This window comes from Phyllostomus hastatus, unplaced genomic scaffold (genome assembly GCF_019186645.2).
Source record: "Phyllostomus hastatus isolate PE091 unplaced genomic scaffold, TTU_PhHast_1.1 phas_contig_34, whole genome shotgun sequence".
Lineage (NCBI taxonomy): Eukaryota > Metazoa > Chordata > Mammalia > Chiroptera > Phyllostomidae > Phyllostomus > Phyllostomus hastatus.
Window position 1 is genome coordinate 58,474,210 of NW_025333857.1, and position 107,601 is coordinate 58,581,810.

At 40.7% G+C, this 107,601-nt stretch overlaps 1 protein-coding gene and 1 pseudogene across 7 annotated transcripts; both read left to right on the plus strand.

The window, feature by feature from the left end:
- Positions 1 to 315: 315 nt before the first annotated feature.
- Positions 316 to 83,717, plus strand: MUSK (muscle associated receptor tyrosine kinase). Of its 7 annotated transcripts, XM_045840952.1 has the most exons (17): positions 316 to 655; positions 10,713 to 10,839; positions 11,583 to 11,734; positions 14,894 to 15,021; positions 16,460 to 16,601; positions 23,957 to 23,986; positions 35,165 to 35,194; positions 42,088 to 42,212; positions 50,863 to 51,022; positions 62,480 to 62,486; positions 70,517 to 70,780; positions 71,893 to 72,068; positions 72,722 to 72,745; positions 78,806 to 79,007; positions 79,515 to 79,706; positions 80,823 to 80,971; positions 82,819 to 83,717. In XM_045840952.1, the coding sequence occupies exons 1-17, from the start codon at positions 577 to 579 to the stop codon at positions 83,499 to 83,501; spliced, it is 2,670 nt and encodes an 889-aa protein (XP_045696908.1). In that variant the 5' UTR covers positions 316 to 576; the 3' UTR covers positions 83,502 to 83,717. The 7 variants fall into 7 exon arrangements, with proteins under 7 accessions (XP_045696908.1, XP_045696909.1, XP_045696910.1 ...); XM_045840953.1 differs by lacking the exon at positions 72,722 to 72,745; XM_045840954.1 differs by lacking the exon at positions 23,957 to 23,986.
- Positions 83,718 to 96,201: 12,484 nt separating this feature from the next.
- Positions 96,202 to 98,123, plus strand: LOC123819618 (annotated as a pseudogene).
- Positions 98,124 to 107,601: the final 9,478 nt, after the last annotated feature.

Below are 107,601 nucleotides of genomic sequence, written 5' to 3' on the forward strand. Positions count from 1 at the left end.
GAGCTGTCTCTGTTGTTCAGAAAAGATGAATGTGTAAAACAGAGGTTGGGATCGTGTGATACTCGTTGGCATCAAAGGAGGGGAAGAAATCAAGGAATGTTGAGTCGGTACAATCTGTAGGTATTGGTAATGGGTTGGATGTGGGAGGTGCAGTGAGAGGGGAGGAGTCACGGTTAGATACACCCAGGGCTCCGGGGTGAGTGCAGGAGAGGTGGTGAGATGAATCAGATCCCAAAACCTATACCTCAGGGACTGCAGTGATGGTTGCAAAAGGCATCTGGTATTGTCCTTCTGTCACTGTCTTAAAAGGGATTCTAAAGGGATTTTCTTTCCCTTGTTCCTCCAGCCCTACACTTGCGTTCCTGGTCTAAGTGGATACTCACCAGCTGGCTGTGTCCATCATTACAGCCAAGTCCGAGAATTCCTGATTATACTTAGAGCCTGTGGAGCTGCTGACACAAACAGTCATTAGCAGGCAACCCTTTTGTAACAAACTATGCTTTAAAATGTAAACTGTGGGGCATTTTCCTTGCATTGTCCAGAAGGAACTTTCTCCTGCCTGAGCCTGGATTAATCATGAGAGAGCTCGTCAACATTCCACTGGTACATATTCTTACCTTGGTTGCCTTCAGCGGGACTGAGAAACTTCCAAAAGGTTGGTTTGAGCGATCTTGTCTTCTTGTTGCCCTGTCGCAGTTCTAACCAGTGTGTGTGTGTGCCCTGATTATGACCGATTCATATTATGGTGGGCTTGGGTTTTACTTGGCGAAGTAGGGGTTCGATGTGTGGAGAGCTATATAAATAAGCAATTGATTGATGGGCTTCTTTCTAGCGGTCTCGCTCCCTGCCTTAAGTTGTGCAATAAAAAATCGAGCCAGACAGCGCTCGCAGAGCCCTCACTAGTAGAGGAAACATTAGCTAGCAGGTAGGAACATTAGACTGCAAGTTGTCAGGATCTGTTTTATTTACGTGGACGGCAAACTTCAGGGTGGTCTGAATGGATGATGGAAACCTTTAAACGCAGGGATATAATCAACCCTACTGCCAGACATCCAGAGCGTTTGCTTCTGAACAAAAAATCATTTCCATTTTCATTTTTAATTTTACAAAACTCTTCATAAATATTTTAGTTCTTCAAAAATCAGAATTAGAGATAGATGCACACGATTTGCCTATTTAAGAAAAGCCTGAAGATCATGGGTTCTCAGTAACTTTGAGGCCGAGTCATGATTTGGCTTGGCAAGAGACTGTGAAAGGTTTTTTTCAGGGCCTTTGGAATGTACCGGAAATAACACCACCTCAGGGGAAAGGAAAGCAACTTAAGAAACTGACAAACACCTGTTGCAGTAGCAAGAATGTCCACAGTGACAGGGTTTCTGGCCAGCGTGTTATGAAGCCGAGTCTAGTGCGTTTCAAATCAGGGGGAAAGACTGGAGAATACGTGATTTGCAAAGTGACCGAGGGCTGCGTTGAAATCTTTTTTGAAAAGACGTGAGAAAGTGGAGTGAATGGTATCCATTAAAGTAAACAGTTTTCAAATTAATGTATCACAGTAGAATAAAAAGACTTTTGTGTTTTAGGACACATTCAAAGAAATCATTTTCCCTTTGTATATTATTTTATCAAAGAACTGAACATGCTTGCATTGTATAGGTAAGCAAAGGTAGTATCTGTATGTAAATGGGAAATATAGCTTTAGATTTTGTGGTAAAATTTCTGGAGCCACAGTGTCAAGATGCCCATGCAAATAAGATACAGCTTTCTCGATAGTCTGATTTCATAAACTTAATTTGTTTTGTTGTGGTTTTTTTTCCATTGTACATAAGCAGGATGATATCTGCACATGCATTTAAACATTTAATTGCCAACTAATGCTTTGAGGTATCTGCAGATAAAAGAGAATCTAGATATTTTCAAATAGCTAATAATAGCCAGAAAGACTTGACATTGCTTTCAGATTATTTTAATACTTCCTGATCACACAACGGAAGTCCGGTAGGATAGCACCTGGATGCTGGTACTTACGGATCGTTGTATCTTATTTGTGCTATTTTAAACCACAAAGTTATATAGTATGGCATGGTTAAATGCTAAAATTCAGTAAAATGTGGTCTTATAAGGAGCTGGACAATTGATTTTGATGGATCAAATTAGAATTTGGTGCACAAAACAGGAAAAAATAAACAAGCTTTTTATATGAGCAACTCCTAATTTATATCCTGGAAAGTAATGATTTTCAGTTTCCATATTTTACAGATAAAGCCCTTATTTCAAATGCACACTGTATTTTGCAAACTTCAAAATATGGTGGTACAAAGCTAACAAAATCAGATATCTTGACTTTTAAATAAAATAATCAGATTGTTAATCCAACTGTACTTATTTATAATTTATGTGCCACTATCATTAGTGTGTAAAATCAAAAATTAAAACAATAGTTTTGCCTAGTCTATTGTATTTATTGTAAAATCTAAAATAATATGCATTTACCATCAACCTTAGCCAAAGACACCAGGTCTAGCAGAACAAAGATCAATTTACTACACAATCCAGTTCTGAGAATAAGCATTATCATGAAAGTACAATCTTTACAATTGTAAATGTTGAAATGCATGGACTATATTGGTACAAACAAAACACAACAATGTGCTATTATTTTAATATTGTTTGAAGTAATAAAAATGTTCTACACAAACTATTTTGCAATTGTTTTTAAATTCTTGGCAGAAGGCAATTTTTAAAAATGTTTTTTAGTTGGTATACATTTTTTCTAAGTCCTTTATCATGAATAAATCAGGGAATCTACCCAATAACATTTTACAAAATAGACAAAGACAGATTTAAAATAGTGAAAGGGTATTCAGTGGATTCCTTTCTATCAGTGTGCCATTTTCTCAATAAAATTAATAACTGACTTGGTAGAATTCATAGTTTACTGTTTGAGTTTCAGTTTGAGATTCCTAATATTCAAAGACAAGGGAAAAGTCATTATCTTTCTGAATCATTGCACTGCTGATACTCTCAATGATGAGCTCAAAATCATAATCCACAAGAAGAAGAATTTTATAAACGATTGTGTATGAAAGTAGCCAACCACATACTTTGAAAACATTTAATGCTTTAGCATGAAACATTATACAGCAGAATTTAAATTGTGGGAGCATGGGAGTTCATGTAAGCAGCACTGAATCTGTTTAACATGCACGAAGAACTCCTGTCTATACCCCATTTTTAAAATTACCGCATTTACTAGCATTCCTTAAAATTTTGGAGTCTGACTGATATTTGAGTAACCCCCTTTTCTAAGACGTATGTTTACAGGGATAGGATTCACAGGCTCGACATATGACTAATTCAGAGCGGGCACAGCTGTCATTGAAATCCAGGACACCAAGTCCTGGATGAATATTTAATATTGATGAGCATTGAAAGAGAAACCCATGGCATGTTTGGGGAAACATAAGTTGCCTTAAATATCGGTGACCTCAAAGAACAGACAGGACGAGCAGAAATGTCAAGATTTTTACCATATTTCCAAAGGAGAAGTAGGCAACATGGCAGTGAAATAGAACTCCGCAGTCACTGGGGAAACTGACAAGTGAGGGCTGAGCAGAAAACCCGAAGGAAGTGTTCCCGCTCAGGAAGATGCGAGCAGAGGACCAGAGAATGTAGAAGCACTCATGGGCCATGCTGAGAACCCAGCTGAGGACTGCACTTTGCTAGCAACGCTGATCCACACCATAGTTTCACTTTATCCAACAGCAATATACGAACACAGGAGCTGCAAGGACAGCTGTCTGGATTGGTTCAAGACTGGGGCTTTCCAGGGTCAATGCAGCTAAAGGACTACAGAGTAAGCAAGTTGAGATTCTATGGCAACAGGATCATGCAGTATAGGCTGAACAATGAAGAACGTGAAATAAGGACACTTGAGGCCTGGGAAAGTGTTTACCAGTGCTCAACATATAATATTACGGACTGTGCTAAGGACTGTCTGTGATTGGTGAAATGATCACTCCTGGGTCCATGTGCATTTTAGAAGGACCTCTAGGAGACCCTGCCTTACCCCAAAGGAATGTCCCCAGGAAACACAATTTCAGAAACTCTAACAGGCTGAGCCGGAACTCTTAGCTGCCTGTATCCAGTGTCATTCCCGAAGGACCAAGAGTGCGCTCTGAGACGGAGAGTTAATGATGCAGCACCAATAAGTGATTATTGAGATAACCAATAAACCTTACCAGTTCCAAAGACATCATGGCAAAAAAAAATAACTTATATGTTATTAAATGTATCACCAGTAGTATAAACGAGTCAGTTTCTAAAACATGCCAAATGCTGGGCAATACTGAATATCCTCTTTCTTTGGGGGCTTTGGAAAATTTCCAATACCAAAGTGTTTTCTCCTACTGAGAAAACAGTCCTGTATTTATGATGTTAGAAAACATGAATATGTTCCAAGTCTGAGCCCAGACTGATCTAAAACAAAAAGGAGTAGACACACCTGACTTCTTTGTTTACTTAGTCACTTGGTCACTCGGATCAGCAGCTATTCAATCTGAAGTTGGTGTGGCAGCGCCCCACGTGCTAGAGCCCCTGAAAGAGTAATATTATGTCCTTCTCATAAAGCAGCTAGTAGTCAAGTTAAGTTACTCTTCAGGTCCAGAAGAGTGTTGTGTTCATTTTCATGTGTTTGTTATTCGTGCGGTCCTTGGACTGAGGAAAGAAATAGTGCCCCAGTTTCAACAGGCTCTGGCTGAGATGAAAGCTGGAAGGAGAATGAAAGGAAACACGAGACAGTCCGCGGAGTCAACAAGTGTCATCAAATACAACCATGTGATTGTGTCAGTAACATTTTGAAAGCAGATTTGTTTGGAGAATTTTGGAATATGGGCAAAATGAACTTAGCCAACTATATTCTGCCAGAAGAAATTGCCATTGACTGTGAATCTTACCCTCCTCCCCCCATTCTGTGGGTAACTAGTACTATGCTTGAAGACATGGTGTAGCTTAGAGTTAAAAGATGGGAACCTTTGAACCCATTTTAACCTTGAAATTCAGTGCTCTCACCTTGTACTTTTTTATGTTTAGGTAAGTTATTTAACCATTCCTAGCCTCCACTTCACATCTGCAAATGAGAATAATAATAGTTTGTGTTTATGCTTGTTGTGATCCATAGATGAGATAATGAAGGGAAAAATGTGATGCATGGCCCATAGCAGGTCCTTAATCGATTTTAGATGCTAAAGTTATTAAAAACAGAGTCAAACCACATAAAACTATCATACCACAGAACACTATGGAAGGTGTTAACTTAATAAAGTTCTTAATAACACCTCAGAGATTCCTCCATGTCTGTTTGTCGAGACATTCTAACACCTACTTCTTTGATCGTGACTGATCTGCACAGAGTTTTGTGTTTCCTCGCTGGAAAGATAATATTAATAATGTGTCTGTTACCTCCATCACTTCTGCATCTATGTATTCAGTAGGAAGGGACTAATGAGTAAAGATTTTAAATAAAAATAATACATGGCCATTAAGAATGATTTTGAAACACACAATATATACAAATTGAAAAGAGAAAAAAGTCATCCTTACTTACAGGAATGTGAACATGTTGGAATAATTTTGCCATTTTTTTTCTACATACCCAGAAAAAGAAGTATCATAGTAAAATTGTTTATACAATTCTTCCACCTGTCACTTTAACTAATAGAGAATGAACACATTCTATATTATCTCTGATCTTCGAAGTACCGTTGGCAGTCACTGTAAGTAACCTTCTATTTAGATAAGAGTTGCTGGTATGTGTTAAATACCTGCTTCTCTAAGAAAAAACAGAAGGCCCTGATTTGCTGCATTTGTTGATTTCTGCACTGTGAATACTCCAACCGCCGCCGATTTCACACTACTAACACTGAATTGGGAAAAGACATGCAAAAGCATGCCTTTATGTACTGCTTCTGCCATCCAGATATATTAGATGTAAATAACCTCAAGAACAAAGATAATAGTAAACTGTAGTAAAATAATTAGGAAGTGATGAATTGGGAGTGTTATTACTTTGTTTTTAACATAATTCAATTCTAAATTGATATAATTTAGGTTTTAATAAGAGCTTTTATTTAATAATTTTCTCATGACTCTAAACAGTCATGCTTGGCCCTTGCAAGGTAGTAGAAGCCCATGTGGTGGCTTTATTGTCACCTCCGCCTGCAGCTGAAGATGCCCAGGCACGCGTTAAGAGACTTGGTGGGGCAGCACAGGGAGGGCGTGGGGATGCGAATCCAAGCCCTGCACTGGAGTGGCTGTCCATGCCTAGTTGCTCGATAGTCCAATAAAAGCATTCAATATTATCAGTTAACCTTTGGGCCCATCATTCCTTGCATCCCACACATTTAATATGATATTTTTTGTTTTTATCTCTTAACATCTATTGATTATATAATTGATTGTTTATTTCATTCATTAGTTGTTTAGAGAATATATATTTTATACATAAGAGATGGACTTTCTCAGAGTTTATCAGTTACAAGTTTGCTTGCATTGCATTGGGAAGTGAATATTTCTGTAGCATTCTGATTTGTTATAACACTTTACTACAAAAATAATGTGTTCATTTTTAACACTACAAGATACAACAAAACAAAAGTATAAAATTATACTTAATGTGCACACCTAGGGGAAATGCTTTTTAACATTTTGGTATTCATTCTTCCATTCTCTCTCTCGTATATATGTGTGTGTAATTTCCTTTAAGAATTTAGGAGTGTGTAACTTCACTGTAATGTTTAGCCTTGGCTTTAAGTCTTTATTTTGAAATAATGAAGCTTCACAATTGTTGTATCTTCCTGATGAATTGCTCCTTTTATTAGTGAGTAGTGTTTCTCTTCATTCTATCAATCTTACCACCATATATTTTATTTTTTCTCATATTACTACTGTTTATTGCTTTATCACCTTAAGTACTGTTTACTTTACATATTTTTTCCTTCTCTTTGTTTCCAACATTTGTCTTAATTTATTTAGGTGTGCCTTCTGTGTTTTTTACTCTTCTATAATAGAATCTATTTTTTATAGGTCAGTTTATGCCATTGGCATTTACTGTAATTTCTGATATATTCAGGCTTGTTTCTTCCACACTATTTTGTGTCTTCTGTTACCCATATCTTTTCTTAGCTTAGTAATCCTAGTTTTCTTCCTTTTCTTTCCTTCTCTCTCTTTTTCTTCCCCTCTTCCTCCTTCTTCTTCCTCCTCATCCTCTTTTTTCCACCTCCTCTTCCTCTTCTTCCACCTCCTCTTCACCCTCTTCATCCTCCTTCTTTTGATTGATAGAGTTAAAGTCCCTTTTTTTTCTCCTGCTACTTTGGAAGTTTGCTTTCTAATCTAATTTTAGTGTAATCATTGATACATGTTTGTACTATATTCCTGTGGGGTATTTTATGTTTCTCTGACCATTTTAGTAACTGGCAATCTATACTTCCTTATTCCTTTTACCATTTTGGCCATCCCCCCAACCCCTGTCGTTTGGCTTCCGTCAGTACCTCCTGTGTATCTAAGAGTTTGTTTCTTCATTTATTTTGTTTCTTTAGATACCATATGATTTCACTTACATGTGAAGTCTAAAAAAAGGAAATAAACAAAACATTAAAAAAATCTTAACCCATGATTTAGCCATACATTTTTTCTCCCCATGTTTGTAGTTAAGTAGTTCTGTCATCGTCCTACTTGTGGTAAAGAGCTTAGCTTTAACTGTCCACGGAACTTCTTCCCTTGTTGACCTTATCCTTGTTTATCTATAATTTTAGTTTCATTCATTTTTAAACACAGAAATTCATGGTTTGTTTTTTAAATATTCCACCATGAGTTAAAATTGCAATCAATTTTTATCACCATTTGTGTTTACTATTGCCATCTCTCATTCCTTCCTTTCAGGTACAAATGATTTCTCACTGAGGTGATAGACTTCACCGACTGTTTCATAGAAGGTCTGGGAGTGGTAAACAATATCAGTATTGGCCTGTGTCTTTATTTTATCTTCATTTTAAATTATTATCTAAGCTGGCTACAGAATTCCAGGCTGAAAGTTATTTTCTCTCATCCCTTTAAAGGCATTAGTCCATTGAATTTTGGCATCAATTGTTGCTGAATAATCTCGTGTCAGCCTAATTGGCATTTCTACCAAAGCAATTGATCTTTTCTTTCTAGTAAGGTTTAAGACTTTCTATCTGTAATTTTTATAGATTTAATCTAATGTATTAGGGATAAATTCATTTTTATTTATCTGACTTGGCACTTGGTATAACTTTCAATCTGAATATTCATGCCCTTTTTTAATTTTGAAAAATGATCAGCTATGTATCCCCTAGGTTATTTCCTCTGCTTTATTTTATTTTTTTGAAACTTCCCTCAGAAGTGCCTGTCAGTCTAGCTTTTACATCTCTTAATACCTTTACTTGATACCTTTCACTTGTTTATTTCTTTGTACTGCAGCCTGTATATTTCAATGGCTGTATCAGTGGAGAACTGGGAAAGGGTGGCTTTGGTACCTATACATGTCATTTTAGCTAAAAATTCTGCTGTTTCATTTCAGTTGCTCTCTTTCAACCTTTTAGAAACTATATGCCTTTTGTACAGGATTCAGAAATGTAGTCTGTATATTTAAATAATACATCAGTAAATGTGCTAACCCTCAGGATAGAAACAGGTCTGGACATGATCCCTGACCGAAAGCTCAAGGTTTTTATGGCTGAGTGTGGGACAAGACATAAACGGGCCATAGTAATAGTGTCTGTGTGACAAGCACTGTAAGAGTGACTACACAGGATGCACAAAGGTTAAGGAAAAGGGCATCTGGCTCTAACAAGTCAGGGAAATTGGGAGGAGATGATGCTTTAAAAAGATGTTAAGAAAAGAATGACATTAACAAGGGGGATAGGAGCTAAGTGGAACACACCCAACTACCATTGCCCACTTTCCTTCACTCTCAGCTGATGAGTTTGCCTTGGAGCGCACTGAACAGAATAAGGTTATGTAGATAGTAGGTGCATCTTTTGCGGCCAACGTGCCAGTTGTCGGTGATTCATGAGGCTGTCACCAACCACTCCGCATCTCAAATACTGTCCACCCTGCTTGGCTTTCATGTGTACCTTGTGTTTTAACTGAAATGGCCACATAGTTTATCGTCCAAACTCAGGTATTTACGGAGGAAAAGGGGCAGTATTAATAACTGTAAGAGGATGGCAGGCATAACTGATTATTATAGCTCATCATTTTATATATCTATCCTACCTTGTCATCCAGATTGCGGGTCCTTCCAAAGCAAAGGACCCTTTTTGCTTCCAGTCATTACCCTCCCCCCACCAACCCCTCCATCTCCCCCTTAATCCTAGCCAATCACCAATATATTTTCTGTTACCACATTGTTTGCGGGTAGTTTTTATCGCACACTCTACCACCAGTCAACGTAAGATGTATAAATACGTTTCCCGCATACAATGTGTTACTATAGATTTGTCTACTCTGAACCTTTCATGGAAATAAAGTTGTATAATATGTTGTCCTTCTGACTGGGTGTTTGCTCTTAGCTTATTGTTTCCAAGGTTTGTCTATGTTGTAATATGTGTCACATCTCATTTCCTTTTATTGTCAAATAAAATGTCATCATAAGGATAAACTACATTTTGTTTATCTGTTCATTTGTTGGCAGACACTTGGGTTGTTTCCACCTTTTGGTTATTATGTATAATGTCATTAAAATGGGTGTACAAAAATCTACTTGAGTCCCCACTCTCAGTTCTTTTAGATATATACCCAGAAGTCGAATTACTGGATAATAATGATACGTTTCATGTTTTGAGAAACCACCATATTTTTTTTTACAGCAGTTGCACCATTTGGCATTCCCACCAGCGATACACTGGTGTGGTAATTCCTCCATGTCCTCACCAACATTTGTTGTTTCCTTCCCTTTGATCTGAGCCACTCTAGTGGGTGTGAAGTGGTATCTTACTGCAGTTTGACTTGCATTTCTTTAATGGCTAACAACGTTGAGCATCTTCTCATGTTGTTTCCCATTTGTACACATTCTTTGAATAAAAAGTCTGTTAAGATCCTTTGCCCATTTTCACTTGGGTCATTTATCTTTTCATCATGGTGTCTTTTTCTAATCTACTCATATGCAGATGTGAATTCTCTCTGCATCTGATAAAGCTTAAACTTCAAAGTCTATTATTTGCAGGAGCCTCTCTTAAGACCCTGGAAATGTGTTCATATGAACATGTGCATTTTTTATAAAATGTGGGGGAAACTGTTTTGAAACAATTGTTAAGAATACTATCTCTTTCCACTCTCACCCCCTTCCCTTCCGTCACACTTGCCTTGAAGTTCGCTGGTGTTGGGGTGGCCATGGACATTTTATGTTTCCTAATTTTATATATTTGTCCTTCATATATGTTTGGGCTTTCCAAAACCTGGGCCTGTCCCTACTCACATACAATACATTCTAAGTCCTACTCTCCTAAGAGCTTTCTTGATTGATTCTCAAATGCCTAGTTTGCAAGTAGAAACAGAATTCTCTACATGAAATTTTTCTTCCTTTTGGCAAATTTGTGCTGTGTGGAAATATAATTCTCATTCAGGCCTGTGGAGGCCTCCAAGCACTCACAGGGGGTCGGTCCACAGCTCTCATTGGCGTTCTCCTCCTCTGTTAGCTCCTGTCATCACCACTCCTCTGGAGACGGTGGATGCCTTAGTCGAAGAAGTGGCTACTTTCATGTGTGCGGTGGAATCCTATCCCCAGCCTGAAATTTCCTGGACTAGAAATAAAATTCTCATTAAGTAAGTATTCTGCCCTTTTCTTGGAGGTTGGGGAGGGGTAAGAATGCCAAGGCTGCCTTGCGATATATCTTGACATAAAAGCAACCGCAGCTCTTGGCAGTACTGAAGTTCACCTTCTATAACATATAAAATGCAAATGTCCTCGTTTTATAGATGTAAGATCTGAACTTCAGTGAGGTTGAGGGAACCGCTCAAAGGGAAACAGTGATTTAATTGACATGGGAAGTCAAGGCTGTTGGCTTCCTCGTGTATCCCAAGGAACTAGAACTATGCCTGGTACTTGTTAGGGTTTCACTCAGTATTTGTTTAATGAATGAATAAATATGCAGTTAATTGTTAGTTACTTTTACAAATATTTAACCCTTTCTGCTAGTTACATTGAGGTACATGTGTTCATTATGTCCAGCTGCTATTTCCCAGTAATTGTGGGAAGACAACTCCGTATCTTGGTAATACTTTCCCAAGTCAAGTAAACTTCACATTTGGTCTTATCAACAGACATTCCCTTTTGAAAGCATTTTTAAAGGACTCCATGGTGTTTTGATTATGGGAGCCTAGCAAAGATTAGAATATAATGTTAGCTGTATATGACTAAATAAGGCTATTCTACTATTCAGAATTCACTTATTTCCTCTCGCCTCTAATCTACTTCCTCACTGACAAGTCATCCGATTGATCAGTTCACCGTAGCCAACACATCACAGGTGAGGCCCTAACCTGGCATTTTCCCCTGCGCCTTGCAGGCTCTTCGACACCCGGTACAGCATTCGTGAGAACGGGCAGCTGCTCACCATCCTGAGCGTGGAAGACAGCGATGATGGCATTTACTGCTGCATAGCCAACAATGGCGTGGGAGGCGCTGCCGAGAGCTGTGGGGCCCTGCAAGTGAAGATGAGTGAGTGAGAAAGACAACCCTCTATTGGTTTTTAAGTTGACTTAGTACATTTTGGAGCAGGCAGTAAACAGAGACTCCCACAGAGCTGAAGGTTCAGAAGCTAGACAAGGTCAAGTTGAAAATACAACCTTGAGGAAGCTAATTCCACACCTCTTATTTCTGCCATCAACCACCACCCTAATGGCAAGTCTGTTAGTTCTTGTCCTCTTCATTTTCTTGCCGGACACAGCTCTTTATTTGCTCCACCCAGACTCCTCTCACTGAGGAACCTCTCTCCCAGTCTCTGTGCCTTTAGAACAGTTCCATTACAAGCCAATACACCCCACCTTTTCTTTTTTTTTTATCTCTAGTCGCTTAACAACATATCTTCAATGATTTTGCCTTAGTTCAGCTTGATTGTCTTGAGTGACTTTGCAGACTTGAGTGACTTTTCTGCTTAAATGGAGGCTGTTTAGTTTTTCCTCACTTCATGTCCACAAGGCTAGTGAGTTCCTGGCTAATCCGCTAGCCCTTGTTTAAGCTGCCATATTGTGTATTCCTGTGCAAAATCTTTCCTCTTGTGAGCATCTGCCATCTGATCAACTGACCAACTCTACTCATCAAGTCATCTACTCACTTCTAGGCATTTCGTATGTTTATCAAAGACTTTGATTCCTGTATCTTTCTATCCACCTTGCTGTCTACTCTTGCTGTCATCCTAGGGGCTTTCAACAGTCACAAAGCAGGACCTCCAGCTACTTCATCCTTACAATGCCTTGACCTCCACAAATCCAGTGATGTTTGCCTTAACTCTTTACCAGCCTACCCAATCAATGACCTGTCAACCCCAGAAAGTGAACTGTATTTAAAATCCTAAACTCTAGTATGCTATACCCTGAACACAAACATTTCTGACTCCAGTGTTGCTTGATCAGGGAAGCAGTTTCCCAGACTCATGATATGCCTCCAAATACAAGGCACAAATTTCAGCTGTCTCTTTCTCAGCTAAGAACAGAGTCTCCCCCTCTCACTTCCTTACTCCCACTACACACTATCGCCAACATGGTCACATTTTCCTGCCCTTGACTCCTCTCTGTTCCCCCTTCCACTGACCCCCAAATGGGGCTTCATTCCTCCCATGCTTAGTCCTCTTTCCAACCTGGTGTTGTATCATCAAACACTCCCTTACCAGAATCCTCAAATCTCATGACCTCCCGTGCTGTTGCTTGTAAACTCTTAAACTTGTAATCATATAATCTTCATTTTCTCCTATCTGACACCATGCTATGGATATGAGGGGTGGGGGTGGGGGGAATCACATAAACATGCATATTGACACCATAAAATTTAGTGAAATCCAGTCCCACTAGACACCTTTTTTGTTATTGTTGTTGATTTTTATCATTACTTATTTTATCTTTTTATTCTGTTGTCATGTTTTGCTGGAGAAAATCACTAGCTACTTCTTTTCAGTGTGAGCATATGAGGTATATATTTTGAATCTTTGCATGGCTGAAAGTCTTTACTTTGCCCTCACTCTTAGATAATAATTTAGATACAGAATTTGAGTTTAAAAGGCTTTTTTCCATAGTTTTCTATAGATAATTATTCATTTTCATATGATATTCTTGAAGAAGAGAAATCTTTTTCTTATTTATTTTTTTAATAAATTACATTGTCTAACTTTAAAAAAGATTTTATTTATTTATTTTAAGAGAGAGGGGAGGGGAGAGAGGAAGAGAGGGAGAGAAACATCAATGCGTGGTTGTCTCTTGTGCTCCCTGTACTGAGGACCTGGCCAGCAACCCAGGCTTGTGCCCTAAGAATGCAACCAGCAACCCTTTGGTTTACAGGCCCACACTCAATCCACTAAGCTGCACCAGCCAGGGCCTTTTTATTATTTCTTTATAGGTAAATCTAATATTTACCTTTCTTAAAAATTTTTGAATTTTTCTCTTTATTTCTAGAATTTCTCATATTTACAAGAATCTGTTTACTGTTTTCTTATGTTGTTCCTACTTAGCTTTAGGTGGGACCTTTTGATCTAAAGACCAAACGTGATTTTTTTTTCAAAATCAGATACAATCTTTTTCATTTCTCTTCCTCTTCATTCTATTTCATTCTTAATTAATAAATATTAAATCTCCTTTTTCAATTTTTCATGATTCCATTTTCTACTTATATTTTCTGCATATCTATCTTGATATCTTCATATTCTACTTTCTTAAAGATTTATAACCACCACCAAACCCATTCCCAGCACATACATATAAATATACAATTGAAATACAAGAGGAAAAAATGCTTATTTCATGCTCTTCTCTGTCAAAGTAACAAATTGATTATGGCACATGACCTGAAAAAAATAAAATGCATCCAATTCTCAGTCATCTGTTTTGTATCTGTAACATAAGGTTATAAGGAAATAAATTTAGTTTTCACTATTTTATGAATGTTTCAAGTAATAAAATAACTGGCATCCTTAACTTGTCAATCTTCCTATATATTAGATTAATAACTTCTTCCTCTGCAAGCTTGGAGAATAAAAATTAGCTGACATAAACTATTTCTTTTGAAAAAATTAATTTAAGAGTGGTTCATAAAATGATAAATGACCCAAGTTTGTTTTGCAGAGTATATTAACCATAAATTGTATGACAGAACTTCTCTGGTTACTAATATAATAACATCTGGTTTACTTTCTAGAGAATAAATGTACCTAATTTTCTCTTAGTCATCAAATTTAATGGTGAAATGAAGATGGAAACTAAAGGGAAAGTAGGTCATAACTCAGAATTGTATAAAAATATAAGCTTAAAACATTTTTTCAAATTTTTTTATCTGTTTCTATAAATTATGTTGAATTGTTATGATGGTGGCTTGCTTTAATCAACTTTTTATTAACTATCTTTTAAAGGGAAGAATTTATGAAAACTTTAGGTTCTTAATATGTTTCATAAGTTTGTATTTTTCAAGTTATTAATAAACTAGAGATAACCTAAACTTTTATAAATGACTTGTTATCCACTAAAGACCTACTCTAGCACTTGGTGAATTTTATAACCTAATATGCCTAAAACTATTCTTAAAATGGATATTTAGAATTAAATAGAAAGGTCAAAACTCTAAATTTAATAAGCTGTATTGCCTTTTTAATTTTGAATTTTTATTTCCCTTTAGAACCCAAAATAACTCGTCCTCCTATAAATGTAAAAATAATAGAAGGACTAAAGGCAGTTTTACCATGTACTACGATGGGCAATCCCAAACCATCAGTGTCATGGATTAAGGGAGACAGCGCTCTCAGGGTAAGTGATGATTATGTTAAAACGTGTACACAACTTGTTTTCAAATACAGCAATCCATTGCAAACTGTTACACCCATGACCTTTGATTACAAGATTTTTTCCATACACAGTATTTTACCCAAACTTAAATACTTCTGTCCCCCATGTGCAAGTTTTAAGGCATTCCAGTTGGGGCTGACTAGGGGGAAAAACAAGACGGGAACCAATAGTGTTAGGGATGAAAAAGCAGGCGAAGTAGAAAGCAAAGCTAGTGGTTTGTTGGTGGCTTGGTTGGTTAGGTTGGTTGTTTGTTTGAACATTTAGTTGTCAACACTGAATCTTAGAGACTCAGGAAATGAAAAGGTTGGAACTAAAATCCAAGCTTCAGACCTGATAAACAGTTTCTGGAAGGAGAGAGAAAGATGAGATTTGGAAGAAAAATGAATGAGAACATTCTGGAGTGAAGTTAGAGCGTGAAGCTTCAAGACTGGTGAATGAGCAACATCTTGACAAATGTCCCAGTCACCCAGATTAGTCAAAAACAATTATTCCCCTGCTCATTTCATACTGCCTTTGTATCTTATACCCACCTAACAGAGCATTCCATGGGGAATAAATAGGTAATGGTATGTGTCAAATAATTGAAATATGGTGCAAAATCAATTAGCTTTGCTTTATTTAAACTAAAACAGATCATGTCAAATATTTTATGATAATCTATACAAGTCTCTGGCCTTCCTTTTGATATAAGTATTGATGTATTTCCAACAATAAAAGCAAGGGCTGGCTCTATGCATGTTACTAAATTTAGAGTTCCAGAAGAGAAGATAAATGTAGTATTTTAACTTCAAAAACCAATTTTTATTCTATTTGTAGAACTTGCCATTCTTTTAAAGGACATGTATTTCCCCAAGCATGCTACGTAGGGTGCATGGTAAATACAGTAGTAAAAAGCAATGCTTTTATATATATATATATATATAATTTATTTATTTTTAAAGAGGGAAGGGAGGGAGAGAGAGAGAGAGAGAAACATCAATGTGCAATTGCTGGGGGTCATGGCCTGCAACCCAGGCATGTACCCTGACTGGGAATCGAACCTGCGACACTTTGGTTCACAGCCCGAGCTCAATCCACTGAGCTACGCCAGCCAGGGCAAAAAGCAATGCTTTTAATCAAACCAACTTGGATGTGACTTTTACGAACTCAAATAAGCCTTGGTGTTCTCATGTGATGAAAGACTATAAAAATAAACTAATCTTATGGGATTAATATCAAAATTAATGTAGGTAATCTTGTACTATCTTGTATAATATCATGTGTTATACATAAGTCCCAAATAAATGTACAAATGATATTTTTGATAGCATCAGTAATGACAATAACTTGATGAAATGTGGCAAATATGTCCTCAAGAGAGCCATGGACCTTTTAAAATTCATGTCCCTATCCCTGGCAGGAAAATTCCCGCATTGCAGTTCTTGAATCTGGGAGTTTAAGGATTCATAATGTGCAAAAGGAAGATGCAGGACATTATCGCTGTGTGGCCAAAAACAGCCTCGGGACGGCCTATTCCAAACTGGTGAAGCTGGAAGTTGAGGGTAAGGAGCTGCATTCCTTCCCCTGCATGGTATCAGAGGGCCTCACATGCTACCCGAAAGCTGTGCTGTACCTGGCAAAAGCAGAGATGCAGTTAGTCCAGTTTCCTCAACTGTTCCAGATACTAAACTCTAAGGTCAAGACTATGAAAGGAGTAATGGAAAAGAGAAAGAAAATCGCACTGGGGTAGTAGGTCATATTTCATCTACTGCCTACAATCACTAGTAACTTTTCCCACAGCAGACTAAATTCACTACGATATTAAAATAATAGAACAATAAGACACCCCTTTAGAACGTCTGACTGGCGTGGATAAGTCTGCCTTGTGTATGCATTTGAAAACACTCATTTGATCTCTTACAACAAGTAGACATGGCTTTTAAAATGATATCAAAAGAAAGAAAATAGTGTTTTTTTTCAAATTGTAAGAGATCTACTTGATCTCTTACAACAAGTAGACATGGCTTTTAAAATGATATCAAAAGAAAGAAAATAGTGTTTTTTTTCAAATTGTAAGAGATCTACTTGATCTCTTACAACAAGTAGACATGGCTTTTAAAATGATATCAAAAGAAAGAAAATAGTGTTTTTTTTCAAATTGTATTCTGTCACAAAGGGTTGAGAATGCTAAAATACTGACTCAGAATGTACAGCCACAAACAGTTCTACTTCTCTGAGTTACATTGTCAAAATATCTTTTCATTTTTTAAAAAAAATATTCTTTTATAGTCAACTAATTCAACAACTGCATGTGAAAGTTCTTCACTGAGAAATCAGAATCCAGATAGGGTTAGCTGTTTTATTCCTTTGGTCGTTGAATCCTTCGTGTCCTAAAATTGCATCACATTTGGCTTAAAAATAGAAGCTACCAGCACACTTGTGCTAGGTGAGGAAGCTGCACACAAAACTCTTCCCAGCTCTGCCTGTTAGAAGCCAGAGAATTAACCTCCCTCTTCCCAGTTTTCTCCCCTGGACAGCAGGCTTTGCTGTGGGAGCTCAGTGAGGTGCTGATAGTACTTAGCGAGTCTGCCTTTTACAAACACTCAGTTAAGTGCTGACTGTCAGACTCATCACCTGTTTTCTGCTTTTCTCTTATCTGATCGATAGAGTGATTGGATTATCGCATACTTGGCCTCATTATATTCTAGTTCAACTGGGGAAGGTTTCAATTCTAGGGTTCCCCGTAGCTTACTTTTTGATTCCATCCTACTCTTAAGCCAAAATTTATCTTTTCCTACATCTCATCCTTCTCAGTCATGTAGGTTGCTATTTATTAGGTCCTTTAAGATTATTTTTATTTCTTGGCTAGATCTTCCACTCTCTAATATCTCCATAGCTCTAATGATCTCATTTCCCACATTTACTTATACTTGAGATAACATTTTTATTACATCATTGTGTCAACTGCTCATAAAATTTCCATGAACTCCTCATGAAAATGAACATGGTTGGTGAGAATAGTGGCTGTCAGGCAGTAAAAGAGATGTATTTTCAGCCTAGTTGCTATAATTTAACAGCTTCTAAATTATCACTGTGATATCAAGCTCCGGGTGCAACAACCAGTTGGTGTTAATTATTCAGTAAAAAACAAACATACTAACACACTCAGTTGCACACTTAGACACATTGAATATCTGCCTGGATTCAGTGTTTCCTTGAACTATATGTGGAATGATACAGAATTAATGTTATCCATTTGTATACAATGTGATAAAGTTTTTCCTCTTCAATATATGAACTTTTATATTATATAATACTGATTTTTTAGGTCACTGTCTTCATAAATATCAAAATGATTCTCTTTAGCTTTGGCCTACCAAAAAAATTATCAAAAACCTCAATTACTGAAGTCTGATTACATAGTTTGGTCTTGCCTTGCCATTTAATTTGTATCATGCCTAGCAGTAAAACTGAATGTTCTCTTCTTTCTTCCTAACATTTAAATGGTCATGCTCATTGCTTTCACAGTTAATGTATGCTGGAGGTTTTAATGAACTTGCTAGTATTGAGAGATGATCATATCATTTATTTTTTTATCCTCACCTGCGGACATGCTTATTGATTTCAGAGAGAGGGGAAGAAAAGGGGAGGGAGAGGGAGAGAAGCATTTATGTGAGAGAGAAACATTGATCAGTTGCCTCTCACACATCCCTGAAGTGGGGACCGAAACCACAACCCAGGATGTGCTCTGACCAGGAATTAAATGCCCAACCCTTCAATCTATGAGACAGTGCTCCAACTAACTGAGCCACACTGGCCAAGGCAAGAGCTGACCATATTATTTAAAGTTACCCTAACAGCAGGTAAGATCATTTTATCGTACATGTCCATTTTGACTCCATCCTAGTCCTTATTCCAATAGCCAATATACATGAAGATATGTGACATGTTTAGCACAGTTGTCGGTATATAGCGAGCATTTTAAAGTGGCATTAACTATAATTATTACTATGAGAACATAAAAATTACAGCAAATCTGTTTTTGTTCTTGAGCTCCGAAAGGTTGGCTTCCACTTAAAGAAATAGTTGAGGCGTTTCCACCAGATACAACGCAACATGACCTATTTAAAGGAAGGTCCAGTTCAGCCAACAACTCAGAACAGGTGAAAAGGCAACTGAGAAGCAACTGGAAGAATCCCAAAAGTGCCTGCAGATGCCTACGAGGTGTGCATGGGGAGGGCTGACAATGAATCTTGGCCGTGGTCAGTCAGGACAGGAGGGGCATTTGTAATGTATTGCGTCAGTAACTCTGAACATTAGTTCGAGCAAATTAGAATGAGAACTCCATAAGCACCATTTGATTCTGGGATAACACTTATTGCAAGCGAATATGCCTCTAAGAAGGATAAGCATGCCAGGCCATGGGTTTCGTACAGCGTGTTTGCTAGATCTGAGGTGTCACAACAAACATAAAAGAAATACCCTCAGCACAAAAGTAGAGCTCCCTTTCTAGATTGCCATCTTCGGGCTGCTGGATCGCTGGACTGGCAACGCAAAGATATTCTATCCTTTTGTATCGCCTTACAAGGCTCAGACGGTGACATGCAAAATTACCGGTAGAACCATTTAACTCAACTATGGTGAAACACAGATGCTTTTCTAAAAGTATAAGCAATGTCTAACATTTAAAAATGCAAAATGCCTTACATGGATATTTTATTTCATCCGTACCAACAGTGTGAGGAAGGTTTAGCATTGTGCTGTTTTAGGAAACCGGGCAATAGAGAGAATGAACCTAAGGCTGCACGGATAGAGGTGCCTGGGAACTAAAGTCATGTTGAAGATGGTCTGTTCCATTAAAGAACAAGGTGATTGTGTGTGACGTTGTCAAGAATAGTGTCAGAATGGGGATTAGGAAAGGAGCTAGAATTCTGTAAATAATGGAGAATAGGAAATGAAAGAGACAGTTTGGAATAAACGAATGTGGCAGAGAGAAGGCAAGGTCAAAAAAGTGAGTGGTGGTGCACATGGCATGTAGGTAGTGGTGTCTTGCAAGATTTCCCTTGTGAAAAGATAAATCATGTTAAAATATTAATGAGAAGGAGCCCAGAGAGAAGGAAACCTTAAACATAGGAGAGAAGGAAGGGGCACATTCAAGGGAATGTTGGTGGTGCTCGCGAAGGCAAAGGGGTGTATTCAGGAGACAAGTGATGCGAGGAACTTTATACAGAGGGTGACCACATGTCCCTGTTTTCCCAGGACGCTCTGGCTTACACCTGTTGCCCTGGAGTAATTATTAATAGAGTCCCTCTTTTACTTTCAAAAGCATCTAGGCTTCAATGATAAATTATATGACCACCATACCAGGGAAGAAGAAACTTCCTTCCTTGTAACGGGAAGAAAGGAGAAAGGGGTGTTTTCCAGTATAAATGAGTTAATGCACTTGGCGGATAGAATCTGAGAACGCTCCGTTCTGATGGTCTCTGTGTCCTCCAGGAAGTAGAAAGTAAGGTTATCTGATGGAAACACTTCTGTCAAGGGGGGCCGAGGGATGAGGAGGGTAGAGGGTTTTAAAATAGCTGTGGGGAATGGGAGAGATGAGTCACAAGGGAAACCAAGATTCCTGGGCCACAGTAAGTAGGGAATGGGATATGAATATGGGGAGGCACTGTTTTGTTTTGTTTTGTTTTGTCTAGTTGCCCCTCACTCCCAGCTTTCCTCATTAATACAGGTATAAGTCCAAAGAAAGTAGAGAGCTAAATCCAAAGGCAAGACTCTAGTGTTATAGTTTTGCCAGAAAGAAAATAGGGCAAAGGCTCTGAGAATACTGCAAGAGAGTGGTCAAAGCGATGGACCGTGGCATCTTTATGTACCAAGTAACACGAACCTTGGATGAACTATTTATGGCCCCCAAAATTTGACTGAGAAGATAATAAGAACCTCTCCTGACTGTAAACACCCAGAAATGCTGGGTTGGTTGTATAACTCACAAGAATAAAATGTAAATCTCCAGAGGTCAGGAATAAAAAGGAATTTAAATAACAGAGCAGTACGCTCATGAGCTCGTTCTGCAAGATACTCTTCTATTTCTTCAGAAATATTAATTCATTGGAAATACTAGCATATTCCTAAGTGAAAAAGTAGTTGAAGAACAATATGTTATATATTATACCTTACGGAATATATACCAAATGATTAATAGTCATCATCTCTGCATACAGAATTACATGGGGGTTAATTTTTACCTACTTACTCATATTTTCTATAGCTCTATACTGTTTGAAAAATGCTAAAAGAGACCTTTAGCATTAGGAAAAATTAATACCTGTATTTATGCTTTGGACAAATTATTTTGGAGTCCAAACATTGTACTATTTCGATAAGGCGACATCAACCTTTCAGTTCATTGGGTTTGCTATATTGCTTTTGCAGTCTGCTGCTCCAGTCCGCTCTGGAACAAACTCAGGGATGGGGAAAGCTTTGTCAAAGGCAGTTGATCCCTGTGTTGACCAGGCATTCGCAACCCTTGGCCGTCAGCAGAAGAACCGAGGTTGGGTATGGAATCCTGGTGCACAGAACATGGGACGTGCAGCTTCCTTAGGGATGGAGTTTACCCACGAGGACAGTGAGCTCGGGGCCTGCGCGTGGACGTCAGGGGGCTGCACGGCGGAGCGGGAAGCGGAAGGGCTCGCAGATGCACAACTGCTGGGGGGTCGGGGGGGGAGGGGGGTCTCTCCTCATTGGACTCTCTTCCTTGCTTATGGGCAGACACCTGGAATTCACGACTCTAGAGTAGTTTAGAGGATCCAACACAAATTTAATTTGGGTTCTGATTTCTCAATGAACATTTTCTCTACTTGGTGAAGTGTTATTGACTCATGAAACAAAATAAAGGGAAGTTCCCCCAGGAAAAGGAAGCACTGTGTGGTTTCCCAACTTCCACAGTCACCTGCAATGCAGAAAGAGTTGTCAGTCTCACTGCTGCGGAGGCTCGTCCTTTGTCTCAGGCGTCCTGGTGACAGTGGCCTTTAGGAATGGCTTCGTAGCAGGACATGATGAGGGCCAGAGAAATCGCTAGATTTCACAGATTCTAAGATGCTTATTTTTTTCAGTATTTGCCATATCCTGGAAGCATCTAAGAATCACTGGTTTATGACAACTCCCATTGGCTAATTATTTGCTTCATTGTGCATTTTAATATCTCTGAAATTGAGATCTATCTTACTGGTCTTAAAGGCAGTCACACCTGGTTTGTGGAGCTTTCCTCTAGTTAAGATCATTCCTTAGCTTTCTGAAAATATGAGGATGCATATACAATGATAACACGAAGATAAATCAGTTCTACTGGCTCATAAAGATTTTTTTATATTTTATTAGAAATGCTTCTTTGCTTGAGATCATTTCTTGTAGCTAGTCCTCACAGCAAGAAAAGCATCATGTTCAGTAGCGTAATTCTATGTAGCCTCCCCACCCCAACATGGATATTTGCTGCATATTATTTTTGTTAGATTGTAGAGATAAAGTGACTTCTCAGTGCTTTATCAAAGGAATTTTCTTCCAAATCAAGAGACGGTCTCATCTGCCTCCCCAGTCTGCCTCATGTTCTCTGTTCCCTGTGGTGTGTGCATCCTAAGAATGATCAATCTATACCGTTGCTCTCACATATCTTTACTGAAACAATTTTCTCCTGCACACTGTAAAGGCCAGGAGACAGACACCCTGGGGCAGAGCGGTCAGCTGGCGGGCGGGTAGATGTGCGTGGTAGGGCTGGAGTTTGCAAGGACAGGCTCCCATCGTGGGGGCTTTAGAGGCCCCTGGTGCAAGATTCTGATTTTACTGTCCTGTTGTTGGCCAGAGGGTTCTTCTCCCTTAAAAATATATTTAATAAACACTATGTCACAGAAATCACATGCTTTTGATACGACAATGTCATTCTTTTTCCGTTTATACCTGGAGAGGTCCTTATTATGAGTCTCTTAATCAACAGAAAAGATCCATTGAAAGGTTTAAAATATCTCCCTTCATCGTATTACCCTTATATTCTTGGACTTACCTGTGATGAAATTATTTATTTATTTCCTGGAGCTGAGCGTGGATCTTACTCCATGCAGACAAATCCTGTTTTGGGTACAGAAACTGGTTTTGAGGGTAGAATACTTGAGATCCAAATTAAAAAGGATGGTGGTTGCAATGCATCGGGCTCCCCTGGATCGCATTTTCGATTGTTACCTTGTTTGCCCTTGGAGCTTTAAGCTGTTAAGGAGAAGGTTGGGCAAAGGTGAAGCTGGAACCAAGGGAGGCTTCGCAGTCACGAATACCAGCGGCAAGGGGGGCGCTTACCACCAGTGAGGAGCTGAGGGCCCCAGAAGCAGACCAAGAACAAGAACGGAGTCCTTGTAGGGGGACGGTTATTGCAGGCTTCCCTTAAGGTTGAAACACCTTGGCATTGGTGGGGGACCCCCAAAGCAGAGCCCTGTGCCAACACTTGGGAGAGGCATGGGGAGTGACGAAGAAGGCCAGCCATCTGGTAAATTTAAGTGGCTTCAAAGGGTGAGTGTCTGTCACCTGCCGGGGCCCTTGAATTCTGTTAGTCTATCGCTCCGCAGTCCAGCCTTCACCTGGACTTCCCCACATGCTCTCCAGGCTGACCAGCTCTACCAAAGGCAATTTTTTTTGAAGAATCTTTGCAGATATATGCAGTACATAAGATAATAAGTAGAATCCAAAAGACTGAGATTATATATATGCAAATGTCCATACACACAACTATAAGAGAGCAGGACTGATTTCAAAAATGATTAGACTCCTGGCTGCCTTCCTTCCCAGACATCAGATTGTCTTACTGCATTTAGGAAAGTGGAAGCAACCGTGTAATGTTTACACATTTGATTTGCTTTTTCCTTTGTTTACGCTGCAGCTCTTAATATGACAAATGCCACAGAGAGAGGTATTTACCACCCCAGTGTGTGCTGTGCTCTCGGTGATTGCAGTTTTAATACAATTTGCAGTGGTCCTGTTCCCGGCATCAATTCCACTTTCCGATGCCACTAACAGGTTTGATTTGCTGTCATGAGTACATTGTGTATTTAAAAGCCACTCCCCCCCCCCAAAAAAAAGCATAAACCTTTGATATCCCTGAGGGTTATCAAGGGAAAAATTAAATCTGCATGTTGAAGAGGGTGCATGCTCTAAAAGAAGAGTTTGACCCATGGATTCTGGTGTTAGTGGATATTATGTTGCATTGTCATCTAAAAAGCTCTCCAGTGCTTTTAAGAAACAGTATAAAGTGGTCCTTCAGCTGAAGAGTTGTCAATAAAGGCCTCTAAGTGAGGGGAGAGTTACATAATTATTCTAGCACTGAATAGGTAATAGTTTAAATTAAGGAAGAGGTAGGCCCTCCTTAGTTGCAGGTTTGAAGAAAAACGTGCTTCAAAAATTTGTCTTGAACTGTTTAAGAGAATTGGAGTGTTTGGTATGATGTTTGCACTCTATGATTTGAAATGAGAAGTGATTGTGACCTGAAATATGCCTACTCTAATTAGAGTGAGCTTTTCCTTTGCACTTGTTAGGTATTAAAGGGAGATATTCAAGAGCAAGCACACATGCATACAGCAAGGAGGAAACTTTTTTGTCGTTAGTGCATTAATTCGTCCAACAAAGATTCATGGAGTGATCTCCCAGGCACTATGCCAGACGGAGAGGGCCAGGCCTTCAGTGGGCTTAACTCCAAATGGCAATATAGAATTTGAATAATAGTTCATTCAGCTATTGCCTTTAGAAATAAATTCCAAACTAGCCCTGGCTGGTGTAGCTCAGTGGATTGGGCACAGGCTGCGAATCAAAGTGTCACAGGTTCGATTCCCAGTCAGGGTACATGCCTGGGTTGCAGGCCATGACCCCCAGCAACTGCACATTGATGTTTCTCTCTCTCTATCTCCCTCCCTTCCCTCTCTAAAAATAAACAAAATCTTAAAAAAAATAAGTTCCAAACTTGAATTAATATATTCATTTCAATGAATTAGTGCAAGTTTTCATGACATAATTTTTGGAGGGAGCCTAATGTACTGGCTAATAACATGGACTCTAGACTCTTGAGAAAACTGCTTGGGCTCCAGAGTCTAGAGTGAACTGCCTAAGTTCGAATCCTGGCTCCACCAGTTGCCACCTGTGTAACTTCAGGGAGGTGACTCAGACTCTGTGCCTCAGTTTTCCCACATGCAAAGATGAGGTTAATAGTACTCTCTACCTCATGAGCTGTAAAATGTTAAACTTAGCTAATATACTTAGAGCTCTTCCTAGAATTCTTGGCTGAGAATAACCACACAAATCATAGTTCTCCACGCTAGTTCTGGGGCCGATACGCCTCCTGTGCAGCAAAACACTTGTGAAGACAACTGCAGCTCTTGGTTCCATGTGTCACCTTCATCTTTGGGGTAGAAGCATTATAAAGTTTAATGGCAAAAACAAAATGTGTATGTGACGTAGGGCTGATTTTTGTTAACGTTGGTCCTTTCAGAAGAGTGGCCACAGACTTTACATATCAGGAGTGGGCCCTAGAAGTCACACAACTCAATCCCTTACTTCACAGATAAGGAGCCTTAAGACTAGAAGTATCATTACTTTGCCTAAGTCAGCAAGGAGGAGCTTGAGTGGCTTGACGCCAAGGCCAGGACATCTTGCATGGCCCCGTTCTTGTCTCCCCTTTCTCTGTGTTCATGCCCTGTAGAGCAGTACTCTGGAGCATTCACCTGCTTCAGCATTGGATAAACCTGGGCATTAATCCTGTTTCCGCCACTTGCTAGGAATGCAAGGGTGGCTGATTCACCCAACCTCTGCAGTCCATTTCCTCGGGTGTGAAACGGGTGCAGTATCTCCTGGAGCGCAGAGTTCTTAAAGTGGACTAAGAGACCACATATCCAGTGCCTGCCTACCTGGCAGCTCTTTGATAAATGTGAGCTGGTGGTGGTATTGTTGCCTGTTGTTTGCATTATTTTAGGGCTGGGTGACTTCCATCCAGAGAATATTGCTGGTTAGGCTTCTCAAATTTCATAAACAGAATGTCAGCCTTACCAACTGCTCCTCTTGTTTCCAAAGAACATAAATCTCCCTTCAAGCAGCAATGCTTTGTCCCTGCATTCTTGGTGCTTGTCAGAGATCACAACTTTGCTGTGGCCCCACTGTGGTAAGGGATGCAAGGTGGCTTAGCTAAGCGGCTGTGTGAAGACTTGCCTTTACTGGGATACTGAAAAGAGGCTGTTCAAAGTCATCCTGTCCAAAATAATAATAACAACAACAACAACATGAAAGAGAAGGCAACCTTACTGCATATCCTGAACTTACGTCATGTTTTACCCACTGCATACATAGTTCTTTGGCAAAGATCTTGTTGAAAATATTGATCCTTCTTCTATCACTCATTACTCTGAGGTAGTAGTGAGTGATCTCAAGTGAGAAAATCTCAAGTGAGAAATTGCTTTAAAAATTCAGTGCCTGGGGAAAAAATGATCTCTTCTGAGAAACTGGCATTTTGTTTTACTTCCTGTAATAAGAACTGTTTATTTCCTTTGCCTTATTTTTTTGTTGTTGTTTTTGCCCAAGCTGGTATGTGTCTCTGAATCCAATTTGAACCTCAGTCAGAGTGTGTTATGCTAAACCATCCAGAAGTCTTCTTTCCCCTGACAGTAATGAGTGATTTCATTTATTATTACATCATTGATTATGCTCACTTCAAAACCTCTGTGGAAAGAGATGGAAGTAACAAAATTGATGGATTAATGGAACTTGGCTTCAAGGTAGTAGTTCTGAAACATTGGTGCAGATCTTATTAAAAGGCATAGCTCTAGTCTGCATTCCCCAGAGCTGCAGATCTGACTGGTCTGTGTTAAGTCCTTTTAACGATTTCCTAAGTGATCCTTATGCAGGTTCTCTATGAACCACAAGTTGAAAAACACTGACTTAAGTGTTACCAGACAGGGGCCCATCCCTGAGCGGGTCTGCCCAGGGTCAGCTGTAGTGTGTGGGTTCTTTACTTCGTGTAGGAAAGATTTCACAGCTCGAGTCCAGGTGACTACGAGGACCTGTTTATTAAAGCTGGGGATGGTGAAACAGGGAAGAACTTAGCATAAAAGGAGCAATAGGGGAGCCTGGGCTGGGCTGCCTGAGCTCCCTGGGAGGTCAGAGAAGAGGGGCCCTTGGGGACAGGTTCAAGGGATCAGCCTGGGACCAGCTGCCAGCAGCCCTAGAGGCAAGGAGGTGAGGAGGTGAGGAGACACGTGCCCGTGGGGAAGAAGTGGGGGAAGAAGAAGGGAAAGGGAATGGCTTGGGCTACTCCCCAGAGGGAGAGCACACCCTGGGCCCTTTGTCTTGAGGCTTTTCTCTCTTTCCTGTGGGCAGGAATCTTAGGGGAGGTCTGGGGGGCATTGCAGTAGCCTAGTCATCAGGTCTCCAGGTGAAAGCATATTCATTCTTCCAGGGGCATGTTCTCCACTGACTGGTCAGTGACAGGGCAGCGGGTCTTTAGTCATTGTGGCTGGTTCTGGCGCCACCCACCTGGTTTTGCTGCTTTTCTGGGCCTGGAGCTGGAACACAACTGAGGCCCAGATGTTGTCTCCCAGATGTTGTATCCAGGGAGGAAAGGCCAGGGGAGGGAAGGTTAGCCTGGGGGTGAGGTCCTTGTTCTCCCAGTTCTGCCCCCTGCCAGGCACTGGGGGCCTTCTGCCCTGGTGACCGTCTGCACCTGGCTGTAAAGTGTTCGACCACTGTGTTCAGCTCCCTGTCTCAGTTTCCCCATTCTACTTGCCAAGGAATTTTCCTAGCTTCTTACGAGCCTATCTCATTAGGGATTTCTACTTGGAATGCCTCGATTCCAGCTGGAGCTTAAAATTTTAAGGAGAAAACTAGCTTATCCATGATTAGTAAGGTAAATGTTAGCATAGCTTCAAATGTGTTCATTTGTTGAGTACCTACTATATTCTGTGTAAGGAGGTAACTCCTAAGAATACAGAGATAAATAAGACACGGTTTATTTAGTGCGAAAGACAGACATGCTAGCAATGATTACAGTAATTAAAGTTCAACATACTTGCCATGATAGGAGTTTGCACAGGATGTATACACAGGGCAAGGGAGACGGCGAGAGGCCAGGGGAAGCTTCAGAGAGGCGAGGCCCGACAGGGCTATGATGGATGAACAGCAACCAGCTCATAGTACAGATTGTATCCCAGTGAGGGAGGGAAAGACGCGGGTTTATCCGGTGAGCACAGGCTGACACGGACTCCCAACCAGGGAGCAAAGGGAGGACTGGAGGGCTCGGGACCGGGCCTATTCGTGCTGTCGGAGAAACCAGAGGGAGCTGCGATGTGACTCATAGGCTAACACTGAAATTATACGCTATGGTGTCGTTTCTTGGATATCATTTTTAACTGGGTACATAACTACTGTCTCATTAGCATGGGGACCTGCAGTTTGGAAGCCTAGGACCCATCTGGGAATCCAGAATCCCATCTCAGAGGTCACAGGAACGTTCCCAATCCAAGCCACTTCAGAGAGCCAGGGAAATAGTGTGGTGCCGCTTAAGATTAAGGTTCTGGCTCCTGGTTCTCTTCCCAGATAAATTTTCTGGTTAGCTGAATACATTAAAAATAAAATAAATCTATAAACAAAAAAATAACTTCCTGTTTTTAATAAACTTTAGCTCCTATGTGGCCACAGCTCAGGTCTCTTCCTTTTCATGAAACGAAGTAAAAAAAAATGTGTGGTTTTGCCGAGTGTGGGAGGTCTAAGGAAATTAAAGGATAATGAGAAAATACAACAAGGATTAAATAAAAGAAGAAAAAAGAAAAGAAAAAATGTTATTTGAAAATAAACTATGATTTTGACAAATGCATCATGAGTATATAAGATGTCACTGTCACCGGAAGTTGAATGCAGGACACCTGGACACTCTCTGTACTAACTTTGCTACTCTTCTGTGGATCTCAAGCTATTTCTAAATAAAAACTCTTTGAAGGGGTAACATGAAAGTTTTCTGTCCTGGTCATTAAGCAAGTTAGCATCTCCTCCCATTAAAACCAGAAAAAAAATTTTTTTTAAAAGAATATAAAAAGTGAATCAGAACTGAAGTCCAACCTTTTCATTGGCTTATGGTTAAACCTCCATTGTATTTTCAGAATTATTTTAACAGAAAAAAATTTAAGTAGTTGGTCTATCTACCTCAGAGACTGAAAGTAAAACACGTCGGCCTCTTGCGGCTCATCTCTGAATCAACACTGCAAGCTTGTCGCCATTATTCCTCGTCCACATTTGCAAGCTAGGAAAATGTTATTATCTCAGTGGCCACAGACATGTTTCCAACCCGAGTCACTCAAGAGGACCCCAACGTCTCAGAGACAGGCAAGCCTCACTTGGAGAAGAGAGTCGCTGTCTGGGAGGTGCTGTGTATGTTTGCGAAGGGACTTGTGTTCTGACTCCTTGGGAGATGGAGCCGCGGTGCATAAACCTCCTCGAGCATAGCTCTGCTTCAAAGGGGACAGAAACGTAAACAGTGGCAGCACACCAGGGCCCGGTTTGTTTGCTTTAGCTACCCAGAAGCCAGGAAGGAAAACCAGGTATTGACTTAGGTTGATCGTTACGTGTATCGGGTTGTGTTTTAATGACTGGAAAGCAAACAGGAATGCATCCAGGGCCCGTGGACCACAGAGCTACAATGTGATCACTTTTCAATCACCCCTGGGCCGTTTTTTTTTTAAGTAAAAAAATAAAAACAATTGAAATGACCCTTTTTGTTCTTTGAGGCTTGTCTTCTAACAGGCACCTCCAACTCAGTAATTTCTAAAATAGGATGTTAGATAAGACACATGTAGCCTTTTATGAACAGGTTTGAAGACTCTGGTATTGATTAGCATCCAGGTTTTGACAGCAGGGTCCAAAGAATAGATTTCTCTTTCTATGGAATGATTCCTTTTTTCTCAGGTAATTGAGGGATGGATTTAAGCACATGCTTTTAACACCTACCCAAAGGGCGCTCAACATGATTAATATCTGGAATGTAGCCAGCTAAGGCAGACTGAAATTTAAAAATAAAATGAAAATGAAAAACTCTTTCCTTTAAAGTCAGGTGGAAGAAAAGCTTTCATGAGCCCGGAAGATACTCTAGAGACAGAAATAGCGCCGGAAACAGAGGGAGGGAGGGGGAGAGGGAAGTCAGGAGACCTGCCTTCAGTACGTGCTGGTTGTTAGTTGCTGTATGAATTGCTTTAGACAAATCATTTCAGCTCATCTTCTCCATAATTCTATGAGTTGGAAGTTGTTACCTACATTTTCTGCATAACAGAAATGAAGCTCAGAGAAACTGAGCAGTATCATAACCCAAATTAAACAGCTAGTAAGCAGTAGTGTGAGGATGCAAACTCAGATCGAACTGCCCGGATTGTTTTAAGGGCATCATACATGGCTAAATGTAAAGAAACAATCCTATTAATCTGAATTTGATTTCCCAATTTCTGGGTATGTTTGAGAAAAAGCACTAGAATGGTGTTCTTAGAACACCAGATATTTCTTTAAGATATTGACTAGGAAGAAAGTTACAAACAACGCCATCCTACAAAGAGCAAAGGATGTGCTCTCACCCCCTTGGTGAGACTTCCGCTCTAGGTAACTAAGCTCCTATGATCTTCTTGTCACTCCTCACTCTCGCAGGCAGAAGAGTGCACGCTAGCCCACAGTACTGCCTGTTTTCTCTTCCGGTTTCCTTTCTTTCTCCAAGGATCTCTAGGACCAGTATAATTTTCCTAACTGCATTTCTTTTATTTCTTCCAGGGAACCTTGATGGCCTTCCCTTCTCCTGTGTAACAATACATCCCCCAACTAAATTCATTCTCCAATAAAATACTCAGTGAGTTGAGTGGGAAAAAGTCATTTTATCTTTCTCAGAATCAAATCATATTCACACACACACACACTCTCTCACACACACACACACACACACACACACACACACACACAGATTCACATTCAAAATTGGGAAGCGTGGCCTTAATAAGAGCAACTTATAAAAATGAGTATTGCGTATTCCTGATTTGCAATGACCTAGCTGTATTATCATATGAGTGCAGTCAAAAACTTATGCAAGGTTATATTCATAGAATTAGAGTGTTTAGAAAGAGCCTTGCATTCTTTGAATTTGTAAGACTGCACGTTCGTTTCAGTTCCAGGTAAGCGAAGATCAGGTGGTGAACCTGATCAGGTGGTGGAGAGGATGGTGAACTGAAGCCAGCAGGCATGGACAAATGAAAATATTTTATAGATATATTTTTGGTTCAATGGGTAGATGTAGTAACTACGTCTTCTAGGTGATAATTCATTATAAGGAGACAGGTTTTCCTTTGATTTAGAACACTTATTTTAACAGAGTTGTTTAAAAGGAGTTGGCGTGATAGTACTGAGTTCCCCATAAATCAAAGTATTCAAGAAACTAGATATACTATTTAGCTTGGATGTTGAATATATCTCAGATTATTCCAATAAGGGAAGTCTCTGATTCTCTATTTTAAATGTCCTACTGAACAGTCCCAGAAAGCAGAGGGCGGGGGGGGAAAGCATCACTAATTCAACTCTTTTTTTTTCCTAAGTATTTTCTTTTTCCTGTAAGAGACTGTGCTGAACATTGGCGGGGTGGGGGGCAGCGGTGGCGGTGACACAGACCAGAGCAAAGTGCGCTATGCTGCCCCCTCCCCCACTCCCCAGAGGAGATTACACATCAGTTTGGAAGAAAAGACTACAGGTGCATTACACGTAAAGCAGTTAAATGAGAATTTAGAAATCAAATGGGAATAAAGACCATGAGGCAGGAAAATTTTAAAATTGATAAGTGGTAAAAACAGTAAGTTCGAAAGTCTAGAGGGATCACAGTAGTCCAGGCAAATAGGATACGTGGAAAAACCCCAGCTACCATTTGACCTTGAAATACAAACAATCTCATGCACGGAATGAGTGAACTCAGGCTGCAAGAGATTTTGCAGATTGTGCTTGCAAAATTTTCTCTAACGTAACCTCGATTGTGTGTGAATGTGTGTAAGTGTGTGTGTATATTAATACACAAGCAAATGTATATATGTTTGTATAGAGTTGTGTATTGGCATTTATGCATGAAAAAGATTTTTGAGAGTCTATATATATGGAAATGTAGCTTCTGGTAAAACTTCTGAGCCTCATTCCAGGACCATGGCAACCCTTAGACATTTATTCCTTCCTATCTGTATTGGAGGAAACGAGTGCGTTCCTTCAAAACTTCGCACTGCTTCTCATTCCAAACAAATCAAGCAAAATGAACGATAGTCACAATAATAACAACAAAGTGAAAAACAGCAAAGGAAAATCAGCATTGTTCTCAGGGCACGCTTTGAGCGCAGTCCAGCAAAAGATCGCTGGAGCAAAACTGAAGAGTGTTGGAATTTACCTGCATTTGCTCCTGAACCCTAAAAGGAGTAATGTAAGAGCAGAAGATAATGGCTGGACAAGATGCTCAAAGCTGCCCTGGCTGGCGTAGCTCAGTAGATTGAGCACGAGCTGCGAACCAAAGTGTCGCAGGTTCGATTCCCAGTCAGGGCACATTCCTGGGTTGCAGGCCACGGCCCCCAGCAACCCCATATTGATGTTTCTCTCTCTTTCTCCCTCCCTTCCCTCTCTAAAAATAAATAAATAAAATCTTAAAAAAAAGATGCTCAAAACTTACTGAGGCCCATCCATGTCCTGCAGTAAAACTTTGGAGCTACAGCAGCTGGGTCTCAGACACTCCCAGCAGGAGTGCATGCCCATCTCAGCCACTCACAAATACTTGGCTGGGAAAAAAAAAAGATCTTTTTTTCCAAGCTTGAGAATAAGCACAATTGTGCTAAGGACATAGAAAGATACGTCCCGCCCAAAGGCATTCAAATGAACTTTCTGAGGCCTAATCTGACCCAAGCATGGACCCTCATTGACTTCTGATTAAGGTCTATCATCAACAAGGAATCTCTGCAGTGTTCAAGTGTCCAGACGAGCGGCTTTAAGTATAGGGAAAACTCTTATGTACCCAATACCTATGCTTCACCCGTTAGGAATGGTGTTTAAAAAATGATTGTTTTGTTTAGCACTACCTTTGACAGACAACCTCTATGTCTCCTGTGAACATCAATGTATTCAATTTAGAAGTGTCAACAAAAGAATATGCAAAGCTATAGGAAAGTCTTATAAGAGAGTTTTTGAGCCAAATTTTTGAGGACATGTTCCAGAAGCAAGAAGATCTCAATGGACTGAAAAAATGTTCTGGAGAATGGCAGTTTTCCAGTTTCTTTTATACGTTTAGAACCAAAGGAGGAAACATAAGGGAGGTTCAGGGGGCCATTGGTGGTAGATAAGGAGGCTGGAGAAAGCAACGTGGGGAAATTTCTAGGGATGGATCCAGAGCAAAACAGAGAAGCACATACTTCGCTTGCTTTGGTGGGTACAGGATAGTTAACTAAGAATGTTTACAGCACAGGGAGATGGTATGTGGGGGACAAGCCGGCAAGGAGGGCTTCTCTGATCTCCTGCTCAGATGCCTGAGGTTGTACCTTCAAGGGCTTTAGAAAAGAAAATCACTCCGACGCTGTTTCCAAGGTATGCTGTCCTAGGTGCACAGGAACTGTGGACAGGGCTCACTTTAGGTAAAGACCGACCTTTGCTAAGGAAACCCTAGGCTTCCCAGAAGCCTGGGACAAGACTCCCCTCAGGGGCCTGCCCAGTTAGGAATTTATAATCAAACCATCCTATGTGGTTGCTCTCGGTCACTGAGCTTGTCAGGGCTGCCCTGTGGACCTCTGAGCACGTCAGTCTTATTACATAGCCCCTTCTTTGTTCACAGAAGTTTTAAGGAGTCTTTGACCTTCATAATTAAAAAAATAAAACAGGAATGTGCCACTGATTGGTTGGTGGTGGTAGGGGAAGTTCAGACATAGAAAAGTCCAAGTGGGAAATTAGAAGTTCACTTATAATTGAGAGGCTTGGGTGTTAAGTGTAGAGATGAGGCCTTCTCACTGCGGTGCTAGCTGTGATGCTGAAAATGGTTGGCTTTGCACCTGCAGCAAATCTGTGAGTCTCAGATTCCTTGTCCAGATAAGGCGCTGACCAATATCAACCATGTACAGAGGGATATGGTTAGGGCTACATGAGATCATGTATAATGTGTGAAAATATCCATAACCTGTGAAGAACTATGCAATGTCTTCTTACCATCAAAAGTAGTTAACAATAGAACGGCTTAAGTAGCATTTTGTACTTGTATGTTGCAGTTAGCTTATCACTCATTTGAAGAAAAGTCTAAATGGACATGAAGAAAAAACCTCAGAAAGACAAATAGAGTTCCATGTGGGATTTATATCCGATATGGTTATATTCAACACTTCGGGACAATTCATTGTTTTTCTAGGATTTTTAAAAATTCATAAATTCTCAATCCCATGTAGTTAATGTAGATGTTTTTACATTTTCTTGGTGGCTTGCTTCACCTGTAAGTTTCCTGGAAGACAACGGGTTGATCTCTCGGTGCTCCGAGCAGCCTCTGAGAGTTGAAACGGAGTCCGGATGGCGAGAGGCTCTGTTCCGCAGAAACCCCCTAATCCTCTGTTTACCACAACACGAGTCTATTGCCATAGAAATGATAGCTGAGATCCCAGATTCAGCATCACGGACTTCACTTCACAGCAGGGCCTTGTAAGAGGAGAAGCCAAGCTAACAAGAAGGAGCATAGTTTGTAAGAACAGAGCAGGCTGTCTGTTACCTTGGACGAAAGGGCGATTGTCAGCGTTAAAATAAAAATGCATGAATGAGCTATGTTGTCGGGTATGCTGTAGCTTGCTTCCTGTGCACTACTGCCTGAGACTAAAAATAATCACTTGAAATTTTATATCATTTAATAGTTTGCTTTAAGAATGTCAGCAGTTTCCCTTGGTTGCATTTGTTTCTTATGGAAATAAGAAACAAGCCGAGTCTAATTAATCTCTTTGCACAACTGATATTTCTGCGCTCAAAGATTTCCCTTTTTCATGACGCCTTGTTTTTGTTTGTGTGTCTATTTTTTGTGTGTGTTCTGTCTTGTTTCTATTAACAGAAGAAAGTGAACCCGAGCAAGATAATAAAGGTATTCTTTTTCTTTATGCACTGCTTTTTAAATGTGCCGTTCTATTCAGTCGTTTATTTCTGCTGACCTTATAAACAATTCTGAGTGCCTTAGGTAGTAACGAAACAGCAAACGATGTATGGGGAATATTAAGTCAGCATTTAACAGAGCGTTACTAGATGGCACTGCTTTATTATATTGTGCAATATACTTACAATTTTATTAAGAAAAGATTGAGTCAACAGAAATTTTTAAACTTGGAATTCCAAACTCTGAAAATGCAGACAACGTGAAACGACCTAAGACAGCATGAGACTATAAATAGCACCCTGATTGGAAGGAATGAAAAGTAACCCTTTGACTAAAAGCCTTTTGCAGGGGGGCGGCAAGGTGTTACAATCTCTGAAGAAGTGGGGAAGTGTTAAGGTGCCAGCTTAGGTTTGATTGTTATTACGTCCAGAGGACAAGTATTATATAAGTGCACCAAACCAAACCAATCAAATTTAAATTAATTTTTAATTGTACACACACACACACACACACACACACACACACACGAAAATGTCTAGTGGAAAATGGCTGAAAACTGAGCCTGAGAAAAAAACCCTGTCGTACAAGAGTTTTCTTTCTAAGAAAGCACTTTCCATCCATCCTGATCAGATTTTGTGCTGTTCCAACCTAAACTTTTATATTTTTGGTTGAAATTTGTAAGTTCTCACATAATGTGGTTTGGCTCCAGGAATCACCTTGAGCTGGAATTGTTGAAATTCCACCTCCTTATCTTGGTAACGCAAATGAGGTATTCGAGATGCATCCCTATGTCTAAATACCAGGCTGCTTACGACTAAATTTAGATAAAATCATTTCACCTGCTCCTGCGTAATTTCTTTTTCAGTTTAGTTTGTGTTAGTTTTCACTTTACTGCTACCAGCCATTTTTTACTTAAATTAAGTAACCTTAAAAACCTCGTTAAGGAAAACTAGATAACAAGAAAGAAAGAAAAGAACAAGAGAAACTACAATAAAATCTGTGGGAGCTCAACTGTGGCTTCTGAGATAATCGCTCAAACAGAATTAATAAGGGACTTCAATCTTCCTGCTGTCTTACTCCCTTACCGAGAAAAGGGAGGTCATTCATCTCAAGCCGAACTGCTCATTAATTTCAGGACTTAATTTGGATCCCCTGCCCTCGGGCTTCTGTTACACTGCCAGTGCGATTTCAGAGTGAGGAATGGCGCTATCTCCTTCTTACAAATTCAGATTACCCCTTACAGTGATCATCAATAATCACACTTACATATTTGAAAGAGCTTCAAAAAACGGAGAGCGGGGGGCAGAGAGAAAGAGAGAGAGAGAGAAAGCGAGGAGAATGTGATACGGTTATATTATCAAGGACTTTGGAATCACTGGCTGCTTAAGCCTAATTTTGAATATGAGATTCTCAACCTGTGGTCAGCACTGTAAACTAACCCAAAGAAATGGAAGGCCCAAACTCATGACTAGATACCAGGAGAGAAAACCCGGGGATGAACAGATTACCCGTGTCTGTTTTCCATGTTGCAGATGGACCATAGAAAGGCAAGTGGAAGAGAGCTCGCGATGACTTGGAGAATGATGGATAACACTTACTGAAAAAAGATTGGAAATTTTTTTTTCTTTAAAAATCCATAGCAAGCCCTGGCTGGCGTAGCTCAGTGGATTGAGCGTGGGCTGTGAACCAAAGTGTCGCAGGTTTGATTCCCAGTCAGGATACATGCCTGGGTTGCAGGCCATGACCCCCAGCAACCACACATTGATGTTTCTCTCTCTCTCTCTCTCTCTTTCTCCCTCCCTTCCCTCTCTAAAAATAAAAAATAATAATAAAATATTTTTTAAAAAATCCATAGCAAAACAGTTGTAGACATTTTCATATTACTAAGTAATGTTAGGCCCCTTCTATTAAACAGCTTACTTATGTGACAAACGCATTTCTATATTGTTTTTCATGCAAATAAAATACAAGTAGGAATATTCAACGGACATTTTACTTGATACGAAACATAGCACATTAACTTTTAAAGTTAATGACCTACACTGTAATTTCAGCTGTGACTGCCACTAAAATAATGGGAGTTTATTATTGAACTATGACTACGTTTATTATTACAGGTGCATTATTATCCATGGAGGTTAATCTGGCATTTATTTTTAATTGCAACTGGCTTTACTGTTTTCAATGTTTGATAAATGTGGTGGAATTCTTTCCACCACTCCTTTGCCTTTTATGCTTAGAACTGGTAACAAATACAGATGGGTCTAAAAAAAATCAGCAGCATTGCTGATGAAACTGGACTGAAAAATAAAGCTTTCTATCCCTCCATCCAAGAATTAGACTAACATTACTTCTGTTCCTCATCCTCCTCAGCCCCTCCCCACTCTCCCGCCTTCCACCCTGAGTTGTAGGATGGAAAAGCCCTGACCTGGGGAACTTGTCTATTGCATAGAAACCCCATACCCTTACTGATTGCAGGGGAGCTGGGAGACTGATGGCCCAGCGAGGGCTGAGCTATTCATAACATGGGCGAGTCCCTTTCTCCCATTTCACCAATCAGAGGAGAGTCACTCGCTCATTCATTTATTTAACAAATATGTGTGAGTGCCAACCATATACCATGGAGAATTCTGGGTTATCTGTCTATCCTATCAGTCAGCCTGTGTAAATGAACAAAGCAAGCTCTGCCCTTGTGATGCTTACATTTTGTGGGCAGAGATGCCCCCAAAACAAACACATCAATAGTTAAGACAGGATGATAAATGCTATGACCAAACATATGCAAAGGTAAGGCTAGGGGTCCAGAAAGCATTATGATGAGGAGACATTTGAGTTGAAACCCAGTAGACACTTGCAACCTTCTTTGAGGGAGGGAAAGAGGCAGGAAGGGTGGAAGCTATCTTTCAGGACTGGAAAAAGGGAGAATTTCTAGTTTATCTTCTGGCAAGAATGGGGGAGTACAGGAGTGAGCAGCTTCCCTTTAATTCCTGGTTTTTCCTTCTCCTAACTCACTTGACGTAACAATGGAACTTGGAGGAGGAGGAGACCAGCAGTTTGTCAGCACGTTGACCAAGCCACATGCAAGGCCAGTGGTGCTCCTTTCTGCACCTCCTGTGCCCCCGGAGGCCTCTCAGAAGGTTCTGATGTGGGACAGAGCAGGATATTAATTAAATTAACTCTAAGCCCTCACTGAACTCCAGCATGGTAATTGACTCTATTTTATTTACCACCTCACATTATGCTTAGCTGTGTTGTGCAATATGGGTCATCAGAGGTTTTGCAATGAACCCAAGTGATATTCCAAATAACGTCATAGCAGCCGAGAGGGGGAAAAAAGGAACTGAAAATTACAACAAAATAAACCCTCCTTTATTACTAAATTTCCAGGAAGAATTTAAGGTCCCCAAATGAAAACTCTTGCCTTTATAAATTAAACAGAAATCAATCCAGATTTCATTGTTCCATAATTTCTTATCCTTCTCATCTTTAGCCAGAAGGCTCTCATTCAAGTTCAAGGGTGCAGTCAGTATTATCTTCAGCAGCTGCTATTTACCCTTTTACAGCACCTTTGGGATTGAAATAATCCCATTCCTAGTCACTCAAGGGTCCTGCTTTTTTTTTTTTTTTCAGATTCTCTGAGGCAATGGGACCTACAAAATAATTATTGTAGTAGTTGCACACTCAACAAAAATTTAAGACACACACGGATAGCCCCAACACCTACAAGAGTTATTTCACCCAAAAGATGAATATGGTGTCAAGAATGCTGTGCAATCTAGGACTCCATTATTGTTACCAAAAAACATTAGGAAAGACAAGACTCCCTGGGTTCACCCTTACGAGGATGCCAATCAGTCTGAGTTAGTTGTCAAGGGTTCGCAACCTGTGAACTTGAGCTGAGCTGAGAGAAATCTCCCATCAGGTGCTCAGTTGGGTACCATGTTGGTCACTCTGGGGGAAACGTACCCTGCCTCCTAGGTGGCTTGTCTTCTCGGGAAATTTAGAATTTCCCCTGGGATCAGGCTCTGTCATCTAATCTTGAGGGATACTTTTTCAGATCCATCCAGCATATTTGCAACTTTTTATTTATCATTTCCCTTCTGAGGCTTCTTGTTCTGGAACTTCAGTGGAGGTGCAGCCTTCAGACCCTCTTTTAAGACAGCATTTTTAGCCCTGACTCTCAGGGCTAGCTGCGTAATTTGTGGATCAGAATGCAAATGACAATTCAGTAACTCCTAGTCCAAAAATCACTACTACCCTCAAGACACGGACAGGAGAAAACTAAACCAAGCCTGGACCGTCTGAGCACAGTGCCCTGTGTGACTACACAGGTCACTTGCTCTTGCAGCTGACCCTCTGACCTCAGTAGTGACTGCTGCTCCTTTTGCCATGGAATTTTTCAGGCTGCAAAGATTGCCTGCAAGGGAAAATTTTCACCAAGTCCCACATTTTAGTTCACCTTAGAATCACCGCCCAAAAGTTTTGATCTAACAATGTTGTGGATACTTCTGAAGTTCTTTGAACTGATATCTCTGCCAAATGTTTCTCCTCAAAAATGTAGCTTTCTTTAGGTGTGAAGTTTTCTAAAACTTACACTCTGTCCATGGTGGAAGTACGTGTCCCATCACATGTGCCCCAGCTCATTTTGGGGGCTGTGGGGTAGGCTCTGTTACCATTTTTTTAAAATTTGTGTTATTATAAAATATTCAATCTTACAAGAAAGCTACATTAGAGGAAATTCCCAAGTTCCTGTTACCCAACAGCAAGAGTGATCAACAGTCTATCATTCTAGTTGCATCTATCCCACTACTATTTTATTGCTGCTGATTTGTTTCAAAGAAAACCGCAGAGACTAATTCAATCCACCCCTATGCACTGTAATGTAAGGACTTTCATTTCACATAATCACATTACCATCTTCAGCACCCCACCCATTCCCAGTTAGTACTAGTTTCTTAATGGCATTTATGGCCAGGACAATGCAATTTTTATCTTACTGTGTCAAAAAATATCTTTTTACATCTGAATTGTTGAAAATAATCCAAACAAGACCTGCTTGTTATATTTGGGGTTATGTCTCTTAAGTCTTGTTCAATCTCTAGTAGTTCCCTCTTTCTATTTTTTTTCCCTAACGTCATTCATTTATTAAGGGGACTAAATAATTTGCTCTGGTGAACTGTCCATATTCTGGATTTGATCAAATTGTATCGCCTCAGTATTATTTAACATGTTTGTCAACTCTCTATTTTGTGTAGGTTGATGATTAGACCCTAGGGCTTACTTAAAATCGGGCTCATTTGGGGGTGATGGTGGAGAGAAGGTTCAGCTGCATTTTAAACATGTGATCCACTTTTTTAAACTACCTGTTGCCTTGAGGTTGGCACCTTTCTTGCTTTTCCCTTCTGATTTTGGGGCCCAGCCTTTGTATTTCTAGCATGCTGTTCTAGATTTCATTATTTAGAGTCCTCTATATCAAAGGATATAGATAAATTAATCTGAACCTTCAAATCTGAAATTAGAATCTGCAAGAAGCATCCAATTGTCAAACAAACTGTATCTTCACTTATCTCATTGAATGACGTAATTCTTTTTAAGACGTATTAAAAAAATTAGACCAACTTCTAACACAGCTCTGAATTTTATCTATCTTTGTCCTATTCCTCTCCTGTCTAGTGTATACCATCTCCTCTGTACTTTCCCTTAGAAACCGAACTCCACAGATTTCAATTAACAAGAAAGACTAAGCTCTTAACTAAGCATTCATTAGGGTTTCATACAATATTATGTTCTATACTTAAGTCCTTGAAAACAAAAGGCAAGGGCATCACATATTACATTTAGAGTGTCATAGGCAATTTAAAAGATTTCATGTGGTTGAAAGAACACGGGATTTGAAGTCAAAAGACTGGAGTTGAGGTTTCTCAGCCATCAGTTTTATGATAGCAGCTTACATTCATTGGGATTTAGCTTCTATATCCGTTTAATAACAGCAGAAACCCAGTGGATCTCTGAAGCTCTTCCAAGTTCAGTGATTCTGTGATTCCAAGTACCCTCCAGTTTATTGCTCATGCTCAGCCTCATCGCCACTCTTTAGTTACCGGTGAAATTTCTTCTCACATCAACACACCTTCCTTTTAGCTAATCAGTGGGGAATCAGCCTCAGAAAGGAATATAAATTACTCATTTTCCTGCTTGCATTCTGCCTAAGATATTTCTTTTCTTTTCTGGCCCAGTATGCTCATTTCAGACTCTGGAAAGTTGGACAGATTTTGTCTGTCCTCCCAGTATGATACAGTTGAAGGGGCAAAATATTAATTAATTGTTCATTAATTCAATTAAAAAGTATTACTTTGGTCAGACACTCTTCCAGGTACTGATTGAAATAGGTAAGGTTTTTGGCTGTTGAGAACTCATCATCGACTAGAGGGGATGACAGAAAAATAAATAAAAATAAATAATTACAGATAGCGGTAGGGTCTGTAAAGACAATACAATAGGATGATGAAGAAATAAATGGGAGGAGGGTTACACTTTATTTCGGTGGTCAAGGAGGGCCTGCCTGAGAAAAATGACACTCAAACAGACTTGGATGGTATGAGGAACCTGCCACAGGAAGACCTGGGGGATGAGTGCCCCAGGCCAGAGGTCGGCATCGGCGTGCTCTGACGTTGGGGGCAAGCGGGGTGCACCCTGCAGTGCTGAACAATGTAGGGTCGTAGCCTAAATGACTTAGAGGGGGTTGCATGTGGTATCATCTTTATGGCACAGGGAACACGGGTGGATCGTACACAGGAGAACATGATCCAATCTGCACTGTCTGAGGAGCAGTCCAGCTTGACCATTCCATACAGGAGCATCACTCACTACCTCTGTTTTCCTAACAGTTTTTGCAAGAATCCTGCGGGCTCCTGAATCCCACAATGTCACCTTTGGCTCCTCGGTGACCCTGCGTTGTACAGCGACGGGCATCCCTGTCCCCACCATCACCTGGATTGAAAATGGAAATGCTGTGAGTGCCATCTATATGGGGACTTGTCTGGGGAAGACTCATGGGTGGCAAATTTCAGGACAGACCACCTATCTGTAGAGTTGCCCTGATCTCTGTCATTGGTCCCACCTGCACCTCTGTTTTTCAAAGCCTTCCAAGATGTTCATCCTACAAGTCACTGACATAGGAACTGAAGACCATGGCTTTGCTTCTTTCCTTTTGTCATGGGTAATAGCAGAAAAATCAAATTCTTTCTTTATGCCTTTGCATAAAAGGGAAGTGTTAGCAATTCCTCTCCACACAAGTACAACTATTTTCACATAAGTCATGATTTATGAATTGGCTCATTGCTGCAATCTACTTCGATGAAAATACGTCAGAATTAGAACCCCTATCTGTCAGGTCAACATTATTTTCTTCATCTTTTATACTGGTTATAATAAATAAATTATATTGTGATTACTATAAGTCAGGCCCTTTTCTAAGCACTTTACAGGTAAACATTCATGTATTTATTCTACATTTATGTACTGAGCGTCTTCGGGGCTTTGGGCACGATTCTAGGTTCTAGGTATTGTGGATACAGGACCAAACAAGACAGACCAAGTTTCCTGCCCTCGAAAAGCTCACATTCCGATGGGGAAAAAGACAAGCTATAAAAGAAAACAAATAGGAGAATATATATTCTAGGTGCATAGTGCCAACTGCTGTGGAGAAAAATAAAGCAGGAAAATGAGATGGAAACTTCAACCTTAGGAGAAAGATTGCATTTTCAGTAGAGTGGTCAGGGAAGTCTTGTTCAGATGAAGACATTTGAGTGAAAACCTAAAGGAGCTGAAGGAAGATAACTGGGGAAAGTCTCTGAGAAAGGGGTGCGCATGGTACGCAAGAACAGCAAGCACGTCAGCGTGGCTAGAGGTGAATGAGCAAAAAGGAAGTAGGTGAAAGGTGTGTTTGGGGCGGCCGTGGAGCATAGGGGCTGGTGTAGGTTGCTGTAACAGCTCTGGCTTTTATTGGAGTTGGAGGTCTGTTTCTGTTGTTTGTTTTCCTGCCAACTTTTGTTCATCATGTTTTGTTTCCTTGTGTGCCTAGGTCTCTTTGACCACCTAGTGTTTATTCTTTTGTAAAAAAAATAAAATAAAATGTCAGCTTTCAGCTACTTAGTTGACATTAGTTTTTCTATCAGTATAATCCCATCTCTTTGTATCTTTCAGAAATTGCTGAAAATTTCTGGACCTCTGATTATGATACTCCTCCATCTGTCTATGGATTTCTTTTTCATAGTTTCAGATTTTACTTCTCTTTTGGGAGTTCAGGTGGCAAAAGAAGAGTTTAATGTATAGGCTAGGACTATAATTGTAACTCAGGTCTTAAACAAGCATGATTTGCATGTAATACAATCTTCTTGAACACTTCCTCTGCCATTTTAAGCTCATTCAGCAGGACAAGTGTTTTTTATCCACCACGGAGGCCTGCTTCAAACAGGCTGAGGGATTTTTCTTGTCCCTTTTTGGCCATTTAAATCCACTAACCCTAACCCAAGTTAGTCATTTTAAGTGTCCAACCCTAAGCAATACCCAGAGCCTCCAAAGACATTTGCAGATGAGACCTCTCCCTTCCTCTCTTTCTCATGACTCTCGCAGGCGTGCTGCCTGCCTTCCACACAGGTTTTGTGCTTGGCTTCTTAGCCCATGCTCATTCATTCTTCCCTCACTTCCTGACTGCTACTCATGAGCACGTTTGGGGTGGGAAGAAGGGAGGAGTAGTCGTTGGAGTGGAAAAGTTCCAATTAAACTGACTCTTTCAAGTCAGTTTGCTTTACAACCCTGTGCCTGATGAGTATTTAACACTGACTCTTTGGAAACCAGGGAATATTCACGATGCCACCAGTGACGCATTTTCCTTGGGATGGCTCTCTCTCTTTTATCCCCCAATTTGTTAGTTGATTGAAAGTCTCTCTGACGGTCCTTTTGGAAGAATTGAAAATGACTCCAACTCGGATCTTCTGTAAAACATTTTTCTCTACAAACTTTTGGGTCCAGACCATTGAACAGAGGTACTTTTTCTTTGCTCCTTCCATCGAAGTTGCTAAATAGTCTGACTCTGCTTCTTAGATTTTACAGGTGGGAATGAAACACGTGTCTGCTGTGGCAAAAAATTGCGGGTGTGTCAGGGCCCCCAGGGTCCCCCTCAAGCTTGATGATTCACTAGAAAGACAGGACTGAGTTTACTACAATGAAAGCACACAGCTAAAATTGGAAAAGGGCAATCCATTGTCCTCTCCCAGTGGGGTTGCCTGGAGAGAGCTTAATTCCCCAGCAATGACATGCGACATGTGTAGATGATTGTACCAGGGATGCTCACTGACGCTTTGGTGTCCAGAGTTTTTACTGAGGCTTAGTTACGCAGGCACGGATGGCTCACATGACTGATCTTAGCTAATCTCCAGCCCCTCCAAAGGTCAACCAGATACAGCATGGCCTAAGGCCCCTGAGGCACATAAAGAGATACTCAGCAGAATTTACATTGTTAACATGAACACTCTTGCACGGCGCAAGATCTCAGGTATACAAAGACATGCTTATCAGGCAGGATAGTCCCAGGGATAAGGTTATCTCTCAGGAGTCAGCCAAAGACCAGTTCTTTCTTTCGAAGGTGCAGTGTTTGAGCATCCCAACCCGACTGATTAACCTTTACAACTCAGCAGGGGGCATGTATCAACTCTCTAGCTGGTCTTGCGGAGGACCTTCTTTCCTGCCTTAAGGAGATGGGGTTGCGTGTTCAATCTGGTCCTTTGGGTGGGGTGAGGACGGCTCTCAGTGTAACTGAACAGCTCACACCTTGGTCAGTCGTCTAAGGCAGGGGTGTCAAACTCATATTCACCAGGGGCCCCATCAGCCTCACGGTTGCCTCCAAAGGGCCAAATGTAATTTTAGGACTGTGTAAATGTAACTGCTCCTTAACTAGGAGCAAGGAGCTCAGCCCTGCTGCCAGGTAGAAACAAGGTGCCGGGCCAGGTAAAACAAGGCGGAGGGCTGGATTCGGCCCAAGGGCCTTGTGTTTGCCACCTTTGGTTCAAGGGGTTCTCAGCTATTTTCATTTTTTGTGTTTTCAGGCATAGTCTCTGTCCAACTTTTTGGTGTCTTGGCAGCAGTGTCCATATGTTATCATATTATAATATATTAATGATAGCATTTTAAAGTCCAAGGAGTGTTCCAAATGAGGGGAAAAAAAGAGAAAAAGGAGAGGAAAGGAAGGAGAAGAACTAGGACACTAGGCAGGGGGCAGGGCGGGGGGAAGTAGGGAACGGGCAGGAAGTGTGAAGAAAACGAAGTGTGTCAGTGTGTGAAACCTGGGTAGATGTTTTAAACCAGGAAAAACATCCCAAGTTCTAAGGCTGCCCCATCTAATGAAGGATGCCGTCTTGCTGTAGCACCCTCTAAATTTTATAACTTATTTATTATTTGTTTTAACTATTGCTTCTATTAAATATTTTTTCTTTTCTGATACTTGGAAAAACACTTTTCTCATTTGTTATTAAAATTGGTTCATCTTATCTAATTGCCTACCATCCATCTTTTCAAAATAAAGTGAATAAACGAATGTCATTTTATAAGCTTGTAACTGGAAGTAGGCTAGAATGAGAATTAAGGTGGGGAGTTAGAAGACCTAAGTTGTAAATGCTCCTCTCCAACTACTGTTGTTTCAGGGGAGCCCATTTACCTCCCAGACATTGGTTTTTCCCGTGTCTGGAATGACAGACAAGTGACTGGGAAAGATGACCCCCAATATGACATCAGAGCTAAAGTGCTCTAATTTTCTTAAGTTATAATAAAGTAATTTGTAGTCCTGTCCTTAGCTCCCTACTGAAATCTCAAGTGTCATTTAAAACTTGAATTTTCCCCTGGCTGGCATAGCTCAGTGGATTGAGCACTGGCTGCAAACCAGTGTCGCAGGTTTGATTCCCAGTCAGGGTACGTGCCTGGGTTGCAGGCCATGACCCCCAGCAACTGCACATTGATGTTTCTCTCTCTCTCTCTTTCTCCCTCCCTTCCCTCTCTAAAAAAAATAATACATAATAAAAATAAAATCTTTTAAAAAACCTTGAATTTTATTTGGCAATACATTTTGTGGCTTTTCCCTGGAAGTTGCTGCAGTTGTCTCGAGCCTCTGAAGCAAGGTAGAGACACTGTGAGAAAATGGTGTAGGGCTGACGATGCCACTTTGCTAGTTTGTCCCACCCCATAAAAACAGTCATAAGGAAAAGGGATATGCTTTAAAAATATTCATTGGTTTTAGAAAGGCTCTACATGTTTAGAACTGGGCAATGTACGATTTGTTGGAATGGAGGCTAATTCAAAAAGTTGGATGGTTTGAATTAGTTTTGGTCTTATTGAGACCCCAACTTAATCGTTCAAGATGTGCTTCACAAAAAAGCAGGAGGCAAAATAGATTCATTGCCTCAGATTCTAAAAGAGGAATAAAACAAACGAATGGTGACTTTCTTCCAGGAGGAAGGCAAAGTACATCCGCAGTTCCTATGGTCAGAGAGAGTGTGTGGCTCTTGCAGCCGAGCTTTGTTCTCAGTGATGCTCTCCAAGCCCAGATGGAAATCGAGATGACTTTGCCTGCGCTCATGCAGATCACAGGTTATGGAGACCACTCCAGGCTTCAGTGTGGTATGAGGAGCGAACCAGAAAGTCTAGTAAGGAGAACAGGGGAGAGCCCACAGCCCTGATATCATGTTGGGTGGCCTGAACATAGACGAATGCAGACCTGGGAGCTGGTTGGCACAGAATAAATAGAACAGAGTTTGAACTGCGGCTCTTCACTAACTGCAAGTCAGTGAACTAACTTCCCCAACACACTGCTAAGTACAACGGGTACTCTAGCAGGTGGGAATGCCCCTCTTACCCCCCGCTGTGGGCACACTGACAGACGAACAGCCTGAACAGTTAGAGCCAAAGAACAAGAGAAAGACAAACAACGTGCCCCAAAGTGACCAAGAGTCATTTTGCTTGTTTTCCCCTCTGTGGATGTGTCACTTACTTTTCATGAAAATATATAATCTTATATGAACTTCAGAGTGAGTGGTAATATTCCTCTTGTTTTACAACATTAGAGATAGCAGTTTAATATGGAGGAACAGGGCTTACTTTTCTAAAAAAAAATCCTTGTATGGTGATAACAAGATTTACTTAGAATTATACCTACACATCTCTATTATTTTACCATTCAACAAAAAATGCAGTAAAATTGTATGTCATCTTGCTTTGATCCATAAATATAGTCCCTAAAATATTTTAAAAGTTGAATCACTTGAATTTATTAGAAGAATTTTATCAAATAGTCAAATCATCTGTGTTTAATTGTGTTTTTAAATTTTCTTAAAGGGAGGTCACCTATGTTTTACATATATTTTTAAGGGGCAGTATTTTAGGTTCAAAGTACATGAGGTTTGAAGTCATCTTATCCTACTAGCTGTGTAGATCAAAATAGCTACATATATCAATTTTTGTGGAATAATTTAGCAGCCAGATGGAAACAGTATGGAAGTTTTTCATAGTCTATTTTTCCTTTTTTTAATGATGCACAGACAGGCATTGTTACAAGTGCTGGAACATGGACCCACTGGGCCACGCCCACCCTAAGAGTTCCAGCAGGCGTGCCCAGCTAGTGGGAACTACGTGCAGAACAGGGCCATCTACCCGTGCCAAGGTCAAATCATGAAGAAGGTACAAGATTATCCAGCACTGGGGGTAGATTCTTGCAAAACAACAGTATTAACCGTAATAATGTAGTAAATGATATCGTAAAAATATCCCACCAGTCTATACCCTTTTTGCCACCTCTGAAAAGGTTTCACACCCATATTCTCAGGTGTGAGCTATCATTCCTATTGAACAGAGCTTCCTGATTGTCTTCTTTTGAGGTCACTATCACAGAACGGGAACATGATACACAGAGCAGAGAGCCGTTTTTCCAGCTCCTTCAGGTCAGCATGCCTGGGTGACCTGGAGAAAATAGCGTATTTACTATAAATACCAGATATAGTCACCTCAATTACGGTCTTGGTTCTACCCACTGCATACCTTAGTCCAAACTCACAGTAATAATCTGAACTCATCCCTTTGATCTTTCAGACCTGAAGGGCAAAAAGGTTGAAATGGAGGGCCAAGGGTTGTTTTTACTTTGAAGTCATCAAAAATACTAAACTGTTGGTCAGGAAGACCCATAAAGAAAGAAAAACAGATTCAAACCATGACTAACGAGGCCTGCTGTGCATGAGTCACCAGCTGGAGGGAGCCAGCCCTCTGGAAGCAGGAGGAGCAGCATTGAGGAGCCACATCATAACCAAGCAATGAGCCTCGTAACTCGGTTTATTCGCTGAACCATTTCAACACCTGGGTGACGTCCAGGAGAGGGGAGGTCAGGCAGTTTAAAAATCACTTATTTTTCCTACAAAGAATGTTTTCGATGACCTTGAGGAGGTGTTTGGGGATGATTTTCTTAGGTGTGAACATGAAAATAGTTGGAGTTTAGTCGGCACTGGGAGATGACTCGTTTCTGGGTCATTTCCAAAGCATTATACTTCTTGAAAGAGGGGACTAATTTTGCAGAGGGTGGTAACTGTTCTATGGATTTCACTCCTACAAACTAGAAAGAGATTATATTTACAGACAAAACATCCCGTAGCAGACAGCATGCTGATTGAGCAGAGAGGTCTTCAGGTTTTTTTCCCTCATTATTGCTTTGTATTAAAATTCAGGGAGAGTCCAAAATTGTGTGTCAAATTGTTCAGTCCTTTTGATCTAACTTGGACAGTTAAATTTAGAAGAAGCTGCGCTTCCAATAAACACAATGATGAATTTGATTTGAATTCCCAACTAAAGATATGTCTCTTAAAGATAATTTTATCTCTGCCTGGTCAATGTCTCATAGCGTCCAGGCCACTTATCAGGGGAAAATGCCACAATACTTGACCTGGCCCGGGAAGTTTCCCCAGTTAGGTAAACTGATGTTCACAGAAATCCTTTATATCATGAGGACAAACACTAGTGATGCAGGTAGAGGGGAAAAAAGACGAAGAAGCTAACTGGGCAAACTCACACGGTCTGATTGCTACAGAAAGTGGCTGGTTCCAGGGCCAGCCAGCCGCCTGGCTGCGGAAGGAAGAAAGCTGGCCTCCCCCAGCACTTCCCTCCCCCTTGCCAGTCTGGCTAATTAAGAACAACCTCCCTCAGGCAAGACAGGAGAATAACTGGCTCCAAATTTCTCATTCTCAGCCTCATTCCTTTCTAGAGGACAGAGAGATCGCTCCTGAGGCTGGAGAAACCCACCTCTACATTATCTCTAATGTCAAAGCAAACCAAATGCTGATTCCCTCCCTCAAACTGGCATTTCCCCTCGTACAGGCGGCGGCAATTAAAGGGCAATTATTCAAAAGATGGCGTAGTGCTGAAGAAAAGAGTAAATCACCATTTTAAAAAATGCTACCACATTAATAATGACATTGAAGTCCAGCATTTGTTTTGTGCCTGGTTGGTGGATTTGTTGAGATTATTGTTGTTACTACTCTTGTTTGCTAATGACTCTTCATTTGTTCCCACTTGTAGGACTGGGGAAGGCACCATGACAGTGATTGAAAGCACAGGACTGGGGGGCAAACACATTAGGGTACAAATTCTAACTGTGAATGTGCTGGCAGCTGTCTTTACCGCAGAGCTGGCATGATGATGCTAATAAATCAGCATTTACATATATTAACCCATCAATGATGTGCTAACATTGCAGTGATATCCTGCCTCTTCCAGGACATTTGATTTCCTGACTTCAGTAGCATGGCGTGGCATACGTCATGTCTCAGAAACAGAATCAGCTTCACAGCTGCTTTTCTTGGTGACCGTCTCCTTATCTGATGTGCATTTGTGGGGAACCGAACAGGAATTATGAAAATAAGTCCCAAAGTATACAACCTCTCATTCTTAACTATTTTCATCTTCAAAGGATAAAGAATACCTCTTGGGGGATCCACACAGTGTATCTTTCCTATATGGCATTAGTTATCTATTAGTTATCACCATCATCCCAAAGCTGAGTGGCTTAAAACAATAACCATTTATTAATGCTCATGAGTCTGTGGGTCAACTGGGTAGTTTTGTTGATTTGGACCAGGAGTGCCTGGTCTTGTCTGATCTGCTTCTGTGATTGGCAGGGTAATTGAGTGCTGGTTGGTCTAGAATGATTTTATCATATATCAAGTGATTATTGTTGGCTCCAAGCTGGAACGGTGGGAAACCCTGTGCATTGCGTGCCTTGTCCTCTGGCAGTCTAGCTCTGGCTCATTTACAGGAGGTCACAGCTTCAAAGAGCAACAAGATAGCAAACCACAGTGTGTAAGAACTGTACAAATCTCTGCGTCTTTTTCAGTCATGTCACAGGCCAATCTAAGTTTAAAGCATGGAGAAAGATGCTATCTCTTGAGGGAAGAGCTACAAAGTCACACTACGAGGTCATGGGCATAGAGATGGAAAATTTTTTGGCTATTTTTGCAATCGACCATATGCCTTTTGATCATAATCTTAAGCCTTTTTCTTTCAGGTCTACAGACTTAGCAAATTAGGAAATCCTTGAACTAATTCTATTCTTTTTTTCCTCCCTACTCCACCAGGTTTCTTCTGGATCCATTCAAGAAAGTGTGAAAGACCGAGTGATTGACTCCAGACTGCAGCTGTTTATCACCAAGCCGGGACTCTACACGTGCATAGCTACCAATAAGCACGGAGAGAAATTCAGCACTGCGAAGGCTGCGGCCACTGTCAGTATAGCAGGTAGGATGAATTTTCCCAATTGCATTGTTCCAGGAGAGAAGAAGAATTGGCACTGTTCCACAAATATCTCACACTGGGAAACATTTTGTTTTATATCTTACTTCATCCCCCTTTGGCCTATTGTCCTCTTCCATGTGGACACTCCAGAGTTTGACCTAGACAATTGTTGATCGGCTGATTTATTGCTTCAAAAATGAAATCCTCAAATATTTACCCAAGTGATGAGTAACAGCTTCCAAAAGCTCATTTCTATTCCTCCCTCCCTCCCTCCCTCCTTTCCTCCCTTGTTTCCTCCTTTTCTTTTTCCTTTTCATTCTTTTTTTTCCTTTCCTTTTCTGTCTTCTCTCTCTCTCTCTCTCTCTCTCTCCTTCCTGCTCCCTTTCTTTCTTTCTTTCTCTGGGTTAATCAAACTTTCCAAGGCTCTCAAAGAGTAAGTTGGCAGGTATTTAATATGGTTGTGCCAATCTCTTCATGCCTATTTCTGGAAAACATTGTTTCTTAGGAGTATGTGATCTACCTCATAATCTTTCCCTTTCCTGTTACATGCAAATTGTAGCAGAATTTATAGGTGTCTCAAGGAAAAGCGCTGACACATGGAATCCTAGGATATTTGTGTTGGGTTTTAAAGGTTGATTTTTAAATTTTAAATATCCCAAAGGCTTCTGAGAACATTTGTGGAATTCCTGGAGATGAAACTAATCCCTGTATCAGGAAATGCCCAGCATGTTATATTTATTTCATGCGTACTGCCCAAGGGTCAGCAGAGAGATGCTTGTTCTCACATGTAAGCCAGGCATTGGGAGAACATGTGCCCAGCGCCAGCTTTCCAGAGCCTGGCATTTCTTACCACAGTGTCACTTCTTTGATCTGCCATGATGGGGAAATTTCCAGTAATGTTTGTGATTTTTATGAGGAGAATGGAGACCACAAAAAAATATGCAGGGAGCATTGGGCAAGGCTGGACCTCTGAGCATGCCCGTGAAAGAAAGAGAACATTCCAGAATGAAGGCTCCTTCTGCCTTCCCCAGGATTATATCTGCCTGGATCATCTTGAGACATCATATCAGTTATTCTCAAACTTCCACGGATGGGAAATCATTCCTGCCAGAGAAAATGGGTGGGAATTCTTAAAGTACATACAACTCAATGAAATATATAATGCAGTGATTACTAGTTACATAGTACTTTATTGTTTATAAAGTACTTTTACACGCATCTATTATATACACCAGATTCGGGCCATTGTGTTAGGTAAGGGGTGCAAACTTAATTAACAAATGGGATCATTAACAATGGAGTCCCTGCCTTCCAAGGACTTTCAATCTAGAAAGGAAGTCAATCAGCCATACACAGGGTCTAGCAGAAGTCACACCGGCTTGAGTGTGGTTGGTAGGGTAATAATATGGGTGTAATAACTAATAGTTTTAAGTTGAACATTTCACTTAAAATGTTATATGGTATGCTTGAGTGTGATATTGTTATGTTACAGAATTTCAAGCTTATGGTTTTGTAATAGAAAGGGGGTGTTATTTATGCTGGACCCTGTATATTATGGCATAGACTGCGTTCTGTGTCAGAAGCATAAACAAAGTACAGCTGCAGGAAAAGAAAAACTGTGCTTAAAGGAATGGATCAGGAGACATGAGTATGAGATGGAAAAGTGGAAGGGTATTCAGAAAACAGCAAGTCTAGAGCATTATGGGAACTGGGGATGATGGGAAGAGTGTGGAAAAAAGGTTTAAAATGTGGGCTCCAGTCAGGTTATGAAGACCCTACGTAGGTTGAGTCTAGTCTTCAATCAGTGGGAAGTTGTTTCATTATTTTAGAGGAGGTGAGTGTTATGGTCAGATATACCCTTTATCAAACTAATAGGTGCTGAGTGTCAAAAATTTGGGAGGCAAGGCAGGAAGTTAGGAGGCTGCTCTAAGAGTCTAGAAAAGTTCTGAGGCCTGAACAACAGCAGCAATGTTACAGAGAGAAGAGGAAAGAACCATGGGACCTCTCAAATAGAAATGATAAGTCTGGAAATGTTTGAATGTGGCAATCTGGTAGAAAAAAGAGTTAAGATATGTTTGAGATTTTGAGGAAGGTGTCTAGGAAAAACAATAAAGGTTAAAAACAAAACAAAACATAAGAACATGAGAAAGTTCAGGAGATAAAATAATTAGAATTTTGATGCCTTTTACCTGCTTGATATTATTCTAGTCTCATTATTTTATGTTTTATCTGATATTAGTCTAGTCCCATTATCTTATGTTTTATCTGATCAAAACCCAATGTTAAAAAATACATATTTATATCTCTCTATGTGTATGTGTGGAGAGAAAGAGAGAGAAAATAAACTGATCTAATTAGTTTAATTTACACCTCCTCTGGGCAGAAGAGAAGAAATAATATTGTTAATCTTAAGAGAGTACCATTTCAGGTAATTAATAAGGCATTCAAAGATCAGTTTCCTGCCAGGGCTCTTTCCACCTTTTTTCTTCCATCTTTTCCCTAGATGGCAGGGGATTTGAACTCACATAATAGTACCCTCTGGAACTGCCTCATCTCCTGCCCCAGTCTGTGGTGGTCTACAGCTGAAATACTTATGACCTGTTTTCCAGGCTTGGTTAGAACCCAGAGGACCCCCCTGGCTGGCTCAGCCCCTTTGAGGTTCCTCCCGCGGCAGCACGGCCCTCTGCCTCTCAGTCATATCCTTCCTAAAGCCCCTCTGCAGAGGCTGTGCGGCTGGGCCACCCTACCTCCCCCTAATGGGGAGGCCTGTGGAATGCCGGCTCCGCCCTTCTTATCCCTCATGGGGCCAGGAGCAACTTCTGGACTGCTTCCAAGCAACACAAAACCCAAGAGCGATTCATACCTAACAACTCAGTCCTGCCATCTACCCAACCATGTCATGCTACCATTTTTACATGACTGGAGCCCTCCTGGGTCAGGGGAAGGGGCCCCTATAATATTTTTTTGCTTCTAAGGTCCCAAATAAAAAGTAGGAAAAATTCTCTATGCTTTGGGCTTTTTCCTTAATTTATCAATATATCTTTGTTCTAGGATTTTGGGCCAGAGAAGGGAATCTAGAAAATATGTACCTGAATTCTTAATTTTTCTACTTTTCTCCTTTTCACAACGTACCAAGCTGGAGGGAATGGTCAGACTCCCCCTCTAGTGCAGCAACCTTCACAGCCTACATATCTCAAGTACAAAGAAGGCAGTGGTAGGGCTGATAAGGAGGAGAACCTAATAAAATGAGCGTATTTGCTCCACAAAGGCGAATTCATCACATGGACATGATTTCCTGATGCCCAAAGGACTCCAGGGCCTGATTGTCACTATATCATCTACAGCAACATTGCCCCTTCATCCCTGTCCTAGCCAAAATGAGAACCTGATCCAAGCCCATTCATAAATGGCATATATTCACAGAGGAAGATGCAATCTCCTCCCAAAGAGTAGGTATTTTCTGATGGTAGAAAGGACCTTAGTTGCAGACACACAGCATAGAAAGGCAATGTCTCAGAGTGCAGGGCAGAGTGGTCGATGTTCAGAATAGACTGGAGTGAGGGTGGGGGCAATCAGTAATTGAAGGCTAGGACAAATAGCAATAGAGTACATGGAGGGGAAGGGATGGTGGGAGCAAATGCATCATTTGGCACGTAACCATGCAGCAAAGAGGGCTTGAAATCTGCTGCAGCCACCAAATGAATTCAGATGAGGAGCAGTGACCTCATTAGAGGCAATGGAACCAGCAATGACTTGACTTTAGTCAACAAGCCTAAAAATGCATGTTGAGCAGGTGTTAGGTACTGTCCTTGAACCAATAAATCTGAGTCCTTCTGCACATGGTAAGAAAATAGTAAGATGAGTAAAGAGGAACTACTTCAACTTGCTAACTCATAAAAAGACACAAGACCCTCTGTTCAGCCTCTGATGTGTCTTTCTGTTGTGTCTCACTGACTATGAGGAGATATGAAATTCCCCTAATTTTCCTAAAATTCCCCAGGAAGATCCAATGAGGTGTCTCAATGATACAATGAAATAAGACCTCTGAATCCCATGAGACATCTGCTATATTCTCTTCATCATTTGGACTTGCTCTTTTCAGTTAAATCTGCTAGAAGTCTCATGAAGGTCCCTCTGCCATCATTGAAGAAACTACCTTCTAACTCTGGGGTGCTCCCTGGACCAATGTCCTTGAGAAGTGAAGCCACGCTGGTGAAAAACCAATCTGTTGGTTCACTCTAACTCAATCATTTCAAAGAGGCATGGTCTTATACCCCACCCCCAACTCCAGATCTTCCAGAGCTTGGGTGTGGCATCTGCTTTCTCTATTTCCACTTTCAGCCCCTCCCTCCTTTGGCCTCTGATGGGGCTGGCCAGCAGTCCAGAGCTCCGAGTCAGATATGGTGACTCTCCTTGACACTCTGGCAATGCTTTTTTGTTTTATCCCAAACTCTTCTTTCTCTCATTTCAGTCAACCCCGTCCTCCCCTAGTGTTCTGTAGTCAACAGCCCCCTTTGTCACATTCTTTGTGTCTCACTTTGAAGCTTTTACTCCATCTGTTTATTTACTCATCCCAGCGGGGAAAACTGGAAATGGAAAAATCTGGTCTAGTGCTTAGGATTCGGTGTAATGATACTTCTAGTGTTTAAGGACAAGAAACAAAAAAAATACAGATCAGCCTTCATTTTCCCAAAACTCTTCCATGTGTTTGCCCCAATCCGTGTGCAGTGTTTGAGAAATGTGATATACTTCTTTCTGACTCATTTACATTCTCTGCGAGTCATCAAAAGGAGTCAGAAAAACTTTTGGAACCTCTCCCTACAAACCAGGAAGTTGCATTTCCCCTGCAGTCACAACTCTAAAAGGTTCAAATTGCAATTTAAACTTGCCAGGACACAGGATAGCTGGCAACATGCCCTCTCTTTGTCATCAGAATTCTCGGCTCCGTGGCAGAGACCAGCAAGACAGCAGAGACAACCCATTAGCCCTCTAATGAGCATAGTCCTGGAAGAGCCGGAGGCCATCAAAGTAGACACAGGTACCAGTATTCTGCCGAACATTTGAAAAAAGAACTAACGCCAATATTCTCAAACTCTTCCAGAAACCTGAACAAGAGGGAACACTCCCAAATTCCTTTTACTAGGTCAGCATTATCCTGATACCAAAGCCAGAATAAGGACACTACAAGAAAAGAAAACTTCAGACCACTATCCCTGATGAAATATAGATGCAAAAATTCTGAACTGACTATTAGTAAATTAAATTCGATAGCACATCAAGAGGGACATACACTGTGATCGAGAGAGATTTGTCCCAGGGATGCAAGAATGCTTCAACAGATGCAGATTAATCAATGTGGTATACCGTATTAATAGGATAAAAAATTATATGATCATCTCAGTAAGTGCAAAAAACACATTCACCAAAGAATATATATTTCCTAATAAAAAGGCTCAAAAATTGGGTATAGAAGAAATATAACTCAATACAATACAAGCAATATATGACAAACCCACCACCAGCATCACACTCAACAGTGAAAGCTTGAATGTTTTTCCTCTAAGATCCGGACCAAGACATTATTGCCCACTCTCACCACTTCTGTTCAGCATACTACTGGAAGTTCTAGCCCGCGTGATGGGGCAATGAAAAGAAAGGCATCCAGATAGAAAAGGAAAAAGTGAAATTTTCTTTGTTTGCAGATGATATGATTTTATGTATAGATGATCCTAAAGACTCCACTGAATAACTGTTAGAACTAATAAATAAATTTGGTAAAGTTTCAGCATGCACAATCAACATACAGAAATCAGTTGTGTTTCTGTACATTAACAACAAGATATTTGAAAAAGACACAGAAAACCATAACATTTACAATAATATCAAAAACATTAAAATACTTAGGAATAAATTTATGTTTTGCCTTGTTCTAATACATTATTTTAAGCTTAGATTTTCCTCTAGCAATAAGAGGAATATAATAATGTGAAGAAATAAGAATCCTACATTTTAGTAAACATGTTTTCCAGATAAGCAGAAATAATGTATGAGTTCTGACTCCACAGTGAATTACTATTGCACTTCCTCTTTTATTTTTTTAAACTGTTGTTCAGTTACAGTCGTCCTGCCTTTTCCCTCATTCTCCCTACCCATGAGCCCTCTCTTCGTGTTCCTTGGTCCGCCCCTTCCCTTTCTAAACCCAGTTACCCACCTTCCCCCTCCACTTAGGAATGAATTTAACCAAGGATGTGAAAGATCTATGTGTAGAAAATTCTAAGACTTTGATTAAAGAAATTGAAGAAGACACAAATAAATGGAAAGATATTCTGTATTCAGGGCTCAGAAGAATTGAGATGTTTAAAATGCCCATAGTACTTAAAGAAATCTACAGATTCAAGGCAGTCTCAATCAAAATTCCAATCACACTTTTTCATGGAAATAGAACAAACAATCCTAAAATTTGTGTGGAACCACAAAAGATCCCGAGTAGCCAAAATAATTTTGAGAAAGAAAAACAACTCTGGAGATATCATATTTCCTGATTTCAAGTTATATGACAAAACTATAGTAATCAATGCAATATAGGAACTGGCATAAAAATGGACACATAGACCAAATGGAACTGAATCAAGAGCCCCCAGATAAACACACTCACATTTGGTCAATTAATTTATGACAAAGCAAAATAAACAAGTGGAACTATTTCAAACTAAAAAGCTTTTGTACAGCAAAAGAAACCACCAACAAAATGAAAAGGCAGCCTATGGAATGGGAGAGAACATTTGCAAATCATGTATCTGATACCCCAGATACATGAGTTAATACCCCAAATATATATATTTAGGGGGAAAAAAACCTTTTACAACTTATAAAAGCAAAAACACAAACAACGCAATTAGAAAATGGGCAGAGAATTTGAATAGATTTTTTTTCCCAAAGAAGACCTACAAATGGCCAAAAGGTTTGTGAGAAGGTTCTTTACATCACCAGTCATCGGGGAAATGCAAATCAAAACCATGACGAAATGCCACCTTGTACTCCTTAGAGTGACTGTCGTCAAAAAGATAAGAGTTAACAAGTGCTGGCGAGGTTGTGGGAAAAGGAACTTCTTGAGCACTGTTGGTGGGAACGCAAACTGTCTCAGCCACTGTGTAAAATAGTATAGACATTCCTGAAGAAATTAAAAATAAACTACTGCATAATCCAGCAATCCCACTCTGGGTTTAAGCCCAAAGGAAATGAAAACAGGATATTGAGGAGATATTTGCACTCTCACGTTCATTGCAGCAGTATTCACAATAGCCAAGATATGAAAACAACCCAAGTGTCAACAAAGAAGTGGATAAAGAAGATATAGTATATATACCCAATGGGACATTATTCAGCCATAAAAATAATGAAACCTTGACATTTGTGACAACATGTGGATGAAACTTGAGGTCGTTATGCCAAGTAAAATAAGTCAGATAGAGAACGATAAATACCGTACAGTCTCATTTATATATGGAATCTAAAAAAGCCTAACTTATAGAAACATAGAGTACAGAAGGGGTTACCAGGGGCTATGGAGTGCGGAAATAGGGGGCTGTTGATCAAAGGTCACAAAATTCCAGTTATAAGATAAGTTCTGGGAATCTAATGCACAACATGGTGATTACAGTTAATAACACTGAATGACATACTTGAAAGGAGCTGAGAGTAGATCTTAAATGTTCTCTCTCTCACACACACACACACACACACAGAAATGATAATTATGTGATGTGATGGGGGTGTTAGCTAAGCTATAGTGGTAATCATTTTGCAGTATTTAAGAGTATGAAATCAACATATTGTATACCTTAAACTTATATGTTGTTATGTCAATTATATCTCAATAAAGCTGAGAGAAAAATAGAGGGATTCTGGGAGGAAAATACATATTTGTATAATATTTCCCATTCACAATGGCAGTCTTAGGTCTTTTCTGGGAGAATGCTGTCCAAAGTTCCCTCTATGCCTATACAGTCTCAGAGTCCGGGAATGAGCCTGTGGTCACATCCCTTATCCAATACGAGCTATTCCCCAGTCCTCCGACACTTCCACCTTCTGCAATGCCCCTTCTTTGGACTGACCTCAGGGTCTGGAGCTTCCGGTAAATTTAAAACTCAAATGAGTATATGTAGCATAACCAAAAATGGGCAGTAGAGAGAAGTATGATGTGGTAGTATTGGAGTCTTCCACTCCCCAAGTGGGCCCCATATTGTAGTTCCCCTTATCCAAGGGGCATACGTCCCAAGACCTCCAGGGCATTCCTGAAACCACAGATAGTACTGAGGCCTATATATACTATGTTTTCTTATACATACGTGCTTCATACTTATGATAAAGTTTAATTTGTAAATTAGGTGCAGTTAAGAGATTACAGACAACTAATAATAAAATAGAACAATGATAACAAATACTATAACAAAAGTGATGGGGACATGCTCTCTCTCTCAGAATAACTTATTGTACTATACTCACCCTTCTTGTAGCCATGTGAGAAAATAAAATGCCCAGGCTGAGAACTTTCACTTCTTTACACAAAGGAAGCACTTTACCACTTCTCTCTCGTATATCCAAACTGCCAGCCTCAGTGTTCTTGTGTCTTGGGGCCATTATTCAGTAAAATAAGGACAACTTGGACACCTGCTCTGCGACAGGCAACAGTCATTCTGATAAGCGAGAGGGCTACTGTACTACGTGACTGACAGGTGCTCAGCGCCGAGCGGTCTACAGCGGGGAGTTGAATAAAGGGATGATCGTGTCCTGGCCCGGAGCAAAATGTCACGAGATTTCATCACTACTTAGAATGACACACAATTAAAAACGTATGATTTCTGCAATTTTTCATTTCGTTTTCAGACCGTGGTTGAGCGCAGGTAACAGAGACTGCAGGGACTGTGGGCAAAGGGGTCGACCGTAGCTTTATTTTCTACACTTTCAAGGAGTTGCTATTTCACACTGTTATAGCAAATAAACAGGACTTTGAATTATATTTCATAATCAGGAGAGCTGATTGAATGTTCTACCATGTTTCATGCTCTTTCATGTCCAGAAGCTGAGAGTCCCTCTCCCAGCGTGTCCCTAATCTTCTTCTCAATTACGAGGCGTGTGTGAATGTGGCGGGAACACGCTGCTCAGCCCCCACGGGCAGAGAGTGCTCTCACCAACACGAAAGTCTGTTTCCTGGCATCTCATGGTAGCTTTATAGGGTTTCATTTTTTAAATTGTATTTTTTCAATTACAGTTTATATTCAATATTGTTTTGTATTAGTTTTGGGTATATGGCAGAGGAGTTAGAAAATCACATCCTTTACAAAGGATCCTTCAGTATTCCCAGTACTAACCTGCATATCTGGTTTCATATTGACTAAAGGTGTGTTGTTTTTGTCTTTTTTGTTTGTTTGTTTGTTTGTTTTTGTCTTTTCATAGATGGGAAAAGCATAAATGAGTAACAGCCAGTAGTCACACTAAATTGCTACCAGCTGTTTGGCAGTTAGGCATAACAGCTAAGCATTCTTTTTATAATCAGGCAGCCTTCTTTTTTTAATATTTTTTATTTTAATTGTTGTTGCAGTACAATTTTCTATCTTTTACTCCCATCCCAACCCACCCACCTAGCCCTCCCCACCTCCCTCCCATTTCCACCCGCAGCCTTCTTTATTAGGGTCACTGTGCCTTTTAGAAGAGTCAAACTTTTACTGACTTCCAGATCATTTAAAAAATACTACAAATCTTGATGACTGTTGGAAATTTTTGGAATTTTAAAATATCTTGTTTTGAGATAAAAGCACTTGTTTATGATTGCAAGGTTCTTGGACCCCTTCCCTGTTCCCTAATCTCCCCCAAAGAAAATGTGGCCAGACAAGCTTCTGTAAGAAGCACAAGGAAGCCCGGTATGTGTGGGCATCCTCTGATTCTCTTAATAGTCTTGAGACAACTGAGCACCCCTAGTTAATTTCATTTTTCTTTCCTTACTTGTCCTTGGAACAGAAGCATATCTAAGCTTATTATCGCCTCCCAAATCTATGCCTGGATTCTCTTTGTCATTGGCACACATCCATGGTATGGAACCCTCTTTTTGCATCTGAAATTAAGGACTCTTTCATATTCATCTCCATGGCCTCCTCGTGTTTCAACAGGTTTTCCTGCTCAGCTGCTCTTAGAATCTGCCTTTACCTCTCTAAATCACATGCCATTTTCTCTGGAAGAATTTCCTGATGGCTCCTTCCACCTGTTCTGTCTGGACAGTGGCAGAATTGTCTTGAGGTTTGGGTCATGGTGGTGCCTCATAGAAGTTGGTTTCTGAGTCTCAGCATCAGGCTCACTTAGTAAAAAGCCCAGAAAGACAAAAGACTCACACACACAAGCTCACGAAGACCTGCTAGTCACCAACCCTCACAAATGCCCAAGGGATGATTAGAAAGACAAACCTCTGAGTTTACAAGGTTTTTCAAGAATATAGACTTCTCAGAGGATTCATTTAAGAATCTTTAAAAAAATAGCCAAAGAAAAACACCCAAGTGGACCTGAAACCTTAAAAAGGAGTTAGACCTCAACATTAGGAGAAATTCTAAATATTAAGGCAAATTGCATTTAGCCAAAGCATATGTTTTACTTCTTACTTTTACAATGGGAGTTAGGGGACAGGAGGATGTAGATCACAGAGTGCTTGGTAAAGGGTGCGAAGTTTTAGATTTCCTGTACAAAAAGAGCTGGAATTCAGAAAGGCTGGTCAATCACAACCCACAGAAGGGTCTTCCTGCCTTGGGAGAGTCCAGGTTGGGGCCATTTCTGCTGGGAGCCCCATAACTCAACAGAGGAAAGGAGCAGTTCACTCAGTGCCTTGAGCTTTCTCTCTGTGGGCATAATTTATGAGAGCCAGTACAAAATGAAAATGCAGAGATCCTTTGTTAACAAATTAAGTGTTTCAAGATGGCGACAGCAGAGCATTAGATTAAGCACGTGTTCCTTCGGAACACAGGACCGTGTGTGGCTGCACAGGTCACAAGGCTATGAAGCTGGTGGGTTTGTGGAAATAACAGCTCTCTCATCTCTCCTCCACCCTTTCCCTCCCCTCCCCTCTCACCTCTTCCTACTTAACATCCACACCTTGGTTCCCTGAAGCACAGTCCCTGGGTGCCTAATGGAGGGATATGCGGAGCTATGACACCGCCTGGGCTGGTGGCATCCATCATTGCTTCAAATTGAAAAGAATTCAGTTCCTGGAGACACTCAGTATTTTCTTAATCTCCTTCTCCAGTTCTGCCTGTTACTGTGGTCTCTGGCCTCCTAGCTGAAGCAAACTTTTCAGAAATTCAGAGATTAAAGGTACCAGGGCTATCTCTTGCAAACCACAAAATGAAAATATACTAACTTTTGCTTCTTTTTCCCTTTAATCTGGTCTCCGGTGGGAACTTTCTCTCCTGTTAAAAGAATGGAGGTAAGATACTGTTATTATGTCAATGTTTTGTTTTAATTTTTGTTTGGCATGCTATCTATTGTCTATTTGCTGAACACTGTAATCTTGCAGAAACTTTCTAATTTTGAATCATTTTAATACTCTTACAAGATGATGAGGAAAACGAAGACAGGTGACATCTATTGCATACTTATGATGTATCAAGCACTGTTTTCAGGGCTTTACATGCATTATTTAAACTTATCCCCAGGAAATCCCTGAAATAGGTACTATTATTATCCCTATTATGCAGAAAAGAAACTGAGACTTTCTTTGAACTGGAGAGTTCCAGTGATTTAAGCAGCTGGTAAATTATAGGCTTGGAAATGGAACCCAGAATTCTCCCTCACTGCTTTATCATGTGGATAAGAAAGTATTACCTTGTAATACAACATTTGGCAATTTATAGTGTTTCATTTGCACTAAGACTGACTTTCATAAAAACTCTATGAGATGTAATAACTATTTTTATCTAATTTTACAAATGATGAACCTGAGATTAAAATTAATTAACACTCATGATAATAGCAGCTAATTTTTATGGTACATTTTGATTACCATTTTTTCCCATATCAACATTTCAGCAACTCTATGGGGCAAGAACTATTATTATAAGAACAAATATTATTTTTAAAAAAACCTTTTTTTATTCTTGTTCAAGTACAGTTTTCTGCTTCCACCCCACCCCTCCCCAAGAACACATATTATTTACGTGCAGAACCTGGTGCACCAAGAATTGCCAGGACCACATAGCAAACTACAAAGCCTCGATCTGATCTCAGGGAAACAGACAAGAACTTAGATTGGTAACTCCTATACTAACCACAGTTTAACACACCTGTCTTCTCTGTGCACTTTTCAACCACTCCTTCTATCCCTGGCACTGTAAAGGAAAGTAGAGAAATAAACAAATCATATCTGTGCCCTCAAGGAATTTACATTTTACCAGGGGAAATGCACACACATACACAGATTAATTGCAAGACAACATAATAATGGAAGCATGCATTACAAATTCGAGGACTCAACAGAAATAGATCATTCACATGCACAAAAGGGCAAAAAAATTGTTTTAACTCATTAGTAGTCAAATGAATGCTAATTAAAGAAAATTCCATACTATTTTCTACTTGTGATAACACAAGCACTCAAAAACTCTGCTGGTAGCAAGAAAATTACAATACCTTTTCTTGAGAGCATTTGACAGTTTTTATTAAAAAACTTAAAATGGTGTGCCTATTAATTGGATAAGTCCACTTTTAGTCATTTATGTTAAGAAAATAAGTGTATGAGGCAATGTAATTCAAAACAACCCCTTATTTTTTAGTGAAATATATGAGCAGTTTCAATATCTACCAATAAGATAAGCTGATGTGACTGTAGGACCATGTTTTTGAAAACCATAATAGCATAGGCCAATGTTTATATCATGGAAAGTAAAAATGCAGGATACAAAAATGTATTCATAAAATAATTCTAACTAAATTATATACTGTCTATGTATTCAATATATAGCATATGTAATACTGTATGTGTTATACTTATGTATATATGGATTATAACTGATATATGTACAAATATATAAAATATATAAAGGGTATATATGTGGCCAATATAATACATTTTCCAAATTTTTTTAATTTAAAATTTTGTCTTTATATCACTCTGTTTTACACAACAAATAGGTGGTCATTTTAGTCAGAAGAAACACAAGAGGTGTTTTTCAGAGAAGGTCATGTCCTTCTACTTGAGGACACTGGGTTTGGCATTTCAGAAAAGTGACATTTGATCTATGTCTTAGAGCAGGGCTTGGCCAACTTTTTCTGTAAAGGGCTGGATATTAAGTATATTTGCCTTTGTGGGCCACACGGACTCTGTGGCCACACTGCTGCACTCCCTCTGCTCTGCTGTTGCGGGGCAAAGGCGCATAGATCATTCATAGACGACAGAACATGGCTCTGCTCCAATAAAACTACTCACAGACACTGACATTGGAATTTTTTATTAATTTCCACTTCTTTTGACTTTTTCAACCATTTAAAATGTAACCATATTTCTTCACTCACAGGCAGCATAAAAACAGGCAGCAGGCTGAATTTGACCTGTGGGCTGTATGCGGATCCTGCCTTAGGTAACGAGTCATATACAAAGATGCTAGGCATGAAAGAATAACAAATTTCAGTTTGCCTTGGAGATTACAAGTAGCATAGAACCCTGGTCATAACACTTGTTGGGAAAGTACAATGGGAGACCAGACAGTTGGTATTTAAAGAAAGATTTGTCCACATCAGAGCAGAGGTACAGGTGTGCCACCCCTAGGGAGGGTGGGAGAAGGTGTAGCAGGGTTGCCTTATCTCAAACAAACCATAGCTGGCTGTCGGCATGGACAAAGCATTATGTGTTCACAGGGAGTGGAGGTCTCCTTCATAGACACTTTTAAAAAGGTGATTCATCATGTGAAAGAAGATAGAAATAAGAATAAAATGTGTAGAAAGAATCCTTTAAACAGTCCATTTGACCAAGGAGAGTTGTCTGTTATAAAAGTTAAAGGCTGACGCGCAGGTAAAGACCCAGAGCTTCCTGAGCCAGCACCGCCTCCCTCCCTAATGGGCTTTAATGGCCCCACGGAATAACCAGGGCCTCAGCCTTGCAGCTCCTCCCGCGGAGGACACCAGGCTTTTCTTCTGAGCCTGAAATTGCAGCTGGCAGGACCATGGTGACAGATACCATTGGGTGAGGATTTAAAAATAAAGAGAACCAGAATTCCAGTCAAGATGGAGGCCTAGATAAACATGCTTTGCCTCCTTGCACAGCTACAGAAGAAAACTACAACTAGACTACAAAAGAAATATCACCCAGAACCATCAGAAAGTCGAGGTGTATGGAAGTCTGACAACCAAGGACTTAAAGAAGCCACATTCATCCAGACAAGTAGGAGGGGTTGAGATGCAGAGACAGATGGAGAGGTGCAGAGAGGGGAAGAGGGGTGGAGAGGTATGGAGACCACAGAGTAGTGCGGAGAGTCAGTGGAATGGGCCATCCCACATCCACATGTGGTGGATAAAGATCAGGAGGGATACCTCCGGAGCAAGGGATCTCAGCCCCAAACCAGATCACCCAGCCTAGGAATCCAGCACCAGGAAGATAAATGCCCAATAACTTTTGGCCGTAAAAACCAGTGGGGTTTAGAGCAGTGGAAGAAACTGTGAGGTTCTCCTCTTAAAGAGCCTGCACAGGCTTAGGACCTGCAGACCCACCACCTCTGGGATTCAGCGCAATAGCTGGGAGGGCACAAGTGGCATAGAGGGAGCAAGTGAAATCACTGGAAACAGGGCAAGTGCTGGGAGACAGCTTCCTCCCAGGCAAACCTCCAAAAGCCAGACAGTGGCATTGTCCTCTCTCTGACCCTCCCCTACACAGAGCCACTAAGTGGTAACATGGGTTGCCTTACCCTGGTGATTACCTAAGGCTCCACCCCACACAATTTACAGGTATGCTTTTCTACAATAGGCCATGCTACTAAGACAGAGAGTCAAAGCAGCTCTACCTAATTAACAGAAACACAAACACAGGAAGACTGCCAAATTGAGGAAATAAAGAAATATGGCCCAAATGAAAGAACAGAATAAAACTCCAGAAAAAGAACTAAACAAAATGGAGATAACTAACCTATCAGATGCAGAGTTCAACACACTGGTGATCAAGATGCTCAAAGAACTCACTGAGTATGGCAACAGCATAAAAAAGACCCAGATAGAAATGAAGGTTATATTAAGGGAAATAAAGAAAAATCTATAGGGAACCAACAGTGGAGAGGATGAAGACAAGAATCAAATCAACAATTTGGAACATAAAGAAGAAAAAAAGCATTCAATCAGAACAGCAAGAAGAAAAAGAGAATTAAAAAAAAATGACGATAGACTAAGGAACCTCTGGGGTATCTCCAAATGTACCAGTACCTGAATCATAGGGGTGCCAGAAGGAAAAGAACAACAGCAACAAATTGGAAATTCACCCTGGCTGGTGTAGCTCAGTGGATTGAGCGTGGACTGCAAACCAAAGCATTGCAGGTTCGATTCCCAGTCAAGGCACATGCCTGGGTTGCAGGCCATGGCCCCCAGCAACCCCACATTAACGTTTCTCTCTCTCTCTCTCTCTCTCTCTCTCTCTCTCTCTCTCTCTCTCTCTCTCTCTCTCCCTCCCTCCCTCCCTTCCCTCTCTACAAATAAATAAATAAAATCTTTAAAAAAATAAATTGGAAATTTATTTGAAAAAATAATGAAAACTTTTCTAATTTGGTAAAGGAAATAGACATTCAAGTCCAGGAAGCACAGAGAGTCCCAAACAAGTTAAACCCAAAGAGGACTACACCAACGCACATCATAATTAAAATACCAAAGATTAAAGAGAAAGAGAAAATCTTAAAAGCAGCAAGAGAAAAGAAGAGAGTTACCTACAAATGAGTTCCCATAAGACTGTTAGCTGATTTCTCTAAAGAAACTTTGCAGTCAAGAAGTATTCAAAATGATGAAAAGCAAGGACCTACAACCTAGATTACTCTATCCAGCAAAGCTATAATTTAGACTGAAAGGGCAGAATAAAGTGCTTCCCAGACAAGATAAAAAGATAAAGGAGTTTATCATCACCAAGCCATTATTATATGAAATGTTAAAGGGGCTTATTTAAGAAAAAGAAGGTCAAAACTGCGAACATTAAAAAGGCAACAAATTCACAACTATCAACAACTAAATCTAAGAAACAAACTAAGCAAACAACCAGAACAGGAACAGAATCATAGATATGGAGATCATTTGAAGGGTTATCAGCTGGATGGGGAAGGAGGAGAATGGGGGAAAAGGTACAGGGATTAAGAAGCATAAATTGGTAGGTACAAAAGAGACAGGGGGAGGTTAAGGACAGTATAGGAAATGGAAAATCCAAAAAAGTTATATGCACGATCCATGGACATGAACTAAGGTGGGAATTGCTGGAGGAAATGGGGATACAGGTTGAGAGGGGCAACGGGGGAAAATTGGAATGAATGTAATAGCATAATCAGTAAAATACATTTAAAAATTAAAAGGGAAGTGAAAAGGGGGGCTTGGGATCAAATATCCATTGTTGCCTCTAAAAAGAGAAACTTGACAGAAAGGAAGACCAGCCAGGTTTAGCTTGTCAGGAGGCAAGAGAGGCACTGGCTCCATGTGCAACATTAACTGGCGGTTTTGGAGAGAGTCCAGCAGATCATTCCAAAATAACTAGCATTCTGAGAACAGATCCCTGTGACCTCTGCCCCACTGTTCAAATGAACAACAGAACCAGCTGCTCCTGGTGTTGCTCCATCACAGTCCCGAGAACTGCTTGCGGAGAAACATGTTCAGTCAGACAGGGAGGGGTCTCCTCACTTGCAAAAGTCAACAAGAGACACCATTGGAAATTCTTTGCGTTCATCTTGTCCCTCAATTTTTGCTGGAGGTTGAAGAACAAAATGGCTCAATATACCTTCATGTTTTACCTTTAATTTTATTAACTGCATAAAATTTGAGGTTTATAAGTCCACGAAAGAGAAGAGAAAAAAGAAAAGGAAGTTGTTAAACTCTCAAACTATGACGAGGCAATCTCTGTCTCTCTCCACTCATAATATAGTAAATGTATAAAACATGGATATATTTGGCACTGTATATTATTTCTTACCTTGTGGAGCTAATCCTAGGATAGATATACTAGCAAAGCTAAGTCTTCAGTGCCCCCAGATATATTATAGAGATGTAGACAATTAACAAGAACCATTTACTTTGTTACTGTGGTTTTTTCCCAGCATGCAGAGGGTTTTCACAGGCTTATTATCTCGAAGCTCATAGAAAGGAAAACCAAAACTGCAACCAAGATCTCATTTCTATTCAAAACTTACTGTTTTTTTCTTTTATTTTTATGTATTTTTTGTATTATGTAGCTAATACTCAAAAATAAATGAGGACTCCTTACCATTACATCAACTGAAATTGTTAGAAAAAAATTTTTAGGGCTTTTTAGGAGAAGCAGCAGAAATCCAGAGTGAGAGATCGTTTAATAATTGATTATTAATGATCCTTTTGTCTGATGCTATTTTTATTTCTTTCTCTTTTCTTTCTTATTCTTCGTTTCCAGTGTTTTCTGAAAAGTGTGTTTTTGTTTGTGTGGTTAAGGAAAAACTATGAGTGCTTGTAATTTTTAAAAATGCAGAAAAAGAAAAAACAAAGCCATTCACAGTTAACATGTGACAGTAACCCTGCATGAATCATTCTCAGCCCAGAGACAGTGGGGGAGATATTTCACTTTTACATGATATGGCGGTTTTTTTTGGTTAAGTGAAGATTCCCACCTGTGCTTATCCATCCTCCTTTTTTTTTGCCAAGATATTATATTCATTAATGAGACCATTTTGTAAGCAGTTTAAACTATTTCTGGTTACTAAATATTATTATTCAGTTTCTTAAAGCACAGAATTCATGCTTCTTTCAAAGTTTTTTTATTGATATCTTAGATCCAGTTCCTTCCTTAAGAAGCGGGGTCATAGCTATTTCTCTGGGTGTTTTCTCAACCTTACCTGGCCCAAGTTTTCATGGCAGTTTTGTGTTTTCTTATTAAAGGCCTTCCTTTTTAAAACTCCCAAGGAACTATATGTAGTGAAATTCATGTTGGCTAAATAGGGAAAGGCAAGTATGAATTAGTGAAAAATTCTATGTTGCAAAACATTATTTTAAAGTATACTGTTTCTTGGAAGTTTACCATTTTACCTGAATAAGTCATATTTCACTTAATAGATTTGCTTTAAAAACTAGCTCCTAGTGGTTTGTAATTAAAGTATCAATTTTTCAAATTCAAAGGGGTCTTCGTCTTAACAATTTAAAAATTTGCCACAAATTCCAATTTAATTTCTTATCCCAAAATCCTTTATATAAAGATAATAATAAAATGCTAACCTCCAACAGTTATACAGATTAAATGAGAATACAACTTGAGTTGTGCATCATGATTAATGACAGAGTTCTGATGAAAGGCACAAGAACATAGTGAGATCATCACAGTGCCTACATACCGGTGCTCAACAAATACTTGTCAAGCGTGTATAGGAATTAGGATTATAATTCCCAGCATTCCACTGAGGGGGCAGTGAATATAGGAGATGAGTACCAGCAGCGTTTTCTATCCTCCTGGCTGTTCTCTTCAATTGCAGATAAGCTTTTAATCTTATTTTTGTGCTCACCAGAATTTAGTTTTTCCTCACATGCCTTACCCAGTAACACACAATAATCTGAGTTCAGAATAATCACTTACATCACTTACAGATTAGGACTCTGGGGCTCTGAGTCACCATATGATTTCCCCTCCAAGACACAAGTTGAGAAAGTAAAGTAGCAAAGCTGAAGCTGCTACTCAACTCCTCTGAGAGCCATATCCCCGCTCTCCCCACTTATGTGGTTTTCTTTTTCTTTCTTAATGGAATGCTGGGAAGATGTGCGAGTGAGAGAATCTGAGTGTGGAAGGCGTCACAAAGATGTAGGCATGCGACAAAATCCAGGTACTTCACTACCTGAACACATAAACTGTTTGTAAAGCTTTGGATCAGAGTATTTACTAAGCTCGATCATCTGTTGATCACCATGGTGAATATGTTTTTCGATGTATTTGTTTCCCTATGTCAGCTTATTTGTAAGAAGCATGCCAGGCTGCTTAACTAAGAGCAATCAAATTCTATTTATAGTGAAAATAATAACAATACCCCATAGTTTCCAAAGCTTTCCAAATTCATTATCATATTTGATCCTCATAACAGCTCCCTGGAGTAGCTAGCGGTGATGTAATTGCAGGTGGAAATGAAGACAATATGCAGATAGAGCATTTCGACCAATTTGCTTGTGCAATTTTCTCCTATCTCTGTGATGCAGATGTGGAGGCTGAAAAAAAGCAAAGGCAGACCGAGTGCTAAGAAATAGCATGTGATTGGGAACATTGTTCATTGCTTCTTTCAGTCAACCCCAGAAAGATAATAAAGGCTACTGCGCCCGGTACAGAGGGGAGGTGTGCAGTGCGGTCCTGGCAAGGGATGCTCCTGTTTTCTTCAACAACTCCTACGTGGACCCCGAGGAGGCCCAGGAACTCCTCGTCCATGCCGCCTGGGGTGAGCTGAAAGCCCTGAGCCCGCTCTGCAAGCCGGCTGCTGAGGCTTTGCTGTGTCATCACATCTTCCAAGAGTGCAGCCCTGGCGTGGTACCTACTCCTATACCTATTTGCAGGTAAAATTTAAAAATAAATAAATGGGAAAATGTACTTATCAAGTTGTCGTGTGCATCAGTAAAGGCAAAAACTGGCTTTTGTCCAAATAGAAGGCAATTAGTTGGATAAAATTCCTATCTTGTAAACTACTGATGATACTTTATAATACAAGGGCTCTGAGCTTCTAGAAAATATCAAAAAAGTGTAATATTCCATTGCCCTTGTTATTGTTCACAGTATCATTTTAATAAATGTCGCTGCTTTCTATAAAATAAAAACAAAAATCCTAAACTAACATGGACCTCATTAGTAAGCTAAAATAGAGAAGGGCAAATAAAACTACATTTCAAGTGTTTCAGGATTATTTGTCAATAAATATGAGATCATGAAGAGCATTTCAGAATATTATTTTATGGTATATGCATTTATTTTAAAATACATTCCACCCAACATTCCAATTACAGTATTGACACTCTTGTCTCATATGGGGACGTGAGGGAAGGAAATAGGGAAGCACACACAGCAATGGGGCGGGACTCAGCTTCTCCAAAGCCAGGGCTCAGTGAGACCTCCGTGCCCTCCCATAACCCGCCAGGAAGGCAGTGCCCGCTCTGCTCTGGAAGATGAACACAAAGAGGTGAGGACTGTGTTTCTCAGGCCACGCCCACTGACCTCGAGATTACAGGAAATTTTTCCGGGCTGGAAATTGATTGACAATGATCCATGGCTTTTAGTATATGTGTTTTGAAAACTCCAGGAACCTTGTTTGTGTACCTTTGTAGTTATATTAATGTAAAGTCGAGAGAATACAGATTATGGGTTCCTAATCTACTACTACCTTTTGATTTTAAAAGTTCTTATTTTTCCCAAGGAAAACAATACTTTACATGTAATCTTATTTTCAAAAGTAGCACTATGTTTTAAAAACAAAACAAGATACCATTTCATCTCACAGGATAATATACTTCATAAAGTCTTGCATTATTTACAGTAAAACTGTCCTTTCAAACCCGTTTTTGCAAGAACAATGTACTAGGATGATGTTTTGAAAATAAAGAATTTAGGTGCCGACACAAAGTTGGTTTTAACATGCCATGACTCATCAAGTTTTGTTCTTCACGAAATGTTTTAGAGAATACTGCCTGGCGGTCAAGGAGCTCTTCTGCACACAAGAATGGCTGGCGCTGGAAGAAAAGCCCCGCAGAGGGCTCTACAGACCAGGGATGCATCCCCTTTCTGTGCCCGAATGCAGCAAGCTCCCCAGCATGCACTGGGGCCCGCAGGCGTGCATCCGACTGCCATACTTAGGTAACAGAGTTCTTTCAAGGCTTTGGAGGTTAAGAGAAATGTACTGGTTTTGAAGAAACTAAGGTGTGCACTAAAATCTAATGTTTCTAGGTATTTCATTTTTTGTTGTTGTTGTTGTTTTGCCTCCCTCGGATATCTAATAACAAAATCCTACCGCTATCCTAATTGCACGGGGTAGGATAAGGATCTACTTCATTTGTTTTAAAATTAAAGAGCACTTTTGACTGCTGCTTGAGATCTTACCTTATTTCATAAGGGGATCTTAGGAGAGCTTGTAATATTTTCTGGAATGTGCAGAGAAATGGCTAAGCAATTTCTCACACTGCCAGAGGAATGGAATAAAGGGCTAAAGTCCTCTTTCTTAGCCAATGAAGCAGATTTTTTAAGCATGCAAAAATAAGCCACATGTTTGTAAATGCTGACCTCCCAAAACAAAGCCGAATCCCTGCATGTTGCTTTGATGAACTTTTGTGGAACTCTAACAGCTGGTTTAATTTCAAAGACGCCATCCTTTCACATCTGAATGCAAAGAATGTTTTCCAGTTGCATATGAAAGGGCTGAACCAGAACTCCCTGTCCTTAGCACTCTCTTACAGAACATATGAAATATCTGGATGCTCACTTAAAACAAATTTTTATCCTTTCCCCCTCAGATTTTGTAAAAGAAAACCTAACAAGTAAGTAATTTCGTTTGTGCCCTTGAAACCTTATGTGTATGTAAGTGGGTTCATGCATGTGTATTTTCACTCATACTTCATACTGTCCAGAACAGAATGTACAGCTCGTCTTAAAGGCTTGCCACTGTAATCGCTCAGCGTAAAACATGAAGGAAAATCGTGGGAGATCTCAACTTACAGCTTCTCACTGGGCTATGGAGAGCACCACATTTAGTGAATGATGCAAATAACGTCTACTTCAAGGTTGTTAGCTTACTCGACCCCTTATATGGCTCTAAAACAAGCCAAATTGCAAATGTCACCTTTTGACTTTGCATTCATGATTTTTGTATTAGCTAAATATTTGGAGTGAAAACAGGTATCTTTTTCTTCATGGAGCCAATTCACAATCTTTATTTGTGACAACAGATCCTTCTTTTAGAAGACAGATCTTTTTTGACAGCTAATTTCCAATAAAAAGCATACAGGGACAAATCAAATGACTTTAAAGTGATTGTCCCAAAATTCCTGGGAACGAATTCAAGAAGTTTGCTAGCATAAAGACATCCTTTAGGAACTAACTTGTATCAGATAGTGGTTTAACCTACAAGACTGCAGAAATCTTCAGAACGTTACTAGAAAAGTTTTTTTATGTCAGTAAACTTGCTTTGATTTGAGTGTTCTAAGGCTTAAGTCATATTCACTTCCTGCAATACATTTCAAAGCTAGTCACCTCTGCACTTGGCTAAGTGCCGGGACTTAATTTTTTCAGCTTACTTAAAGGACCAGGACAAAGTATTAGAAAAAGAATGCTACTGGTTGCAACTGAATGTCTCAGACATTGTAAACAAGAGTGGTAGGGAAAATAAACAAAAAAAGTTTATTATTCTGAAAGCCTGTCAAACTGTTATTCCCAAATTGAAAATGTTTCTATTTATTGTCATATAAGCAACCAAAGTTTACTCAGATTGGACTTTTAGTGTTGATGGTGGTCTTTGTTATCCTTCAATTGTTTGCTCCCTCTTCCACTCCAGCAGTTCATGGGGGTTTGCTGTGTGGGAGGTGCCGACCTCAAATCCTAGGTTACACGGGAATGGCATGCACAAAAATCATCCACACTCCTGCCTCTTACACAGGTTATAAAGATATAAGTGCAAATTAGTTACAATAAACTCATTTTCTATTCTTAAAAAAAGTTTTACAAATGAACAAACAAGACAGACAAAAATTCATACGCTCAGACAAGAGTGTGGTGGTTACCAGAAGAAAACGGGGTTGGGAGGAGGTCACAAAAGGTAAAGGGGGTCAAAGATATGGTGACGGAAGGAGATTTGCCTTTGGGTGGTAAATACACAATGAAATATACAGGTCATATAGTACATAATTTTACACTTGAAACCTATATAATTTTATTAGTCAGTGCACCCCAATAAATTTAATAAATTGAAATATATATCTACACAATATTAAGTGTAAAATTTAATATTATTCCCCCCAAAAAGTTCTATGAAATCTCTTATACATGTGAGAAAATGAACTCCAAATGATCATTTCATCTGCACGTGCGATGGGAAATACCTAAAAGTGTGCTCCCTGAGTTGCATGCAATTATTATTAACAAAATGGGCATCAGCTCATCAGGTAGGTCAACAGTTAAACAAAGCAGGCACCCATATTAGGTAGTATCTCGTATTATATGGGAATGTGTAAAGCCCTCAACCATTTCTTGAAGAGTTTCTTGATTCCTGAGTAAAAAGAATATCACCAGTTCACTTTGAAGGGCTTTGGAAGATCTTTGTAAAAATTATTAGTTTATCTTTTGCTTCATTTTCTACTTACTTGAACACACAGACTAGAATTTAGAAGTTTGCATTTTATCACTTCTTTTGCTGAAGAGAAATATCTTTTTTAAAGATTTTATTTATTTACTTTTAGAGAAGGAAGGAAGGGAGAGAGAGAGAGAGAGAGAGAGAGAGAGAAACATCAATGTGCGGTTGCTGTGGGTCATGTCCTGCAACCCAGGCATGTACCCTGACTGGGAATCGAACCTGCGACACTTTGGTTCACAGCCCGCTCTCAATCCACTGAGTTATGCCAGCCAGGGAGAAATATCTTTTTAAGCATTTAATATCTTTCTACTATTTTCAGTGTTTGTCTGTTTAGCAAGCATTTCACTCATCTTGAATCCCTGAGTGCTCTGGAAATGCACATCCGTCATGCATTCCTCAGACAGGTTTGGGTGACAATCTCTGAATACTCGCATATGTTCCGAGTAGTTTTCTTTTACCTGAATTCACGTGAGTGACATTTCTTTTCTCTCAGTAGTTTAGAAATGTGATTTCACTCTGTTCTAGCTTCCAGTTTTGGAAATGAGCTGTCTGCATCTTGTTCCTTTTCCTATAAGTAATCTGCTCCTTCTGTGTAGAGAAAAACGTAAATTTCCTCTTTACCCTTGCTATCTATCTATCTGGATGATAGAAATCCTACATAATCACGTGTTAGTGAACATCTCTTTCTGACCCCACATTCGGGGCTTCATATCGGTAGCTTGAAGTCAGCCATGATGGGAGTATTAATCCCAAAGAAGTTAGGCTGCACCTGAGATCTTTCAAAGCATTGAGCTGATCATGCAGCTCCACTATTTAAAACCTTGTGATGATTCCCTCCACTATGGGGCCAACTCCAAATTACTTAACTTGGTGCACGACCTAGCCCTGACTCCCCAACTCAACAACACAACTTTCAGATGTACCTTTGGAAAGGCACCACAGCTGCTTAGCTCAGACCCTGATACACATTATTCTTTCTTCATAGAATACTCTCTTTCCACCTACACACACACACACACACACACACACACACACACACACGTACCCTCAACCAGGATTGCCTTCTAAGCCTTTGTATTTAGCTTAGTTACTTACCTAGAAACCTGGCTCAGACCTGGAGCTCAACTACCCCAGATGTTCATAAGCACCCTGTTCTTACTGTTCTTGTAACGTTTTGTATGTTTGATTGTAATTACCTGTTTACTAATTATTTCTCAGTTAAATACTTTACATGAAGATGGGTCATGTTCACCATAGTGTTCTTGGTACCTAACAATATCTATTTGGTGAATACATTAATGTATGGGTGAATGACTGAATAAAACTCGCCTGATGTTCAGAGGCAAAGGGTAAAGGATAAAATCATGCTGAGGAGAGAAAGTTGAAAAGGAAAGAGACTGCAGAACCAAACTCATCATGGGAATGGGAATCCAAAGATGGAACTAATGTCACTCCAAGGAAAATCAGCACAAATAGATCAGAAACAATAATCAAGAAAAAATAAAGTATCCTGAAAGGAAGAAGTAATTAAACCCATAAAGCAAAAATTATTGTTCCAACTATGCAAATTCCTGTATTTTCAAAATAAATCCTACTAAATTATCAAGGATTATTCTTTTGATATGCCACTGAATCCTATTTTCTGATATTTTTGAGAAAAATTATGCTTATATTTACTATGAATCCCATAGTGTAGTATAATGGGATTACACTACAAACTTTATGAATTACCTTCCTCACATGTTGAATATGGTATGGATTTCTCTGAAAAATCCACATAAAAACTATCACTTCTCCCTGACTCTTAACGACTGCTGCTTCTTGGTTATTAGCAGCAGGCTTCACTCTCCCGTGGGCCCCCCGGCAGCCCCTCTTGGAGGGATTAAAAAGAAAACCTTCGGGTGACTCAGTCCACAGAAAATCAGAGTAGCTTTCCTACGAGTTAGAGCGGAGCCGGGAAGCCTGTTAAGTGCACCGCTGCTGAGATGCTGGATGAGAAGTGCCGTCACCGGTCCTGCGCAGAGGTCTTACTGCTGTGTCGATGTTTATCAGTCCCAGGTGTCCACTGGCATCGCCATGGTGACCAAACTTGGTCTCCACAGGCTTCAGAACCACTTGTTTCACTCTGGGTGCTCAGGGCACAATCACTGCGTCCACTCCTAGGCCAAGAAGCCATATGCATGCAGGCACCCCTTGTAATCTCTGCTTTTACACGTCCTATTTCAAGTGGCTTTAGGTATCTACTGCAATAACATTTCTTGACTTTTTTTGTAATGTTCTATATGAATATGTTTCCTTATATTAAATCATTGTTCTTGTACCATATCAAATGTTAGTATTTCATTTTGGATCTTTTAAATCTATATTTAATAATCTATGAATGTGCTTTTCTTTTGTGCTAACATTGTTAGGTTGTGATATTAGTGTTATAGTAACTTCCTAAAATAATTTGAAACATTTTTCTCTTCCTGGAACATATTAGAAAATATAAAAACATTATCTCTTCCAAGACTGAAGTAATGTATCCATAATTTGATAATGACTTTAAAATTTCCTAATGATAGTTATATTCAGATTTTCCAATTCTTCAAACTTAATCATTAATATCATTTTTCTTAAGATTTAAAAATGTAATTGCATAATTATATTATTTTACTTTCATTGACCTTTGAATCTACTGTCATAATTCTTTTATCATTCTTAATTTGTATGCTTGTGCCTTTCCTATTTTTTAACATTAAAATTCCACTGATTAGGATACTTAATAATATTTACAAGGCCAACTATTGGCCTATTTTTAATTCTATCATTTGTGGTATGTGTATTCTAACTTACTAACTTCTGCTTATACATGGCTGTTATTTTATCATCTATTTTCCTTTGTTTTCTGTAGTTTTTTTTTTCTTTCCAGACTCTTAAGTTAAATATTTAGTTCTTTCATTTTTTTTATCTAATGGAAAGAGATAATGCTATGAGTTTATTATTCAACACACTTTTGGCCAAACGCCATACACACTATTAGGAAGTTATTTTCTAATCTGTAACTATGGCCACTTTTTACTCCTTTGCTGAAAAGATACTGATTTTTTTCTCTTTTTTTAGATGTCCTATTGGATTTTATTTCATCTATTTTCATTGCATTTTGGCCGAATAGTAGATATGCATAATTTCTGCTTTTGAATTTTATTGAGCTCACCTTGGTGGCCTGGCAAAAGACCCTGTCTGTCACTGCTCCACAAACACTTTAAAACGAGGTTGATTCTCTCCTTTTAGGTACCAAGTTTATTCTTAACTATTAAAACAGTCTTATTGATTATACTATTAAAATACTCTGTATCCATGTTTTTGTCTTCACTCAATCCATTAAAAGAATTTAAAACATAATTAATATGGTTGTTTTAGAGATACACAAGGGACTTTGCACCCCACAGAGTGATGTGAACATGGACCCTTTGGCTCCCAGAAGCAATGCAGATTTTACTGGGTCTCTGTGTCGCATGGACCTTTCTCATAGGAGTCTGATAGGAGTCAACTTTTAGATGAACTTCTGCTCATTTGTGTTCCAATGCTTCCATTTTCATCTTCTTCCATTCATTTTATCGTTTGTAAATCAACAGTATAAAAGCTCAGTTTCAGACAATCCTGACTTTAAGTATAATTTCATTAAAAAATTTTATTTAATAAGAATTTCCATGATTGTTGTCAGGTCATAAAATAGTATGATGCAGTGTAAAGAGCCCTAGTCCAGGATCTGCATTTGTTGTGGAAAAAAAAATTTTTTTCTAAGTCTCATCTTTAAAATTCTATGATTCTATAAACTGGATTTGCTTACAACTAGACCTCACTGGATTCTTTTTCTTTTTGGGATTTTATTTATCTATCCTTAGAGAGAGGGAAAGGGAGGGAGAAAAAGAGGGAGAGAAACATTGATGTGATAGAGAAATATCAGTTGGTTGTCTCTCACACGTACCCTGCTCGGGAACCGAACCCACAACTGAACCCACAACCATGCATGCACCCTGACCTGGAATAGATGGCCCTTCACTTTCCAGGACAGAGCCCAACTAACTGAGCCACACTGGCCAGGACTAGACCTCATTGGATTCTTACAACTGCATTTTATAGACGTATAACCAGAGAGAACCTGATATATAAAAACACATTCTTAAAATTTAATTCAGTTCACTGATTGCTTGCCTACAAACATTGCATCTTAAAAGTTTAAGGTTCATGAAGTATTGTTTACTTTCAGCATTCCCACCAATGACGTCCTCCAAGCCAAGTGTGGACATTCCAAATCTGCCTTCCTCTTCCTCCTCCTCCTTCTCTGTCTCACCTACATACTCCATGACTGTAATAATCTCCATCATGTCCAGCTTTGCGGTATTTGCACTGCTTACCATAACTACTCTTTATTGCTGCCGAAGACGAAAACAATGGAAAAATAAGAAAAGGTGAGATTCAAGTTTAAGCAAACTTCATGTAGTAATGTTTCAAAACCTTCATATATAATATCGGAATGGGGAATGGGAGGCAGAATACATACAACTGCCAGTCTCTTTATGACATCCATTGCATCGCTTTTAAATTAAGCATCCCCACCAGGATCTTTAAATATATCAATAACTTTCTGCATAGAATCACATGTCCTCAGGTTAAGTTTTCACGGCAGACAGAAGCTAAACAATAATTTGGGAGAATATGGTTATTCCTGCTGCCCACCTTCCCCCTCATCTCCCTCGCCACTGCTAGATTGGACAGTGACAAGATTCCTGAGAAAATGTGACTTTTGGCTGCAGATCAAACAAAATACTTCATTGCTCTAAAATGAAATGACCTTGGGCTGACTTAGTCTGAGTTATGTGTTACTAAGTGTTGCATCTCTTTAGAACCCAAGTCTAAGGACAATGACCTCACCTGACCCTGAGCTCATGACTGCTCTTTCCTGTCTCAAACTGCAGAGAATCAGCGGCCGTGACCCTGACTACCCTTCCTTCTGAGCTCCTGCTAGACAGACTCCATCCCAACCCCATGTACCAGAGGATGCCGCTCCTTCTGAATCCCAAATTGCTCAGTCTGGAGTACCCGAGGAATAACATTGAATATGTGAGGGATATCGGAGAAGGAGCATTTGGAAGGGTCTTTCAAGCAAGGTAAAGTGACCCACGGAAAAAAAATCTCTCCACTGAATTACATGGTGTCCGAAAAGTTATCAGACCATTATCTTGATGCCTATACAATATGTATAATAGTTATTATCAAGTTACTTTGATTCTTCATGTCATTAACCTTATTTGTATTGAGTACCATAGTTTGAATCTAAGTAAGTTCCCTCTCTGTTGGAAAGGAGGCTTGTATATATGGGGAGAATCTTCCTTTGTACAGTGTTCAAGTTCTAAGCAATCAGCAAAGGTTAATCGTCTTTCCCTTTTAAAAAAAAAAAGAATTTTGACATACATTTTAAGTCATAATTTCTTGCATCGTTCTTAGTAAACAATCTCAAATTTACTTGTCTTCTGTTTTCTATTGCTGTATTCTCCACTTCCATTAAAGTTTACTTCAAACTAGGGTTTCAGTTTAGAAACACAGGACCTGATGTGTGTAGATTCTAAACCGATGTTCATAGAGTGGCAAAACAGAAAAGGAACAAATCATGCAAGGGTGTCAGAACACAAGGAGGCATTAGGCCCAATGCCAGCCCTTCGAGTGAACCTGGAGTAGAACACCCGCTCTGCGTGGGTCAGAGGGTGTGAACACCCGTGAGGACCACTCTGTCCTGGTGCTCTCGGGCAGGACACGACTTTACATCCCCGAGAAGCAGCCCTGGTATAATGTTTACACGATTAAGGAAAAATCTCACACAAATAGTTATTAAAGACCAAAAGTATGCAGGTACCATTTTAGGTGCTTTGGAGATAGAAAGATGAGTGAGTCATGGTCCCTGCTTTCGAGTATTTTAGATTCTGGCCAGAGGTGAGGGAGTGAGGATGGTAATGATAATCCCACTGGGTCTGTGCCCTTTTAAATTCCTACAATTGATAAATAATGCATCTTTTCAAATGTGATCTATGTTGAAAATTGCCCCAGTGACTTTTATTAATGGAAATCAAAGAATTTTAAGTACATTGTACTATGGGTACCTCTCTTGGATTCTGTGGCTCTGGGACAGGCTGCCTAAGTGGGGGGTGTATGTGAACATGGGTGGATACGATGTGACTATGGACAGTGCTGCTGATCTTTGATGTCTTTCGCAATGAATGCACCTCCAGGGCTCCAGGCTTACTCCCCTACGAACCTTTCACCATGGTGGCGGTGAAGATGCTCAAAGAAGAGGCTTCGGCAGACATGCAGGCTGACTTCCAGAGGGAGGCTGCTCTCATGGCGGAATTTGACAACCCTAACATAGTGAAGCTCTTAGGTATGAACATGCAAGGGGAGCAATTCATTGTCTCAGAAAATAGAGGCTTTCCAAGTTTCTCCCCCTTCCTACTCCACTTACGCTTTTTTTCTTCTTCTTCACTACTTGGTCAGGAAAATGTCTCTGTTCTTCCCATGTAATGTGAGGGGCGGGTGCCCCTAAATCCAGAATTGCCTTGTGGAGGGTGGGACCTCGTAGCAGGCTTCCCCCCGGGTGAGTGTTCTAGAAACCCATCTGTATCAGCGTACCAGCCGGCGTTGTTGTGAGAGGTTGCACTGAGCTTTACTGACTTTTTTTTGAAGACTCTTCCAAGGTATTTGCCCATTTCATGATGGTGATTTAGGAGCGCACCAGCCACACCACACTGAGTGTTCAGCAGTTTTTGACCCAAAATGGCATGACCTCTGTGTCCCACCCTCTCTAGTCACCTGATCCTGCCCTGAGCGACTTCATTTTTGTTTCCCTGGATAAAAAACAAGTCCTCAAAGGAAAACGTTTTGCCAATGTGGAACAGGTGAAACTAAAAACAGCAGAATCACTAAAAGACATCAAAATTGATGAGCTCAAAACTGCGTTGAGCAGTGGGGAAAAGTCTTGATAGGTGTATTGCATCAAATGGAGAGCACTTTGAAGGTGACTGATGTTTTAACATGTAAGAATAAATATACAATTTTTATAAATAAATTCCATTTTGGGGGGATCCCTCTTCATATATTCTGTATCAAGGAGTGGGCCATTTCATTAAATCACTTCAGTTCAAAAAATTGGGTTTTAAAAATTGCTTTAATTTTCTCTCTAGTGCATACAAATATGCTTACTGTTTGCTAAAGTCTAAGTAAAAAACTAACCCTAAAATGAATAAGCCCAGATAAAAGTATTCTTTATTTCTCTTCCTTTTTGAACAGAGACTTCTATTATTGCCCCCACAATAGATCTAATCATCTGTTTTGACAGTGATGTAAAACTGTGTCCAAATGATCGAACATTCCAAGTTGCCCAGTGTCCCTGTCAAATGCAGCCAGATGTTAAGATGTACAAGTGTCCTGCTGCCATGAAATCTGAGACTCTTTTTTTTTATTACACACAGTTTTTTAGATTGTATTTATTTATTTTTAGAGAGGGAAGGGAGGGAGATAGAGAGAGAGAGAGAGAGAGAGACATCAATGTGCAGTTGCTGGGGGTCATGGCCTGCAACCCAGGCATGTGCCCTGACTGGGAACCGAACCTGCGACACTTTGGTTCGCAGCCCACGCTCAATCCACTGAGCTACGCCAGCCAGGGCTAGAAATCTGAGACTCTTTATATTGACATTTTTCCTTTCTGGAACGAATATCGTAAAATGTAAATTTCAGAGTGTTTTACCGCATCAACCTGAAACCTTCATCTAAGATAATTGCCTTACATTACATACTCAAAGCCAACATCCACTCATACATTCATCCCCGGAACACTGAGTACTTGCTCCGCCAGACATGTGGTCGGTTTGCGAAATGTAAAGAACACCGTCTCTACTTTTCAATGCTAAAACACTGGGGTTGGGGAGACCTCAGATAAATGGATGAGTGTGGCATAGCATAGTACGCCCCGTGTTAAAGGATGATGGGGGGAAATCTGAAACCAGCAGGGTCGGGAGCTAAGGCAGCCTATGCTTGGTGACAGACACCCTGCATCTTAAAAGGTACATAGATGTTTACACGAAGAGATTGGGTCAATGTTTGGCAATGAAGCTGTCAACAAAAAAAGTCGGGGCTCTAGATTTCCTCATCTGGTCCTTTGCTTTTAGAGTGGGCCTTGCAGTGCGCCACTTTCAAAAACCCCACCTGACCACGGATGTCATTTGGTTCCAGGCGTGTGTGCTGTGGGGAAGCCCATGTGCCTGCTCTTCGAGTACATGGCCTATGGCGACCTCAACGAGTTCCTCCGCAGCATGTCTCCTCACAGCGCGTGCAGCCTCAGTCACAGCGACCTGTCCGTGAGGGCTCAGGCCTGCAGCCCCGGGCCCCCGCCCCTCTCCTGTGCGGAGCAGCTCTGCATAGCCAGGCAGGTAGCAGCTGGCATGGCTTACCTCTCGGAGCGCAAGTTCGTCCACCGGGATTTAGCCACCAGGAACTGCCTGGTGGGTGAGAACATGGTGGTGAAAATTGCCGACTTTGGCCTCTCGAGGAACATCTATTCGGCGGACTACTACAAAGCTAATGAGAATGATGCCATCCCCATCCGTTGGATGCCGCCCGAGTCCATTTTCTACAACCGCTACACCACGGAGTCCGATGTGTGGGCCTACGGTGTGGTCCTGTGGGAGATCTTCTCCTACGGCCTGCAGCCCTACTATGGGATGGCCCATGAGGAGGTCATTTACTATGTGCGAGACGGCAACATCCTCTCCTGCCCTGAGAACTGTCCCCTGGAGCTGTACAATCTAATGCGCCTGTGTTGGAGCAGGCTGCCTGCGGACAGACCCAGTTTTGCCAGTATTCACCGGATTCTGGAACGCATGTGTGAGAGGGCCGATGGAACTGTGAGCGTCTAAGGTCGAAGAGGCGCAGATAAAAACTGCTGTTTCATCTCAGACTCTGTGAGCCAGAGGTCTCCAGTGCCAGAGGTCCAACAAGACCTAGATAGGGCCCTGGCTAGTGTGGCTCAGTGGTTGAGTCAGCCTGCGAACCAAAGGGTCCTAAGTTGGATTCCCAGTCAGGGCACATGCCTGGGTTGCGGGCCAGGTCCCCAGTAGGGGGCGCACGAGAGGCAACCACACAGGCAACCACACGTTGATACTTCTCTCCCTCTACACATTGTTTCTCTTCCTCTCTTTCTTCCTCCCTTCCCCTCTCTAAAAAGTAAATAAATAAAATCTCTTAAAAAAAGACATAGATAGGAAAGGATAATAGCAGATAGGAATAGTATGTTGTTTGTTTCCAGGGCAAAACAAAGACAGTGCAGAGTGAACCAATCTATTGAAAGTTAATGAGTAGAAACCACAGGCTAGGAGCATGTCAGATAACCAGAGATAACTCCTCTTCCTTATGAGGAAAGTTTGTATTCCATATTGTGCAGGAAAGGCTGTCATCTGTTCAGTTCCTGAATTAGCTGGCAGCAGAGTAAGACTCTGCTGTATTAAGTTTTAATATGAAATGTGATACAGAGCTTCATTTTAATAGAGTTAATTCCTGTCCAATATGACAGTAACGTCGCTTCATGTAAGACATTTAAGTAAAACATAGAAAACTAAAAAGAAAGAGAAACCATTCATTGTCTCCCCACCCAAAGATGTATGTGGGGGTTTTTTTAATTGAATTTCTTCTTGCGTTTAAAGGATACTTTTATATTTGTCTCTAATCTGCAGAGTTGTGGTTTACTAAGAAATAAAATGGTAAGTCAGCAAGGCTTTATTCTTACTGTGATTTTTAGTTCCCTTTTCTGTCTTTGTGCTTCTGTTTTCCTTTGTAAGCACCAGCAATGAATTTAATCTGCTTATTTTAGTCCTAAAGTCTTTCTGGAAAAAAAAAAGTTTTTGTATCTTATGAATTTATCTTTTTCTTTGAAATTTTTATTGGTACCTTTTTCTTTGCCTTACACTTTGTTTTTTTTTCCTCTTTCCCAGACTGTCTGTCCTTTTTCAGTTCTTTAGCTATTTTTTCCTTTTATTTCACATGTGAAAATAAGCACTCTGGCCAAAATAACTTCCAAAATATCATTGTGGACTGATATTATACACCTTTTGCAAGGTATTACCATTTCTTCTGTGTTTGCTTTTGAAACCACACATTTTAAATTTGCCATTCATTAGTTTTATTGTTGTAGTCTGCTAAATCTCATAAACCATTGTTTATAACGTGGGATTTCACAAGGTGCTCTCATGGCTATGAGTTATTCCAACCATGATGTTTTTGTGCCTTCTGACTTTTTTTTCCTTTTAGAAACCAATTGAATAGGCAGTACAATCAATGTAGTGTTGCTTACCAACTTTCTGCATGCTAACCTACCCTTTCCCACTTTATGATTCTTTTAAAAAACGCTCTGGAACTCAGATTCCGGGTGCACTAGATTTCTCGGTGGAGCTCCACACAGCGTATCCCTATCCAAGGCCAGCATGAATGATGTGAGTGAGAAGGCAAATTACACTGCAGAGCAAATAAACAGGGAAGAGAAAATAGCAGTCTACACTATACCTGCTTACTTTAAGTCACACTAATTGGCGGGTAGGCACTGGAGAAATGGGCTGAGTTCTGGAAAGCAGACTTTCAACGGTCTGCCAGGAGGGCTCCACCTGAAATCTCCAAATCCACCTTCATGCAACAACTTGTTGTCTTTGCTGCAAAACCTCCCACTTCCTATTCATAGTCAGTCCAGGCAACCAAGAGGAAAACATAGAAATTACCCAGGCTTTGTCCTCTCCTTCACCCCGATATTCTATCAGTATTACTTTCTAAAATCCTCCTGCTCACGTTCCCTCCCCTCCGACTTGATTGCCTGGTACCCAGCCTCTATCACTGCCTCACTGTCTGTCATCTCATTTCCCTCCCTTCTCAGTCCAGAGCTGAATTCCGTGGGCTATGGCAATGGAAGGACGTGCATATTCATAGTTCTGATTTGTAAAAAGGGAAATTGGAAGTTAGGAATGAGACATAACTAAAGGGGTGCTTTCCACAAAGGTCCTGATTGTAAATTCAAATCAAGACAGTCTCTCAAAGGACTAGATGAAGAATAAGGTTGCAGCGTGAGTCTGAAACAGAAAGCCAAGAGACCAAGGAAATGGGGAAATTAGAGCAGGCCACCCGCAAGTCTAGAACTTTCATGTACATATCCATGGCATATTATAAATGGTCGCACATGCTCTGCACACTTCAAAGATGTCTTCAGGTTTTGTCAGCCAAGGTAATTTTATTATACAGGAAAGACAACATGGAAATCAGGCCAATGGGAAAAGCTCACCCACAGCAGAACAGGTCTGGACAGTCACTCAGAGTACCTACCGTGTGGCGTGTGCTGCAGGGGGCGCTGTGGCCCTCAGAACTGGGCTTCCACAGCCTGCGTTCTGTCGTGTGCCACTAAGAGCCAGCTGGCCTCCCTCCCCACTGCCAAATGGGAGCCCAGGCTTTCCTGTCTCTCCCTCAGGGCTTCTACAGTCTCACTGGTTCTTGGTCTGTGTGTGTGCTTTCAGGCTCTGATATTCAAGAAAGCAACTCACACACAAAAAAATCATAGAAATATAGGAAAATACAGTGAGTGAGCAAACAAGTAAATATTATGTGGCCCTTCAAGTTTTTAAAATATTTATAGCAATTGACATCTAAAATAACAAGTGCAGCTCCCACTATAGTAATAGTTAACTAAAAATAATACTACCGGATTGCATTTATTGAATGCTTATCATGTATACTCTAAGGACTCTAAATATGTTCATTTAAATTGCACAGCATCCCTGTGTTGTCGGTGAGCACAGAGAGACTGTGTAACTGGCCCCAGCACACAGAGCAACAGAGCCGAGTTTATGACCAAAGGAGCCGGCGCTCTCACCCACCCTGCTGTGGTGCTTCTGTTCACTAGAGAGGGAACAGCCGAACCTCTGGGACTGCGCGGAGGTGATTTGTAACTGCACGTGGTTTCGGAGCACACTATACCCCCCTCACATTATTAATTTCATATCCAAGTGTTTTTATCGAATAGCAAAATAATATAGTGTAGCATTATCCATTTAATCAGAGAGTCGAGCAGAAGGCATGTTTATCTTTTTGTTGCTTCTAAATGTATTGTCAAGTTACGTTAAGATCGCTGACATTTCCTTAGCCCTCCTCCCCAGGTTCTGTATTTGAGGCACGTGGACCCATTATTTACAAATATTGTTTTCTTTTCAAGTAAAGATGTTTCCCATTTTAATATCATTGTATACATTCAAAATGAGAGACGAGAGAGACACACAGTGCCAGGTTGATAACAAGGGTCAGAACAGGCATCAGGGAGACACCATGTCACCTTAAGTGGTCAAAGGTCAAGCATGGCAAGAATACCAGCGTGTATCACAGGGCACAAAACAAACAAAAAAAAATTTTCTGGTATTATGATGGAGCAGAGAAGGAACACTTCTTTTCACTGTGGAGTATATTATGAACCTATTCCACATTATGAAATAGTCTTTGAATTGAAAAGCCCAATTCAATTTTTGAATGATATCCCATTTTACGTCTAGAACATAATTTAGTTCATCTCTTCTTGTTTAACATTTGAGGTTTTCTAATTTTCACTATTATAAACAATATTATAGTGATCATCTTTATTTGAACATGTCCACAATTATCTCTTTATGGAAATTCTGAGAAAAAGAGTATCTGGGCCAAAGGTGTGCACAATATTGAGGTTTGCTATGCAGTGCCGTACACTCTAGAAGTAGGGTCTCATCTCTGCATCGTACAAGGGATCTCATAGTCCTAATCATTTGCTGTCACGGGAAATTAATTTTTAAGAAGACTTTAGTATACCTGGTTATGGAAAAATATCTCATTTTAATTTTTTTTAATTTACTAGTGAGATTGAATTTTCTTGTTCCCAGGTCATTTATAGTTTTATTTTGGGAATCAACTACAGTCTATTTTTCTGTTGTGTTTTTCACTTTCTAGTTGATTTATAAGACTCATTTTATAAACTCTTGCTGTACCCTACAGAGGGAGAAAATATATACATACTTTTACCTTAAATAACATGTACAGGCGACCTGTGAACAACACAGGATTGAACTTCACAGATCAACTTATACATGGATTTGTTTCACTAAATACCTATACCGTTTTCCATTGGCAGCTGGGAGTCTGCAGATGCAGGGGGCCAATGGGATGCACTGATCTACACCATTTCTTACAGGGTGTCTGAGCATCTGCAGAGTTTGGTATCCGCAGGGGGTCCAGACTGATCCCCTCATGGGTTCTGAGAAACAACTTAAGTTTTGGGGAGGTCAAAAGGTGTATGTGGATTTTCAACTGTGCGTGTGTGGGGGCTTGGGAGGGGGCGGTGCCCCTAGCCCCACATTGTTCAGGGGTCAACTGCACATTTTTTATTACAAAAGAAATACTTGTTTATTTTTAGAAAATAATAATATACAATGATAACATATACAATGTATAATAACAAAGAAAATTAAAAAATACCAATCAGTGGTAACTCACACTGACATCAAGACAAATATTCTTTCAGCCTTTTTCAGATAGGTAAGTAGACAGGTTGGTAGGTAGATGATTGATGGACAACTTTAAACAAAAACAGGATCATGTTGTTACATTGTTTCGAGCTTTGCTTTTATCACTGAATATATCATGATATCAATATATCAGATGTCTTCCATATCAAGAAGTATTTGATAGCTGAATAGTATTCTATTATATGGACTTGTCAATTAGTGTAACTATTATTTTATTATTGGACATTTGGTTTATTTCTATCATTAATTATAAACTGTTTTAGTAATTAATCCTGTTGCTAAATTTTGTGAGCATCTATCTTGAATGTTACTCTCCTTAGATGTAACTGCTAGATATGGAATTTCTAGATCAAAAGGTAAATACACTTTTAATGCTTCTTAACATATTGAGAAATTACCTTCATTATTTTACCAGTGTGTACATCTTTCAGCCAAATGAGTCCATTCTTTCAACCTCGCCAATACTGAACATTTTAATCTTTGCCAATACAATAGTTTAAAATTTTTATTTTGTGGTGTATGCTTACATTTCTTTAAATAAAATGAGGTCGAACATTTTTTCAGTGTTCTGGGGACAATTTATTTTCTCTATGATTTGCCTCCTACTGATATTTTTCTGTTGGATATTTTTTTTCTTGTTGCCTTGTAGAAGTACTTTATATATTAAGGAGTGAAGTTTTGTCATACATGTTTCACCTACTTTTATCATGTTAAAAATATATTACTTCTATTTGTCTTTTACTATAAGATTTTGTTAATCAGGAAAGAATGCTGAGTTTTTAGTCTGTTGAGATAATTGTGGCTTTTTCCTTGACTAATTTGTTAACATGTAGAAATGTATGACTTGATTTCCTAACGTTGAAGTATCTTTATGTTCCGGGAATAATCTCTCTTTGGTCGTGTCACATCAATATTTTAATTTAACACCAAATCTGATTTATTAACATACATTTGCACCAATATCTATACATTTCTAAATTTTAAAGTTTATCATTTCTTCTCTGTTAGAGTGTGGTGTGAGCATTATGATAGCTGCAAAAACTTAAGAGTTTCTGATCTTGATTGGTTTATTTAATTGCTATTTTCTTTATAAAAGCAATACATAGACATGTTTTTTAAAGAAAACTTCTAAGAATGGTACAAATAAAAAAAAATAAAAGTTCTCTAAATACAAAGCACTTTACCCATTTCTGGTTTCAGTCCTTTCGGTGGTTCCCTCTGCACTCCTGCCAAATCTGCTTTGATCTCCTTCTGAACTGATCAATTTAAAAAGATATGTAATATCTCCCTTCCTAAAAGATGGGCATTTTAGAACACTTTTACTCAAACCCCCTCTCTCTTGCCTGAGATATAGTAAATTTCTTACAATCAGTTATATTGTTTCTCATTGTAACTTTAAAAAACACACTTAGATGAAGGTCACCCGTTGATTCTGACCAGGTGAGATGCAATCAGAGTTTCCACACTTCCACTACTCCTTCCCGCTCCCCACACGCCACCTCAATTTGTCTACAAATATTTGGTTGATTCAAATTATGAAAAAAAGAGGCAAAATTCTACAACCAGGTGATTATGTAAATATTCATGCATTGCCAAGTAAATAACAATATTCAATTATTTTACTTTGATAATTTATTTGAATCTCCATTAATTTTTTATTTTCCCTATTTTATGGATGAAATATCATTTAAAATATCACAGAATTGTTGTGTTCTGTTTTTTTACATCATTTTGTTTTCTCTTTTTTCTGCCTCTCCTCTTGTGTGCTTTTGTTTCCGTGAACATCCCGTGATCTTTCATTTACCGTATGTGATCACAAATGAGAGCTGTTTGGATGCACATCAGCAGTGGGAGTGGGGATCCTTGCCAGTGTCATTGCAACGTTTATGCGGCAGGGCCTTTCCCTCGCCAGTGCGATGGCTTCCCGGGAGCTTTGCCTGTGTGGCTTGTAGGAAGGGCATAGGCAGACTGACTTAGAACTCCCCAATTTGCCAAAGTGATGAAAGACTCTAAGAATACAGTACTTCAGTATATTTCACTCCTGGAGAGGGCTGTTATTCCTTGGTTCTTTCCAGCCCCTGCAAGGGCCTATTATTCTCCCCAGATCCTGCCACCCTACTAAGTCCAGCACTCACACTAAGGTCCCTTCGCAGGCAAATCTTCCAATCTATTCAGAGCAGAGAGCAGTGGGGCAGCACAGCTGGTGGTGAAGCCTTTTGGTCCATGCGTTCAATATACAAGCATCCCATTGGCCACCATGAGGGACAACCCACAGCCCACCCCTGCTCTCTGCTGACTCAGAGCCTGGAGTCTGTATTCATGTGAAATCGCTTCCCACCTTCCCTGGCAACCGGCTCACGTTTGCTGCAGGGAGCAGTTTACATCTCCCCTGTCCCACATTATTCATAAATAAGAACATTAACATACTTTCTGCTTTCCAAATATTTGTCCAAGTCATTGCATATATACTGGTTCCAGCATGTACGTAGATTTGTTCTTATTCAAATACATTTACTGTCACATTGGTGAAACTGTAGAGGAAAGGACAGGGTTCGGTCCACCACTTGGATCAAGAATAGTTGAAATAGCTTAGGAATTACCTGCTCATTCATCCTTGATGTTCTTTGTTCCTCCCTCCTCCTCCCAGCCCCTTAATGTTGGAACAGGCCACCCACAGCTAGGTCCTTGGGCAGCACCTCTCCCTTATGTACACACTTTCTAGTCATCTCATCCGGTTGTGGGGCGATAAATGCCACCTAGGTGCTGAAAGTTTTATCTTCAGCTCCAGCCTCTCTTCCCAGCTTCATACTCATATTTCTAACTGCCTGCTATAGATGGAGCAAATCCTCCTCCCCAGAGCCAGGCTGTCTGCTCTATTTCCATGCTTGATGTGGCAGCGAAGCTGAAAAGTCACTCACAGCAGCTCCGTGTTGCCTTTCACGTCAGGTGGGAGCCTCAGAGCCACACACCACTCCCCCCCCCGCCCCCGCCCAGTACAAGTGCCCATGTTGTGTCCTGGTGCTGTTTGGTGGCTTAGATGCGGGCTCTCAAGACTGCACATTGTGTCCATTTTCACAGCATTCAATGCCGTCTCCTATTCCTATCTCAGCTGGCAGACATTCACCAGTTTGTCGCACGTACCTGTCATCCATCCCTGATCTGCTGCACTTGTCTGGATGTTTCCTTTTAACCCGGTCTTTGTGTCACTCTGTGAAATCCCTTCCCGCCTCCCCTAACAGCTGGGAGGGGAGCAGATGGGTGGGGCAGCATCTGGGAGGGGAGAAGTTGATGCTGGGCTCATTGGTCCTTGCAGGGCGGAGGTGGCCCTGTCCTTGTGGATTCAAATCTCTACAACAAAGCCCTTTCAGGTCACCACACTTTTACTTGTTTCTGGTCAATGGAAGTAGCACAGTCGCCAAGATTCATGCACTTCTAAGTCTTTACTTTGGTACAGGTCACTGCAAAAACAATGGCACCTCTCACTCAGTGGCTTTCAGTGCTGTGAGTCATTCCATGTACCGAAGGGCCAGCAACTACATCAGTAGAGAAGACTCATAGGCACGGGGGGTCTGATTAAAAAATGAGAGTCTTCGCCACTGCAGTTTTTGTAATTATAAACAAAGCCACACATGTCTAGATCTTTGCTTTGCCTCCTAAAAGATCATGTCATCTGTGTATAAAGCAAAATAAAGGTGAAGGAAAATAATTACACGACTTATAAAATTTTATGTGTCTTTTTTACCAGGTCCCTCTTAATTAAAAACTTTCAGGAGATTCAAAAGGGATGTTTATTTTTTTTTTCTTAGAAGCTTTGTCATCATACGTAATTACGTAAGGAGCCATCGCGACTCTCCTCTCAAACCACAGCCTCTGGAAAGTATGCCCCATATTTAGCGTTGTGCCCATAAGAGGAGAAACCACCTGCGCTAAGGTTATGTCAGAGAGACGGTAACCGCAGACACACACCAGACTCCGATAGACACTATCATTTTCTGGGTGTGCTCTTCACTATTTAGAGCTGTGATTAAAATTAGAAGTGTTGGCCTGACACCGCTTTCTGACTTGCAGTTTTAGCAGCGTGAGCACCGCAGTAGCTAGGATAATGTTCCTTGTTATTTCCATTGGCGTTTTGCTCCAGCAGGGACTAAACATACGATTTAATGGCAACCCCACTCTCGCTATCTGGTTTTTTTAAATTATTGGGATGCATTAGGTTAAAGGATTTAAGGAAAGTCCGTGGAGTGTCGTGTATTCATTTGTTTGATCTTTGCTCATTTAAATCACCTCCCCACTCAGAGATCACCTTCTCAGGAGGCTTTCAAGATCCCTTTGCCCCACATCCCTCTGCTCAGGTTGCTTTGTTTGTGGCGACCTGAAGAACCACTCGGATGTCAGCCCAGGCACCCTCAGAAGGGGCAGGCAAAGAGACACATAATGAAGAAGACAGACCTACAGGACAGTATTATTGAGAGAGAAAAAAATCAGTTAATTTCACTTTGAAAAAGGCAGCAAAGAAGACCAGGAAATGCCTGAGAAGTCACAATTTTTAACATAATTTTAAATAATAAGCCTCATACTTTTGGGGGGGGAACACTTATCTGTTTCTACGGTGGAAAACCCCAGTTTCAAATTATGAGATTGGTTTTGCAAGGCTTTAATGAGAACAGTTTTTAATTTTAAAACACTTAAGAATTTTTGGAGGAAATATGTATCTACTCATCCAATTTTAGGGAAATTTGGAGAACATTCCATTTTTTCTATGAAAGACTTATTTCCTTATTGCAGTAAATGTGAATTTATCTGGCACTTACCCAGAATTTACCATCACTGGGTAAATCATTATGTCTGCAGCACTTTCAACAAGATAATCCCAAGACACCATAACTCTAAAGGGAAAAACCATTAATCTTTTGACATGAATCTTTTATGCCTAGATTCTACACTTTAAAAATCTACTCTTGGATTTTTTCCTCCAAGATTGCCTTCTATTACTTAATAATCTGCCAGTTTTCTATGCACAATAAATTTGGAAGGCATTTTTATATTTTAAATATGAACATTTACAACATAGTTGAATGGTTATGTACTAAACCATGGTCTGTTGCATAAGTGCTATCAAGACATGCAGCAGAGAGAGAGATGATGAGCATGGACTCCGGCACTGACTCAGATCCCAGCAATCGACTTACTGCCTCTGTGCCCCAACTTTCCTTGTTTATAAACTGATAATCATAACCCCCAGCTCATAGGTTGTGGGAAGGATTATATGGGTTCATATGTCAGCCATGTTTAGGAAAGTGTCTGATACATGGTAAATACTACCAAGGACCTTGGCGATACGATTGCATCTAATGTTTGCTCTTATGTACCAAACTGTCACCTCTGTTACTATATCCTTAGGAAACAGTAAAAAGATACGTGCGAGAATATAGTAATAGAACTGAAACCATGGAGTTAGACTCAGGAAACATTTTCTGGACTTTTAATGTACGTTGCAAAATTGCCTTCCAGGAATCTGGTAACACCTCACATGACTGATGGCAATTTATGAAAGTACCTGTTTGTCCTATTTCAGTTACCTTAGAATGCAAGGGAGACCCTGCATCTCCTTGCTCTAGTTTGGTTTATTTTTATTCCTGGAGACATTGTGAATTTCTTCACATTGTGACTTCTTTTTCTGTTCTTTTTGTGAATTGTCGAATGTGTTTTGTTTTTTTTTCCTACTGATTGTTCTTCATCTGTTCAGTACTAGTTTTTCGCAGCTAGACTGCCTTCCACATCCACCATCTTTACTCTCATTGTGTTCACCTCTCACTGTTTTGTTCTGATAGGGAAAATGTCTTCATCTGATGTTCTAGTTCCTTACATCTTTTATCTAAAGGCTCCAACCTGCTTTCTACAGTTTCAATCACAATTTTTTAAATTTTTTAAATTATTTTTCATAGGTAATCTATTCACTTGGGTTACCATTCAAAAGCTATATAAATCTATACAACAGACTTCTGTTTCCATGAAGATGGAGAAGTGCTTTTCCCTATTTCTCCCACTAAATGTTGGGTTGGCCAAAAAGTCCATTTAGGTTTTTTTTTTTTCCATAAAATAAATGATACATTTCTCATTTTCACCAATAACTTCATTGATTTGGATATTTTGAGTATATTGGCTATCTCCTGCTATTGGCTTCTAGTGGGCAGAGGCCAGGGGTGCTGCTAACCATCTTCCAATGCATGAGGCAGCCCCACAGCAGAGAATCATTTGGCCAAAATGTCAATAGTACCAAGAATCTTCACAAAGCACTTTTGACACATTTGATCAGTCACAGCACCTTTTCCATACAGTACACAAATCTTTTATTTTTGCATTTCAGTTGTGTTTCTAGCTTTTTTGAAATAATATGCCAAAAATGTACATTTTCTTCCATCTTCCATATTAAAATAGCTACATAAAATTTCACCAATTTTGATGATCTTTTAAAAATGCATGCTGATATGACAGCAGTCACAATACAACCTAACAAACTGGTTCTAATGACGTTAAAGACCACTGAGCACTGCTTGAGCCATCGTACAGAAAACACTAAATGAAATTTTGGCCAACCCAATACAACCCAAACCCCTAAACATCACATATAAATCCAGTACAAGGAGACCATGAAGGGTGGAGAGAAGAGGGCAGCTCAGCTGGAAAGAGGACAGTACCAAGGAATAACACGGTGGTGAATTCCCTAGATTTTCCTCTTGCACCACATATCTTGGGCTTGGAGCTGAAGGAGCTGGCAACTCAGAAGCACCGACAGATATAAACCTGCAAAAGGTCTGCCTAAAGCCTGCTCTCTTCGGCCGAAAGACCAGGAAAAGGGCAGCTCAACAAGACAAAAACCCTTTAGGCAATCATTGCTCTTTTCCAGCCAAAAACAACAGAAAAAAAAATGACCTTCACCTCACCCGGGCCAGCAAAGACCCAATGGGGGCTTAGATTTCTTCCCTGACCCCTTTGTAACAGGTGTTCAAACTCCTTCAGGAGTGGTTGCAGAAAAGTTCAAGTTGAGTCAGGACCTAACACATTACTCCCACGGGGCTCTAAATGTGTGGAGAGGAAGAATTTAAGGCAATTATCTTCAAACTTTCTGCAGTTCATCTGAATTCATAGAATGTTGACACCAAGAGACCATGAATTACATGTATATAAAGTAATGCCTACAGGAATCATAACAAAACTATATTGTACAAAGGGATACACTTAGAAACATTATTGATAAAATAGAATTGTAAAACATTTTTGAAGGAATTCACAGGAGGTCAGGAGACAGAAAATAGGGAAACCTAAACCAGAGACAACAAACAGAAGCAACAAATGAAATGGCAGACTCAAGCCCTAGCAAATTAATAATTACATTAAGTTAGCCATTGTGGGATTGTAATGTTTGGGTGGGTTTCCAGTTCCAGGTGGGGAAGGAAGCACCTGTGTTTAATCATCTGGGGTCCCAGTGGGCCTCAGATGGTGATACATTTCTGGGTGATACAAAGCGGATGGAGTCCCGCTGACAAAAGACAGAACACGGGAAACAAAAGAATGATTCCAGAGAGGTAGGAACCATTCTTCCTGGCTAAACCCTTGAGAGGCTGAACAGAGATTAGTTTTACAAATGAAAGTGTTACCACCTGGGAAAGGGGGGAACTCAGGCCCATGGGTGGGGATCTTTCTGTTGTCGGTGTCTGGGCCACATTAGTAACTATTTTGATTATCACGCCTAATAACAAATCTTTTCAGGCATGTGTCCTCCAACCCATCCATTAATTTTGTACTCATTCATCTGACCAATAGTTACTGAATAGCTCCTAAATGCTAATCACTGATGTAGGGGCTGGGGAAACACGAGTAAACGAGACGGACAAGGTCTTGGATGAGGTGGTTTCCATTCTAGTGAAGAACAAACAATAACCACGAAAACAAAGACATAAACAAGACAATTACACCCTGTCTCTCACTCACCACCAATGGCCTGCCTGGCCAATTGCACATTTGCCACTGCCCCGCAGAAATGTTCCAATTACCCAAAGTCCTTACACAGATCAGGCCAGTGTCCAAGGCACTGGCTCCGCATACGACTCAGGCTTATGCCAAAGATGTAAGATTTGTGCAGATGCCTGAACCTTAATGCTTCAAGGTGTAGACCGTTTAGCCAATGCTGTAGCCGTTGCTATGGGGCCAAAGGGCAGAACAGGGATTACTAAACAGACCTGGTGAAATCCCAAAGTAACAAAAGATGGTGTGACCATTGCAAAGTCCATAGACTTAAAAGATAAATATAAAAATATTGGCACTAAACTTGTTCAAGATGTTGCCAATAATACAAACGAAGAGGCTGGTGATGGCCCCACCACTGCTCCTATGCTGGCCCGCACTGTTGCCAAGGGAGGCATCGCGAAGATTAGCCAAGGTGCTGATCCAGTGGAACTCGGGAAAGGTGTGCTATTAGCTGCTGATGCTGTAATTTCTGAAGTTAAGAAGCAATCTAAACCTGTGGCAACCCCTGAAGAAATAGCCCAGGTTGCCGAAATTTCTGCAAATAGAGACAAAGAAATTGGCAACATAATTTCCAGTGCAATGAAAAAGGTTGAAAGAAAGGGTGCCGTCCTATTAAGGGATGGAATAACACTGAATGGTGAATTAGAAATTATTGAAAGCATGAAGTTTGGTCAAGGTTATATTTCTCCATGCTTTATTAATATAGCAAAAGGTCAGAAATGTGAATTCCAAAATGCCTACGTTCTACTGAGTGAAAAGAAAGTTTCTAGTGTTCAGTCCCTTGTACCTGCTCTTGAAATTGCCAATTGTCACTGTAAGCCCTTGGTCATAATTGCTGAAGGTGTTGATGGAGAAGGTCTAAGTCCACTTGTTTTGAATAGGCTGAAAGCTGATCTTCAGGCTGTAGCGGTCCAAGCTCCAGGTGTGGGTGGCAATAGAAAGAACCAGCTTGAAGACATGGCTGTTCCTACTGGTGGCGCAGTGGTTGGAGAAGAAGACTCCAAAGCAGGGGTGTCACACTCACTTTCACCGGGGGCCACATCAGCCTCACGGTTGCCTTCAAAGGGCCGAATATAATTTTAGGGCTGCAAAGCTGTAACTACTCCTTAATAGTTCAGCGAGAGCTCAGCGCTGCCACTGGGTAGAAACAAGGTGCCGGGCTGGATAAAACAAGGTGGGGGGCTGGATTCGGCCCACAGGCCTTGTGTTTGCCACCTGTGCTCTACATCTTGAAGATGTTCATCCTTGTGACTTAGGAAAAGCTGACGAGGTCATTGTGACCAAAGACAAGGCCATGCTGTTGAAAAGAAAAGGTGACAAGACTCAAGTTGAAAAACATAGTCAAGAAATCATCAAGCGGTTGGACAACACAACTAATGCATATGAAAAGGAAAAACTAAATGAACGTCTAACAAAACTCTCAGATGCAGCAGCTGTGCGGAGGGTTGGTGGGACAAGTGAGTGAGGAGAAGGAGTAACAGACGCCCTGAACGCTACACGAGATGCTGTGGAGGAGGGCATGGCTCTGGGAGGGGGCTGTTCCCTGCTTCGGTGCATTCCAGCCTTGGACTCGTGAACTCCAGCTAATTAAGATAAAAAAAACTGGTATAGAAATTATTTTAAAAGCACTCAGAATTCTGCCATGACCATTGCTAAGAATGCAGGTGTAGAGGGATCATTAATAATTGAGAAAATCATGCAAAGCTCCTCAGAAGTTGGTTATGACGCCATACTTGGAGATTTTGTGAATATGGTGGAAAAAGGAATCATCGATGCAACGATGGTTGTACGAACCGCTTCGTTGGATGCTACTGGAGTGGCCTCTCCGTTAACAATAGCAGAAGTTGTAGTCACAGAAATTCCTAAAGAAGAGCAAGACCCCGGGGTGGGGGGATGGGTGGAGTGGGAGGCGGGAGGGGAGGTGGCACGCTCTAACCCTGGAACAGGATTGACCATTGTTAATGAGAGCTAGGGGAGGAAGCTCAAGGCCGTGCTCCTCACCTGGACCTTCGGAGACCTCAGCTGAAGGAAATGCAGAAGAAAAGGCTGGCTGGTGTTTAAGAAAACCACTGTAACCATCGGTTACTGGCTTCAGCTGACAACATACAAGGGTTTACTGCTGTCCCTGTACCTGCCTACAGATAATTTACTTTGTTTCTTTGAATAAAATACATTTGTAAATTCCTGAGAACTAAATGCAAGAGCCATGGACCAAGGCACTGCTTTCAACTTAAATCACTGATGTGTTTTTACTACTATGCTCTTAAAATCAGGATTTTAGCGTTTGCCACCACCTGACGAGCAGTTAAGCAGCCATTCTGTGGAGAGTAAGATAATTGTACAAAGTAGAGAAATATCCAATTATGTGAGCTTTGTGTCATTAAAATTTGTTTAAAATTAAAAACAAAAAAAGCCTGAGATAATTACAAATACAGTGAGCACTATGGAGGCAGAGACATCGCACAAACTAGTGTACTTCCTTCCACGTGCTCACCACAGATAAATTTATCAGCAATGGCACTGCTACGGCGTGTCAAGGGCTGTCAATACTCCACTGACCCTGAGTGGCAGGGCCCTGTTGCCCTCAGAATCCCATCCTAAGATTGGAGCATGCTTGGTGGGACCACTCCTAAGTCACTGTTTTAGGCCTGGTTTCCTAGAAGTCAAGTCTAAAATGACAATTCCTATGCCAAGGAATGTTCTCAGAAGAAATCCTTACAGAGGGAGAAGAGTCGAATTGGGCAGCAAAAATGATATGCAGAAGGGTGATTCCGGCTGAAGTGTGGCTCACCCCGACCTCGCAGGGGCTCTGGAGCCTGAATTGTACCACAGAGGTTGTCCTACCCAGAGGTAAAGGAGACTCAACTGTTATGCCTGCACTTTGGTCAGCCTGGTGCTGGGAACTGTCCTTGGGTTGTGTGTGTGTGTGTGTGTGTGTGTGTGTGTGTGTGTGTAGGGGAAGGGGATGGCAGGTAACCAACCACCCAGATATTGCCCCATGAGACAGCTTCTGTCATGGGAGGGCAATCTCTAGAGAAGCGTGTTGGCATAGCAACTGGGGGATGAGCCTCCAAGCCTAGGACAGGGGATCTGGGTGGGGCGTTAGAGCATCTGCCACACCACCCGTGTTTGCAGCACTGCCGTTCTCGGTGAAGGACCGCAGAAAATTCTGCTGGATGAAGGTCTTTTCCATGCATTTCCTAGACAGGCTTCCTTCATGGATTGTCAGTCCATAGTCACCTACTTGCAAAAAAAATTCCTGCCGTTTCTGACTTACAGATGACACCTTTCCCTAGCGTTCTTTGCTAATACGCTGGTCTATCTCTTGGATTTTTTTGATTGGCTCAATTGAAATTTGGAATGAGGAAGGCATTAAAAAGCTTAATGGTATGCTGAAATCACTATGTGAAATCCTATGTCTGTTTCTCTTGACTTCCTGTACTGTGATTTGGAATTATTCCTTATTACCAGGTTTATTTTTATGCATGCAATTACCTTGTTAAAGAATCATGACACATTCACCTTTTATGTTGAATGTCTCCCTTAATAGTCCTAGCAAATATAGCATAAATCAGAGTAACAAAATCAGTCTTTTAGGTTGGTCCAGGACCCTGCTTCTGTTCTCATCGCAGCAGCAGCTGAACTTCAGTGGGGAAGAGGTCTCCCAATCCAACCTTAGCTGGCTGTGAACGGAATCCAATAGAAACGGCCTCTTCCGCTGCTTCCCTACCCAGCACTAACAGCACACATTCAGCCCATGGGTTATGTCTTCTTCTCTACAAGAAAGCTGCCACTGATGACCAGGCATGGGAAATGTGCATTCTTGCGGGCTTCTGGGGTCCTCAAAGGGCCACGAATGCCGAGAAGAGACAAGGAAAGAGGAAGCAAAAGCAGCAGAGAAACAACTTCTGCCCTCTTAACTATTTACAAACTACAGTGCATTCCTACTTCTGTCCTGGATGCAATCTGGATTCTCAGCATCTGAGAAGACATCGGGGGTTTTCTGTTGCCGTGATAATGAATATTCCTGGAGGTCTCTGCCTCTACGTGCTGGAAATGCAAAAGGGGAAGTGTCCCAGTTAAAGTTTGGTAAACCATAACTCTTCTTGTTGTCAGGGACTTCACATCCTTGCTCCCCCTTGGGAAAGTTCTCAAAGCAGATTTGACAATAGTTCACAAACACCACAAAAGGACACGCTCAGCAAGGAAAATGCCAAGTTTGGCACTAAACAAGGTAGTCTATCCCCCCGACACCAGTGAGTCTCACTCGGGGTGAATGAGCCATGGCACAGTTCAGTGCCAACCTTAGATCTAGGCAAGAGGGGCCCTGAGTTCAGTCCTACAACTTAGGGGGCCCCACTCTGGTCCTCCTCCTGCCATGACCCTCTTCACAGGGTCGAAGGAGCCAAGGAGACATGCCTACCTGAAGCCTGTGTCTGCCCCTTTAAGGCACATTCCAGGTAACAGGGACCCCAGAATTTCAGCATTGGCACAGGCCCCTTCCTGAGTCTCTCCACCCTAGAGTGCATAGGTCTCCTGGTGTGCACACCTCCACGAAGGGGGGCTTGCCAAGGGCAGTTGCTAGGAGAAGAGCGAGCACAACTGTGTGCACAAGATCCTTCATCTGCCCTATTGGGCGGATCCAGGAGCAGGCAAAGGCCAATGGTCCAGGGCCCAGCCCTTCCCACACCGCCGCACTCTCACTGAGGGCTCTGAGACTGTGTACAATATTATAGCATTTTGTTCAGACAGTAGTACAGATACTATGTGGCAGGCACTGTCTTGAGCCATATATATAGAGAGAGAGATACATAGACACAGACACAGACACAGACATAGACATAGAGGGTTCAGCACAAATAGCACCCCTTTTTATTGCAAATCTTTTATTCCAAAATCATAAGCATGTAACTCTGTAACATAACAACATCACACTCAAGCACACCATATGACATTTTAGGTGAAATGTTCAAATTAAAACTATAGATGATTACACCCATGTATTACCCTACCACCACACTCAAACGGGCATCACTTATGCCAGGTCCTGTGTATGCATATGAGTGTGTGTGTGTGTGTGTGTGTGTGTGTGTTCACTTAACCCCCATGATAGCCCTGTGGGATACATGCCTACAGGGAGAGGGAGACTGGGTAACCTTCAACAGGTCACACAGTAAGTGGAGGGCCCAAGATTCGATGCCATACAACCTGGTTCCAAAATCTATACTCCTAATTATTTCCCCGTTCCAATAGTTTTTGTTTTTATCCCTCTGTGAGTTTCCAGCGTGCATAAATTTGACATGCATCAGAATCTTCCGTGGAGCTTTTTCAAATCAGGACTTTATTGACAATAACAACTTGCTTAGTGATAGGTAACAACAAGGGGTGCTATAGAGCAGTTCCTGCGGGGGAACCTGACCCAAGCCTTGGGGTCAGGGAGGGTTTACCGAGGAAGACGATTTCTGAAACAAGTCAAGGACAGGTACAAGGTGGGCAAGCGAACAAGATGAGCGCAGGACCGTCTCTTCTAGCCACCCAGAGAAGAATAAGCAAAAACAGAGAATAAGTCTGTTTACCCAGGAGCAACTCACCACAAGGTACAAGAAATCTCTCTCCCTCTCTCGGTCTCTCTCTCACCAATAAAAAAGACACTCTCAAGGGGGGAGGGGAAGATTGCCAAGTCATTTGGCTCATCCCAAAGAGATATTTAGGATATGCAAGAGCCCACAATTGTGTAACCATGTTGCAACTGCAATGTGAGTATAAAGGTCTAATTGGTATAATATAAGTTCTTTTCTTCCTTGTTCCAAAACAAGCCAAGACATTTTCTGTTTAAGATCTAGGGATTATAATCACACGCCTTTCATGACTCAATGGTCGCAGAAAATTTCAACCCAAGATAAGTTTTCCAGTGTTCTGAAAAAAGGCCAGGCTGTTATGAATGTGTTTAGAACCACTTACAATGACACTGTGTATATATATAGTCAAGATTTTCTTTTCATTCCTCCAAGCCAGGCCAAAGAGAGAAGCCTCCCACCACAGCTTCAAGGCAAAGGGATGAAAGAATTGCTCACCCACCCACCCCCACCCGCCACCACCAAATGTTAAACCTCAAAGACAGGGGCAACTGAGCCAGGGCTTCGCACTATTGGACGGCCCTGGCGGCCGACCAGCAGCGCCGGGCGGGCGACCTGCCCAAAGCACTTGTGAGGCTGGAATCTCTCGGGCAGAGTCACTGGCCTGAGAACAGTTTATCTCCAGGAAATGTCTCTGCTGGGGTCAGGTTGGGGGCTGGGTGGGCAGAAGAGTCGACTTTCCTTGAGATTTTTTTTCAGCAGAGACATCTCAAAACAATCCTTATTCATGTCTAAATGTATCTTTCCAGATAGATTAAAGAAGCTCCTAAGACTTGTGACAATAGTCTTAAAGGGAAAGACTGTTCAGTTCGAGTTAGGCTGAACCTGTAACTGCTGTGGGCAATTTGCTCCTGGGATGACCAGCACCAGAAGGCAACCGGGAGTGGATTTGAGGGGTGTGTGCCTTTGGAGAGGAAAACTCTAAAATCAATATCCTTTCTGTTACAAAGGAAAAATTGAATGAAAAATGTTCCGTGCTGTGAAACAGACAATGTTAATATAAATGACTTTATGTATAGCCCTTGACTTGAGGATTTAATGGTTGGCCATCTTCATTGGGGAGGGGTTTATGGTGGGGATTTAAAGGTTCGGAGGGGCTTCCGGTTCAAGATGGAAGAGGAAGCACATGGAACCGGCTCACCCTCTGGGGCCTCGGCAGACTGCAGACGTGAGAAACGTCTGGAAGCTGGAAGGCAGATGAGGTCATGCGGACAGATAACAGCACGGGAAACAAGAGAACAGCAATCCAGTGAAGGCAGAAGCCAGGCTTTTCTGCTGACCCTTGGAGAAGCTTCCGGCTAGGCAGAGGCAGGTATAAAGAGTGCAAAGGGAAGGAAAAATAGAAATTCCTTTTTCTGCCAGTTGGACAGCCGCTCCTCTCGGCCATTCACTCTTCTCCCAGGGCCTTGAAAATGCAGAGTGATGGGCGGCCCGGCATTGATTTCCCCAAGAAAAACTGGAAGCTATTCTCCAAAGTACCCACATCTGAATATGGACGGAGTCAAGGTTGCCCACGTGTGTACCGGCACCTCGGAGTCGCATGATCCTCCTTTTGGTTATTCGCCTGCTTGCTCATCACTGCCACTCTTCAAACCAAAGCCGCCCAGGTATGTCACATTCGCAGTCAGCCCCGCCGCTCAGGAAAGACTTGGGGGGAAAACCCACAGAAAAACTCACAGTGTCTGTTGCTGCCCCTGACGTGAACCCACTCATCCTTCTGAAGAGGGGACACAGACCCCAGCACCAGCCGACACCTGAGCAAAACCATAGGACCAATGGCAGGGACCAAGACAAACGTTATAATGACCCCTACTGAAAAAGCAATTTCTTGCAGAACTGCAAAGCTCTAAGAAAAACATATTCTCATTAGTATTCTCGGAGAACTTTGAGAAATACTGAGATACTGTGTCCAAAGCTATAAGAACAGTTGTTATAGAGATGAGAAAAACAGTAGGGCTTTACAATTTTTAATATTTTAGCTAAAAGAGTAAAGTCAAGTTGATTTCGTGAATAACCCATTTCTTCACCCCTCACTCTATCTGCATCCCTCACCTTCTAACATTGTGGTACCTTTCCTATCTGTTGCTGGGTCCGTCCAGGTGACTTCCTTTAGCCAGTGGTGCCAGCACATGTGACAAAGGAAGAATCTAGGAAAATGTGCTCCCTCTCTTCCATTCCTGCCCTTGTCCTACTGCTGCTGCTGCTGCTTTTTTTTCCTAAGTGAGTAATTCAACCTCAGCATCCAGGATTTTATTTCTTTTTTTCACACTTTAAAAAAAAGATTTTATGTATTTACTTTTAGAGAGAGGGAGGGAGAGGAAGAAAGGGAGAGGAACAGCAGTGTGTGAGAGATTGTGATTGGCTGCCTGTCACACACTCCCAACTGGGGGCCTGGCCTGCCATCCAGGCATGTGCCCTGACTGGGAATTGAACCGGCAACCTTTCCATTCCCAGGTCGGCGCTCAATCCACTGAGCCGCACCAGGCAAGGCGCAAGGCTTCTGACATACGTGAGAGACGTGGAGTAGCACCCAGCGGGCAGCGGTGGAGCCAACAGAAACCAGAAGCACTGCCCATTCAAGGCTCAGCTGACACTGCCCCTCAGGGAGCCTTTCCATGACCCATCCGCCTCACAAGTGCTTCCTTGGCCATGATCTCACTGGCTGTATACCACCTCCTACCACGATCACTGCGGAAAGGACCTTCTTGCATCTTTGTATTCACGTGTGTTGTTTGTTCTCTGTGCTCGAATAAAAATGCCACAGGATCAGGGAACTTGTCCATCTTGCTAGCTAGCATTTTCTCTGGCACCTACAGTACCACCTTGCCTGTAGCAGGTCATCGGTAACTATTTGCTGAATAAGTGAATGAAGAACCAGCAAACGGGTTGGCAGAGGGAATAACTGAAAAGGAGATTGGTTATTGGGAGAGACAGTCAAACTGTTTACTAACTAACAGGACCTAGACACGGAAACATTAGAAAGGCCACTGTCCCTAGGAGGCCCGGGGGCCCCTCCTGACAGGTGAAGAAGACTTTTCTCAAAGGACCTGGGCAAGATCCAGAGGATCCATGAAATCTTTCAAAATTTTAACTACTGGGTGCACACCAGGTAAACGCCAGCCTGCTGGTTATGTGATGTGTGAAAGTCGTAAAGCCCCACACCCTGAACAAACACATCAAGTGATTCATTTTTGAGTTCTCAGTGGTGTCATCTGAGTACCCCCAAGTCATATATTGCTATTGTTGGATCCTTTATCAGTATGTGCATGAACTTGAACATGAAGCTCTCAGGGCCCCCGTCTCGCTTTACGGGACTGAAGTCATTTAAGAGAAAGAATGAGATCACTCACACTTCTTACCGACCGTGGGACACTCTGAGCTCCCCACTCTTCCCACTCACATTTCCCTTCAGCCACTGGAGCTCTACTTGTGCTTGGCAACAGCCGTCCTCTCTCCTTTCCCAGTGCCCGTCGTCTTTGCCAAGACAATCTTTCCCAGACAGGGGCATTCAGGAGGAGTAGGAGTCTCCAGGAAAGGGAGGGAGGGGGGAATCCCACAGAAAAGGCCCTGGCAGTGCTTTGTGAAATGAATTCCCCACTTGGAGAGGACCCAGCAGCTGGCGCACACAGGAGAAGACCGGGACCGAGTGTGCACTGAACAGTTCACCCGAACCCAAAAATAAGAAATAAATATTTTTAGGCCAGGAAGACTAAAGCTGGTTGAAAGAACAAAGCAATTCATGGCCCATGCTAAATATCTGGTAACTGCAAATTGCAAGTTAACTACTGGCCAAAATGATCAATCTTATAAAACTTCACTTGTTTGGTTAAAAGAAGAAGAAAGTCTGGTAATTAGAGCCAGTTTTTAAAGAGAGGGATGGTTTAGTTCTCTGAAAGCCCTTTTAGTGAACAGCCAAGGTTAACTACTAACAGGCCTTTGGAAAAACTATCCAGAATAAATGGGAAACATTTTTAATGACTTCAAATTGTTGTATCACTTGCTCCTTCATGCATAAAATACATTGTTATCACTGTATTAAGTATCCTGTCTTGCTTCTTAGAAGTATATTGCCCCATACATGTTAACATTGAACACATCAGCCCATGTAACAATACAATGAGTAAAACCACAAATAGGCTAAACATTAATGAATGGATTTTTTTCCCATTTTTAGAAAAACAGCAGCATTATCTCAGAAAGGCTGCAAGGACACAGCTCTTAAACCTTCCATCCTATTGCCAGGGGGCTGTTAAATATTTGTAAATAGAAATCAACCATAGAGTAAAGGCTTTACTGATTAATGGAGACAAGCCTTCCAGGAAACATCCAATTTGAAAGATAAAGCCAGAAAAGTTTTTAAACCCTCTCCCACCATAGCTTCTGGAAATTTTAAATGGTACTTTTTTTTTTGCCCCAGAATCATTAACATTATACAACAGACAGAATTTCAGCATTCTTACATTTCACGGATAGCAAAAAGAAGCCAAAAACAGCCAAAGTAATGGAACAAAAAATAGAAGAAATCACATAGTCACAGCAGAAATTACCTTAAAGACTAAATTTTGGTCTGTTAGTCTGTTACAAACTCTGGTCTGTGAAATCTTATTTTTCTCATCTAAAATCAAAAAGTAACTAACATGGTACCTCCACATAACATGGTGCCCAGGGGAGACCAACCTAATGGTAATCACTCTGGGCTCAGAGTTTAACCCACAGCCTAATAATAAGAATTAGTAGTGCCCTGGCTGGTGTAGCTCAGTGGATCGAGCGCAGGCTGCGAACCAGGCATCGCGGGTTCGATTCCCAGTCAGGGCACATGCCTAGGTTGCAGGCCATGGCCCCCAGCAACTGCACATTGATGTTTCTCTCTCTCTCTCTTTTTCTCTCTCCCTTCCCTCTCTAAAAATAATAAATAGATAAAATCTTTAAAAAAAAAGAATTAGTAGCTAGTGATGGAGACACATCATAGGTAGGCAGAGAGAGAGAGAGAAAGGAGGATGGAAGGAGGCTGTGATGACTCAGGTTGTTAAACAAGAGTGCTATATTTTATTCTGTAGTTTGGGATGACTCATTGTTTTATAAAATCCCAAGCTGAGTCATTTCATTATTATAAGTCAAGAAAGATGAAATGAGAGACCTCGCTGGCTTGTGTCCTTACTATCCCGGGGCACAGACTCACAGCCCCAAACCAAAATGATGCCCAAACAGGTCCTATTTCCCTTTCAAGGAGACCCCACATCAAAACCGGCATAAAATCTCTGTTCTGACACTGACCCTAATTACAGAGAGGGCCAGGAGTTTATTTTGAGAAACAGTGTGTAATGGAAAAGTTATAAAACTCACTTATCTCCATGCTGAAGTAGTAGTTTTAGCTACTTTAGTGATAAAGTGCCAGATACAGCTTACTGCTAAGCCAGTTGGAACGATGCTTAAAATCAAGGTCAGACAACTGCAAAATATAAATATTGAGCAAAAGCTGAGGACAGACTGAAGTCAAACATTAAGAGCTCAGAACACCAAGTGGCCACATGGGAAGCCTAAATACCATGGTCAAAGAGGCACATTCAAGGTCAAGGACACAGACCTTGGAAGAGTGTATGTTGGAAGCCATGCACAGTACCTCTGAGAACCAAAGTCCACAGCAAGAACAAACATGAATAACACACGAGTACAGATAAAAGAAACAGATGCACAGATTGGAGAGACATGAGGCACAAGAGCTGAGTTCTTAACACCTCTCATATCATTGTCCTAACACTTGTTTTAGCCCAATTGCA

What these genes read in the sequence shown, in the direction of transcription:
- MUSK (XM_045840952.1), top strand. Translation starts at nt 577, where the DNA reads ATGAGAGAGCTCGTCAACATTCCACTGGTACATATTCTTACCTTGGTT. An exon ending in GACTGAGAAACTTCCAAAAG is followed by an intron (nt 656 to 10,712) that starts GTTGGTTTGAGC and finishes CTCCTCTGTTAG; the next exon opens with CTCCTGTCATCACCACTCCT. An exon ending in GGCCCTGCAAGTGAAGATGA is followed by an intron (nt 11,735 to 14,893) that starts GTGAGTGAGAAA and finishes ATTTCCCTTTAG; the next exon opens with AACCCAAAATAACTCGTCCT.